Source organism: Culex pipiens, chromosome 2 (assembly GCF_016801865.2).
Source record: "Culex pipiens pallens isolate TS chromosome 2, TS_CPP_V2, whole genome shotgun sequence".
Lineage (NCBI taxonomy): Eukaryota > Metazoa > Arthropoda > Insecta > Diptera > Culicidae > Culex > Culex pipiens.
In genome coordinates, this window is record NC_068938.1 from 34,130,659 (window position 1) to 34,274,837 (window position 144,179).

The 144,179-nt window shown below is 36.3% G+C and overlaps 2 protein-coding genes across 6 annotated transcripts in view; both read right to left on the bottom strand.

Moving 5' to 3' along the window:
* LOC120429253 (uncharacterized) overlaps positions 1-2,573 on the bottom strand; it is a 21,553-nt gene extending 18,980 nt beyond the window's left edge. The window contains exons 1-2 of one of the 2 annotated variants that reach the window (XM_039594468.2): positions 2,228-2,573; positions 1-9 (exon numbers count right to left, since the gene is read on the bottom strand). The exon at positions 1-9 is cut by the window's left edge and continues 439 nt beyond it. The gene's annotated coding sequence lies outside the window, so the exon portion shown is untranslated. The remainder of the gene's footprint in view (positions 10-2,227) is intronic. The other variant, XM_039594469.2, reaches the window with a different exon arrangement.
* A 33,034-nt stretch (positions 2,574-35,607) lies between these two features.
* LOC120429252 (monocarboxylate transporter 12-like) lies at positions 35,608-114,359 on the bottom strand. Of its 4 annotated transcripts, XM_039594465.1 has the most exons (15): positions 114,227-114,359; positions 109,559-109,818; positions 109,053-109,414; positions 83,011-83,488; positions 81,636-82,824; positions 76,926-77,068; positions 75,206-75,353; positions 64,006-64,179; positions 56,233-56,392; positions 51,984-52,125; positions 44,300-44,440; positions 39,390-39,557; positions 38,968-39,329; positions 38,147-38,731; positions 35,608-37,160 (listed from the first exon to the last, which is right to left on the bottom strand). In XM_039594465.1, the coding sequence occupies exons 5-15, from the start codon at positions 81,997-81,999 to the stop codon at positions 36,854-36,856; spliced, it is 2,694 nt and encodes an 897-aa protein (XP_039450399.1). In that variant the 5' UTR covers positions 82,000-82,824; positions 83,011-83,488; positions 109,053-109,414; positions 109,559-109,818; positions 114,227-114,359; the 3' UTR covers positions 35,608-36,853. The 4 variants fall into 4 exon arrangements, with proteins under 4 accessions (XP_039450399.1, XP_039450400.1, XP_052563539.1 ...); XM_039594466.2 differs by lacking the exon at positions 109,559-109,818 and having other exon boundaries at positions 114,227-114,340; XM_052707579.1 differs by lacking the exon at positions 114,227-114,359 and having other exon boundaries at positions 109,559-110,430.
* Positions 114,360-144,179: the final 29,820 nt, after the last annotated feature.

The window sequence follows — 144,179 nt, forward strand, 5'->3', positions numbered from 1 at the left end:
GTTGGATGGCTGCAGGGAGCGGGAATGAGTCAGTTCAGGCCGGGTTGAAGTCTCAGAATGAGTGTTCTGTGCCGAGCAGTGGTGTGGTTAGGGTGGCCGAACAGGATGGTCAGGTTTGCAAGTGGGTGGTGGGTTGTTTTAATCACAATGTGTTTATTTTCCTAATAGCCTCTAATTAAATATGTTAAATATCTCTCGGATTCGGATTTACTTGTATATTTTCATCAATATTATGGCAGAATTACATTCTTGGAACAATCAAAACTATTTGTTTTGCAAGAAGTTTTGTTTTTACTTTATGAAATTAATATTTAATCTTAGCCTTTGGCAGAAATATATTTTTAAATATTATTTTCTGATGTTCCAAATTCTTGTGTGGAGTCGATGGTTTGAAAACAGATAAAATTAAGCAGTCTCATAATTGTTATTATTCTGCGTTTTTTAAAATTAAAATCATTTCAACATTATAATCACTCAAAATAAACACATAAACTAACAGTTAATAATTGATGTTTACGTTTCTTAATATACTTAGTTCTTATAACTGGGGGAAACTAAGAAAAACTTTTCTATGTATATTCTCTACCAAATCTGATTTTCGAGAAACTGTGAAACTAACGGGAAACTTCAATCCCTGATCACGAGTCCGATGTCAAATTCTCGCTATTTGGTGCTGGAGCGGTGTTTCGAGCCTTCGCTTTTTTCAATTGAAATTTGATGGTTAAAAATAACTTTTTTTGCGTAATTTTCCTTAAATTTAGGTGTAAAAAATTTGAGATTAATAGACATTGATGAAACTTCATACATTTTTAAACAAAATCTTTTATGGAAGATAGTTTGATTAGCCAAAAGAAACTGAAATTGATGAAAACTAATCAAGATGAATCCAAAAATACAACTGAAGAAGTCAGGTTTGATGCAGAAAATACCTGAATTGGAAGCTTTACATAAAGCTCAATTAATTTTTTAGTTTAAATAATTGGCAGTAGAAAAATAAACATGTTTACGTCGGAATATTTTTTTTTCATAATTTTTGATGAATTGGTCAGATACGAAGGAAAATACCCTTAACCATAACAATCATAAAAAATCGATTATATTTAAATGCATATAAAAATTTATGGTAAACCTTTTAGTTAGTAAAATAGTACATTAAAATTAAGTATTTTAAAAATCAAGAATACATAAACATGTTTACATATTTGTTGTTTTTGCATTTTATTTAAATTGTTTTTGATTTCTGTAATTTTTTCTTTGAAAAAAAAAATATTGCGGCTTTAATTGAAAAATTACAAAAACACGAAATTTTAAAATGTAAATTTTCGTTATAAATTGAAAAAAAAACCCTTCTTGATAATCTCAGATTCGAAAAGCAAAATATCTTTGTTTGATAAAAAAATTAAAATAATTAAATAATGTGAACATGAATATTAAAAAAAATCATCAAATTAATATATTTTTCAAGGTAAATGAAGAAATGTTTTATTATCAGTAAAAATATAATAGCAATATCTGATAAGTGATAAGGCTAATGCAAACATTTTTCAAATGCTTTTTTTTAAATTAACAAGTTTTTTATTATGCATCTTAAACTAGTTCGATTTGTAATTAAAATTTTTCAAAAAATGTGAGAATTTATGAAAACTAAAATTTTAGTAATAAAAAATCATCGAAAATTGGCAAAAAATTTAAAAGATTTTTAAAGGGGAATGCATTTAAAATCGATTTTAACTGATTGCTCAATAATTTCCGTTAAAATTTTCAAGTTTTTTTTCTATTTTGAAAATATTTCACATTTTCTTATGTAATGAGAAAGAATTTTATTTAACAAAGGTGCAATAATATTCAAGGGAAACTTTTCACCACTCTGAAAAGCTCTACATTTTGATCAAATTATCAAATTATTTAAGGGTTTCTCCTTCAAAACAACTCTGCATAAGTTGGTTGCACTATTTTTGAAGGGTTTGAAGGATTTTGGTTCTTAATCAAATGTGTCAATATGTGTATATTTCTAAGTCTCCTGGTTGATGTCAATTGATAAATGATGACTAATTTTTTTTTGTATAAAAAGGAAAAATGTTTATCAACAAATTTTGCAAAAATATTGTAAACTAAGCATAATTTGTAGTGTCGAACGCAAAATCATGACAATCATGATCAATGTGATCATTCGCCACCGGCCACCCTATCATCCACCACGCACGTCACTGACGTTCGGTTCATGTACCTAGGAGAAGCTACAGCTCCAGGGTTTCGGCTCAGGTTCGCGAAAACGCGCGGATGAAGATCAGCACGCGGCGGAGAAGGGCCGCAAGAGAAAAGAACCTTCAACTGCTGCCTGCTGGCTGCTGATGCCGATACCAACTGAACGAGAAGATCACCGCTCTTGCTCTTACTCTCTCTCTCACTTTATGTTTTTGCACACTTGACCGCTCTTCTCCCCAAAAGGGAATCTCCTCGCAATTACAGGGTTATGCTACCGAACTATCGAACTAAACGCACAAATACACACACACACACATGAAGTCACACACGGTTGATCGTAACGAGAGTTCTTGGGTGGAGATTCGCGACGAGGTTCGCGTGTTTCGTGGGTTGTGTTCGCTGGATTGGAGGTCGTTCTGAGCTGGGGATCGGTCAGTCTTGTACTGAAGTCCGGTGCGGAAATCTCGGCAGTTTTATAAAGACATGTACACAAAATGTGTTGTCGGTTCGGACAAGAAGCTTGAACTAACAACATCGCGGCGGCCAAACCCGAGAAGATGCAAGCGAAAGGAGATGAGGCGAGGAGAAGCTTTCGGATATAATTTCAAGTACCGGTGCGTCGGTCATCTCGTACCGGAGAGGCTTGCCGGGTCTTTCTCGGCGAGGAAGTGGAATGGGGGTTGTTTTCGGTTGGAGTTCGGGAGGAGTTTCCCTTTCCATCGCTGTGGTGGAGGCTGGCCAGCGTGCGATCGCGAGAAACACTCACATGGCGAAGAGAAGAAATCTACAAATTGATAGATTTATGACTGCGAGTGAATACATATAATGGAGATTGATTGGAAGATCTTCTAATGAAAGTTTTCGCCACTAATCGCATTAATTTTTGCGCGATTGGGAGAAGATTGAATACGGGAATGAGATTAGCTTTAATTGGCTCGATAAATGATAATGGAATTGATTGGAGTTGAGTGAACAATTAATCGCTTGATTGTTTCTATTTTTACTTCTAAGGTATCGTTTAATTGTCTATATTTTCTTTACTGTCGAACTTTATATTCATGAATCAGTATTATATTGATACTAGATATAATAAATTTTCGGAAGGTTCTAGAATAAGACGTAATTTTAACTTGTGCGCTGACCATTTTGACGTTGACCTGTCCCGTGTGTCATGGGCCGTAATAACACAAACAAAATATGTTCCCTGACGATACATACGTAGATTTTTAAGACACTGTAATTTTTTTTATATATAGTTTTACTAGTAAAGAGATTTGTGTATTCTCGAAGCCATTTTGCAAGATTGGTTCTTTCATACAGTTTTGACATGTATTCATATAAAATGGTTACGTACATATTTAGAAATCTGTAGTTAGAAAATCATTTTTTTAATATTCAAACTTAAAAAAAAGTTTGGCATAAACTGTTTAACTTGTATAGTGCATTTTTATTGTTTGGTATGTGAACAAAATCGGCCGTTTTCAAGAATTTTTAATGTTTGAGTATTTTTAATTCTATGAAACTTTGGATAATCATATCATTAAGTAATTTTTGTCCTTTTTTCTTGCTTTTAACATCAAATTCAAACTCTGCTACCCTATTTTCGTCAAGTTTTGATGGTTAATTTCCTTAAAAATTAGAATATGCATCACCACCATTTTGGCCGCTTTCTTGGAATAAAAAATTCTTAGTCAATTTAGAGTAGTTTAGGGGTCATTACGGTGCCCATGAAAAATGACCTCCTGCTCAACAAGCGGAAAACGGGTTTTTGGGCTCTGGGTTCATTTTTATCTGTGCAAATTTTGAGCGAAATTGGTTAAGTTTAACCCATTGATACCCGAGCCTAAAGCTGGTGAAAAAAAAAATGAGTTGAACAGCTTTAGTGTGTTCTACAAAGTTGTAGAGCATTAAATTTTCAGTGAGAATCTCCCTTTTGGGTACATTTGGATGGAAGAAGTGCACCATGTCGGCCAAACCGTAGGTATATTTAGTTTTCCATACATTTTTTTTATTTTTCCCATACAAACTTCACCTTCGAGTATCAATGCGTAAATGTTGACCGATTTTGCTCATATTTGGCCCAGAGTCCTAAAATAGCTTAAAGAATTATTTTCAGTTTGTGGAGCGAGGTTTTGAGAAAAAGTCCCATACTCTAGGCACCCTAGGGATCATACATAAGATCGAAAATAAAAAATAAGGCATTATTTTTTTTCTTGATTCGATTTCACGAAGATTTCGATAAGAGCAATTCTCTACCAAAACCGGAAATGGATTTTATTTGTATTTTTTTATTTGGCTCAAACTTTGTGGGGGCCTTCCATATGACCAAATATGCTCCGCCAACTCACACAGCAGTTGCCCCGACCCCTCTTCGATTTGCGTGAAACTTTGTCCTAAGGGGTAACTTTTGTCCCTGATCACGAATCCGAGGTCCAATTTTTGATATCTCGTGACGGAGGGGTGGTACGACCCCTTCCATTTTTGAACATGCGAAAAAAGAGGTATTTTTTAATAATTTGCTGCCTGAAACGGTGATGAGATAGAAATTTGGTGTCAAAAGGACTATTAAAAAATGTATTTTTCATCGAAAAAAACACTAAAAAAGTTTTAAAAATTCTCCCATTTTACGTTACTCGACTGTAAAATTTTTAAAAAACATGTCATTTTATGGGAAATTTAATATACTTTTCGAAAAAAAATGAAGCAGACAATTAAAAAAATTTGGATATATAGACATAAGGGGTTTGCTTATCAACATCACGAGTTATCGCGATTTTACGAAAAAAAAGTTTTGAAAAGTTGGTCGTCATCGATCATGGCCATTCATGGTCACCCGCGACAGACACGGACGACGAAACAAAGAGAAACGCAAAAAGTAACTTTTTCAAAACTTTTTTTTGTAAAATCGTGATAACTCGTCATGTTTACAAGCAAACCCTTCATGTCGATATATCAAATTTTTTGTAATTGTCTGTTCTACAACTTTGTTGAACATTGTTACACTCTAAAAAATAACCCTGCAAAGTTAGAAAAAGCACGAAATTTTAAAATGAAAAATTTTGTTCTAAATGAAAAAATAACCCTTCTGGGTCAATGAAGATTCGAAAAGTACATTAAATTTCCCATAAAATGACATGTTCCAAAATTTTTTACAGTCGAGTAACGGAAAATGGGATAATTTTTAAAACTTTTTTAGTGTTTTTTTCGACGAAAAATACGTTTATTCGGAATTGTGAGTACGCCATCAAATTGGGCGTCTGATTTAACATAAAAGTCCCTTTGACACCAAATTTCTATCTCATCACCGTTTCAGGCTGCAAATTATTGAAAAACACCTCTTTTTTCGCATGTTCAAAAATGGAAGGGGTCGTACCGCCCCTCCGTCACGAGATATCAAAAAATGGACCTCGGATTCGTGATCAGGGACAAAAGTTACCCCTTAGGACAAAGTTTCACGCAAATCGAAGAGAGGTCGGGGCAACTTTTCCCGATTTCGTGTGAGTTGGTAAAGAATTACCCCCATACAAGTCTCCATACAATTTTGGCAGCTGTCCATACAAAAATGGTATGTAAATATTCTAACAGCTGTAACTTTTGAGTGAATTTGCTGATCAATTTGGTGTCTTCGGCAAAGTTGTAGGTATTGTTGAAGACTTTTGAGAAAAAAAATAGGTACACGATTAATTGATAAAGGGCTCCGTTTTCAAGATATAGCCACCGAAAGTTCGATTTTAGCGAAATATTTGCAGTTTGTAAATTTTTAAAAATTGTGGCCATGAGTGACCATTTCTAAAATATTTTTTTTGAAAAGTTCAGAAAATTTGCTATAAAATTGTCTAAGAGACATTGAAGATTGGAACTCGGATTGCTGAGATAGAGCCGCTTTAAGAAAAAGAAACACGAAAATTTAAGTTTTCTTAATATCGCCAAAAAAAACACACCATTTTCTAATAATGATATCTCAGCAACTTATGGTCCGATCCGAAACATTCGTGAAATTTTCCGATCTTTTCGACAGTAGCGTAATATTTAATGTTTGGCCCTTTTAAAATGTTAGTTTGGATTTAAAACTTTTCAAAATATTTTTTTTGAAATGATCGGAAAATTTTACGAATGTTTTTTATGTATTAACATTGAAAATCGGCTTAGTAGTTTCGAAAAAATATTGCTGCATAGCATTTTAAAATACATTTATCTTCAAAACAACAATTAGAAAAGCATGCTTCTAGACAACAAAAAATCATCATGAGTTCCCAACGAACATCCAGAACATAGCCACAATGTACAAAACACTTGGTGCCACTTATCAACGGAAGAATTAATTAATTACCACCACTTGCAACATTCAACAAAAAAAAAAAACCGTCTGCAAATCTGTCATGATATCGTGATATTAGCACATAACTATCGCTTCTCTCCACCCCAAGACTGACCAAGTCCTAGGAAAGACCGTGGTCCATCTTTCCGAGAGTGACGACAACGGGTGGACTAACGAAAAAATCCAAACTATTTTAATTGTTTCTTGCCCAGGCTGCTGGCAGTTCTCATTTCGTTCCATTTCTCTTGTACACTCTTCCTTCCTATTTCCAGAGATGGCACTGTGCTGGTTTCAGCTCAAGCTGGAAGTTTTTGCAGTGTGCAATTTTTGCCCCGGTGTTTGTGTTTTTTTTTATATTTCTCTCCCTTTTTGCTTCATAATTACTCTTCAGGAGTGTCTTCTTGCCCCACACGAGTTGCCTCCTTCTTCTCGAGTACAAAGTATGAAGCTGCCCTGACCGACGTCGTGCCAATCTGAGGGTCTTCACAGTGGTCACTCTACGCTTGGTCGTCTTGGTTTCTGGGTTATTAAACCCTGTAGTGCCATTTTTTGCAAAAAAAGTCTCTTTTAAGCAGTTTTTTTTTACAATTATTTCAGAGTTCTTCTCCAAATGTATAACACTTTACACTTAAGCTACCAAAAAAGATTTTTTTTTGCGGGGTTCGAAATACTTTCCACTTTAAAAAGGTGTTGAATACCCAAAGGTTTACTTCAGCAGCAGCGGGGAAGTCTTTGTTTTAGGCTATTTGAAGAATTTTCGCTCTCGCGTGCAGATCGTCGTCGTCGTCTCTTTCGAGGTCACATGTCCGGCGTGGTGGCGTGCCATTGCCAATCGCCATCAGCCAGTGCGAACCAGCTATCACGAGGCATCCGAGACGATGGGCCGCGCTCTTTCGCGGCTTTTTATTTTGCGCGGCTTAGCGAAATCATTAAACGAGTATAACTGTCACAAACACTTTGATTGAGTGTTTAGAGGCAGAAGAGCTATTTTTTATTGACTCGCGAGCGTTCAATGAGAATGATGGATGAATACCAAAACGATACTGGAAGGGTGTTGAATCAACGAGTTCTCGTGCTCTTATATGGCGAAAATCGCTTATCTTCTTTTGTGTTATTGTATCTCAAAAATGATGCCACTTGGCCAAATTTTGATGCAGAAGTTCTGGGCCATTGTTTTGGTTTTATGGAGATGTTGAGGTCAATCATGGTTAACGCGTTTTTAAAAATAACACAACAATAATCTTTAGATTGGTACCTTAAGTAATCGTGGATGTTATTTGATGAGAAACATTATTTTAAAAACTCTTAATTCTATTATTAACGTATAATTACAACTTTGTACCTTCTTTTGAATTATTGGAGTCATGTTTTTTATCTTTTGTTTGACAAATAACATTAATCTTTTTTACCCTTTTTTTTATTTTTCATTTTACAGAGTCAGAGTCAGAGTCAAGAACAAAATGACAAGAAAAAATGATAATTTGAACAAATTGAAAGAGCTACTCCCTGTATCTGTGTCAATTTTTTAGCCAAACCGGTTAAAGTTTGTGGTCGCTTTTGATCAATTATGTGTGTATGGTAAAATTCGCGAAAATGTATGATAAAAAACAACGCTTCAGAATTTTGGCAGCAGATGGCGCAGGTCTCGCCCAAAATTGTCCAATGCGAGAGACCTGTGCCTCCTGTCAGTAAAATTCTGAAACGATGTTTTTCCACAAATATTTTATTGCGGATTTTTCCATACTTCAACGATCTAAGCGACCCCTAAACCTTAACTGATTGGGCTCAAAATTAGCACAGATACTTATTTTTACCCTAGGGTGTAATATGGTTGTATGGAAAAAAAAGTTGTCTAAATTTAGTGTGCACAGCACATTTTCAGTTCCTTTTGAGGTTCTAAACAACTCCCCAAAGTTTGGGACCGATTGGTTCTGTCCTCACTTTTTCATAGAAATTTGTATGGAGAAAACCTTTTTTTTTATTTTGATATTTTTTAAATCCACGTTTTATGCTACATAAAAACCGGACTCATATTCGGATGCTCTGGAATGTCCTCTACAACTTTCCTCAAGAGAGTATGGTGCTAGCTTGCCCCTAAAAAAAGATACAGCGTGTTCAAAACTCGTCTAAAACGTGTTTTTTGCTCGAAAATCACGTTTTATACTAGTTTTGAGGACGTTATATCTTCTTTCGGGAGCAAGTTAGCACCATACTCTCTTCGGCAAAGTTGTAGAGCATATTCTAGGGCATCCGAACATGAGCCCGGTTTTGATATAGGTTTTCCCCATATAAATTTATATAGAAAATTGAATCGCTTTGCGCTAAGTGAGGACTAAACCAATCGGTCCCAAACTTTGGGGAGTTGTTTAGGGCCCCAAAAGGAACTGTGAATGTGCTGTGCTGGAAAAGCGATTTTGATGTTACACTCTAATATCCAACATGTCGATTTTTCAATTGTCACCCTAGTCTACACCCTTCAAACTAGAGCAGTGTTTCTCAACCGGTGAGGAATTCCCCCCTGGGGGGGAATTTGGCCATTCTAGGGGGGGAATGAGGGTTCAATAGAAATTCAATGTCTTGAATCATTATTTGAATCATTCTTTGCAACTTTCAGTTTCTTTGATTAGTAATAACAACATTTGTTTTTTCCCAAAAAATAGTTATTAAAGTTTCAATTTCTGTGAATTTTGACATTTCTTGAAACAATAAAATGATTTTTTTTAAATATTTCTGAGGTATTTGTATTTTTTGGACTCAAGCAGATTTTTTTGGGACAGATTTGCTGGTTTCTGTGAGATTTTTGTACACTTTTTAACAAGAATGTTTTATAAAATAATTGGCAGTTGATAAAAAGTTTTCAAATATTATTTAAGTTTGTTTGAATTCTTTACATTTTTAAGAGTAATCTGTCTTTTGCCGCAGATAATTATTAATTTTGTTTAATATTTGTACATATTTTATAATTGTATTTTTTTATTGTAATTTAAACGAAAAGAAGCTCAGAATAGTGGCTTTTCATTTTTTTAATTAAAATAAAACGTTTTCAAATACCTTCTATAGTTTTTTATTGTTATGAAAACTGTAATCTTTTTGCAAACCTAAAAAAATTAATTATGTTTGTGCATTGATACCAGTCAATTAAAAATAATGGGGGGAGGGGGGTGGGGGGAATGAAGTTCTTGCAAATCAGTCAAGGGGGGAATGGATCGCAAAAGGTTGAGAAACACTGAACTAGAGCGTCCAATTTCCCGAAAACTGTTTGGAAATGAAGGCGCTAGGCATTGATTCGTAAGTCAAAGTTTAATTTGTCAATTTTTTAAGAGTTATTTGTGTGTTTGTCTATCTGCCTATCTAAGGAGGTTTTTAAGAGATTTCAGCCAAAAATTACGTTTAAAATAACCTATCTAAAGGACAACAATGAAGAAGAGTTAAACCTGCGTTAAGACCTTTTTAAGAGGTTGTCGAGACCGTCGTTGGAAACTGTAGTGTGCAATTTACAACTGTAATCTGAACAGATAAGCTGATGTGCACATTTGAAACAAACCTAATTACGAATTCAAGACAACACTTTTCATATTCAAGCAAACGATGAAATCTGAAAAATTTCATCCTCTAATTTTACAAAATATCGAAACAAAGATGCGATAAAAAATTATACACCCTATGAGAAATGTCACTGAGAACTGTTGAAATGCTTGCGCGTACGAACACATCAATGAAAACTTAAAAGTTTTATTTCATTACCAATCAGGCCTAATTACACTTTAATTCTATTTAAGCCATACAAATGACGCCTAAGAAAGTTTTGTTTGGTATTGGATGAGTTTGGATACTAGAATAAGCAATGACAAAGCAAGAAAAAAAATCTTGACGTTTTTATAGAAACATGCACGAAGCTGTTATAAATCTAAATTGACCTGCTCAATTATTTTTTCAAGATTAATTGTGGAAGATATTTCTAAAATCATTTCCAAGATTATTCCGGTAAAAATGCAAATAAGTTATATTTAACACAATTACAAGATTTTTCTGCTGGTTTTGAATCTTGGAAAAACTTGTTAGGGGCATACGAAATGTTACTTGGGTAATCGTGTAACAGAGCTTGTTCATTTGAACCAAAATTTCATTAAAAATATATGATTTTATCTTCATTTGAATCAATTTTAAAGAGTAAATCGTATGAGTCATTCTCTGCCTACTCACAATAATTCAGAAAAAATACCCAGACTCTCTTCGATTTGCTTGAAACTTTGTCCTTAGTGAGTAATTTTAGTCGCTGATCATGAATCCGATATCATTTTCAAAAAATCAATAAAGACATGACACCATCAAGTTGACTCAAAATTTTGGAAAAAAAACTATATTCCATAAAAATATAAAAATACATTACTTACTTGTAAAATTTGTTAGAATATGTATTTTTTGGAAAATTTTATGTAGTTGTGTATTTAATTAGGTTTAATTTAACCTACAAATAGTCATTCGTCACCGGAGAAAATTTAATGAACATTTTGAATTTGCAATAACTCAGAAGGGTCATATTCTCATTTAGAACAAACAAAACTATTTTAAAATTTCGTGTTTTGTTGTAGCTTTGCAAGGCTTTTTTAAAGTGTAGTATCAGTGTTTTACAAAGTTGTGCAGCCTTAAGGACTTGCTAGTTATTATTCATTAAAAATCTTATTTAGAGTTTTTGAGTAATTGCATAAACCAAGTGGACACTTTTTTTGGAATTATGAACCAGAGTAGTTCACTTGGGGAGTGGCCGTGGCTGACTGGTTACGGTGTTCGCTTTGTAAGCGAATGGTCCTGGGTTCCAATCCCTTCTGCTCCCAACGAGAAAGTATAGGAAATATAAATCTTGAAACTCTGAACATGAACGAAAAATCAAAGTCGCTCGAGTCGGGGTTCGATCCCCCGTCCTTTGGATTGGTAAGCAAACATGCTAACCACTAGGCCATCGCGACTTGGTGAGCTATGACTGGAATTAGGAATACTGTTACTATATACGCGATGGGTCCTTGTCCATTTGTCATGGGTGCGGAAGTTCTCTAAATAACGTTTCAATCCGATTGGTGCAAACGTTCTTCAGTGCGGGGCTTGTCGATAAAGCTGAAGTACCTCGCGCTCGGCTAGCCAGCGTAGAAATGGGTCACCGAAGCTCGGCAGAGCTAACACCTTCCAAATGCCTATGCGAGTTATTTGAATGCATAGAATGTAGATCTAAAAATACATGGAAACAACTCATTTTGTAAGAAGCGACCACGTGGTCCCGTTTGGTTGGTTGCACACACACACACACACTCACACATGAACAAGGGGAGTTCACTCCCTCGTGGATAATTGTCCTTAAAACTTTTTTTTTGTATTAGGCGTGGTCAAATCCCCCCTCCCTAAAGTGTCAGGTGGTTTATGAATGGTGGGCCCTTCTCCAACTAAGATAAAAAGATATATGTAAAATCAATAAAATTTTGAGATACGTTGATAAAATGCTACCATTTTGTTTAATCTTCACATCTTGCATCATCTTGTGGCCTAATGAGGAAAATAATAAAAAAATAAATGACGTTCTTATTATTCCATTTTGATGGGATTAGGCTAACGTTATCACTTTTTTTTTTAAATTCTTGGCAAAATATTATAGTGGTTCTGTTGTTTTTTATTTCTGTATCCTGAATTTCAAATGGTAAAATTGACATGGAATCGATAAAACAATATTCAAGATTTCGTCATTACAATTTGCTTCATTTGTTGATGCATTACTTTTCTTATCTTGCAGTTGAAATCAGATTTCATTTTTCACTATGAATTCTTTCAATTAATGGAACACAGATAATACCTTTATTTACCTTTTCCAAGGTAGCAATATTTAAAAAAATATAGCTTTATTTGAAGTTATGAATTAATGCGATATGGTTTTGTTTTAGTTTACCGTCTACAAAAAAGTATACATATAGTTTTCAAGTTATTTCAGATCTTTTAATTTCTTTGTAATATCTTAAGGAATTAACTCAGCAAACATTTTACAGTTGAATTAACAATTCTCGCTCCTTAAATTCAGTATCTAATGGTTATATCAATATCAACACCTAACACTGCTATCGAGCGAGCAATGTTTATCCTTTAGGACCACCGGCACCATAAACAACAACAAGCACACACAATAGTAGTGCAAAGGATAACTTGTTCGACAACAAATCGCTACCTCCCCCTCGCGGTGACATGGTGCGATATTGCAATTCTAGTTGGGGAAAAGTGTTCGCTAGCACCTCGCTCGCAGACTAGATCCCAGCAGCAGCTAGTCCCCTATCGTTGGGAATTGGGATTGATGATGATAGTGACGACGACGACGGCGAGGTTGGTGTTCACGGTATGTGTCGTTTGACGGCTGACACGAGATTTGCATAATGTGGGTGTTGAGCTAGTTTTGCACTGTACTAGAAGACTCGTTTTACGGTATATACAGGCGATATGTGTGGTGTTTACTTGGAACACTGCGTTTTTGCGCGATACATGATCTGCGATTATCGTATATTGCTAGAATACCGTAAAATGGGGCTTTACTTTATTGAGCTCGAATTGTTTCGAGCTGGTTTAGTCAATCAAAGCAAAATAATAGTTTACTTCACTAACGAATTGAAGTTGTTGAGAGCACTGGCACCAATCAGACGTTCAAACAGAGGCAAGCTGTCCCCATAAAACGGTGCAATACGGCTTTCGTTGATGTGTTATTGCCTATAAAAGTTAGTACACCATCGCTTGGGATTGATGGCATAGCCGTCGTCGTCGTCGGCCATATGTGACTTTAGTTAGTCCTACGTGGACGCCACCATATAGTGCGAAAGTTCAACAATCATTCGCTCGTATGCTTTCTAGATTGGGCCGATACAATTTTCTCCTTGGAATCGCAAATTTCGCGTTCGACGTCGTCAGGAAGCTGTGACGATTCCCGTTTAGCGTTGGTTATGCTTTCCCACCCACCTGCCGCTGCTGGGTAGAACTTATGGTGAGATGGCTCGTAAACATGTCAGTTTTATTCAATTTCACCAGTTCAGCTAGCCAGCTGAAACGACGTGGAGAGGCTGGTTTAGGTGAGCTAGAAACGGCGAGCGTATGCTTCTGATTGGGCTAGAACGAGAGTAAAGAGTCAGTGAGCTGCGAGGTCGGGGATCGTGTTGATGAGAAAATATGTACTTTATGCTAATGATATTGACTTGGTTCCGTGTTTTGTTTTTTTTGCTGCGTTTTCGATACTTCTTCAGTGCGTTGACGTTGATGTAGAACTTTTGCGATGGATTTGAATTGATGGTGAATTGGAATTTTTGACCGGGGCAAGGTGCAAGAAATCATTGTGATCTGGGGAATATTGTTCAATGATCATAGTTATCTCACATCAAAACGTCAAGCACTTTTGAAATGCATATTATTAAAAGGACATTAAATGTATTATCAATTGTTGAGAAACTTTAAGCTACAATTGACACGTCTGATCTGGTCTAAATTTCCATAATGTGCTTAAAATTGTCAGCGGAGTCAGCGGAGCTGAGCAATTCTCCATGAAAACCGGAAAAGGATTTTATTTTGTTTAACTAAAACTATCTATCACAGCTAAAAAAATAGTAATCTAGCTGCATGTAAAAGGCCTGGGGGTAAAATAAATATTGCATTATTTTATGCAGTTTTATGTGATTTTACACCCGGAAATATGTAGCCTATCAGTATGGGAAACCTACTTGACCGAAATGTCAAGCTCATATATGCGTTTATCCTTTCCGTTCTTCATCGGTCTGATGGCCGAGCGGGCTAAGGCGCCAGTCCGTACTGTTGGTGCTGGGTTTGAATCCCGTCGGTTGCAACTTTTTTTTGTGTTTACAAAAATTGTACATGCAGTGTGTAATATTAAGTGTTTATTTTGACGAAGGTGATGTGCATGCTTTTGCATGCGATTTTAACATCCGATTTTTTGCTGTGTAGGAGACCAAACATGCCTTTTGCCATCATTGGTTTGTCCATACAAGACTCCATACAAATTTGGAAGCTTTCCATACAAAAATAGTTTGAACATATTCGAAAATCGATCGATCTGTCGATTTGGTGCCTTGGGCAAAGTTGTCGGTATTGGTTAGGACTATCCAGATAAAAAATGTTTTTTTATAATTATTAGAAGTAGAATTCTCAAAATCAGTATTTGAAAATTTTTGATTTTTTGTTTGTTTTGGGGACTAAATAGGCTCAGCAGCACAGATGAATTGACAATATGTTTACTGCCAAGTCATAAATTTTAGAAGAAATATAGATGTTTTGAAAAATATATAAAATATTGTGCTTTTTCGATGTTGAAGTAAATTTTCTGAACTTTTCGTAAAAATATTTTCAGAAATGGTCACTCATAGGCACTATTTAAAAAAATCCAAATACTGCAATTTATAAGCTAAAATCAAATTTTTAGTGGTCATATCTCGATAACAAAGAAACTTGTCAAAATTCGGAAATTAAAATCGAATCGAAAATTCGATTAAACTTCAAAAAATAAAATATTACAAAGTTTTGCTTAAAATTCGAAAAAAAATATTTTTTCAAGAAATCTTGCTTGCTGATATATATTTTCTGAATATTTCTCCTATAATTCATCATTCAATATGCACCCACAGTAGAAAGCCGAGAGAATAGCTCTACCAAAATTAAATGGAAGAATAAACCTCTCGCGGGTGAACCACCACGTAATAGGGACGTTGCGTTACATCGTGCTGCCATCTGTTTTTTTTAAGAGCAAGAGTGGAAAAGTTCTGAGTCATCGTCTAAAAATAGACGGCGTCCTATTTCGCCCAGCAAAATGAAGTCGATAAAGTAGTTGGTTTCGATGAGAAAAAGTGGAAAATGTGGTCTAAAAATTTCATTTGTTCGCTGGAACAGTTCATCCCTTTGAGTGGCTTATATTGACAAATGACCATCTCATAATGATTGAACTTTGATGGCCGAAACGGCAAAGGCGCGGTTCGACATATGTCAAAGGTCTTGGGTTTGAGTCTCGATATCGGCAATCTTTTTTTGGTTGATGAACTGTTTTGAAAATGAACCCATGAGAATAACGCTCTCGTCAATCATGGGATTTATCATTTGTGTCCGCTCACAGTACCTTTATACTATCAGATCGTGTTCTATATTCTCTCGGATGGCGCTGCCCAACTGTGGTTTCCCAAATACAACGATGTGGTAAAAACAAGTCATCCAACAGTGTTTCTTGCTCGAGGGAATCGTATTGACATGCTACAATGTTTGAAGTGGAGATTTTCAAACATTTGGGTAGTTTTCGAGCAATTCCAACAAAAATATTAGAAAAATGATTTTTCGAGAGGTAATTTTTGCCAAAAACGTACCTTAACTTTAGACAACAGCCAAAATAACAGCATTTGTTCTAGGAACGAGATTTTTTCATAGAAGTCATCTTAAGATGTCCCCTTTACAATCCTTTTAACAGAATTAAGTTTCATTGAGAAGAACCTGAGAAATGGGAATATCCTTAAAAAATCACTTTGACCCAATCTCACCCCCAGACCCAATTTCACCCCCACTGACGGTAGTTAAAAAAATCAAATCATAACCTTATTTTTGTCAAAATTGATTTATGTAATAAGTCATACTCAGCGATCGAATAATCATCATCAAAAGAAAATCATTGGACGTTCATCAAGAGAAAAAATCTGAAGGGAGCATGGCTCTCCTCTCTCGCACACGAAAGATCGGTAAAAGAATCTTTTTCATCTTGATTATTCTGCGGAATATCTTTTCACTACTACACTAGCATGTGGAACGTCACAAGTCGAAAAATGAAATGAACAAAGCAAAATAAATAATTTTAAGTGGTGCTAACAAGGAAATTCACCCAAAAATCATCAACAGATTGATTTTTTGGAAAAGTTTGGGAGCGATTTTCTTTTTGCGTGATTTGCCTCCTCTATTTATGCAATTATTCCATCCCGGGTCATACTTTTATTCAATTTTCTTTTTTCTCCTTTGTAAAATATTTAATTTGACTAGATTTTTGTGAATCTTTCAAAATTTGTCTGGCATGTCATTCTTTCCAAAGAAAGTTAGGTACCCTAGCACAAGAAAGAAACTCAGTGCTTTCGCGTTTCTTGTTACACGTCTTCACCATTTTTTCAGAGTGAGTGTCAAGGCAAAACAATGGAGCAAGAATATTAAGGTTTTTAAGTTTTCTGAAAATCAAAAAACACACAATTGAATTCAATGTTTTTCGTTGTTTCCTGAAACAAAAATCAATTTTCTGCTAAATTTTACTCTCAGCATTCTACCTCATTTGAAGCCCCCATTCACTCTGCCGCGTACTGATGATCCAGTAGGGTGTAATATGGTTGTATGGAAAAAAATAAAGTTGTCCAAATTTAGTGAGCACAGCACTTTTTCAGTTCCTATTGGGGTCCTCAACAACTCCCCAAAGTTTGGGACCGATTGGTTTAGTCCTCACTTTGCGCAAAGCGATTCAATTTTCCATATAAATTCGTATGGAGAAAACCATTTTTTTGGATTTTGATATTTATTAAACCCACGTTTCATGCTTTATCAAAACCGGACTCATATTCGGATGCTCTGGAATTTGCTCTACAACTTCCCAGAAGAGAGTATGGTGCTAGCTTTCCCCTAAAAAAAGATACAGCGTGTTCAAAACTCGTCTAAAACGTGTTTTTTGCTCGAAAATCACGTTTTAGACGAGTTTTGAACACGCTGTATCTTCTTTCAGGAGCAAGTCAGCACCATACTCTCTTCGGCAAAGTTGTAGAGTACCTTCCAGAGCATCCGAATATGAGTCCGATTTTGATATGGCATGAAACGTCGAATTGTTAAATATAAAAATCCTAAAAAATGGTTTTCCCCATACAAATTTATATGGAAAATTGAATTGCTTTGCGCAAAGTTAGGACTAAACCAATCGGTCCCAAACTTTGGGGAGTTGTTTAAGATCTCAAAAGGAACTGAAAAAGTGCTGTGCTGGAAAATCGATTTTGATGTTACACCCTAATGATCCAGTTTCCCAGTTCTGACGGTTCCGCTGATTCTGCAAAAGATTAGCAGCGCAACCCCGGGAAAAAATACCGTGCTCTCAGCTGAAAATCCATCACTCACTCCTCTTGGCCCGTGACGCCCGCGCCCTTTGATCCGTTGATGAAACGGGAACAACCGGAGAGCATCCCTGGTTCTGGCCCTTTCCATGGAGGGCTTATCTCCGAAAACATTAGCCCTCCCCCCCTGATCGGTGGAGCTCTTCTTTAGTCTTCTGCTTCAGCACCGTCAGCATCCTTTCGTGTGACAGAGATTTTTTTTTTGTTTTGTTCTCCGCAGTTCATCTTTTATTCTAATGCGGAAAATACCCACCAAATTGAAGCGACCGAGCCCGGAACGGAACGGAACGTAACACCCGGGGATTGGGCTTCATCAGAAGCTCATTACAAAGTCTTCATTATCTATGCGGTAGCTAAAAGCTGTACATCAACGTCGGGAATGAACAAGGGGTCCGTCACAATGCATCCTGTTTGCAGTTTATTTTGATTGGGAATCTTTCAAAAATTAAAATCAACCTTATATTTTTTTTTTGATGAATAGGGAAATTGAAAATCCTGCATAAATAAAAATGATCGTCTATTTTATTAAATTTTAACAATCCAAAAGATGTCACCATAAATTCTACAAATTCTAGTTACCCCTCGAGGAAGACTCCCTCCAAAACGGGGCGATGTCGAACGTTCATGGCCCATGAACACTTGCTATGTGTCGCAGAGATTAGGCTCAGGGTCCCACCAGCCGTCGTAGTTTGGTTAACTTTGTCGTTCTGCGGTGACTTATGCTGGACTGGGTCGGTTTTTTGTGTGTGTAGCTGTTTTTGCTGTCAACTCGAAGCTTCTTCTGGGTTCCCACTTTGATGTGGTTGGAAGTGACATTGTGGAACACACCAGCCTCAAATGAGCGGATGCCACGGCGGCCGGAGTAGATGAGCTTAGTACAACGGTTATCAGGGTGGTAATCGATGGATTATTTATTGTTTTGCAAAAGAGTCTAGTGTTAGAGTAGCTTTTGCTATATCATATCACAACTCATTTATTTAATAAATCTCCAAAAAGCCTAATTTACTGCTCACCATTGGATTGGAACAATTTTTCCAAAGGTGGATTTTATAAATTGTTTTGTTTTAAATCGGTTTTTTTTAAATGGTTTATCTCAATTTAGAATACTAAAATTTGAAAGACAAATCTACTGCAACCCTGTCCAAAAAATTAGACCTTGTGCTCAATGTTTATTCCAACTGGCTGATGATGGCAAGCGCCCCACAACTCCATCCTCCTACACATTAAGTCATTTTGGCAATATCATCTGCCTTGACAGCGCGCGGGAACCGTATGCCAAGGATGATGGGGTGGTGCCCACAATAGGAACAGAACGCCATATTCGCACGGAAAAGACAAAAAAGAAACGCATTAAACAATAATAACTTCCAGAGAGGTGGGTGCGCGTGAAAAAATCAAGCCGCTTTGACTACGTTAAACGCAGCTACTATCTTTACGCCGAACCTGTCACAGGAAGTGGCAAGAGGCGCGCGTAAAAAAGCGTAAAAAGTCTCTTAAAAGAACGCTGCCTGATTAAGGTTTTATGTCTTTTTTTCGGGAGGGGGTGTGGAACGGAAGGGGAGGTTGGAAATCACAAGGTTCACCTACTCCAATCCTTTGCCCAACCTCCACACAGACTCCGGAAAGTAGAAATACATGTAAGTGCTTCTTATCACGCTGCTTATGTATATTTGCTCGCACAATAAAGATCTCCGGGATGATGAAAAAATAGCGAAATGAAAGAAAAAGTATGAAACAAGCAGAAACAATACAGAAGAAAGGATGCAAACAGGCAGGCTGAGTGAACAAACGAACGCGCGCTCATTCTGAAAGGCAATCATTCTGAGGCTGCAACTTTTGCCTTTTGCGAGGAAGAGCAGATTTCTGCGCTTCGTTCTAGTTCCAATTAAGCAGCCGTCTGTTGCAGAAGTTAATCATACGCAGCACGGATCTGCTCGAAAGAGAATCCGCGCAGGTGGTGTGCATGTGGTTTTCTTTTTTTAATTCAAATCTTTTTGACTGAATCAAAAAATAACGCTTGATTTAAGTTATTCCACGATTTGGAAATTACATTCGAGCAATTCCATGTCAAATAGGGAATCGGTTGTACCCGACCCTCTCCGATTTCAATGAAACTTTGTAGACATGTTATCCTAGGCATATATAAGCCATTTTTGTGTATATGGCGCCAGTAACACTCGAAAATGACATTTTAGAAGGGCGTACGTGTTTTCAATATTTTTGTAATTCGTAATTTAAATATTGCTGAATCTCTAAGCCGTTGCTTCGTATCAAAAAGTGGTCAAAGACAAACTTGTAGGAAATTTGGCGGGCTTTCCGAAAAAAATACACTGAAAGAAAAATACACTCCACTTTTATGAGATTTTTTGATTTTTAAGTGTAAAAGTCAAATTTGAAGGTGAGCCCACGATTTTTTTTCGTTCAAAATTTTTGTGAAAATAGCCTAAGATGTTACAAAAAGACTCACGAAAAATGCAGGATGGAGCAACTCACCTAAAAATATACAAAAATCATTTACTGAAACTGTTTTTTTGAAAAGCGCTCTAAACGTCAAAATTTTCAAAACCCGAACTCGAGAGTCGATTTTCCAGACAATTTTACATAAAAGTCTCTATATTGACCATTGTCTTCAGTCCAATCCTTGTGAAGTTACAGCGGTTTTAAAAATAAAAATGTTGAAAAAATAGGTTTTTTGATAGTTTTTGGCAATTTCTATGTGACGGACTTGATTTTTCAGTTTCGAAAATATTTTTACCGAAAAGCTCGTCCAATTTCCCATAAGTTTGTCTTTTACCACATTTCAATTGGATGTACGGGCTTACAGATATAAGCTAATTACATTGCTCATAATTCAAACATAACATTTTTTCAGTGTAGTAAAGTAACCTGGATAATAAATTAGCTTATATCTGTAAGCCCATACATCCAATTGAAATGTGGTCAAAGACAAACTTATGGGAAATTGGACGAGCTTTTCGGTAAAAATATTTTCGAAACTGAAAAATCAAGTCCGTCATATAGAAATTGCCAAAAACCATCAAAAAACCTATTTTTTCAACATTTTTATTTTTAAAACCGCTGTAACTTCACAAGGATTGGACTTAGGACAATGGTCAATATGGAGACTTTTATGTAAAATTGTCTGGAGAATCGACTCTCGAGTTCGGTTTTTGAAAATTTTGACGTTTAGAGCACTTTTCAAAAAAACAGTTTCAGTAAATGATTTTTGTATTTTTTTAGGTGAGTTGCTCCATCCTGCATTTTTCGTGAGTCTTTTTGTAACATCTTAGGCTATTTTCACAAAAATTTTGAACGAAAAAAAATCGTGGGCTCCCCCTCAAATTTGACTTTTAATCTTAAAAATCAAAAAATCTCATAAAAGTGGAGTTTATTTTTCTTTCAGTGTATTTTTTTCGGAAAGCCCGCCAAATTCTCTACAAGTTTGTCTTTGACCACTTTTTGATACGATGCAACGGCTTCGAGATACAGCAATATTTAAATTACGAAATACAAAAATATTGAAAACACGTACGCCCTTCTAAAATGTAATTATCGAGTGTTACTGGCACCATATACACAAAAATGGCTTAAATATGCCTAGGATAACATGTCTACAAAGTTTCATTGAAATCGGAGAGGGTCGAGAAAAAAGTACCTAAAAAATTCCTGTTTTGGGCTGGAATTGCTCATTCATGAGTCGGTTTATAATATAATATTAATTTTCACAAAATTCACGCATTGCAGATACAGTCCAGACTCAATTATCCGAAGGCCTCGAAAAAAAATTCACTTCGGATAATCTAAATTTCGGATAATCGAGTCACGAAAAAAACAGAAAAAAAACAATTTGAGGCAATAAAATAAGTAATACAAACGAAATTTTATAAACTTTCGAATTGTTTTATAGCCTCCCTCCCCTTAACATTCAGAATTGTTAGATTATCATCTGTCAGATTTTTCCAGATTATTTAAAGATACTTCGCCAGATTTTTCAAATTTTGACCTGTTAACCCTGTCCTAGACCCATCTTCATGTATACTTATTAGTAAGTCAGTGAAATTTCACTATTTCGCGGACAGCGTGAAATCCGTGAAATTTGACTTTTTCCGCGAAATCCCGTGAAACTGTTACGATATTCGTTTATTTTGACAAACTCAAATAGGAATGAAAATAATCTTAATAATTACTGCAAAGTTAAGCGGTTTAATTACTAAGGGTTAGTGATTTTTGAAATTTATCAATTTTCTCAAATATTTTTTTTTAAATAGCAAAATAATAAATATTTGAGCCATAAAGACTATAAAAGCAAATTTTATATTTTTTCAATTGCAAAGCTTGATATAAACCATTTGAAGAATTGTTCAGTTTTTTTCAGTTTTTTAGAAACTAACTAAATTTAGTAATATTTGCATTCATTGTAATACAGATTTTGCTGCTATTTTATTTGAATGGTATTGTTTCAATGAGAAATTCAAATTGTTTTTTTTTTTTCAAAATAAAATGAAGAGTATTTTTTATTTTTCATATTACTTTTTAAAAACATTTCAAATTTATTTCTGAGTCCTGTTTTATTTGAACAATAATTAATTATATGGGTGGATGATTCCCGTGAAAGATAAAAAATACTCTTTTTTTTGTTTTCTGTTCGTATTTTGAATTACAAATCTCGATTTTGTTACAAATCATATTTTTTTGCCTGTTGATTTTAAATAACGTTTTTCATAAGTGAGATGAAAACTTTAAAAATTATTTTTAATGGGCTAACTGTCGGAGTAAATTCAAATAATTTTACTCATATTGGCTGAACAAGATAATTAATCTTGCTTTGATATGATATTCAATAAAATGCAAATCAGCGAAATTTTTTTATTTTTAATAGTCGAATATTAAAAAAACCCTACATTTTGTTTCAAAATTATAAAGAGTTTTTCCATGAACCAGATGAAAATTGAAAATTAGGAGAATTTATTTTTTTTTGCTCGTTCAAATTAAGTGAAGTTTTTTTTAGTTTATTGAAGAATAATATATAATGAAGCATAACAAGTAGTTTCTGTTCCACGAAATTTGCGTGAAATTTGGTGTTTTGAAATTGAGGTCCCCGTGAAATTAGCAATTTTCAAGCGTGAAAAATCACTAAGCCTACATATTAGGGTGCCCAGAAAAAATTACCCCCTTACTCCACAAGCCGAAAACGGTTTTTTGAGTTATTTGACTGATCTGTGTAGATTTTGCTCATATTTGGCCCTGAGTCCTTAATAGCTCAAGGAACAATATTCAGTTTGTGGAGCGAGGTTTTGAAAAAAAGTTTAGTATTTTGGGCACCCTAATACATATGGACTCAGAGTCCAATTTCAACATAATCATTGAAAAACTCAGAGTCCAATTTCAACATAATCATTGAAAAATATTTGCAAAGGGTTGACTTGTCTAAAAACAAATCGTCCGTCATATCCTATAGCTCAAAAGTTTTCACTGTGTGTCTTCAAAAACATGTAAAAAAACTTGAGGAGGTAAATTTAGTTAAATTAATTTGATTAAAAGTTGAATAAAAAGTGATTTTTTTCAGATTGTTGTTTTTTTGTGAATTTTTCACGAGGTAAAGATTTTTAAATGTCTTCATTTTTTTTTTCAAATTCAAAAATGACACAAGAAAACAAAATTGTCCATTTTGTAATTTGGAGAATTATGCAAACCTATAGAGAGAACAAATGTACAGCTTTTTGCGTTAACGATAAAGTTATGTTAAATCAAGCATAAAAATAGGCCAATATTTTTCCAGAAATTTCAAAGCTTTAAAGCAATTCGAAGAATAACAAATTGAAAACCTTTCATTATATTTTCAAACGAATTATTTGTTTGTAAAATATTTCCAGAGTTTTTTTTTTATAATTCCTAGAAACATATGAAAGACAATAGCTTATAAGACCTTTTTTTAAAAAAAACTCTAGATTTAAAGTGAGGTGCACAGCAATGCGGAAAGTGAAACTAAATGTTATGATACAAGTCATCTTTATATTTTCCCTTAAAATTAAGATGTATGAATCTTCTATGCAAAACTATTTTATGAACTTATTTTCTTCAGAACTTTTATTAAACAATATTTCCGGCCAGCCACTGCAGTGCGCTGTTCCAAATAATTCAGATCTGGCCCGCAGTGCCGAATGGTTGAGAACCTTAATTTTTTATACTTCACTGACCAAATCTTATCAATAAAAATAGTATGTTGAAAATGATGTGTTGAATATTTGGCCTGTATGTTTAAGAAAAGATTAGAAATTGTTAACAAATGATTCATTCTTGATCTTTGAAAATTGGACCATTAGGTGCTGAGATATTGGCATCAGAGAATTGGCGGCTGTTTGGGTGAGACTTTGATATCAGTGCACTTATCAGAGCCATATTCTGTGAAGCAAATTCAATTTTACAGTGAAACCTGTAGGCGAAATTCGCATTCACATGGAGATGATGATCCTAGCGGTAGACTGGATTTCGTCATGTATACACAATAATTGTCCAGCCCAGGTTGTTCCAATCAAATAGAACTAAAACCTAATCTAACCATTGCCAGCCACTTCTTTGGTCATAGGAAAGGCCCCTGGAATGTTTGACCAAATTAAAAAATATAAATAAATTCCATTTTCGAAATTTGGGGAAAATTGCTATTTTTGTATCTGAAAAGAGTAAAAAAATAATTTAAAATGTGCTTGGATTTGTTCTTTCATAGTTTTAGTGTAATTGCAACTCAAACATGAACATACTTATTTTTTGCATAATTTTGCTTCAAGATGAAGAAGTTTGGCATGTTAAGACATTGGTCTTGTTTCCATAAATTTCATGAATTTTCTGTTTTACTCAAGTAATTTTGTTAGATAAAAAATAGAACTGAAAAAAACTTGTTTTTGTTTTGTTGCTGAAAATCAAATTCATAGTTAAAATGAGTTTAATTTTGATTGGTTGAAATTCGAAAGTTTAATTTAAGCTCTTTTTTCATTATTATAACTAAATTGATGTGTAAAAATTAAAATTTCACTGTAGACAAATTTCAAGAACTTTGTTTGCTTCCTGAAAACCCCTTATATCATAAAATCGTCGTGGTAATTCATCATCTAAACACCGTACAATATTTTGGCTTGGATCCAACAAACCATCACTTGAGTAAAATACGCTGCCAAAAATTGTCGACCAAATTGAACTGCCATAATGGCATGATAAGTTTCACCATATATTACGCCTCAGTACAACGTATAATATAAAGCACAACCAAGGAAGGAACCCCCCCAATTGTATGCCATGATTGATTTTTTTGCTCTCTTTCCATCCTACTGTCCCCCAGTGCCACGTGGCTTTTCTTTGTCTCTGTGGTGACATCCCTCCCCCACTACGTGCCACGTGCAATAAAATTGAATCTCTTTGCTTTTGGCAAACCGCACACCCCCACACACACACAATGCAATTTCTGGCGGGTGGTGCCAGTACCTGTCCCCAGCTTCGCACTCCCACTGTGGGGGTGGGGGTGAAATTTTCTTGGAAAGACTTTGGAAAATAGAGCCATAATAGCGGACACATTTTTCATCTCTTGTAACAATTCTTATTTCCTTTATCGACATCCGCCGAAGAAAGTTGAGCTCGCTAGCTGAGAATGGCTTCTTCGTTCCGAGTTTTCGATTCCAATTTAGCTCAACCGGGATAGGATTTTGTGTCCGTTTTTTTTCACGTGTTCTGCCAGCGAAAGAAAATGGAACAATGAAACGAGGTTCTGGGATTGGAAAACTGCATCCACCCAATTTGAGCTGCATTCGGGCCAATAATACACTGTTGAAATTTTAAATTGTGTTTTGTAAAAATGTTCTTTTAAATTGTTTAGTGTTAGTTGACTACACTGCAAATAATTATTATTTTGATTGATAATAATAACAACATATTTTTTCACAGTGTCATTCCCACCCACCTGGACCCGGGACATGAAGCATAATTCGAGAGCACTAACGATCTCTGTGCGGTTTGGTTTCTGGTGACTTTTCACCTCTCCTCCTCAACCGCCTGGACGGGGAATGCAATATGATTGGCGGTGCGGTTGGGAGAATTGAAATCAAAAATAACGATCTCATTATCCTTTCAGGGGTTGGTGCTGCAGTGCCACAAGTGACATTACGCCCAAACCACAAGCGCGTCCACGAGATGAGCTCATTTTTCAGACGGGTGCATCCATCGAATGATGATTTTAACAGGAGCTCGAATGGAATTTCACTGTCTGCGTGTCGTTTAATTTTGGGATCGATTTGGAAGGTATGTTCTACAGTATTTCGACTTAATTAATAATTTAATCGAATAATTTTACCAAGCCAAAAAGCAAAAAAGCAAAAAAGCAAAAAAGCAAAAAAGCAAAAAAGCAAAACAGCAAAAAAGCAAAAAAGCAAAAAAGCAAAAAAGCAAAAAAGCAAAAAAGCAAAAAAGCAAAAAAGCAAAAAAGCAAAAAAGCAAAAAAGCAAAAAAGCAAAAAAGCAAAAAAGCAAAAAAGCAAAAAAGCAAAAAAGCAAAAAAGCAAAAAAGCAAAAAAGCAAAAAAGCAAAAAAGCAAAAAAGCAAAAAACCAAAAAAGCAAAAAAGCAAAAAAGCAAAAAAGCAAAAAAGCAAAAAAGCAAAAAAGCAAAAAAGCAAAAAAGCAAAAAAGCAAAAAAGCAAAAAAGCAAAAAAGCAAAAAAGCAAAAAAGCAAAAAAGCAAAAAAGCAAAAAAGCAAAAAAGCAAAAAAGCAAAAAAGCAAAAAAGCAAAAAAGCAAAAAAGCAAAAAACCAAAAAACCAAAAAACCAAAAAACCAAAAAACCAAAAAACCAAAAAACCAAAAAACCAAAAAACCAAAAAAACCAAAAAACCAAAAAACCAAAAAAGCAAAAAAGCAAAAAAGCAAAAAAGCAAAAAAGCAAAAAAGCAAAAAAGCAAAAAAGCAAAAAAGCAAAAAAGCAAAAAAGCAAAAAAGCAAAAAAGCAAAAAAGCAAAAAAGCAAAAAAGCAAAAAAGCAAAAAAGCAAAAAAGCAAAAAAGCAAAAAAGCAAAAAAGCAAAAAAGCAAAAAAGCAAAAAAGCAAAAAGCAAAAAAGCAAAAAAGCAAAAAAGCAAAAAAGCAAAAAAGCAAAAAAGCAAAAAAGCAAAAAAGCAAAAAAGCAAAAAAGCAAAAAGCAAAAAAGCAAAAAAGCAAAAAAGCAAAAAAGCAAAAAAGCAAAAAAGCAAAAAAGCAAAAAAGCAAAAAAGCAAAAAAGCAAAAAAGCAAAAAAGCAAAAAAGCAAAAAAGCAAAAAAGCAAAAAACCAAAAAACCAAAAAACCAAAAAACCAAAAAACCAAAAAACCAAAAAAGCAAAAAAGCAAAAAAGCAAAAAAGCAAAAAAGCAAAAAAGCAAAAAAGCAAAAAAGCAAAAAAGCAAAAAAGCAAAAAAGCAAAAAAGCAAAAAAGCAAAAAAGCAAAAAAGCAAAAAAGCAAAAAAGCAAAAAAGCAAAAAAGCAAAAAAGCAAAAAAGCAAAAAAGCAAAAAGCAAAAAGCAAAAAAGCAAAAAAGCAAAAAGCAAAAAAGCAAAAAAGCAAAAAAGCAAAAAAGCAAAAAAGCAAAAAAGCAAAAAAGCAAAAAAGCAAAAATGCAAAAAAGCAAAAAAGCAAAAAAGCAAAAAAGCAAAAAAGCAAAAAAGCAAAAAAGCAAAAAAGCAAAAAAGCAAAAAAGCAAAAAAGCAAAAAAGCAAAAAAGCAAAAAAGCAAAAAAGCAAAAAAGCAAAAAAGCAAAAAAGCAAAAAAGCAAAAAAGCAAAAAAGCAAAAAAGCAAAAAAGCAAAAAAGCAAAAAAGCAAAAAAGCAAAAAAGCAAAAAAGCAAAAAGCAAAAAAGCAAAAAAGCAAAAAAGCAAAAAAGCAAAAAAGCAAAAAAGCAAAAAAGCAAAAAAGCAAAAAAGCAAAAAAGCAAAAAAGCAAAAAAGCAAAAAAGCAAAAAAGCAAAAAAGCAAAAAAGCAAAAAAGCAAAAAAGCAAAAAAGCAAAAAAGCAAAAAAGCAAAAAAAGCAAAAAAAGCAAAAAAGCAAAAAAGCAAAAAAGCAAAAAAGCAAAAATGCAAAAAAGCAAAAAAGCAAAAAAGCAAAAAAGCAAAAAAGCAAAAAAGCAAAAAAGCAAAAAAGCAAAAAAGCAAAAAAGCAAAAAAGCAAAAAAGCAAAAAAGCAAAAAAGCAAAAAAGCAAAAAAGCAAAAAAGCAAAAAAGCAAAAAAGCAAACAACAAACAACAAACAACAAACAACAAACAACAAACAACAAACAACAAACAACAAACAACAAACAACAAACAACAAACAACAAACAACAAACAACAAACAACAAACAACAAACAACAAACAACAAACAACAAACAACAAACAACAAACAACAAACAACAAACAACAAACAACAAACAACAAACAACAAACAACAATATTGTGTCATTGAAACAATTGCAATAACCCAATTTAAACAAACTTATTGCAATTAATTCCTCGATTTAAAATTTCAAATAAGCTGCTGCATTACGCAACCGGTTAATCTCCCCTGAGCCGACGACGACCCGTCACGATGATTGGTGGTAATTGCTGATTCAATTATCGACGATTACACACCCAAATTCTCACCGGCTGGTTTTTACCCTCTTTGCAGGCTGTTACCAAAGTATCTACTTTTTATGCCTACTTCAAACGACAAATTCCTGCATCATCAATCCAATTTGCGGGGTAAACTTTTCATCATTAAAATAAAATTGACTTTTGGTCCTGTTTTTTTTCAGGTACCCACGGTGCGCACCCACCCGATAACGCAATCAATCAACCCCAGAGATGAGAGGAAAAGTTGTTTCTTTTAACTTTTTTCTTCCACCTTTTTTAACCGCCGTTCAAGAACATGCTCATCTGATATCGGAAAATGATCGATCGTCTATCCCCCCGCAGTTTCGTCCGTGTTGCCAGTTTTTTTTGTGTTGCTGCTGATGCTTTACAAACTGCTACCCAACACTTCTCGTTATTGACAACGTACCCGTTATCGATATTTTGCCCTTTTTTGGACCCTCCGCCATCAGCAAAAAATAAGGAACACTTCCATCTTCTAGGCTGCAGGGCGAACATCTTCATTTGAATAGTATGTACGTGCATGTGCTTTTTTCCATTTTCCATGTACTTTTTCAATTATCTGTAAAATTTTGATTTTTGAATTGTATGTTTTATAATTTTTCCACAAACCTAAAAAAAAAAATCATTTCAAATATTGTTTGTACAAACGAATGAGTGATAACCTATCGAAAATAGGAAATTGACCAACCACTTCGCAATTTTCCACAGAATCTCCCAACCTCCCCTGACAGACAGAGGTGGGGAAACTTTTCCAGCGAGCTCTCTCGTTCCCAAAAGCTTCTGTAATTTTATTTGCATAAATGCTCTCTGGTTTCTTCATCTTCCGCCAGCTTCCCGTCCGGCCATGATCCTGCTGGTGTTGCCGGTCGTGTTAGTTTCCGGAGCTGGTAAAATTGTTTTTCCTTCCGCCTTTTTCTGCCGCCACCACCGTCCTTCTTTACCGCTCGTGGTTTTGTGGTTAGCCCCAGCACATTTCCGGCGAAGGCTTCCCGAGGTTCTGGTTCTGCAACGGAAAGACTGCAGTCTGGTGCGGCACCGTCAATCGGAAGTTGGGTATCGAATGCACGGGAATCGATACGAAAAGTAGTTTGGTTCCATGTGTAAGCCAGAGTGTAGCAGTTGGAAAAGTTTAAATGGAGTGTTGAAGTTGGTTAAAAAATTACTAGTGGGTGCTTAAAACGGGTTCAAAAAAGAACGTGCTTTTGTAGAATTTCTTCAAAAAATGTATGATGAACTCCTTTTACACATGTGCCGAATTGGGATAGCGGATTTTGCTATTTTCTTGCTCAATTTTTTGATACTTTTGATTGGTTTCGGTTAGAACAGACACAGAACAACAAAATTAACACAGCGTTTCCATATTTTAAACTTTTTGATGCTCTAAAAACTGCTGTCCCAATTCAGACTGTAGTCCCGATTCTTCTCCTGCTGACTTTAGAATATAATCAAAACCATTCACACGACACACCCCAAGTCATGGCGGTCTCTTTTGCAAGATTTCTACAAGGTCTTATTTTTTAATAGTATGTCCATTCCTTGTCTGTAAATTTGTTTTAAAATGGCTAAGAAAAATCTCAACAATTTGCTTTTTTAGGCAATAAAAAACCGAGAAACAGTTGTTAAGATTTATGATTAATTTTATAATATATAAATACATTTTTCGATTAAATAAAAAAAAAAGAAATATTAAAATAAAACAAACAATGTTTTTCCTAATCTCAATTCTTTAAGAAGATATATCAGCAATTCCAAAATCAAAACTGAAGAGAATTTTCTAAGTCATAAAACAAATTTGGAAATCGACAACCGTGCTAAAATGGCTTAAGTGCTCTTTGAATTTGAATTAAAATCAATATCCATTTTTCAGAATTTCAAATGATTCTACTCGTTACTTAATCAGAATCAAAATTGTTTCATGCAGATTTTTTAAATATTTATATCCTTTACTCTGTTTGAACTCTGAGGGAAAGTAAAATTTATAAACGTTTTTAGTTATTACATTGCAATAAATGTAATCTATGAAGTATTAGTTTTTAGACAGGCTTCCAAAAACATTAAATCAGTAAGTCAAAATTCTTAAAATACACAGTTAGAAAATATATTTTATGTTTTGTTAAATTAATCATTAAATCAATTTAATATTTCTCGAGTGTTCATATTTTTTTTAATTTTCTTAAAATAGATTTTTGTAATTCACGATTTATATAATTTTAAATTTCGCAAAACGAAATAAGAGTTTTTTTGTTATTTGTATTTATATTTGACAATAATTTCAGAAAAAAAAAACATCCGTAAAAATTGCTTACTACTCAGTCCATTTTTCGATGTCTTTTGACGACGGGACGACCCCTACCATTTTTGAACATTCGAAAAAGACGTGTTTTTCAATAGTTTACAGCATGACAAAGTGGGGGATTGTTGTGGCAAAGGAACTTTTATGTAAAATTAGACGCCAAAAAAAAACGTATTTTTCATCGAAAAAAATAAAATTCTCAAACCTCTTTTTTTCCTTAAATTATTATGCCATTTTATGAGATATTTAGAGTACTGCATTGTTTTTTTGTAATTTTGCTGGGTTATTTTTTAAGGTGTAACAAAGTTGTACAAAATTGTACAGCAGACAACTACAATCAAAATGATCAAAACGGGACATCAAAAACTTTTCAGAAATTTCCAGAATGTGCAAAAAATCTTACACCGAGCTATGAATTTTTGAATAAATACGGATTTTTCAAAAAAATCGAAATATTGGTCGCTTAAAAATTTCAACATCATTTTTCGATGTAAAATCAAATTTGCAATCAAAAAGAACTGTAGTGAAATTTTGATAAAGTGCACCGTTTTCAGCCTTTTTTTAGGTAACATCATTTTTGTATGGACAACTGCCAAATTTGTAAGGAAAATTATATGGTCAAACTAAAGATCCAAAATGGCTTCTTTGGGCATACCGAAGGCACCAAAAAGTTCCAGACGGATTTAAAAATACGGTCATACTTTTCCTTCTCTTTTCTGAAGTAATCGATTGTTAGTTATGATACTTTTAATTTAATCTAGAAATTTTGTTACAAAAAAGCTGGTATAGCGGAAATGGCAACCTATGAGAAAGGTATAAAAGTTTTTCAAACATATATAAATAAGAAGAAAAAATGTTCGGTATCAAAATATCCATTCAAGTTCCCATTTTCCGTGTCGAAACTTTGCCCACGTTCTTTCAATATTTTCATGAGCAACATAAATTCGTTTGCACTACCGACTTGATGCTTTTTCACCACACACCCACACATGTCGGATGTGTATCTGTGCACATGTGTGTGCTGCGAAAAATAAAAATAAAAAATGACTTCCATCGTCGTTGCGCTCGTAAATATTGGCCCCCGGGAAAGCTTGCCATCTTTACCGGTGAAGTGTGAAAACGTTAGGAAAACTGTTTCCCGCACTTTTCCACCCATTGGACCAATTTCAAGATCAACTTCGGCAGCAGCTTTTAAGGAAAAAGAGGTGAAGAGGAAGGGGCTGGTTTCCAGAGGTGAAGTGTTTGGTAAATCATATCCTTATTGCTTTCCATCATCGACCGGGATTGGGTTTTTCGAACCGGCTTCGGAAACTCATTCTGAGAGTGGAAAATTGTTGGCGATGCTTTTATGAAGCTTGCTGTGTGAGGCATTAAATTTTCAAACATTTCCGAGTTGGTTCGGCTCATGCTCGGTGAACGTGCCATCGTGTCAAAACAAAAATTTAATTCAGTTATACAATGTAATATCTCGCCAAAGTGAACCCGATATTCAATTAAAAACGTGTCAAACTCTGGGCTTACGGATTCTCGTGATAATTAATTTTTCATCACAAAGCGTTCCTTTTTCAAATAGCCCACCAACGGTGAGTTTGTAATTGATTTTAGATTGCATTAAACGCTGAGTGGAGAGTAAAATATACCCTTTCCGGGTTTTCCGCGGCGCTCGGCCCAACTAGTGACACCAGGCAGGACCAACGGAAATTCGATGAGGAAATTAAATCAACACAAATAGTCGGGAAAAGCAGCGAGAGCCGGCGAAGAAAGGCCATCTGGCCTGATAAATGGAAACCTGGAGCCATCCTTAGCCGCCGACATCGAGAACAATTGCCAGGACAAATATTGTGCTTTATTTAGTTTGGTTTACTTTAGCGGGGGGAAGGTGCACGGAATACTTTTGTTTGTCCTAACCGGGGAGAATGTGGTGAAACCACCAAATTGGAAGATATTTTTTTAACGGCTAATGGCATCGTGTGGTATTGTGTTGTGGTGTACTGTTGTTTATTTGGCTGTGGCTTGTAGTACATTTTTACTTCAACTCTTGTGGATTTTTATTTTGCCAATGGAACGTGAATGTCAGCAGAACTTTGGGTTGGTACTGTTGTCGAGATTATTTATTAAACAACATGACTAGAATGCTTTGTGATTGCTAGCAGTACAGTTTGATTTGGTTTACAACTAGTAAAACATTATTTTTTGTGTCGTTTTGGTCTCATAAACTGAACGTAAAGAAGTACACTTTTGAATACCATTAATAGCTCCCATTTTTGTATAAAAAAATGATGCGCACTTAAAATTTAATTTGAGGAAATGTAATAAAGATTTCCGGTGAATCATAAATATTTTCTCATTGCAAAAAACACATTTTGGACTTGTTTTTACAATGATTATTAATTTTAGGGTAATCTCACAAATTTCCATCATGTTAAAAAAAAAACAACTAAAAAATACCAAGAGAAAATAAATCATTCTTTTTTCTTTGCTTTTATTTGAAGCTTCTCAGTCTAGAGTTTTTTTTGAAAAGGTCCTATAAGCTATTGTGTTTCATATTTTTATAAAAAAAAACGCTTCAATTGTTGAGTGCTAAATTATTTTAAACGATTTTTTAGGTTACAACCAGCTGTTGAATAGCAGTTAGTAGAGCATTTTCCCATGAAATCGGCCGATTTCAAGTCGCATACAATTTTTGTATGTTCTTTGATATGACCAGGTGGATCCTCTTTGACCAAAATTGATTTTCCCAAACAAGTTTCTATACAATTTTGGCAGCAATCTATACAAAAACGGTAGGGGAGAGTGGGGTATCTCATCAGCATGCTCATTAAAAAATTGCTTTGTGCAAACAAAGAAAACGTAAAAAAATGTGCTTCAAAAAACCTCCTAGCAATCTTTTGCTATGTGTTGATATGTATAGAAAACTTTTAAAAGTTTTTTTAAAAAAATATACGTAAATTCTTTGATCCACTTCAACCGCAAAACCGTTACGCATTTGACGTTAAATTTGTCGTCATACTATTTTTACAATCAATTGTTTGAAAAAGTGCAACTAGGGAGACTTGAAGCCTGCATTTTTACAGTCACTGGAATCAATCAAAAGCTTAATAAACGGGTTTGGTTTTTCGTTTATGGATGTAGATGACTTAATACAGTTTGAACCATTTTTCAAATGCTTTGTAATAAAAAAATATCAGACTTTGTAAACATGCTCAATTTTGGTCTTGAAAATAATATTTTATATTTTAAACTTTTTTACGTAATAAATGTTGTTTGTTGTTTTATTTCAACATCTTGTTTATTGTTTTTTTACTTTAAGGGCTGTTTATCAGGAAAAACCGACTTATTATTTCTCAGCTTTTTTGAAAATAATACTTTCAGAGATGACACAAGAGTACTTTATAAATAATCTTTAATAAAAAAATCAAAATTGAGCATTTTTGCCTTCCTCACCTTACTGAGGAAAGGCTATAAAATAACTCGAAAAATGTACTTTTTGGTTAGGCCTCCTAGACCTACCGTCATTTATACATATCGACTCAAATTCACCAGCTGAGCAAATGTCTGTGTGTTTGGCTGTATGTAGACATGTGTACCGAATCAATGTCACTGGAATATCTTGTCACTGACTGAGCCAATTTTGACCGTATTGGCCTCATTCGATTCGTCTTGGGGTCCCATAAGTCCCTATTAAAATTTATAAGATTAAGTAAAGTACATCAAAAGTTATGCTTAAAAAACTGCTGCATATAAATTTCACTATAAGCAAAAAAGGGTGCCTTATTATAAATTTTTAGAAAGGTTCTGAAATGACCTTTCTCGTGGATTAAAAATTTTCGAGATCTGACTTGCCTATCAAAAATTACAAGCAGTTTAAAAAATTGTCTGAATTTATATAACTTCAAATGGTCAGGTCTGATCGCCACGAAAAAGCCGTGTAGAGGGATGCCATTTTCCTCAAAGGCGGTGTCTGTATAGTATTGACAAAAAGTCTGTAGGTAGTCTGTTTTTTTACTCATCACTTATTTTTATGATGACCTCTTAGGTGCTGCGATCACGTTAGCGGAGATTCTATAAATGAGAGGAAGATACCAACCACCTAAAGGTGGATTAAACAACATTTTTTTTATAAATGAGTACTTTTGTTTTTTTAAATTTAATTTTACATAAAAAAATCATATTTAAATTTTTTTCTCTTGAAATTCTTTTAAAAAAAAATCTAAGGATTTCATAAGATTATATGAAATTTTCCCTTTTCTGATATAAAAGTCTAATTTACTGTAAACAGTTTGGAATACACTTTCTTGCGTTGAAAAATCATACCTTGCATGTTGGGCATGTTTGGGCTAAATTGAATATGTTTTGAATTTTTGTGAAATTTCGATGTACAGTACCGCAATAATTTTTCGTCAATACTCTAATATTTTGCAAACTTATTATGGCCAAATAACAAGGCTAGTGAAAAATGCAGGTTAGGATTTCTGTGCAACCTGAGAATAACGACCGTGATCCAAAACACATTTTCACCATGTGTTTGTTAATTATTTCAATATTTTTGTTTGGTTTAAGTTAGAAAAGATACAGAATACAAAAATAAGTTTTCTGCATTGTATGGCAGGTTCATGCATAATTGTACCATACTATTACTTACTTACCGTTGATTTCGATTTAAGGTTTTGCAATCTCAATAATGAATTTCTTTCTGATTAGTGAAAAGCCTTTTTTTAATGGAAATAAACTTTTATTAAACAAAATATACATTTCAACATTCTCTCCGTTAAATTCCTCCGTTTTCGTTCAATTCCTCGCAACCTACAAAACATTTTCGATAGTAATCATAGTAAAAAACAATAATAATTACAATACTTCGTGATATAACAGTCACGCTTTGGCGTAGTTTCGTTCGAATATCTACTTAATACGTAAGTACACGTCACCTAATGCTAACAGGTATAACAAAATAATATAAAAAGTTCTATTAGAAACGTGATGATTTTCGTGAATGATACTCACTTTTTTTCATTCTTTTATTCTGTTTCATACACTCTCGACCTAGTTTCATTCGCTCATTTAACTGTCGCTTTCAGATTCTGCTGACAAATGTGAATGCGCGTAATTATAAACCTCGAAAACTGATTGGAACCATTATACTGCTACGTGAAATAATTATTTACACATTTTAGAATGACGCTTTTCCCAGCCTCGCGGGCACATTCAGCAAAGTCTCCCTGGTGCCCTCTCCCACCCCCGGGGTCATTGCGTGCGGTTTGGGTGATTAAATTTCGTTCTTATTCGAGTGAGGGGAGTTTTACGCCAGTGAGCCAGTGGGAGGGGTGGTTTAAACTCGCGCGCACACTTTCGCACACACACACGCACAAGTGCACACACATTATTTCCGCAAATTTGCTAATTTAGTCGTTAATTAGATTGAGCATACTCAATCGCGAACCCCCTCACTGCTGCAAGCACAATGTTTTCCAAACTTGACTTCCACTCGGCCGATTAATTACTCCGCGTGCGTTGAACACATTTATTATTATTTATTTATGATTAAAATTCAAAAGTGCCGTTTTTCGATATTTTCCGCTAAACTGATGGTTAAATGCAACGCTTTGAGCGCACGCAAGTGATGATGATTTATGAATGGGGGGATGCGATTTTCCTCTGCAACGGTTGGGGAGCAATTCTCTGAAATGTATAATGTTGTTTTTTTTTGGTCAAAATATTAAAGCTGTTTAAGCTAATTATTTCTTTTAGGGTTTGAAGAAATTAATTAGGGAAAAACATATATGAAATATGCCTTTGAATGGATAAAATGCATTTTTCAAACAATGAGACAGCAAAGGCAATATGAGCAGTGCTGACATTTATCAGACAAAAGTTGATGAACTTAGTTTTGATAACATTTTCCAAAGCAAAGAAGGTAATGCAGAGAACTAAATAAATCGTCATCGTGTGTTTAATTTTTAAGATTTCATAGAAAAATAATGATTTTCTTAAAACTGGCACTTGAAAAATGCACATGTAGGGTACTATTCTTAACAATTTGTAAAAGGAATTTTGGGAAAAATTTTGAGGGAAGAAAAATGTACATCTCCGAACCAAAAAAAAGTGACTTTCAGACTTCCATAGTCGTCACCTTATAACTATATCTCAGAATTGAGACAGAATTGCTCCCACGGTGTTCTACCCTGCGAGGGTCATCGTAACGCGACGCATATCTACGAAAACAGTCCCTCCAGCAGGTGAATCGAAACGCAGAGGAAAAAGCGCATGATCTTAAACTTTAGTCAAACGGACGTGGTGATCTGTTCCACCACCTGGATGGGCCGCGTCGGCCGGCAAAAGTTGACCCCGTTGGTGGTGGTCCAGTGGCAGTGGTTCCAGTGGTGGCAATCGCCCGCGCCCGTACCGCCGCCCCGCTGGTGTCCCCCGTTGGCGAGGCCCTCGGGCACGCTGCGGCTGCGGGATGGGTTGTGCTGCAGGCCGTTGGTGCAGAAGTACTGCGATGACGTGGTGCCGGGCCCGGCCGCGGCCGATGGCGGTCGACGCAGGGAGTCACGCTGGTGGGAGGGGGTCGGGTTGTGGATCTCGCACCTGGAAAGAGAGAGCAGAGCAGAGATTGAAATGGACGTTTGAGATGAGCGGGTAAACGTTGAGCTTTTTGGCTTAAGTCGGTAAACGCCTGGATGTAGACACCTGCGTTATAGTGGTTATGAATGAACTTTTTCAAAGTTTAACAAAGCATCCCAGTGTGAAATGGAAGACCCGATCAGTATGACCGTTGACTAGCGTAGCACTGATGTAAGGGATCGGGCGTTACATTTCTCAAAAGGGTTCTGCTACGCATAGGCATTATATTTTGTACATATGATTTGGTATCTAAAACAATGTGAAGAAAAATTTAAACATTAGTTTTAAAAAAATGTGTTTTGTTGATTTCTCAAATAAAAAAATAAAAACAAAACAGAATTCTTCAACGGCACTGCTACTTTCATTTCCAAAAACAACCCCATGAGCAATCAATACCCTCTTTCCAAACAATGCACAACATGGTCTAGCCTTATCGAACCTGCCCTTTATCTCGAAAACCCGAGTGGCAATGTTCTCGCATAATTCGCCCATCAACGGCAGAATTTTCCCTTGTCATCGTCGTCGGCCTACTAAGAGGGGGTTCGCATGCTTTTCCTTGCGAAAGTTGCCTTCAACGCAGCGAAGCCAGGCCGAAATCGCCTGCTAAGCTTCATGTAGGGAGTTGAGGACATTGGCGCGACGTTGTTGCTGTTATTTGGATGGTATGCTTAAGACTGTAATCATTTCTGTGTTCTAGGAAATGGATGGAAAGGATTACACGCGGGGTGTTTGAACGTGGGATTTAGATAAAGAGTTCAACATAATTTCACTAGAAATTTATTTGATCATTAATTTGTTTGAAGATTATTCTTTGAAAATATAAAACTTAATAAATAATAAGATTGAAAACTTATTAAAGGTGGATGCAGAACCCCTGCTTGAAACTAAATATTCTAGGGAAATTATGTGTGTTTTTAAAGTAAACACGACGACGCGGAAACTAATCCTACCTGGAGTAGCATCTGCTTGGCGGGTATTCGCCCGGATACTGGGGCAGATGACTAGAGGTCGCTCCCTGCTGTTGATGCTGCTGCTGCTGCTGATGCTGATGATACCCGTGGTGAACCCGTGGCTCCTCGTCGTTACCCATCATCGGAGTCTGGAAGGCAAACGAAAGGCTCTTGTGGAGCCGCCCGTTGGCGCTACTCTGGCAGTACGGACTGTGATAGTTGTAACCGGTGGTCGTTCCGCCACCTCCTCCCCCATCGGCTAGTGCCATCGAGCTGTGGAACATTCCCGGGCCACCGTTCATGAATTGAGTCGAGAGGCACCGTTGCTGGGGCAGTTGATGCTGCTGCTGCTGCAGGTGGTGGTGGTGCTGCGCCCGATGTCCACCGGGGAACGTTCCGGCGGTGGAGGCTGCCGCGGCTCCACCGCTACTGGACAGGTTGGTGGCGTGGGTGTTGGTGTTGTTGGAGGTGGTGGTAGCGTTGGGATACCACTGATTGTTAAAACGCTGCGACGAGAAGCTTCGGTTGAGCACATGCTGGCAGTCGCTTGACGAGGTCGGTGCCGTGCACCGTGATGTAATGGATCTGCCAAAGGGGAACAGATAGAGCAGAAGAAGGTCGTTACGGTAATGTAAGGAGATTTGCTAATTGGTGTGCTGGGAGCTTAGCAAGGACGTGTTAGAACGTTATACAATTGCCTCTGTTCATTTCCGGTTGACCAGTTTAATTGGGTACTGTGCACGCTGATTTGTACACATTTCATGCAGATATTGTTCTATGAGATACTGGTTAAAAAACGAGACCCAACTCCCAAAACTCACCCATTCGCCGAATACTTCATGTTCTTCCCGTCCGGATGGCCCACGAAAAACAGAATAATCGCCGAGATGGCAGCACTGGCCGCACAGATGTAGTACCCGGCGCGCCCATACCGGTGGGAAGAATCGTTCAAGAAGGCGCACAGTGGCACCCCGAACAGCACCGGCAGTGATTCCGCACTCTTGATGAAGCCCCAAGCCTTGGAGAAGTACTTGCCGCGGATCCGCTCGATGGCCAGCATCTTCAGCGTGTACCGGTAGCCACCGAGACCGAGCCCGTAGGCCCACGCCGAGAAGCACAGGCCCCGGTAGTCGGCCACCGCCGACAGCACCAGCAGCGACAGGGACACCAACGTAACACAGCCCTGGGGGCGAGAGTTGAATGATTGTTTCATAAAATTTGTGTTGAAACACTAGCATCGTACCTGGCAAACATATTGACGAGATATTCGGATCTTCTTGAAGGACACCTCCAGCGTTTTGTTGATGGACGACCCGCTGAACACGATCCCCAGCGCAATCGAAAGCCCGAGGAAGGTCTGGAGCAGGACCAGGTCCTGCATGTCGTATCCTTCGGCAAATCCGTGAAGAGACTGTGAAAACATGGTAAGAATTGAATTATAAAATGATAAAAATGTCTTTAGTCAAACATAATTTTGAGACCAGCAATTTTCAAGTATTGTAAAATTTTTATTCTTATGAAAATACTTTTTTACCGATTACAAAGGTTCAGGTTTGCCAAAATTAAATAATATCGGCGAGTGTTATTTAGCACGGCGTTGGCGAAATATTTGAATATTTCGTACAACATTATTATCTCAAAATAAAAGAAGGTTCTAATAAACATTACCAAAAACATAATTTTAACATAATTCCAATTATCACGCTCGGTATTGAAAATATAGGTCAGTGAAGGTTGTGTCCAAATCGTCAAAATGCCAATTTTTATGTCCAGTTTCTATAACCATGAAGTTTGGTACCGAAATTTCTGAAATTCGCATAAGGCTTTCTAGTCAGAAATCTACTATCACATTCAAAGTATGTTTACATGGCAGCTGGACGTTTGTTTGCATCAGATTTTCTATCTCTTTCTAGCATTTTTTTGTCAGGCAACGTCTAGCTGTTTTTTTTGGATAAGCGCCCGATAAGTCAGCCAACATACTTCGCAGAGCTGTGACGGCTCGAGCAGCTCATTGTTTGCATCAGGACACTGTGACGAGAAGTTCGTCATTTTTGGGTTAAATTATTTTTTTTTCATTGAGCCTAGAAAGCCTTATGGATCGGTAAATGTCCCTAAACACCCTTTTGGATGAAAAAAAACATTACAAAATACAATTTGTCTTTTTTCAATCTCAGAAAAAATATGAAAGTTTAATATTTTGATAACCCTTTTGAAAATCAAAAAAAAAAAACTTCAAAATAGTAGTTTATGCAACAAGTTGCAAAAAGGGGATTTTTTCAGCACGAATCGTACATTTATCCAACGAGGTTCACCGAGTTGGATAAATACGACAAGTGCTGAAAAAATCAAGTTTTGCAACGAGTTCCATACAACATTTTTTGCAATTCCGAAAAACACCCATTGAGTGAAATTTTATGTCAAATTTTCATGTATTTTGTCAATAAATCGTTTGAATCGAAAAAATGTTGAAAAGTGTTACTTTTCGAAACAAGTGCTGAAAAGTTCAACTTTTCAGCATCCATTTCAGTGCTGAAAAGTAGAAATTTTCAGCATTTATTTTGAAAAGTGTTGCTATTCGATTCTGTTATTTTTAATACAGAAAAGTAGGATATTTCGTCGTTCAAGAATGACAGGAAAAGTTAGTAGTTTCACGACGGAATTGCAAAAACATTTTTTTTAAATAAGAATGAGTCGTGAAATGCTCAAGCATCCCTAAAAATAATTACTTCATCGAAACAACTTGAGCAACGATAATTTATAATTATTGCTATAGGTTTTCTTGAAAAGAATTTACAAAAATAAAGTGCGCTGAAAAACAATTTGTTTAAAATAAGATTAACATGAGTATGACTTTTATTTATTTCTCCAAATTTTTAAGCGATTTTTTAAGGATGAGGAAATATAGAGACAAAACAAATTGCAAATTGCAGTTCAGATCAAATTGGAAAACTTTCGACCTGTGGATCACAAAAAAATTAAAAAAATCTTGACAAAAAAAAAAACAAATCAATTTTTTTTTCCTGGTTAAGATTTCTAAAATTATTTAATTTTTTGTCAAAATCGAGATTTTTGCTCCAAGGTGTAGATTATGAGTCAATCTACGTTGTTAAACGATAAGGTTGATAATTTTATCGTTTTCGATTTATAAAATTATTTTAAATGAATCTTCTTTTAAAACCTCATTTTAAATGAACTTTTTTTACAGAAATCTTTTAAAATATTAATCGAAATTACGAAAAAACATTTGTTTTAATTGAGCCAGTCTAAAAGTATGACGACAATCAAACAAAAAAAAAACCATCCACATTAACGACCCCCGGGTCTTGTGTGGTCTCTATTGCAAGTTTCTGCTCGAACCTAGGAGTCCGAAGGCTTGAATCGGGAGGGCACCCAAACCTCTTTTATTCCAAGAAACCTTCCACCCCAGTGTTTGAACTGACGACCTTTGGATTGTGAGTCCAACCACCGCCAGCGATTCCACCGGAGTAGGCTTGGTTTGGTGTGTTATTTGTACTTATAGCATGGAGACGACTCCTACACCTGGAATGGCTTAACGGCCTAACAACCAAGGCCGGGACCGACATTTTACTTCCTCATCCGATGCAAGGTTGGAGCAGATGGGAATCGAACCCAGAATCATCCGCTTACAAAGCGAACAGCGTAACCATTCGGCCACGCACTGCCAAAAGTAAAAAAGTATAAGGACATAAAACTTACATAACATTTCTAATCTAATCTAATCTAATCAGACCCTAGCGCAGCCAATCTTTCGAAGGGATCCTGGAGAGTGCCTTAGGTTAGATGACGCCTAGCACTCTTCTTGTCATTTATTAACATCTGTAGTGCGCCATTGCATCGGAATGCATTGAAACATCACAACCGTTAAAGCGGCCAGGCCTACTGCGTAAAGCCGTATCGCAGAGATGATTCGTAATTGGGTTGAGTTTGAGCACTGGGTGTTCGAACAACAACACAATTCTGAATCGACAGGGGAGGAAGAAGCGTGGGGACACACCACCATACGCTCCGAGATTTTGGTTGTATTCGTTGGGAGCACCATGCTAAGAAGGTTTGGTACTCCGGGGCCCTCTGGGATGGGACATTGTATTTCCACTATTTGGACTATTTGCCGTGGTTATAGCGCCACAACTCGCTCGGACATAAAACTTAAATAACATTTATTTTTAAATATGGGTTTCAAAAGAGGCGTAATTTGAGTATTTATTGTAAAATACTTGAATTTTCATAATTTCCAAATAGACCTAAATTTCGTGTAGATCTTTACTGTACTAATTTTTTTAGTGCTACATACTCAACCCATGCAGTTTTTTTTAATTTCTTTTTCTGAAATTTGCATTTTCACTACCAAACGTCAATTAAATGTTTATAGATTTTTGCAATATTAAAAATTGTAATGTGAAATACTCTTATATTCCCAAAATATCTCTTCAAAAGTTGTGTGTTTGTATTTGTACGTACATAATTTATACAATCAAGGTTTTATTCTTTTAAATTGGTGTTGATCTGCTTTAAACTTGAATTAACAAAGTAATAAGGTATAAATACATAATGAAATTAATAAATGAAAAATAAATGGCATTTACGATTGTTGAATTCAATTGAGTAACATGTAAAAGATATCTCTGCAAGTTTCTTCTGAGAAATTTTATACAACCGTTCACGAACGAAATCGACTCGCCGTGGGAAACAATTCCGTCGCGAAGCAATTAATGAGTTCATTCAGGGATCGGGGGAGAACAAATGACGAAATTCGGTGCTAATGAGATTTTCCGCGACTTAAACAATACCATGCGGAAGCGTACTTTTCCGCTCCCGCGAGCTGGCTGAGATAATCTTTGAATAAGCTTAAAATTGAAATTGAAATAAATTCAAGGATTAGATGAACCAACGGTTATGGCTAAATCTGCGAGGTCGGGGTCATAACGCGTGTACGGGCGTACCTACTTTTTTGTGCGCACTTTCATATCTGGACGCCACATTTTTTAATGGGAAAGTGTGATGATGATCGTGAAGTGAAAATGGCTGCGATAACGAGCATAATCCCTCGCGTGAAATAGGTCAAGTGATGAAAAGCTATTAAACTTTTTTTTTTATCTTCGAGCTCGCACATCGATGTTCCGGCGTGATGAAGCCCGTTACTGTACGAGGTGGTTGTAAATCTTAGATTACTTTTTTTTTGCGCTTGCGGTAGGGCGAGCTAATTACATTGATTTATGAAGCCAATTAAGGAGTGTTTTAGTTATTTCCAGCTGGATGATGAAAGTAGTAATGTGTGGGGATGGATTTACATGATTTGTGTTTTGTTGATGGACTTTGAAATATTAAATTTATGGAAACCAATATCTTCAAGTTGAAGTTCATTGATTTATTGTTAAAGAGTAAATTTAAATTTTTTTATTACTTTGAACTATTGATTTGATTTTAATCGAGTTTTTCAATACAAATCAATTCAACACATTGAGCAGATTCTTCAAAATTCAATTTCCAGGCAATTCTCACTTCCCAAAAAATCCCCCAAAAATAAATAAACCCAAAAAAAACCCCAGCAAAAATCGAGGCCCTCGTGTCGCTTTCCGTGGCAGGTTTAATTTTCAGCCAAGTCACCAGATTCTACCATTTCATCAATCATCGTCTCACCCCTCGAGAGCCCTCATGTGTCAACATTCCGGCAGCGTTGGCGTTATCGAAGTTGAAAAGACCCCCAAAGCTTGCCTTCACCCCCTCCCCTCTATTTGGCATTGTGAAAGACACTTGACGGAACAAGCAAGGATGCGAACGAGGGGTGGGCTTCGCTTGCTAAACTGACAGCTTTCGAGGGGGTCGTCCATGAACTTAAATGCTTGAATAAAAAATATTTTCAATATTTTTGTTTAACTTCTTTTTTTAATGTGTTTTTGAAGTGTTTTTTTTTCTATAAAATTACTTCTACGTAGTTCAAGAACACTCCCCAAAAAGTGTACATGTTCGCTTATTATCGCCTCGAGTGTAATCTTGGGAATCATCCAACTTCCGGCAACGAGATTGGCACATGCCGTCCGGTGGACAGTTGCCGAACAGCAGTTGCTCAACACGAGTGCAAAAAAAAAGTGATTGAAAATTGTATTGAGGTTATGTGCTCATCGTGATACGTACCAGGAAGAAGATGGGCGAGTAGATGCCGAACGCGGCCACGGCCGCCGAAATCGACAGCATCCGCACCGAGGGCAGCTTCAGCGGGCTAAAGTCCAGGAACGGGGGCTTCGGCGTGCGGACGTGGGTCTTCTTTTCCTTCACCTGCGGGGAGGGGGGAAAATCGAATGAAAATGGGTGAACAAAATGGTTCAGTAAATTCATGAGGATATTGGAGCAACAAAAAATCAGTATGATGTCGAGGGAAAATTTTGTTATTCTATCGATGTTTCGTCGTTCAAGTAAGGTGAAGACTATACTCCAGGGTCAGCCATATTGGACGAGGACTTGGAAAAAGCTGTGTCTTGTCAGCTACTGATATGAATATTGAACTTTTTTGTTGCAAACTCACGTCATGATATTTCTATTTTGGTTGGATTTAGTATTGGTATAAATTGTTTAATGAAACTTATGTTTATAATTGAATGACATTTCATTTATTTATTTCATCCAATGTAATTTAAAAACTTGTTGAATAACTTAAAAATAGTCTTCTAGCAATACGTTTATAGATAAAAAATGCTAACAATATATCATGAGCTTAAAAATTTTCCACTCGAATTCCATTTTGAAATTCCTGTTTATTTTGATTGGGCAATGTTATAACTTATTTAATGTTTAATGTAAAAAAACACTGAAAACTCATTTTTATATTTAAAATTTTCATTGCAATCGAAAAGTGCTTCAGTTGAATTTAAATAAAGTGCATCATATCCGAATAGTTTATAATTAGATTTTTCTACACATTTTTGCCTTCCTCACGTTACTGAGGAAAGGCTATAAAATCACTCGAAAAATTAATTTCTCAATTAGACCTCCTAGACCCAATTATGCAGTTTAGTTAAGTACTTCGCTGCCGTTTTACGGCGATATGATGTATACGCCATCGAGGTGATTTTGCTGTAGACACGATTTTCTGTTTTTGTTCATTTTTTTCAATTTAAAATGACTAATTTAAGGTCTGCTCTGTAGAAACTGTTAAAAAGTACAATAAAAATGTGGCCCCTACAAAATTTCTTGTTTTTTTCCTATTCTCTACAATTTTAAACCACAAACATCATTTGGCCTAAAAAATAGCAATAAAAAATCACTACTTTTACTTCCCAATGATGTATGTATACATTGCTTGATCAAAGCTGGCTACTAGGCTGGCTATATTTTTTGTGCCAGCTATTTTGACAGCTGAGCGGATTCCGTAATGCATTGTCCACGTGGATGCTTTAAGTGGGGGAGGGTATTAGGGAGCGTTCTTTTATTACGTAACGCAGTGGGGGGGGGGGGGCTGGAGGCCGTGTTATGCTCCATACAAAATTTTTAAAATTTGTATCGAAATTTTGTTACTAGGGGAGAGGGGGCTTTAAAATTCGGTTTTTTGCGTTACGTAATGAAAGAACGCTCCCTTAGCGATTGTCTACGCTCCATAAACACATTTTTTTTGCATGAGCAATTGTCCACAAGGGAGGTGGATGGGTCTAGAATTTTCAAAAAAGTATCTACGTGGATGTGGATAAGGTGTCAACCATTAAGTACGTCACATTAAAATCAGCCAAATTTCACTCCACCCCCCTTTGTCACGATTTCCCTATGCTTTTAACACGCAATGTCACGCTTACTCAAAACCCCCCACTTCCCACAGAACGTGACGTACTTTATGGATGACGCCTATTGGACGTCCCCTAAGAATTAAATCGAATTAATGTAATAAAATATTGCCAAGTCTTGATTTGGTCCCAAAACCTTAAATCAACATTCAAACAGAAATGAATTTGACTTCTAGCAATTCTCAATGTATACATACATCATGATGAGTAAAATTGGCGTATACATCATTGTTTGTTTGCTTAATAAAATGGGCCCCAGAGCAGTTTTTTGAAAAATTCTTTCGTCAGGAGGTAGCTTTTAACATTCTTTATCAGACTGTACAATAAAATTGAAAATGTCCAAAATGGCGTATACATCATATCGCCGTAAAACGGCAGTTCAAAAGTTATGCTAAAAAACGATTTTGACAATAGTCCGGAAGATTGTAAAAAGGGTGGTTTTTGTAAGAAACCCCGTCTTGCTATACATTTTTAGAAAGACCTTTCCAACGCGTCCAAGACATTGTAGATCTGACAAATCTATCAAAAGTTATGAGCACTTAAGTGTTATTTATACGCTTTTTGGAGGCCAGATCTCAGATATGTTGATGAAAACGTTGTCCGGATCTCTCATGCGACATATCGTTGGATAGGTATTCAAAAGAGCTTTCCAATGCGTCTAAAACATTGAAGATCTGACAACCCTATCAAAAGTTATAAGCGTTTAAGTGTTATTTGCGCACTTTTTCGAGGCCGGATCTCAGATATTTTTATGGAAACGTTGTCCGGATCGCTCATGCGACTTATCGCAGGCTGGGAATTCAAAAGACCTTTCTAACGCGTCCAAAACATTGAAGATCTGAAAACCCTATCAAAAGTTATAAGCACTTAAGTGTTATTTACGCACTTTTTGCATTTTGGATAGCACCCTTTAAATGTGAGGAAGGCACCAACCACCTAAGGGTGGATTAAGTAACGTTTTTATTTTGAATTTAAAAAATAATTATTTATTATTATGATGCCAATCTTCAATTGCTGAGATTCGGCCTGCAATTTAATCAAAATAAAAAAAAAAGATTTCTTAGTGTGCTTGCCCTTTGGTTTAAACATACGATATCTCAGAAAAATAAAATCCGATTTTTACTTATTAATTTTGCTTTAGAATAAAACTAGAAAACTTTTTAATTTAAGCAGCTTCGGAAACCTTATAACCGCAATGCTCCATGTAATGCTAAAATATGGTTATGGCAAACCAATCATACAAGTTCAAAGCAATTCAGGAACGACTTAGCCGTAACTTAGTAATCAATACATTGGTGTTGTCCAGCATAACTTACGAGGACATCCAGCGTTCATAAATAGCCCATACGCCTATTAATTCCACCGTCCAGCTGAGTTTGCCAAAAGTACATAAATGAATTCCATCATAATAACATTGGTTTTGTTCCGGAGCCGTTTCGGGGTTTATGGGAACCCCGTTCCAATTTCAATGCCGTTTTTATTGTATTGTTTATGAACAGTTTCCCGGCGGATCGTAAAATTAATTTGCTCGTAAGCCATTTTGTGGCATTGCCCGTTGACCACTCCGAGCAAAGCCACACCATGGTCACCAAAATATTCTCGGAACACACAATTATTAGCCCCAGCCTCTGGCGTCGTGATACACAGGAACAGGACACGTGTGGCACGTTCTGGCGAAATTATGACACCGGAACGAGGACGCACCGCGTGCCAGCCAGGTGGAAAACAATTTTCAAAACCACCACGCGATGGCGCACCAGCCAGGTTGATTGAAAATTTGCCCCATTATACAGACAAAGTTTTGTCGGCTCGCACACGTGGAAATTGACTGTGGAATCCGTTTGTCGGTTTGTCGGAATTGACAACGTGCTTTTGGGGGTGTGTATTTGGGTGAAATGGAAGCGTATGAAAGTTTGACAGGTTGAGCAAACCGCGTTGGCAATTTTCAAATAACATTTCCGCTCCAATTGAGCGTGAAAACGAACTTCGAATTACTGCGTTGGAGTTAATTCTAATGGAAAATATTGTGATTAGTGGCTGTTGGATACGGATTTAGAAATCCGTGACATATTCGTTTGTCGTTTCTAATCAAGTCGTTTCACCGAAGACCATGTTGACCATACACAGCAAAACAAGTAGTAATTCCTCGATGTAAAAATTGCATTATTTCATGATGTTTTATGTTATATTACACGCAGAATTATGTAGTCCATCAGTATTGGAAACCTTCTTTACCGAATTGTCATGCTCATTTAATTCCACAGGTTTGAATTTTGTTTGCGTGTGCAGATTTTTTTTTCGTGCGGTGTGGTCTGTGGATGAATATTAAATATTTTTTCTCACAAAGGTGATGAGCATGCTTTTTTTCTTTGCAATTCCATCTGCAACATCCATCTCTATGAAATCGGCTGATTTCGATATTTTTTTTATTATTTTACTCATACTTTGTGGAAGCCTTCTTTATGGCTAAATAAGCCATTTTGTGCCATTGGTTCACGCATACAAGTCTCCTTACAATTTTGGCAGCTGTTCATATAAAAATGGCACGAAAATATTTGAAAATCTTCAAGTTTTGAAAGAATTTTCTGATGGAATTGGTTAAGAAAGAAAAGCACGCGGAATTTTTTTTATTAGCTTTTTTACAAAAATTCAATCCAATTTCAATTTGGTTTTATTGGTGAATAATCAAGATACAATAAGTTGTTTTAAGGTACATAACAGAGTTTTGGAGTTCCTTACAGCTGTGTGTTACATCATAATCCATTTTGAAACAGTTATTGCTTGTAAATAAAGGTGTCATCAAGAGTAAGAACAAAATAAACAAAAACTTACTAAAATTGCAAGGGATTTACAAAAATTCTATTTCTCAAAATCAGCATTTAAAATTTGCGAAATTTCATGATATGTTTTAGGTGACAAAAACTTATGAGCCATAAAGAAGTGTGGACAAAAATGTTGCCGAGTTATGATGTTTTTTGAATAAAAAAAAACCTAGTAAAAAATGTTTACTACAGTTTCAAATTTGCAATCGAAAAGTACATTACAGATTTTTTGATAAAGTGCACCGTTTTCAATAAATCATGTCCATATCTGAAAAAAATCTAAAGGCTCAGTTTATTTTGAAAAGGTTTTCAGCAAAATCAACTTTAGTTTTCTGTAGTTTTGCAAGTTTTTTTTGAAGTTTTTTTTTTATTTTTTTGAATGGATTTTGTCAATAGCATTAATTATTTTAGTATACAACGATGTGGGCTGGTCATACTACTGAATTTTCTGATTGATTTGGTGTTTTCTGCAAAATTGAAGGGTTTATTTAAGAATTTTCAAAATCAAATATTTTTTATTCATAAAAGTTGCAATCCAAAAAACTTTTTTTTTCAATAGTATACCAGAGTTTTTAAATTGGTGCGAAATTTGGAACCTTAGATATTGCCTTAAAAAATGTTTTAGAAGATATCGGTTAAAGAAATTTCAAAAACCTTTTCAATCAAATTTGCAATCGAAATTGACCGCATGTTTTATGATAAGTTGTAATTTTTTTTAGTTATAAACATTTTACGGTTTTTTTTTTCAAAAAAATGTTCCATTTTTTGCAGTTTGGAAATACTTATGAAAAAGAAGTGGAAAAAATCAAACAATTTCTTTTTTGTCTTGATGGTCAACTTCTTGTTGCTAAGATATAGCCTCTAAAGTTTGATTTTTGTTTTAGAAATGAGCTTTTTTTAGTGTCATTTTATAAGTCATCATTTTTCAACTCGCGATATCTCGGAAACTCAAATCAAATCAAATCAAATTATTCGCTGTACAGCATTGCCTTGGCGTTCTCGATTGTGAGATTCCGACTCGAAACTAGGTGCCCGAAGGTTTGATTGTTGAGGCAATTGCAACCTCTTTTTACACCTTAGCTTCCATCCACCCCGGGATTTGAACTGACGACCTTTGAATTGTTAGTCTAACTGCCTACAAGCGACTCTACCGAGGCAGGGACCCAGGGAGACGACACCTACATCTGGATTGAGCTATCGACCTGACTCTTTAGGTTAGACCGGGGCCAACATTTACTTCCCCGTCCGACGGAAGGCGTGATCAGAAAAATCTCGTCACGAAAAATGCCACCGGAACCGTCTGGGATCGAACCCAAGCCGACTGGGTGAGAGGAAACCACGCTTACCACTACACCACGGTTCTCGGAAACTATTAGTTCGATTTTCACAGCTTGAACATAAATTTTATGTAAAATTTTCTACACTCTTCGATACAAATATTTTCAAAATGTTGGAATTAAGAGTAACACACTTTTGAAAGGGTTAAATTCACTTAGCTTGGTCATTTTGAAATGCTGCGCCTGATTTTAAAATTATTAATTTAATTTTATGGAAAAAGGAAACAAAATTTCACAATAGCTTACATTTTTTAAATCGACAAAAAATAACATTTTTCGAACGAAAACTTACGTCCCGGGCAGACGGTAATAACAAAATTCATGCCATTTCAATAACGAATACTGTTAAAATAACAGAAAGTGTTATGGAATCTTCTTGAAAGAATCCATTTTTGCATAAGAGTTTAATAACTGTTTATGTTATCATAACAAAATTAGTTTTTGGTCTGATATTGCTTGAAAGCCAAAACAACTTGGGAATAACATTTTTTGTTATGGAAGAATACCTCCAACTGTTATAGGGATGATCGGATTAGTTGATAAAATAAAAAAAAATAATAACAAAGATTTGTTCGAAGAATAACTAAAAATGTTATTAGTCTGATATTACAATAACAATCCAATAACAAAAAAATCATAACGACGAATAACAAATCTTGTTATAAATAACATCAATTGTTATTGACCTAGTATTTTCAAATATCAAAAAATGTTATTCAAAAGTTATTTCCGTCTGCTCGGGACGTAGCAAACAGTACACATCATCAAAAAATTGTTGAGTAATTTTTGATTGCTTATTTGGTTCACATCTAAAAATAAAAGAATGATTTTTTAATTGCAATTAACATAATTTCTAAAAATCAAAAAATATATTTTTTCTTTGTTAAATATTTTTCCAAGAAACATATTAAATAAAAAGTTCTGTGTCTTCGGTATCAGATTTTGCACTTTCCAAACTCAAGTGCAAAGAATGCCTTTTTTAGTTTCCTGAAACATAAATCAATTCGAAAACTTAAATATACCTTTCACGGGAATTTTATTTTAGCATAGCATGGCATAGGTGTCTACGCGTAGTTGCTCTATTATATTTTGGGAATTCAACTTTTGGCGATAAAAAGATATCTAGAAAAACTAGGATTTTGTTCTCCGTGTACATATTTTTTTCTAAAACCTACAACTATGCCGAGTCATTAAATCGATAAGAAAGTCCCTTCTCACGATACAGATTTTTGAATATGCACATGCCCATTATGTATGATCGGCTAATTCCGGCTAATTTTTATAATTGAAAAATCTTAACTGTTGTGTGTGTTTATGTTTACGACATTTTAAAGAGTATGCTTTTTTATTTGTTTAATTGCAGGTCATAATAAAAGAAAATAAAATGTGTTAAGGGCTTGATGCAGTTAATTTCCGAGTGGTGCTAATTTCTTTTCGTCCCATTATCAGTAATTACAACTGTTTATATCCTCCCCTCATCCTCGAAACCCAAATATCTCAACCTTCATTCACTTGAGTGCGCAAAACAAAAACAGGAAACTCGAATTATCCCATTAATGCAGCTCCGACAGTCGCACAAAGTCGACTGGCTTCGCCCAAAGAAAGCCTTGTTGAGGCAGGTCACGAAAATGGGCCACCGTGGCCATTTTACGAGAAAGACATTAGTAACTCGCATAAATTACAACAAATCGTGTGTCCCGTAAGGACGCGCGTCGGCTCCAGCTCGGGTAATAAAGCGCCAGCAAAAACTTGGCCAAAAAACTGTCCCACTCTTTCCTCTTCTCGAACAAAGTCGTCGTGACGCGTCCTGGATTTCGGCACCGCGGAGAACGTAAATTTTGCCAGGCAGCAAAAGATTTGAGCGCAAAAAATTGTCATCCTTAATTACCTTCTTCCGTTGGTTCTTCAGATGCAGAATCGCACGCCGCTGCGGATGGTAGAGTGAGGCCGGCCGGTACAGCAGTCCCATGAAGAAGCTGAACGAAACCAGCCCGGTGACGGCCTGCAGGCCCAAGCGCCAGCCCATCTTCCTGTGTTTTTGTTGTCGTTGTTGCCGCAGAGATTGAGTTTGGGGAGAAGAAAGTCAGAAAAGAAGGATGTTTGGAAATTAGCGATGCGATGAGATTTTCTGTTTGTACTTGCAATATAGTTGCTGAAAGGATATACTGTGTAATGGGGTTAATCATTTATGAGAAATTAAAATAAAACTATGTTTTTTTGATTAACATGTTTTGTGTTGCGAGATGTTGTATACAAATTAAAAAATGCTATTATTTTTCAAAACATACATTTTTCTATAAATCACTCCGTTAAACCCCTTTTTCAACTATTTTATCTGTTTAATTATGTATAATTTTATTTAAATATTTTATTTTTGACAATATGTATTTCCTGCGTATTTTAAATAAATTCCACCCAAAGACATCACCCGGCCGGAACCAAATGAAGCTTTTAGTAAACTTCAAAAATTGAACCAAAAGGGGCGGACACAGATCCGTTCCGCAAGGTTGTCCTCCGAAACGGACAGCCGGAAGGAGTGTGCAAAAGTTTCACTCGCCTTGGGGAGGTAGTGCGAGGGCCGTCAACCGTGGATGTCATCAGTTGAGTAAAAAAAAAGTTTTTCCCGCCAACAAAACGACCATTCTGCTGATTGTGGGACTCACGGTGTGTGTGTGTGTTTGGTGGTTACACTCTATGGAAATGATGTCGCTTCAATATTTTGGGATAATTTATGCCACCGGGTCCTCCGGCAGCCACCATGCCCCAGGGACACGGGGCTGGTTCTGGTACGCCCACGGGGGCGTTATAAAAATGGAAAACTTATGTGCCTCGGGACCATGTGTCGGTTGAATGCAGTGGTTTTCAACGAATGGTAAAATTTTTATTTTTAGTTGCTTTTTTTCTGATTTGTAGAACCAAACATTTTTTTTACAAAAATTAAACATCAAGTCAATAAATTTCAAGAATTACTTCGGTGGCTTTAAAATATGTTAAAATATGTCAATTGTAAAATTATATTTTATAAAATTCTTTGTTTGGTTGTCACAAATGACAAACTGTATATAATACCTAAAACCTATGTTATTTTTTAAATTTTTCATAATTAGGCCGTTGCAACAATTTCGCACATTATGGTTGCGAAGATTTCGACCAAGCTTAAAATTTTATTATGCAAAAAAAAAAAAAAGAAATTTGATGATTATGGCCGAGGTAAAAATATTTGTTTTTTTTTATAATAATTGAAATTTGATGGCATGATGATAAATATTTATAAAAATTTATACTTTTTAAGGAAAATGATTGAAAATTGCATTTTAAGCGATCAAACTTGTTTTAAACAATAATTACAAAACCATTACTAATTTTATTTTAGGGCTTTGCTCCTTAAAAAAGAATTACCCAACAAATCAGGGGTCAAAAAACTCGACTTGAAATCTGAATTGCATTGAAAATTCATGTAAAATCGATTGTAACTTAAAACTTGAAAACTTAAAAAGACAAAAGGTAATGCTAGGAGATGGTAGACTAAGGCAAATTCTATCAAAAACAAACGTTTACGTAATATTATAAATAAAAAAATAAAAAAAAAAAATTACTTAAAAAACATAAAATAATCGAAGTAAAGTATTTCGTAGAACAAACGTTGCTCAAAATTACCTACTGAACATATTAATTTAAAATAAATTGGACACTTGAAGGTTGAAATGACCATATCCAGTGAATTCTTTCGTTGTCGATATTAAGCGGGAGATATCAAATTATAGAACGAAAAATCAAAGCATGCTTCATAAAGAGACTGAAAAACATATTGGCAGCTGGAGTAATATTGATATCAAGAAGATCGACAGCCAGAGAGTCGACTGTATTACAAAATGAGTCCCAATAAACAGTTCATTTAAATGAGAGAATTTTTTTTTCATGGAAAGCTTTTTTTTGTACAGTTGTCAATATTTATAATACATATTTGTTTTCACTGGTCGAGAAGATCATGCAAAAAAAATCAACAATTTTTGAATTGTATTTATTTTAGTTGTTAATATTTTAAATTTTACCAGAAACATTGTTTTGACAATCGGCATGTAATAAAAAATACTTTTGCAATACTGCTGTGAAACTGTCAACTTTTCCTGCCCTTCTGTATCTTTTGAAGGGATTTTTTGATCGATTTGGTGTCTTCGGCAAAGTTGTAGGTATGGATATGGACTACACCGAAAAAAAAATGATACACGGTAAAAAATGGTGCTTTTTTAATTAAACTTTTTGTCACTAAAACTTGATTTGCAAAAAAACACTATTTTAACTTTTTTCATTTTTTGATGTGTTTTAGAGGACATCAAATGCCAACTTTTCAGAAATTTCCAGGTTGTGCAAAAAATCTTTGACCGAGTTGTAAATTTTTGAATCAATACTGATTTAAAAAAAAAATTGAAATATTGGTCGCAAAAATTTTTCAACTTCATTTTTCGATGTAAAATCCAATTTGCAATCAAAAAGTACTTTAGTGAAATTTTCGTAAAGTGCAGCGTTTTCAAGTTAAATCTATTTCTATGTGACTTTTTTGAAAATAGTCGCAGTTTTCCATTTTTCAAATTAGTGCACATGTTTGCCCACTTTTGAAAAAAATATTTTTGAAAAGCTGAGCAAATTCTCTTTATTTTGCTTTTTTGAACTTTGTTGATACGACCCTTAGTTGCTGAGATATTGCCATGCAAGTTTTTAAAAACAGGAAAATTGATGTTTCTAAGTCTCACCCAAACAACCCACAATTTTCTAATGTCAATATCTCTGCATCTAATGGTCCAATTTACAATGTTAAAATATGAAACATTCGTGAAATTTTCCGATCTTTTCGAAAAAAACATTTTCGAATTATTTTAAACAAGACAAACATTAAAAAGGGGTAATATTGAATGTTTGGCCCTTTTGAAATGTTAATCTTGATTTAAAATTTTGTTTTTGAAAAGATTTAAAAATTTTACGAATGTTTCATATTTTAACATTGAAAATCGGACCATTAGTTGCTGAGATATCGACATTAGCATTTGCATTTGCATGGCAATATCTCAGCAACTAAGGGTCGTATCAACAAAGTTCAATAAAGCAAAATATAGAGAATTTTCTCAGCTTTTCAAAAATATTTTTTCAAAAGTGGGCAAACATGTGCACTTATTTAAAAAAATGAAAAACTGCGACTATTTTCAAAATAAAGTCATATGAAAATGGATTTAACTTGAAAATTGTGCACTTTATCCAAATTTCATCACAGTACTTTTTGATTGCAAATTTGATTTTACATCGAAAAATGAAGTGAAAAATTCTTGCGGCCATTATTTCGATTTTTGGAAAAATCAGTATTGATTCAAAAATTCATAACTTGGTCAAAGATTTTATGCACAACCAGGAAATTTCAGAAAAGTTGACACTTTATGTCCTCTAAAACATATCAAAAAATAAAAAAATAAAAATAGTGTTTTTTTTTGCAAATCAAGTTTTAGTGACAAAAAAATAAATAAAAAACTATCAAATTGTTTTTTACCGTGCATCATTTTTTTCAGTGTAGTCCATATCCATACCTACAACTTTGCCGAAGACACCGAATCGATCAAAAATTCCTTCAAAAGATACAGTTTTTTGAATTTTCATACATCATTTTTGTATGGACAGCTGCCATATTTGTATGGAAAAATATATGGACAAACTTTTGATGCAAAATGGCTTCTTTGGGCATACCGAAGGCACCAAAATAGTTTCAATCGGATTTAAAAAATACAAAAAAATGGAATGACCGAAATCTGAGAGAACTGCTCTGTAGTGGCTATTAAAATAATCTATAACCAAATTCAAAATTCTGCAACAAATTTCTGATCTTTTTTTAACACCTCTGAAAATAAAATTTGCCTTCAACTTAAAAAAACTCGTCCTTGTTGTTGTCGGTCCCAAAGAAGTAAAAAAAAGCAAAACAAAACTGCCCCTGCCAATGTCATATACCGTGCCGTGCCATCGTCGACGAGCGAGAATGTTTACGATAAGTATGCCACCGGAAGTTGCGATAAACTATCGCCGGCACCGAAAAACATGCCCTTCGTGATAGTCCACTTCTTCATCTTGAGCGCTTCTTCGCTGCTTTTTCCACTTACCCGACGCCCTCCTTGAGTATCACAGAGAACAGTGCCACGCCGACACCTTCGCCCGACATCGTGATCATTTCGACAAATTGTCTCCGCCGCTTGAAGTAATGGCCCAGCATCACGGCGGCCGACTCCCGGACCATTGCGGCCCCGATGCCCACAATCACTCCTGGAAAGAGAGAGGGAGAGAGAACGAGCTGTAAAAGATTGTTTCCCGACAAAGGTAACGTGTGGGTGGGAGGTAAAAGTTGGTCCTCGTTGTTTCTTGTTTCGTCCTTGGCTCTGCCCGCGTTAAGGTGTGTGGGTGGCCCACTATGCAGCAGGGATGAAGTTGTTGGGGAATTGTTGGTGACAGAGCTTTTACGCATGGGTGAGAAAGTTGGGAGGATTTGTGATAAACAGCACACACTGCCGATGGGAAAGCTGTTGCGTTGCTTTGTGTTGTGTAGTGAGTGAAGCAAGTGAAAATGATTAATTTGATGCCCTGCTGGAGATGAATTCATTGAAGAGCGATGCAAAGTTAAATTGCTACATTTATACCGTGATAATTGATGCATAAGTTTTTGTTAGTTTAACGACTAAATGGATTGGTCAGGAGTGTAAATAAATTCTGTTTTTGTATATTTTTCAGTATTTGCATTGATTTTTTTTTAATTATTCAACTAAAAGTAAAGGTTTTTTAGATTAAAAACTTTTCTTAATCCACCATTAGGTGGGTGGTGCCTTCCTCACATTTACAAAGTAATAATGAAAATAAGTTTATGAAAAAAATATAAACCTTATACAGACTTTTCCAGAAAACATGCAGACTCTCATTTGAAGCAATGTGGCAACCGGGCGTTTCACTTCTGGCGCGACTCTCGCACGTAAACAAAAAGCCCCGGCCTTTTGAGGTTAGGCAAAAAATCACCCTTTTTGTATCTACAAAAATCTTTTTCTTGGCATAACATAAATTAAGTAGGGTCTTAGGGGACCACAGAACGAACAGAATAAGGCGGATCCGGCAAAAATCGGTTCAGCCAGTTCTGAGATAATCGTGTGGAAAAAAAATCACGTCTACACACATCCCCACAGACATTTGTTCAGAAATTGATTCTGAGTCGATGGGTATACGTGAAGGTATATCTAGGAGTCGTATTTAAGAAGTTCATTTTTCGAGTGATTTTATAGCCTTGCCTCAGTGAGGTGAGGAAGGCAAAAAGTATTAAATGACAAACAATTTGGACTATTATAGATGAAAAAAATAAAACAGTTTTAAAAACATGACAATTTTTATATAACGAAAACCTAATAAAATACTCAGGGATGCCACATTGTTTTTTAAAATGTCTGTAAAAAGTTTGTTTTTGTGTGTGCATTTGCTTAAAATTCAAATAAATATGAATTTACAGTCATGGAAATCCATCATAAATTGCGTTTTCAAGAATTTGAAGACTAATGAAATAAGCTCCGACAAGGTTTTTCCTAACAAAATATTGATTTAATGTAGTTTTTTTTAAAGTCTGTGCACCTCAAAAAATTTCTAGCACAAGCTCAAAAGTACCGGCGATAATAATTTTAAAACTTTCAGTATTTTCGCTTTGTTTGATGCCCAAAATTAAAAAAAATGTTTTTTTATGTGAACATTTTAGTATTTTCCAACAAAAAATTAATAAGGTGACAAATATACAAAATTTTGCTTTGTTTGATATCCATATTGCAAATTTTGAAAATTAAAGTATATTAGAAGTAAAATACAGTATTTGTGTTATTTTAGTGTTAGTGTTTAACAAAAAAAAAAGGAAAATGAAGTGAAAAAGCATACAAAATGTCGCTTCCTTTGATACTCATATTGCAAATACAGTACAGACTCGATTATCCGAAGCCCCGATTATCCAAAGTTCGATTATCTGAAGATTTGTATGTGACTTCGGGTAATCGAATCATGGATTTTTTTATTTTCTCACTTTTATTATCAAATTCGAATTTTTCCACCCCTTTTTTGCCAAATTTGAATGATTGATTGCCTATCAGAATGCATTTTTGCAATATTAAATCACTGCCATTTTGGCCGCTATCTTGGATTTAAAAATTCTAAATCACTTTAGAGTTGTTTATGGGTCATTTTTAGCTCAACAGTCGAAGTTAAATTTTGCCAAGGCCTTCGAATAATCGAGGTTCGACTGGAATGAAAATTAGTGTATTTTCAAAAAGTACGGCATTTCATGAAAATTTTAGTATTTTTCATAATTTGAGTATTTTTAGTATTTTCAAAAAAAAAAAACTCTAATGATGTGAAAATGTATAACAAATTTTGCTTCATTTGATGCACATACACTCAAAAAAATAAGTTCGCGTAAACGTGAACAGAGTTCATGCCACCAGGAACCAGGAAGAAAACTGTTCAACTTTTATAGTGCATTGCACCATGAAAGTGAACAGTTTTCCTCCTGGTTCCCGTTGGCATGAACTCTGTTCACGTTTACGCGATCTAATTTTTTTGAGTGTATTGCAAATTATGAAAATTTTAGCACATTCGAAAAAATACGGTGTTTTGTGAACAATTTTGAGTATTGATACTATGAAACTTAAAACATTAAAAACATTTAAAATTTAACACGATTTGACGATAATCGGCGATAAAGCTTTTGCGGATAGAATTATCGAAATATCGATAACGGTAACGATAGATTATGGTTATCTCTAATGATTTTTTTTTATTATGGACACAGAAATAAAGAAAAACAGGACCATAAATACTGAATTCAGGTCAGTATTGTCACTATCGTTTAAAGATACATTTACTTCGTGACATTCAATGCGATTAATTGAACTATTTCAAAGTCATTTCCTGATAACGAATCCATGGTCACTTTTTCGATGTCTCGTGACGGAGGGGCATATTTAAATTTTCGAAAAATAAAGTCTTTTTTTCAAGAATTTGCAGCCTGAATTGGTGACGATTTGAAAAATTTGAGTCAAAGTGAATTTTATGTAAAATTGGAGTTCCCAAAATTACGTATGTTTTAATCGACAAAAAAGTACACAAATAGTTTTTAAACCTCTGCCATTTCTAGTTACTGAACTGTTACAAATTTTTGGGACGTTTAATTCCATGAAAAGTTTAATGTGCTTTTCGAATCTGCAATAACTCAGACTGGTGATATTTTCATGTAGAACAAAAATTTTAGACTTAATCCCTGGCTAGCTATTTTTCTCTCCCAACGACGAATGCATAAACTATGTTGCTCAAAGGTTGCACCTTTGTTGCGCTGCGTCCAACCCCAAAAAGCGAAACTTGATTTAGCTCTTTTTTTTCTAGACCACGTCGAAGAAAAATATTCTCACAGGACACTATCTAGGGTAATCGTATTTTTATGGATGTCCGGTGGGCAGGCTCTTCTACAGAGCCATTGGTGGCGCACCAGGGCAGATGGAATACTTTTCCGGGCGAGGTCATCGAGTGCCGCGCACACACACAAACAACTTTCGAAAATGGGAAACATTGTCCGAGTTGATGGTTCCCTCCTTCGCAATCAGGTGTGCCCAACCAGGTGTAACATTTTGGGGCAGGTTTGGCAGGAAAGGGCCATTTCTCTGTTCTGATTCACTTGTGTGTCTCGTGGATCCTTTTTTGTGTATGTGTGTGTTGTTGCCAGGGTCGAGCGTAAAGGGAGAGTAGGTTACCCCGAGATGTGGGTATCAGGCGAACGGTCAAGGTTTGGTCCATTTTTGGTCCAAATGTGATCCAATTTAGGTTCGGTTGTACACAGAGCAGCTGCTGGGGCTGTTGAAGTTGTTGGGTTATGTTTTTCCGGCTCGGGGAATTTCAAGCAATAAATCTGACTTTGCGTAGATTATGGGGATTTATTGCGTTTAATTTTAGTCCAAATGCAAACTCTATTAGGGACTTGCTCGGTGTAGTAGTTTGAGATTAATTGAATTTTAGATTTGTAGTGACAACTCCATTATAGGAGTTCTTTTTGATTAACTGGTTTAAGATTTGAATGATTTCGGTTTCATCACAATTTGATTTATTTGTCAAAGTCATTCATTTACAAGATAATGGCGCAAAACAATTTTACTGATTCTTCCGACAAATTCGTTGCTGTTTCACCTTCATTTTATTCTGAACGACGTATCATATTTCATTCTCCCCCGGGGAGAATGTTGCGATGGCAGCACGTGTCTTGAAATTCCCAAGCCAGTGCATAAATTTCCATTCATTTCTCCAAAGTGTCCTCGTTAATACAAGTCGCTGAGAAAGTGCCGTCTCGCGGGGGTGTCCTTCGTTCATCTGAAATCACTTACTGCAAATTTTGCTTTAATCTGGCCGTCATCGGGCCGTCTACCGTATTTAATGTTGCATTGATTTTCGACGATCTATTTCACAAAAAGTAAGAATTTAATGTTTTTATGAAAAAAAACATCGATTTTGAATTTTAAAATTTTTGTTGCTTAAATATCACTCTCTTTAACGGTAATAAGAAGACCATGTGCGCCATTGCTTTACATATTTTAGGCATTTTTTTCCGATGCGATAACAATATTTTGGCAGATTGAATGATCAAGATATAATCCTATTACTGTTCACAACTTTTTTTTCACGTTTTTTGTCCTCCCAACTCCGTTTTCACTGATGGTATTCTGCCTACAAGTAAAAAGAAGTGAAAAAAGTTCGCCATTTGTCCGCCCAGAAGAAATTAATATATTCCAGTCGTCGGCGGCCTTTTTCGTCAACATTTGGTGGTTGCGTTCTGTGGTCAGGGAGAAAACTTGCTAACCATGAAAATGGAGGAAAAATGTTCTGACAGGCCAACCGGCTCGACACAATCCGCCGACGCTTCAACAAAGATTAAAGGACATCACTCAGTGTGGTTGTAGGAAAAACCATCAAAAGGAACTCGAGCAATGATTGAAAAAACCGGGTTTGAATGGAAGTACAGTTTGTACCTTTAGGTTGAAAGCTGAATCGGTAGAGGAAAATGAATGTAAGAAAACAGTGAACGTCTGACATATTTGTAAATCTCAAAGTTCAAGCCGAAATATCAAAATATTGTACACAGTACAGTAGGGTGGAATCTAGTTATGTGGGAAAATTGAAAATGATAAAAATCCAATCAGAAACACATTTGTTGGGTCCTTTTTGGGGTCCCAAACAACCCCCCAAAATTTGGTAGCGATTGGTTAAGCCCACGATTGGCGCAAAGCGAACGAAATTGGTATGGAAATTACTATGGGAAAACTAGCATTTTCACATTTTTGAATTTATAAAATTCATGTTTTATTCTTTAATGAAACTAACACCGTAGAAGTATATCCCTGGATGTCCCGAACAACTCTTCCAAAGACAGTATGGTGCTAAAGTGCGTCACAAAAAAGATACAGAGTTTTTCAAAGTAGTGTACTGAAATCAACAGTGAAACTCAATGTGTTCTGCCAACATTCATAAAAGAATAAAACATGAATTTTATAATTTTAAAAATGTGAAAATGGAGGTTGTTTGGGACTCTAAAAGGGACTCAAAAAATGTGTTGCTGAAAAAATCAATTTTCGATTCCACCATAACAGTACAGTTTTGTTGAATTACTTTTTTTTGCACATTAAAATTGGTCAAGTAACCGAAAAAAAGGTTATATTCAACAATCTAATTTTTAATTTTTAAAAATTAAACAAGTTTGTACTGTGTAGGTGAAGATATTCCCGGAAAACGGGAATTTTTCAACAAATTTCCCAGGAATTCCCGGGAAATTTGAAATTCATCGAAAATTGTTCTGATCTTGGTTTTGATTAATATTTTGCAACAAAATTGTAAAGAATAGCAACTTTAATGGTATTTTAATGATTTTTTTAATGATTCGGCCTAATAAATGACTTCGGTAAAAGAATTTTTATAGCAAAAAAAATAATTCCATATTTAAACCTCTTACCCCCTTGGTAGCTCAAGTGCTCTATAAATTTTTAACTTTTATCTGTAATTTCTCAAAAACTTTAAACACATTAACTTTATTCTTCTAGCAAAAATCCTCTTCGAGACATTCGATGATACCAATTCAATTTTCTTTCAATTTTGTCATGGCAAACAAAACGTAAAAAAGCTCAATTTTATTTTCAAATGGTATAACAATGTTTTTTTTAAAAGCTTACCAAAATTGTGATAGTTTATATTATTTCCATTTCATAACATCGTAATTTTTGTTGCTCAACAAATAAACAAGATTTATTCCCTGTTTTGAATGGTTCAGAAATTAATATCATCTGAAATAAATCCTGACATGAAATTTTCAGACGAACTGATAAGATCAATAAGAACAGTAAATTGAATTTTTTAGAATTAAATTGATTTCTTTCATTTTTTTTTGTAAAATTTAAAAAAATACCAAAAAGTTGAAAAATGTATGCTCCCGCTTGAATTTCGGGAATTCCCGGAAAATTTTAGAAATTTCCCGTGAAACGGGATTTTTTTCGGGACGGGAAATTGGACGCTCTAGAAGCGACAAAGAAACCAAGCTATAGTTTCAAAGTTTTGATTTTTACGTAGAACGATCAATAAATGAAACAAAATAAGTCAATGTTTTACAATATGAGATCCCAAAATTCAATTTTAATAAATGTTATAAAAAGTGTTTTTGATAATTCAAAATCGATTGGAATAGCATTTTCAATATTTTTCTTATGTTAGCAATAATGTATGACTGACCATTAAATAGCTCGAAATCCAAATAACTCTGCAAAAAATCTGCATTGAAACATCAATCACATCTAATCTACAAGAAAAAAAAAAACAATTTCAAATAGATAGATAAATTCATTGAAATTACTTATTTACATATTTACATTTTTTTTACTACTTCAGTTATAAACTCTGCTGATTGTGTTTAAAGCAAAGGTCCTGATTTTCAATTCAAAGATCAGAAATCACTCCCTCATCACCGAACGAATCTTTGCCGACGAGAGTACGCAACCATTCGTGAGCGAACACGACAGGCTGGCAGCCAGTGGCTTTGCTCAAATTTCAAAGTCTACTTCGTCCGTCAACCCGAATCATACACGAATATGCTTCAAATGTGTCTTTGATGTTGTGTAAACAACAAAATTGAAAAATATTATTGATGTCGTTGATTTTAAGCCTTTTCTTAAATGATGAAAGCAAAGTCGATCGCAAACTATTCTCAGTCAGCTTTGAGTGACTTAACCGAATCGGTCTCTCTGAACCATTCGCTGTACTACCCGATTGGAGTGAGAGGGAGAGCAAAGAGAGAGTGTTCGTTAGCGATTGGTGTTAGAGTGACATCAGAGCAGTTTTTCGTCGCTCAAGATTTGTGTTCGCGAGTGACTGAGTCTTTTTTGAGCAATCAGGACCCTTGAATTAAAGATGATTTTTTTTTGGCAGGTTTGAATAAGGTTTTTCATGACTAAAAAACTTTAAAAATTAGTTTTATTATCTTTTTGTCTTCACAGTTTTCATAGTATAGTATAGTAAATGAATAGCTTGCATTAATTAATACTCCAGGACACACAAATTATACGCTTCCTAGAAAATGTAACACGTGGAAAACATTTCCCCTTCCAACAACTTCGTCCAGTGCGTATCAAGTTCGCGAAAGAGCTGTTAAAATTCTCATCAGTAACAAAACAGTGCAAAGTTTTCTCTTTCACAGGCCAGAACACACAAAAAACACAGCATCATTATTTTACACACCCGGGTGAATGCAAAGTTGAAAAGAGTCAAATTTCCACGTGCCGTTTACACCTCCACGCACACACATATACAGCAAAAAAAGAAGATGGAAGCAAACTTACCGTAGCTAAACGCCACCTGGTGCAGCTGGGTCGCGAACGAGGTGAATAGGATCCCGAGCGCCATCACGAGGCCACCGAGGACGGCCGTCAGCCGGGTTGACTTGCGGCGGCACAGGGCCACCACGACGGTGGCCGCCAGCAGCGACATGGCCCAGCTAGCGGCACCCAGCCAGCCTGAAATGGGAGCCGGAAAAAACTTTGTAATGTAATATTTTTAACAATACAACAAAGCGGCGAAAAACACGAGAATGGTTGCAACGTTTTCAAAATAAATGTGGGGGTTTCATGCTGGTTTTAATCCAAAACATAAAGTTGCTACATTAAATGGAAAATATGGTTATCCAACGAAACTTTGCAGTTTTATTTAGGTTGTGAGTCGGTATAGGTTTTCGGATGGTGAAATTTTATCTAGGATAATGATTATTTGATTCTAGGAAAAGTGATAACAAATAACAATTTCCCCTTCTTTTTTGACTCCTCATACGTAGGTGTTTATAAGATTGATGAGCTTTCTAAATTTGCCAAACCGTACTGAAATGAGAAAATCCTCCAGCAGAAGGTTATTAATGTTGATTACATTGTTTCGAAAATGATCCCTTCCCACAGAAGCGTGTTCACTAATCACTGTCAGAGAGCATACCATTTTTCACGCACAAAATGTCACACACAAATCTCTCACGTGTCACGTCAAACATGCTTTTCGAAACATAATTTATCCCATCACAGCATCCCTGATGGTTGATACTCGTGCAACAAATTCTTTTGCCACGAGTCACAAATGAAACCAAGATTCCCCGCAGGATAAAGGAGCTGGAAATATTTAATCGAGTTAAGTATGTCATTAGCAAACTTTTTTCCACCCTGCCATTCATCTCTTTTATCAAGCTTTAGGGGGTGTAGAGGAAAAGAGCTTGGAATGTCACTCTGCGTTATCAACTTTCCCCGACTGCCGGTTTCATTAACCGAGGGATAAGTTTGCATTTTTAAAAATTTAATTATTCTCTTCTATCTTTCATCTCGCCTTCCGGAGACAATGCCCAACAAACGTCATAATCAGAAATGCCAGCATCTTTAAGTAGATTGCGAAACCTCACACCTTCCCAGTCTGGGAAACGTCGTGTGTTTTCCCTTTTTAAAAGCTGACCAAGACACTCTCAGACGTTGGCACGTGGTTCAAGTCAGACTTGGTGTCAGTCTTGGAGATAAATATTTCCTTAATCCTCGTCCTATGTGTCATACCCGTCTGCAGGGTTTGTCCACTCGACCATGATCTCATTGTACACAATGTGTTTCTTCACTGTGGCTTTGCTTGACCTAAATTGAAGGAAAGCGTTATAAATCAAAAGCTAGACAGAAATTTATACCAGAATGCGTGTGTGTAGTGTGTTTCAAAGAAACAAAGAAAGGTTCTATCAAAGTTGTTGTTTGGTTTAGTTAAGACCTGGCTTATTTCTTTTGAAGCTTGATTTAAACAGATATCAAGAGATATTATATTTTTTTAAAAACCGCACCTGAATTTTCTATTGAAAAAAAAAATCGGTAAAAATACAACAACAGAAAAAGTTAGTCAACAAAAAAAACAATTTCAAGTTTCAAACCCAACTATCAAAATTTTGAAGCAAAAAGTATCACAAAGTTATATAAATTATAAACAAAAACTTGACATAAATATAGCTTTCATTTCAGTGCTTCTTTACATTTTTGAAAAAAATGGAATCAGGTATAAATTTTCATAAGGTTAAAATTAAGCACTCATCTGAGTGCTTTGAAATTCAAAATATATATTTCAACAACTTAAATTAAAAAAGGTTATAATTAGCCATTTTAAACATTTTAAAAGTTGAACTTGATTCAAAGATTTTTTTCTGAACATCAGATGATTTCAAGAATTTGTTATTTTTTGACAACCACTTCACAAATGTGGACTTAAGAAAAAAAATGCAAAAATGCAAAATGCAGTTGGTTCCAGCATCTTGTTTGTTTGGACATAACACCAAGTCAAGGAATGAAAATTTAAGAAAAACTTTAGCTTAAAACTTTTTTTTAAGTAAATTTCTCAGGTAGTGATACAGTTTTATATCAATTTATGAGACTTTCTGTCAAGAATTGATCAAAAACTACTGTTCAACTTTTACTAAAAATTTGCCAAATTCCAAATATTGTTTATCAGTAAAAATTTGAGCTCAAATGTGAGCCAAATTGACACGAATCTCGAGTCATATTCTGACTAGATTAGGTGCTCAACACACACTGAAAAAAAAAAGAATACAAAAAAATGATTGCTTCAATCAATTCTACGTTAATTCTTTTTTTGCAATTCCGTCGTGAAACTACTTACTTTTCCTGTCATTCTTGAACGACGAAATAGCCTACTTTTCTGTACCAAAAATAACAGAATCGAATAGCAACACTTTTCAAAATAAATGCTGAAAAGTGCTACTTTTCAGCACTCAAATTGGTGCTGAAAAGTTGAACTTTTCAGCACTTGTTTCGAAAAGTAACACTTTTCAACATTTTTTTGATTTAAACGATTTATTGACAAAATACATGAAAATTTGACATAAAATTCCACTCAGTGTGTGTTTTTTGGAATTGCAAAAAATGTTGTATGGGACTCGTTGCAAAACTTGATTTTTTCAGCACTCTTCGTATTTATCCAACTCGGTGAACCTCGTTGGATAAATGTACGACTCGTGCTGAAAAAATCCTCTTTTTGCAACTTGTTGCATAAACTACTATTTTCCAATTTTCCAAACCGTCAGTTTGTTTGTTTGTAAAGTTCATGAACGCTTGTTCGCGATTTTTATAACTGGTTTTTCTCCGTGAAGTTTTGATGGTACTGACAACCCCAACAAATGTGAGCATGATCAGAAAAAGCATTTTTCAGTCCGAACGTCTGATGCGAGATACCGAAAAAACCTTAAAAATGCTGTGTCTTTGGCCTTTTTTGACCGAATAAATTCGTTCGAAAGAAACCGGACAAATCTCTTTTTTCAGAAGATACAAAGAAATCCGGAATCGTTCACTTGGCTAAGGAGATATTCCGGAGAGGATGTCAAATTCTGCATCAAGCCTAATATGGCTTCCGACGTGTCAAACAACACTGATTTTGGCTCAGGAATTCAAATTTGACATCCTCAGTACGATCTGGTGCCATTTGGCCACCCTGCTATCAACCCGGAATATCCGTAACATGGTCCCGATGGACCAATGTCGGTAATTTCACAAGTAGTATACCATTTGGCCACCCTGCCATCAACCTGGAAAATCCGGAAAAAATGGTCGGAATCTGTACTTGTGAAATTACATGGTCCATCGGAACCATGTTACGGATATTCCGGGTTGGAGGCAGGGTGGCTCGGGATCAAAGGAATATGCCTAATATGTCAAGAACAGGTCTTGGAACAAATGGGATGGTTTTTCTGAAGAATTTATGATCATAACCATGATTTGTAGATTGGGTTGCATTATTTCATATTAGATTCAATTTAAAGAGATTCTTTTGCTAAAATTATTGCTTCGACGGAATCTTGAACTTTGAATCAGCTTGATTAAAAAAATAGTCGATGATTACTGTAAAATTTTGTGTAGGCTTTATTTAATGGCAAAATAAAAAATGATGTTGATTGTTTTCGTAAGTTGAACGATAATAAAATGATTGTAACAACAATCTTGATCTACCAGAATCAAAATCTGTATTGTGTGTGCTCTTGATTTAAGCTTAATTTTTTTTCTTATGTTATATTTTGTCTTTTAAACTATATCCAATACATTTAAATGGGAAAACCAACTTGCGCAAGGTACTCTTCAAATGCCCATCTGGAAAGTCAACCTTCCCAAATCCTTGCACTCCCAAGACGGGTTATTCTCGTGAACATTCCGAGGAGTGAGGACTTTTGCAAATGTTTTCAATTTGTCTTATCGTAGCGCACAAATACCCGTAGCCAAGTTCAAGTTCCTGACTCACTCACACACATACGACAAGCAAAAGGAGGGCACCACGAAAAGCAGAAAAGTATCAATCAAAATGTAAATTTTTCATCCGAAACTCTTTTGCCTGCCAGCGAGCCAGCCAGGAGTGAGAGTCAAACGTCACCTGTGTACGGTCGAAAAGTACGTGAAGCTGGGGTTTCGGGATGCAAAATAGGGGTTAATAGTGTTTTTTTCAATTATTTGAAAAATTTTGCTTTTTAGAGAAATAATCTCTTTGAGTAATGTTATCTGAAATCATTTGTTCAGTAAAAAAAAAATCAGAATTCAAAATTTTCAAGTACGTTAAGCTCCAATGCACTATTCCTTAAAAGCCATACAAAAGGCGGATGGAACTGTGCAAAATCAGTGGAAAAGCACATTCAATCAAGCGGCACCGTCAACATCGGCAGCAGGTCGGGAAAACTCATCACAGGAGTTCATATGTGAGTGTGTATGACTCACTTTGTGTTACAAGTTACATGTCATTCAAATGGAGAGTCATGCTTTACTTTGATGAACTCTTGCCGTAGTTGTTGCAAAATCTGCGAGGGAAAACGTACAGATTGTGTATTTTTCGGTAACGGGAGAAGGTAACTGCTCTGCTTTGAGTGACAATTTGGGAAATAAAGTTTCACTCAATTCAATTAGCAAGTGTATTTTCCAAAAGTAATTTCCCAAAAGGGAACTTTTCCTAGACAAAGTTGCTCTGCCAAATGAGTTAATTTAATGGAACTTTTTCCGTCACTCTAATATAGAAACAATTCCAAAAATTAGCTTGGGCTTCCGCCTGGAAAACTTTCCAAATTTACAATTTACAGTTGGCAAGCAATGGATAAACGCACTGCCAAAGTGTAATAACTCTCGTTTTGGAACTTTCACAATAGCTATTTGAAATTCATCCGACCAACAGAAAACTTTTCCGCCCCTTCCCAGAGGAAAGTTTTTCGGTCACAGAGTATAAACTTGCAACGCGATCCATTTCATACATGGCCCTGGCCCTTTTCCCCCCAGAAATCTGACTTTAATAAGAATTGCCCGGTTTTGGGAGGAGGAAAATCGCATACGTGGGGCACCAGTGGTCCTGCCACGTGACCTAGCGCGCGCGAAAGCGTCGGCCATAAATTATGAAATAATAGTTATTTATATTTATTTATTGCACTCGCTGCTATCGTCGCTGTCCATTGGATGTTGATCCTGGCACGGACCGAGGGGTGTTGTGGCTGGTGGTGGTGCACTGTACAATTTCCCTCTGGGGAAACAAACTTTGACCCACCAACATGAGAGAAGATATCTTGCTTTTTCAGAGCTTTTGTTGATTCAGGAAGGCATCCTTGTTTACTTTAGTGGGAATGCAATGCAATGTTGTGGTAGAGGACTCAATTCGAGTTTTTATTTTAAATAGATTTTTTTTCATGAATTCAGTCAATTTTAAATGGTTCTGCCAGCAAATAAAATAAGCTATCTGATTAACTGCACTTCAGAAAAGCTTGCATGTTGATTCGAAATTATCAAATTGTCAAATACATACGGGTAATTCTCCGCCAACTCACACAGCACTTGCCCCGACCCCTCTTCGATTTGCGTGAAACTTTGTCCTTAGGGGTAACTTTTGTCCCTGATCACGAATCAGAGGTCCGTTTTTGATATCTCGTGACGGAGAGGCGGTACGATCCCTTCCATTTTTGAGCATGCGAAAAAAGAGGTGTTTTTCAATAATTTGCAGCCTGAAACGGTTATGAGATAGGGAGCGTTCTTTTATTACGTAACGCAGTAGGGGGGGAGGGGGGGTCGGAGGCCGTGTTACGCTCCATACAAAATTTTTAAAATTTGTATGGAAATTTTGTTACGAGGGGGGGGAGGGGGTCTAAAAGTCCGATTTTTCGCGTTACGTAATAAAAGAACGTTCCCATAGAAAATTGGTGTCAAAAGGACTTATATGTAAAATTAGATGCCCAATTTGATGGCGTACTCAGAATTCCGAAAAAACGTATTTTTCATCGGAAAAAAAAACACTAAAAAAGTTTAAAAAATGCTCCCATTTTCCGTTACTTGACTGTAAAAATTTAAGAACATGTCATTTTATGGGAAATTTAATGTACTTTTCGAATCTACATTGACCCAGAAGGGTCATTTTTCATTTAGAACAAAATTTTTCATTTTAAAATGTCGTGTTTTTTCTAACTTTGCAGGATTATTTTTTAGAGTGTATCAATGTTCCACAAAATTGTAGAGCAGACAATTACAAAAATTTTAATATAGAGAAATTCCAGCTTAAATCAGGAATTTTTCTGGTACTTTTGTACCCGACCCTCTCCGATTTCAATGAAAATTTGTAGACATGTTATCCTAGGCCTATATAAGCCATTTTGTGTATATGGAGCCAATAGTACTCGAAAACAACATTTGAGAATGGCGTAAGGTATTTAAATATTTTTGTATTTTGTAATTTAAAAATTCCTGTATCTAGAAGCCGTTGCGTCGTATCGAAAAGTGGTCAAAGACAAACTTGTAGGAAATTGGACGGGCTTTCTGAAAAAAATACACTGAAACAAAAATACACGCCACATCTATGAGATTTTTTGATTTTTAAGTCTAAAACTTAAATTTAAAGGTGATGTCACGATTTTTTTTCGTTCAAAATTTTTGAAGGAATAGCCTAAAATGTTTCCAAAAGACTGACGAAAAATGCAGGATGATATATCACTCCTAAAAAAATTAAAAAAATCATTTACTTAAACAGTTTTTTTGAAAATTGGTCTAAACGTCAAAATTTTTTAAAACCGGTAGTGGCAATCGATTCCCCAGACAATTTTACATAAAAATCTTTATATTGACCATTGTCCTATGTCTAATCCTTGGGAAGATACAGCGGTTTTGAAAATAAAAATGTTGAAAAAACGGGGTTTTTGGTGGTTTTTGGGAATTTCTATATGATAGACTTGGCTTTTCAGTCTCGTAAATATTTTTACCAGAAAGCTAGTCCAATTTCCCATAAGTTTGTCTTTGACAGCATTTCAATTGGATGTAAGGGCTTACAGATATAAGCTTAACTACATTGCTAATAACTGAAAATAGAATATTTTTTTCAGTGTGGTAGAAACCTGGATAGTAAATTTGCTTACGTAAATATAAAAACGAGTCAAATCAAAAAGCTGTCAAAGGCAAATTTATGGGAAATTGGACGAGCTTTCCGGTAAAAATATTTACCAGACTGAAAAACCAAGTCTGTCATATAGAAATTCCCAAAAACCACCAAAAAACTCGTTTTTTCAACATTTTTATTTTCAAAACCGCTGTATCTTCCCAAGGATTAGGTGGTCAATGTTTTTTTGGCAGTTTTTTTGGCGTGTATTTTTGTTTCAGTGTATTTTTTTCAGAAAGCCCGTCCAATTTTCTACAAGTTTGTCTTTGACCACTTTTTGATACGACGCAACGGCTTCTAGATACAGTAATTTTTAAATTACAAAATACAAAAATATTTAAATACCTTACGCCATTCTCAAATGTCATTATCGAGTGTTACTGGCTCCATATACACAAAAATGGCTTATATAGGCCTAGGATAACATGTCTACAAAGTTTCATTGAAATCGGAGAGGGTCGGGTACAAAAGTGCCAGAAAAAATCCTGATTTGAGCTGGAATTGCTCTATATAGACATAAGGAAATTGCTTATAAACATCACGAGTTAACGCGATTTTACAAAAAAAAAAAACGTAAATTAATCCACCTTTAGGTGGTTGATGCCTTCCTCGCATTCATAAAGTGAATACACTACACAGCCTCAAAAAAGTGTATCAATAACAGTTATTTTTATCAAAATTTCTGAGATCCGGCCTCAAAAAAAAGTATTAAAAACACTAAGGTACTTATAACTTTTGATAGAGTTGTCAGATCTTCAATCTTTTGGGCTTGTTGGAAAGGTTTTTTGTTTACCTATCCTACGATGGGTCGCATGATAGATCCGGACAGCTTTTTCGTCAATATATTTGAGATCCGGCCTAGAAAAAGTGTATAAAAAGCACTTAAGTACTAATAACTTAAGCTCATTGGAAAGGGCTTTCAAATACCTTTCCAAAAATGTATAGCATGACGGATTTTCTTTCAAAACCACCCTTTTTTACAATCTTCCAAACTATAGCCAATTCGTTTTTTTAGCATAACTTTTGAAGTACTTTTCTAAACTTCATAATATTAACTAGGGTCTTGTGGGTTCCCAAGACGGATCGAATGAGGCCAGAACAGTCCAAATCGGTTCAGCCAGTCCGTAGAAAATCTTGTGCATATTTTTTGGTGCACGGACTCACATCCAGTCGAATAAAGAATTTCAATTTTCGAGTGATTTTATAGCCTTTCCTCATTGAGGTGAGGAGGGCAAAAAGTGTGAGTTGGTACATCTGAAAATGGCACAGTTTTGCTGCACCCAGATTGGTTGATAACAACGAAATGAGCTTGGAAATATTAACAATATTTTTTTTCTCAAAAAAAGATTGTAGGAAGCTTTGTTGTACCATCTAAAAGGTTTTTTTTTTCATTTTTAGTCCAGCTCAAAAACTGTTCTGGATTGCATTATGTTTATCATTTGAAAAGCTATATTAAATTCATTTCAATTCATTAATCAAACTTTAAAGAAAATTGCAAATTGATTTTTAAACCACATTTTTGTTATTTTTAACCTTGTTTTCATAAACTTTTCAATACTACCTTTACCATGTATGGGTCATTCTCAGACCTCATACTTATTTGTATCAATTTTCATTCCAATTGCCTGCAACTGCAGTACAAAGTTGTACTGTAAAAAATAACCATACAAAATTACAAAAACAAAAGATTTTTTCAAAGTTAAATTTTGTATTGCGGACTTGAAAGCCACCATAATTTTTTTTTAAATAACACGTCTTAAAATATTTAAAAAAATAGTTATCGTGAAATGGCTTTTAAATTATATCAATCATTATACTTGAAGAACATGCGTTATTTCAGAATTATGAAATTTTCATTAAATCAATATTTTTTTCATAAAAACCATTTCGACATCAAAATTATAAACAATTGTGTTGCAAATTATTTTGTGTTATGGTTACGCAAGCACAGCCTGAATTTAATTTTCTCAATATTTGTTTTAATTAGTTAGGCTGGAACAAATATTTTTGAAAGTTTTTGTCACGCCCGAAAAGTTTCAGATGAAGGTGAAATGCAAGTGCAATCAGCTGAAATCAATTTTTAATGCATTTCTCTGCATTTATAATCATTTTGTCATTTTACCCTCTGAAATTTTTGATTTCGTCAAATTTTATTTGTTTTAAACTAATGATGCAAAACAAGTGAACCAGTGTAAAATGCATTTCAAAATACTTTTTTTTATTCAAATGTTGATAACATGGCTTGTTATTTCAATTTTTTTATTTTTGTTTTGTCCCCCTTTTTCCTCCCGACCTCGGGCAGAGCCGAGTAATAATTTTTTTGGATATATTTGCATCTAACTTATCTGAATATTTTTAGTCATACAGCATTAAAATAAAAAAAAACATTTAAAATACAATTCAAGTGTAAAAAAGGACACGAAAGTTCATGGTCCATATTTGTTTGGACACAGAACTTCCTGATTAATTTAGAGCCATTTTATTTTTTTTATGGTTTTTACAATTTTACAACGAATTCAAACAGAATGAAATGGTAACGGTATGAGTGATAATAAAAAAAAAACATTAGATTCAGATTAATGAGACTGTAAGTTGATCATTTTTGTATTACTGGCGATTTCTAAGATATTTAAGTAGTTATCTTAATTTTACAAGATGCACAAGTAAAAAGAATCGAAATGTCAGTTTCCAACTGAATTTACTAATACATTTATGTAAATAAGGAATATTTTCAATATTGACAATAAGGCCAATGCAAATTTTATTCCAAAGTTTTTGTCTCCTTCCCCCTTAAAAAACTCCAGTGGATGTATTGTAAATAAAAAGATAATCCTTTTCTTAAAATTTCCAATTTTATTTGAATCTCAGTTGACAGCAATGCATTTCTGACTGTAACAGATTCTTCTTTAGCGTGCGAAACTCAAATATAAAGTTTGTCCAACATTTAGGCCAGTATAATCATACAATACGTACAAAAAAAGCCATATTTATATTTTTTAAACTTCTTTTTTAATGATGATTCATCAAAATTTTGATAAAATTAACCCAGAGAAATCAACTTATTTTCTAAAAAATTGTTCAAAAAATTTGTTAGTTTTCCGATAAGGATGATCCTTTCCTCAACAAGGTGGTCCAAGGCCAAATTTGAGCCAAATCGGATCAATTTTTAGCTGGATTCTGCTAGTATGACGTGGAATCGCTGAGAAACTTCATTTGTTGTAAAATGAAATGAGAATAAACAATTTGTGAAGATTTATATTTTTCTAAAACCATTTCTGCTTCACTGCGAGTTTGTTTAACAGCTGGAAGAAATAGATATACATGTATGGCATAATTAATAACGAATGCTGCCAATGCTTCTTTATTTTTTATGTTTAACTTTCACGAACCCGTTTTAAGTCAATAAAGAAAACCACATCCTCAACTCCTTTGTTTCTTCCTCTCCCCCATTAACTCAACCGTTCCGGAAACTAATTCACACAATTTGTTGTTGTTGTTTTGCTCCAGTCCCTGACCTGGCCAGCAGCATAAAGCTTTGCTGCAGAGCTTCCGCAAATGTTTTGACAATAAATCGTACCCGACGGGGGCATCACGGTCCCAGAGGAGCGATGAAGTAGGGAGTGGGTGGGCTGCTGGTTGCTGGGTGGTACGTGATTTTTTGTTTTGGTTTTGCACCACCACCATTTCACGCTTCAGGACACATTAAGTACACAGGACACATACAAAAAATTGTAGGCTAAGGGGAGGGTAAGGCAAAATGCATGCATTGTTGGTGTGAACGTCAAATAACAAATAAATACCGAATTATTACAAATGTATGATTGAAGATTTTCAAGTCAACCATGATAGTAAGAACATAACATTTTAAATAAGAAATAAGTAAAAATTAACAATTTTAACACTTTTATAAAATTTGCTAAACAGTGTTGTCAAACAAAAAACACATGCAGGCAGAGCCTTGTTTTCCAGAGAAAGGAAAAATTAATTTAAGCACAGCGAAAACTACAAATACGGGCGCAAACCAAAAATAGAAGAAAAGGTGGTGCATTATTGTATTATTTTTTTTTCTGTTGTTGTGGATCTAACCTGCTTCGGTATTCACCTCGTGGCCCAGGTGGCGTATCGCGTACAGCAGCAGCAGTCCGTAGCTCAGCTGGAAGCCCGTCGTGAGGACATGCGCCAGGAAGGCCACACCGCAAACAATCCAGCCCCAGCCACCGTCCGGGTAGAAGTGCTGGTGCCATGGTGCAACGATGAAAAGCATTTGTTTTTGAGAAAAGAAAATGAAAAAATTAAAGTTAGTCAAACATTTTTAAAATTTTATCAAAAGATTCATTAAGTTATAGTTTTTTGAAGAAAATTTAAAAGAACAGTAAAGTTTCTAAAATGTTGTGCGTGGTTTACAATGAACATTTTCACACATTTTCATGAAGCTTTAATGGGTCATCGTGTACCGTTTCTCCCCTTATGGCTCTTGTGGGAAAAACGGCCGCAATACCACGGTGGTCACCGCCCACCTACCACAGGTGTCAGTCACGACCAGTGTTCCCACTAGCCTAAGCCATCGGCTAGGCTAGGTTCATTTTTCTGGTTCAGGTTCACTCCACACGTCGGCAAGCATCGTCGGCTCAGGCTCAACGAGCGCCGTGAGCCATGGTTCATTTGGTTCAAACCAGGCGAGGCTAGCCAAAATGAACCATTGGCTTGAACCAGGCTTGAACCTGATCAAAGAATGTTAGGCTAAACGGCGAGCTCTGTTACACCATGATACTGTTCAACCCTAAATCAACTACTGCGTAACACTGTTACACCGTAACAGTGTTACACCGTAACAGCGTTACACCGTAACAGTGTTACACCGTAACAGTGTTACACCGTAACAGTGTTACACCGTAACAGTGTTACACCGTAACAGTGTTACACCGTAACAGTGTTACACCGTAACAGTGTTACACCGTAACAGTGTTACACCGTAACAGTGTTACACCGTAACAGTGTTACACCGTAACAGTGTTGTAACAATATTACAGTGTAACAATGTAACGGTGTAACACCGTAACAGTGTTACATCGTAACAGTGCTGTAACAATGTTACAGTGTAACAATGTTACGGTGTAACACCGTAACAGTATTACACCGTAACAGTGTTGTAACAATGTTACAGTGTAACAATGTTACGGTGTAACAATGTTACGGTGTAACAATGTTACGGTGTAACAATGTTACGGTGTAACAATGTTACGGTGTAACAATGTTACGGTGTAACAATGTTACGGTGTAACAATGTTACGTTGTAACAATGTTACGGTGTAACAATGTTACGGTGTAACAATGTTACGGTGTAACAATGTTACGGTGTAACAATGTTACGGTGTAACAATGTCACGGTGTAACAATGTTACGGTGTAACAATGTTACATCATTATATTTGTTACACGGAATCATTGTGCACCCTAACACTTATGCATAGTCATGGTTTTCATTAGCCGGGTTAGCCTGGCTTAAGCCATGGTTCATGGTTCACTGAACCAGGATTGAACCACAAAAGGAGGCTTAAGCCGAACCAATTTTATTGGTGAACCTAGCCTAACCGGTTCATTTGGGAACTCTGGTCACGACACCTGTTTAAACGCGGAATTAGAGTACCGTTGAACCTGGGTTATTTGAACGCAAGAAAATCTTTAAAAATTGTTTATCTAATTTACTATGTTGAGGGTTTTCAAATAAAAGTTAATTTGGTAAAAAAATAAAATATTTTTTGCAATGAAATTATTATTTCTTCCAACCGTAACCCCCACCACGTTACCTGTCTAATTGCAGTTGTGTCGACGCCGGCCCGTCGCAGCGCCGGAACATTCCGATGCAGTGAGTGCAGCTCGCGTTCCAGCAGTGCCGGATAGGCAGAGTCCTCCTCCTCCAGCAGCCGGCCCCGGTCGTAGCTGCCGCCACCTAGAAGAGGGACAGAGCGAGAGACAGATGTGTGATGGGTCGGTCCCGATGGAGAAGCAGAAGAGAATGGTTAGCTGGGGGTGGGTCTGGGATTAAGGACAAAGTTTTGTCACCCAGACGAGGGACATTTTAATGGGAATTGTTTTCATATTTCTAGTGCTGCAGCTGCAGGAGTGAGTAGTGAGTAGGAGGGTCAAGGTGGTCCTAACGGGGTTGCACCACAGATTGTGGGTGTTTGTTGCTTGCCGAGTTGAGGCTGCGCTGGTTAAACGGTGGGCACGATTATCGATTTAACTGGAGGCGATAGAAAAACATCCTGGATAGTTTTTAAAGTGGAACTATCGTGTTGAATTTTCAAACTCGCTGAAAGGACTCTTTTCGAACTTTGGCATCAATAACCATTAGTTTAGCTGATCAATACTATAAATGTGAATTCATTATTATGAGTTACAGCAGTTTGGTATAAAAGCATATAATTACAGAGCAATTACACACAGAATTAAAAAATATTGCAATATTCGTCAGGAAATGTGTGTCAAAAAATAATAATATTACACGGATAGAAATCCTACACAGAAAAAAATCAATTCTCGTTATCGTGAATTAAGTTCACGAATGTGAGAACCACGAAGGAATTTATTCATGAGTATGGTGCATTTGCACTATAAACGTGAATATATTCCTTCGTGGTTCTCGCATTCGTGAACTTAATTCACGATTTCGAGAATTGGTTTTTTTCAGTGTACAAGAAAATCCAGTAGCTCTATTTTGTTCAGTTTTGTACAAAAAAACACATCATACAATAATTATAACTCCGCATCATTTCTACCGATTTAAGTTGTCTAGGAGGCAAGTGAAAAATGATTAGTTTGAAGTTCGAAAATACAGCCATTTGAAAAGCTCGTATAAAACATTAAAATTACGTTTTGATGGTGTGAGCGTAAGCCTGAAAATATTTTTACCGAATTCCTTATACTAAATACTAAAAAATTAAGAAAAAATCAACTTTTTCACTAAAAGGGAGTAGGAAAAATGATACTTTTTACATGAAAATTTGAAAAAAATGGGGGAGCGGTTCTGGCTGAATGGTTACGATGTTCGCTTTAAAAGCGAATGGTCCTGGGATCAATACCCATCTGCTCCCAACGAGAATGTTCTGGACTCATTCAAATTTGAATTTAATGAAATACTTGAAACTTACGGCAGGGTTCGATCCCCTGTCCTTGAGATTGGCAAGCAAAAATGCTTTCCACTTAACCGTGGAGCATTGGTAGCTTGAGGAGGACCTAGACTGATATAGTTGAATCCAAGAATCGGACTAAGAATCAAATTGAATGCAAGTTGAATATCAGAACTCAAACAAGATTGCATGCAAGATGCAAGCGCAGTTGAAATTGAATCAAAAAATACCTCGCTATAAATAGCCTGGGCGACTGATAGAATTCATCCAATAAGAGATGAGATGAGATGAAATAAAAGCTTTCCCATTTACCTTCCCGAAAAACCTTCCAACTCCAAGCGAAACTTACTTTAGGATACCATGGAGATTTTCCCTTAATACTCTGAAAAAAGTGGAGCATCAACACTTCCCGTCTTCCAAATCCCTTTCCTTGTCCCTGGTGCGCAGTGGAGATGGGAGCGGCCGGCAATGGACGGCTACCATGGTGGTGAGAATCTAGTTCAGGTGGAATTGGTTCTACAGTCATGCCTCGGTTTTGCACGCCTCGGTTTTGCACTGCCCCGGTTTTGCACCGTTCAGCTGCCTCGGTTAAGCACGGCCCAGTGCTTAACTGAAGCACAGAGCTTATGGGATTTTGGCTATATGGGAGACATTGGCTATAATTCTATGAATATTCATGCAAACATCAAAAATTATAGTGTTTTGGAATCGGGATGATATCAGCTATCCATTAAAATTATAATTTCATGAAAATTTTCACAAAAATACGTATTTTTCCTGTAATTTGAAAATGCATATTTTTTCTCTAAAGAAACCAAAAATATATTGATATTGCAATATGGGTATCAAATGATCAGGTTTTTTTTCATACATTTTGGATGTAACAATAACATTTTTAGAAAATACTCAAAACTTTCACAAAACTACGTATTTTCGAAAAAAATACTCAAAATTTCAATTTTTACAATATGGATATCAAACGATCGAGATTTTTTCATACATTTCGAATGTAATAGCAACATTTTTAGAAAATACTGAAAATTATCACAAAACTACGTATTTTCGAAAACATACTCAAAATTTTAATTTTTACAATATGGGTATCAAACGATCGGGATTTTTTCATACATTTCGAATGTATTAACAACATTTTTAGAAAATACTCAAAATTTTCACAAAACTACGAATTTTTGAAAAAAAAATACTCAAAATTTCCGTTTTTACAATGTGGGTATCAAACGATCTTGATTTTTTCATAAAATTGGAATTTAATAACAGCATTTTTTTTAAATACTCATAATTTTCACAAAACTACGTATTTTCAAAAAAAAAAAAAATACTAAAAATTTCAATATTTACAATATGGGTATCAAACGATCGGGATTTTTCATACATTTCGAATGTAATAACAACATTTTTAGAAAATACTCAAAATTTTCACAAAACTACGTATTTTCAAAAAAAAAATACTCGAAATTTCAATATTTGCAATATGGGTATCAAACAATCGGGATTTTTCATACATTTCGAAAGTAAAAAAATTAAAATACTCAAAGTTTTCACAAAACTACATATTTAAAAAAAAAATACTCAAAATTTCCGGTTTTCACAAGAGGTATCAAATGTTCGGGATTTTTTTATACATTTCAAAAGTTTTAACACAAATTTGTGAAAATATCCAAATTTTCACAAAACTACGTTTTAAAAAAAAAAATACCCCGAATTTCAGTTTTTTACAATATGAGTATAACATGGTTGAGATTTTTTCATTAATTGTTTCTTTGTATCGTCAACGGAAATTTTAAGTATTTTTTCGAAAATACGTAGTTTTGTGAAATTTTTTAGTATTTTCTAAAAATGCTGTTATTACATTCGAAATGTATGAAAAAATCCCGATTGTTTGATACCCACATTGTAAAACCGGAAATTTTGAGTACTTTTTTTCAAAAATTCGTAGTTTTGTGAAAATTTTGAGTATTTTCTAAAAATGTTGTTATTACATTCGAAACGTATGAAAAAATCCCGATCGTTTGATACCCATTATTGCAAACATCGAAATTTTGAGTATTTTTTCGAAAATACGTAGTTTTGTGAAAATTTTGATTATTTTCTAAAAATGTTGTTATTACATTCGAAATGTATGAAAAAATCCCGATCTTTTGATACCCATATTGTAAAAATTGAAGTTTGAGTATTTTTTTTTAAATACGTAGTTTTGTGAAAATTTTGAGTATTTTCTAAAAATGTTGTTATTACATTTGAAATGTATGAGAAAATTCCGATCGTTTGATACCCATATTGTAAAAATGGAAATTTTGAGTATTTTTTCGAAAATCCGTAGTTTTGTGAAAATTTTCAGTATTTTCTAAAAATGTTGTTATTACATTCGAAATGTATGAAAAATTCCGATCGTTTGATACCCATATTGTAAAAATTGAAATTTTGAGTATTTTTTCGAAAATACGTAGTTTTGTGAAAATTTTGAGTATTTTCTAAAAATGTTATTGTTACATCCAAAATGTATGAAAAAACCCTGATCATTTGATACCCATATTCCAATAACAATATATTGTTGGTTTCTTTAGGAAAAAAATATGCATTTTCGAAATACAGGAAAAATACGTATTTTTGTGAAAACTTTCATGAAATAATAATTTTAATGGATAGCTGACATCATCCCGATTCCAAAACACTATAATTTTTGATGTTTGCATGATTTTTCGTACGATTAAAGCCAATGTCTCCCATATAGCCAAAATCCCATAAGCTCTGTGCCTCGGTTATGCACGCCTCGGTTTTGCATCCCCCATATGCGGTGCTAAACCGAGGCACGTCTGTATTCCCAATTATCGATTCCTAGGCAACTTGGACTTAGACAATCATCACATCACATGGCGAAAATCCAGTCTACAATCCGCTAAAAATCACCATCTCCTAGCGAAGCGAAGCAAAAATTTGAAAATTTGGGGTTTAAATTTTAAATCAAGTATTTGATAAATTTTGTATAATATAATATTCATATCAATTCCAAAATTGGTTTATTTTAAAGATGTTAATGCATTTTTCTATATTCATCGCCAAACCTTGAATTGGATCGAGATAGTCTCAAAAAGTGGCAAGGTTTGAGTAGAAGAATTGCTCACACAGTTCAACCAGCTTCAACACAACGTGAACGAAGTCGATGTTTATTCTGAAACGACTTTTCGCCAGAATTGCAAACGACAACCGCTGACAAAAGTTGCCCAAATGGGAAATTGGCACAGTGCTCTGCAGTGTGGCACCGCCAAATTGCCTCAGGTGGTGGCCCCCCAATTGACATTCGACTGTTCACTTTCTGTGTGTCTCTCCCCTTCTATGTGCTCAAATGCATTGCATTGTTAGACTTACCACCGCCAGGATACGTTCCGTTGTGTGCGTGATGTCCCGTTGAAGCCACCGTCACCTGGTTCGATGCAGTGGACCCGGCAGTATGCAAATGGCCGGTGCTGGTGGCAATGTGGTTCCGGCCATCGCCACCGCCACGGAGGCTGCTGTTATGGACGCTCCCCCGCGTTAGGGTGTTGTTGGCACTATCCGAGGAGGTGAGGTGCTGGTGGGACCTGTTCAGTGAGGAGTTGACCGAGGCATTGAATCGACACCGCTGGCAGCCGTTCCGAACGGGTGGGGGTCGTGGGGCGGGGGCCGGTGGAGGGGACGCCGATAGGGCAGGGGAATCCGGATCGGAGGAGGGCGCGTGGTTAATGCCGAGCATTGTTTCGTCGACTTGTGATTCCTGGTTCTGCTGCCGGCGAACGTCTGTCGAGGTCGACGTGGACTTGGTGGCCACGGGATGGTGGGTCGCGGGTGGGGCCTGTTGGAACGGGTACGGTGGGAGCAGTGGAACCTGCGGAGGATTCCACCCGGCTAGGTAGTGGTGGTTGGTGGGCCGGGATCGCCTGGGGAGGGTCGAGGGGGCCGAGTTGAGGGTTTGTGACGTCGAGTAAAAGTATCCGAGGGCACTCGACGACAAACAGGTGCAGGTGAGATTGATGTTGTTGTTGCAATAGTAGCAATTGTTTTTCTGTCGGTTGGTGGTGGCGTTGTTGTTGTTGATGTTACTGCTGCTGGTAGTCTGCTGTCGGCTTTGGCCGTAATGTCATGGAAGGGTCATCGAGTGGTGCAGCGGGTATGACGTGGCGGCGGTCTGTTGCTGCTGGCCGGAAACTGGCAGCGGGTAGGGCAGGTTCGGATAGCTTCGGTACATGTACTGATTCGTGTTTAGAGCGCCCAAACTTTGCTGGTTGAACATTTTCGGCGACGTTCTAGTGTCTAGAGGTGCAGCAGTACAAAGGAACAACTTTTGTGGATTGTTTACTCTTGCTTTGGCCCCCAAGGGGACCTCGTTAAGTTGTTTGGATAGAGTTTTTCCGGGTGAAACTTCTTCTGGTAGCACTTCGGCCTCGGATCAAGGTGGGATATTCTCGGCGGTGTGTGACTACGTGTGCTTTTACGTTTTCAGATTCACAGTGGTGTATTTATCACAGCGTTAGGAAGCGTACAAAGTGAGACTTATCCTCACCTTCATCAAAGCATTTCTCTGTAAATTATGTGATTTTTTTTTTATATTTGCAAATTGACTGAAGTTTATGCATAAGAAATGAGAAGCTAAAGAAACTATTTTGAATATTGTTCAAATTTCGATCAACCAGCTTGTAAAAATCGTGCACAAAATAGTTTCTTTGGTTGTAAGTGCAATAAATCCTTCATTCAATTTCAAAGTTACCTGGCACCCAAGGTTGAACACATTCTACTTAAACTAACGTTCCCCGCAAAAATCGAGCACGCGCACACTCATATTTCCAACACTCCGCAAAACCGTAATGAGAGAGCACTCATTCCAAAGTGTCCGGCGGTGGAATTCGTCGTCGTGCGGTATTAAAGAGGGGGCTGATTTATAGGACATCACCCATTTAATTTGAATATCCGTCGCGGGCGTGTCCCCGCGGCTCAACTGCGGTGGAGGTGGAGGACCTGCGGCATGGCGTCTTCCTCCCGCGTTGACGAGGGTGTCGCTGACCAACAACTTTGGGGACAACAATCAACGAGATCACTCCGAATCCACGTCGTCGCGTTGAGCACGGCGTTGGCATCAGCTCGTAAAGTCACGTATTTATGAATCTCTTCTCGGCCGGACCGGGCCTGCAGCTTCATCGTCAGAACAAATTTTGCACTTGGGCCACTGCCGGCGGTTGGGATGAAGTCTGCAAAACATGAAAAGAAGAAATCTTTGGTGAGAATCGATGAGAAGATCGTGGTGCCACGGCGAATAAAATTATTTATGTGCGGATAAATTTCCGTTAATGCGACAGCAACAACGAGAGAACATGAGAGTTTAATAATTTAATATAAAAAAAAAGTAAGAGAAACGATTATAGACTCCACAGCACAGTTGTCGGACCCGGGAGAGGAGTAAGAAATCAACGGATCAGCTGGGTAATGAGCCGTTTAGCACTAGTTCATTACAGATAAAGCTCGTAAAAGTTACAGCAGCGGCAGCTCAGCCCGGAATTAAGCAATTACTCGTGCGTGTGTTATTGTGTGAGATTAGGCTGGACTGTCGTAAAGATCGACCGCGAATCAATAACATTATTTCAGAGCATACAGTGAATCTTCCGGGATGATTTGGAATCAGAGACCAAAGATCTATTATTATTCAAACTTTGATTGATTTCAAAACAATTGCTTTCAATTATTTTTGACATAGGACTATGTCTTTACTTACTATATTGGGGGGCCAGTTCAGAAATTCGATCCAAAGCGTCACTTTTAAGCGTTAAAAAAGGGGACATTTTGAACGCTTATATCTTTTTTCCCTGTGAATCAATCCAGATGGTTGGACCACCAATCGAAAGAGGAAGACTTCAGCTATTGTTTAACTACATAGATAGTCTGACTAAACATAGTTAAAGCACTTAAAACATGCAATCAAAATGAGTAATTTTTCAGTACAAATCGGACAGATGACCAATCAGAGCGAGCGTATGCATTCGAGACCGCGCCCCTTTTGTGCCGTTCTCCGGCTGTGCCGCTATTTAAGCAGAAAATTTCGCAAAAGCAAGTCACTTTGGAACGAGCACTCGAACTGTGCACGTCGGGCCGGCGCGGAGCAGCAGCAGCAGCGGCCAATAGAAGAAGAGGACCAGCAACCAGAAGGAAGAACCACCGGCAGCAGAAGGAGGAAATTCAAGCGAAGCGGACGGCGTGGAAGTCGCTATGATGCGGCGGTTCTCATGAAAAATGGCCAATTCGACAGTGGTGGCCAAAACCAGGAGTGGCCGGTGCCCTCAAAGAAGGTTCCCCCGGGGCCTGGGGGGACATTTACAGAAACATACGAGTTGTGGCAATATGGGTATCAAAATTCATGGTTTTTTATACTGAACATAATAATGGCCATTTTGACAGTAGTGGCCATAACCTGGAGTGGCCGGTGCCCTCAAAGAAGGTTCCCCCGGGGCCTGGGGGGACATTTACAGAAACATACGAGTTGTGGCAATATGGGTATCAAAATTCATGGTTTTTTATACTGAACATAATAATGGCCATTTCGACAGTAGTGGCCACAACCTTGAGTGGCCGGTGCCCTCAAAGAAGGTTCCCCCGGGGCCTGGGGGGACATTTACAGAAACATACGAGTTGTGGCAATATGGGTATCAAAATTCATGGTTTTTTATACTGAACATAATAATGGCCATTTTGACAGTAGTGGCCATAACCTGGAGTGGCCGGTGCCCTCAAAGAAGGTTCCCCCGGGGCCTGGGGGGACATTTACAGAAACATACGAGTTGTGGCAATATGGGTATCAAAATTCATGGTTTTTTATACTGAACATAATAATGGCCATTTTGACAGTAGTGGCCATAACCTGGAGTGGCCGGTGCCCTCAAAGAAGGTTCCCCCGGGGCCTGGGGGGACATTTACAGAAACATACGAGTTGTGGCAATATGGGTATCAAAATTCATGGTTTTTTATACTGAACATAATAATGGCCATTTTGACAGTAGTGGCCATAACCTGGAGTGGCCGGTGCCCTCAAAGAAGGTTCCCCCGGAACCTGGGGGGACATTTATAGAAACATACGAGTTGTGGCAATATGGGTATCAAAATTCATGGTTTTTTATACTGAACATAATAATGGCCATTTCGACAGTAGTGGCCACAACCTGGAGTGGCCGGTGCCCTCAAAGAAGGTTCCCCCGGGGCCTGGGGGGACATTTACAGAAACATACGAGTTGTGGCAATATGGGTATCAAAATTCATGGTTTTTTATACTGAACATAATAATGGCCATTTCGACAGTAGTGGCCACAACCTGGAGTGGCCGGTGCCCTCAAAGAAGGTTCCTCCGGGGTCTGGGGGGACATTTACAGAAACAAACGAGTTGTGGCAATATGGGTATCAAAATTCATGGTTTTTTATACTGAACATAATAATGGCCATTTCGACAGTAGTGGCCACAACCTGGAGTGGCCGGTGCCCTCAAAGAAGGTTCCCCCGGGGCCTGGGGGGACATTTACAGAAACATACGAGTTGTGGCAATATGGGTATCAAAATTCATGGTTTTTGATACTGAACATAATAATGGCCATTTCGACAGTAGTGGCCACAACCTGGAGTGGCCGGTGCCCTCAAAGATGGTTCCCTCGGGGCGTGGGGGGACATTTACAGAAACATACTAGTTGTGGCAATATGGGTATCAAAATTCATGGTTTTTGATACTGAACATAATAATGGCCATTTCGACAGTAGTGGCCACAACCTGGAGTGGCCGGTGCCCTCAAAGAAGGTTCCCCCGGGGCCTGGGGGGACATTTACAGAAACATACGAGTTGTGGCAATATGGATATCAAAATACATGGTTTTTGATACTGAACATAATAATGGCCATTTTGACAGTAGTGGCCATAACCTGGAGTGGCCGGTGCCCTCAAAGAAGGTTCCCCCGGAACCTGGGGGGACATTTATAGAAACATACGAGTTGTGGCAATATGGGTATCAAAATTCATGGTTTTTTATACTGAACATAATAATGGCCATTTCGACAGTAGTGGCCACAACCTGGAGTGGCCGGTGCCCTCAAAGAAGGTTCCTCCGGGGTCTGGGGGGACATTTACAGAAACAAACGAGTTGTGGCAATATGGGTATCAAAATTCATGGTTTTTTTATACTGAACATAATAATGGCCATTTCGACAGTAGTGGCCACAACCTGGAGTGGCCGGTGCCCTCAAAGAAGGTTCCCCCGGGGCCTGGGGGGACATTTACAGAAACATACGAGTTGTGGCAATATGGGTATCAAAATTCATGGTTTTTGATACTGAACATAATAATGGCCATTTCGACAGTAGTGGCCACAACCTGGAGTGGCCGGTGCCCTCAAAGATGGTTCCCTCGGGGCGTGGGGGGACATTTACAGAAACATACTAGTTGTGGCAATATAGGTATCAAAATTCATGGTTTTTGATACTGAACATAATAATGGCCATTTTGACAGTAGTGGCCACAACCTGGAGTGGCCGGTGCCCTCAAAGAAGGTTCCCCCGGGGCCTGGGGGGACATTTACAGAAACATACGAGTTGTGGCAATATGGGTATCAAAATTCATGGTTTTTTATACTGAACATAATAATGGCCATTTTGACAGTAGTGGCCATAACCTGGAGTGGCCGGTGCCCTCAAAGAAGGTTCCCCCGGGGCCTGGGGGGACATTTATAGAAACATACGAGTTGTGGCAATATGGGTATCAAAATTCATGGTTTTTTATACTGAACATAATAATGGCCATTTCGACAGTAGTGGCCACAACCTGGAGTGGCCGGTGCCCTCAAAGAAGGTTCCCCCGGGGCCTGGGGGGACATTTACAGAAACATACGAGTTGTGGCAATATGGGTATCAAAATTCATGGTTTTTGATACTGAACATAATAATGGCCATTTCGACAGTAGTGGCCACAACCTGGAGTGGCCGGTGCCCTCAAAGATGGTTCCCTCGGGGCGTGGGGGGACATTTACAGAAACATACTAGTTGTGGCAATATGGGTATCAAAATTCATGGTTTTTGATACTGAACATAATAATGGCCATTTCGACAGTAGTGGCCACAACCTGGAGTGGCCGGTGCCCTCAAAGAAGGTTCCCCCGGGGCCTGGGGGGACATTAACAGAAACATACGAGTTGTGGCAATATGGATATCAAAATACATGGTTTTTGATACTGAACATAATAATGGCCATTTCGACAGTAGTGGCCACAACCTGGAGTGGCCGGTGCCCTCAAAGAAGGTTCCCCCGGGGCCTGGGGGGACATTTACAGAAACAAACGAGTTGTGGCAATATGGGTATCAAAATTCATGGTTTTTGATACTGAACATAATAATGGCCATTTCGACAGTAGTGGCCACAACCTGGAGTGGCCGGTGCCCTCAAAGAAGGTTCCCCCGGGGCCTGGGGGACATTTACAGAAACATACGAGTTGTGGCAATATGGGTATCAAAATTCATGGTTTTTGATGCTGAACATAATGGCCATTTCGACAGTAGTGGCCACAACCTGGAGTGGCCGGTGCCCTTAAAGCAGGTTCCCCCGGGGCCCGGAGGACTTTTTACAGAACCATACGGGTTGTGGCATATTGGTATCAAAATTCATGGTTTTTGATACTGTACATGAAAATTGACATTCCGACAGTAGTGGCCACAACCTTGAGTGACCGGTGATCTCAAAGCAGGTTTCCCCGGGGCCCGGAGGGTCTTTAACAGAACCATACGAGTTGTGGCAATATAGATATCCAAATTCATGGTTTTTGATACTGAACATGAAAATTGACATTTAGACCGTAGTGGCCACAACCTGGAGTTGCCGGTGCCCTCATAGAAGGTTCACCTTGGGAGAACATTTATGACAATTTTGCCGACAAATCTATGAAACAAAATAAAATAATCTTATTTCAGATTTCACTAGCAATCCAAAAACACATTCAAATTGTTTGGTCCTATGTCTTTCGGTTATGTCTCTGACATACCATCTTGAACTTTTTTTTGTAATGAAAAACATTTGATGTATTTTCTCAATATTGCTGTTTATATTTTGATTTATACTGAATTTTACATAAAACATGATTTAGATTGTTGCCGTTCATTTACACTATCTAGGAAATTTGTTTTGTTTCGATACAGTTGTTCAGTTCATATTTGAAACAATGCTCTTTTTCGAATTAAGAACTGTGTCGCACTATTTCCAAACAATAAATCATGTTTCCAATGAATAATTACGCAACCCACAATACTAATCACATTCATAATAATGAAAACGTGCTATAATTTAAAATTATAAATTCAAAACACACACAATACCGTGACACCTCCACGGTTCAACAGCCCTGAGCAGGACACCTCCACCCCATCGACAATCGCTTCATTGCACGCAAATCCTTTCCCCTCTAGGGGGCCTGACTCGCTCTCACCCTGGTTATTTTTTTGGAGGAGCAAAATGTTTCCATTATTTTCACGGTTCATAAAGCTCGTAATGCCCGGCACTTTTCCATTTTCGGCCTCCCCTGCGCTGCTGATCCTTTCAACTCTTCCCCCTTCCGTGTATGGAGATGAGCCTTAAAGTTATTTCATTAATAAATCAAAGTTTTTCCTCCCCGGTACAAAGGATAAAGCCCCGCGCCAAAAGCAGACCTGCCGTTGAGGTTAAGCCTCTGGGAAAAAGTTGGGAAAACTAACGTACCGCGAAATGGCTGGGTTCGTTGGGGGCGATGGTAACGGGAGGGGGCCCTCAACGTGTGAAGTGTGAAGTTGGCCTTCAGCTGGTCCGGCCATGGTTAATGGTGCCGGGTAAAAGTGCTGCGGGATTGAGCTTGGAAAATGAAACACCCCTTTTGCAGAGCTGGAGCACTCGTGAGCTTTAATGTAATCAGGGAGATGAAGTGGAACACAGTATCGTCAAAGTTTTAAGTGCTTCTCGGAGGCCATGTGGTTTGCGCTGTCTTTGGAAAGCTGTAAAACATTTAACGCAGACCATGGGGACCAATTTTAAGATGTTTCATTCTGGATTATATTTCTTTGTGTCAAAATACAGTCAATTTTAAAATGAAGATTTCATTTGACCTTCTTCAGTACAAATGAAAACCCAGCGAATTCAACTTACACACTCCTACATCACAAAAAGCTTCGTTTAACTTTGTGAAGGTGTGAACAGCACTCGTTTTCCCAGTTCTACTATGAAACAATGGGCTGGCCAACGATTTAAACGCTGGCCTTTTGTTTCGCCCTGGAGAAAACCAGCTGATGATTTTCCCAGTACAAACACCCACTCTTTCTCTTGAAGTTGCCCCGTGCAGAACCCACTCAGGGAAGCTTCAAATGAAAAGCTGTCGAACAACTCAACCCCAGTACCACTGGAAGCTTTAGGGCAAAACAGCACTCGTTCAATGTCCGTCCATTCGTTGCGGGTTTGGTCTGGTTTGTACAAAACGGAAGGAAGCAAAAGTTAATTCTCCATAATGGCCCAATTATCTTTATGATTTACGGGCGAACGGCGAACGCTTCCGGCAGTACTCCAGGAATGACCTGGATCGGTTGAACGGGCAGAGACAACCTTTCCTCGGGGAGAACAACTGGAAACAGTGCACTTAATTAGAGGAACGTTGCCGCCAGGAGAACATAGCAACACAGCTTTCTTTTAAAGGGTGTTTGAATTTCGTTATTAAAGTTAATGTCTTGTCTTGAAACACGTTCACAACATGCAAAAATTGATGCTTTTGAGTAATTCTGTGATTCATTAGATTTTGAGATTAGGTTTGGATTTCGCTCTTCTTCGGGAATTCTAAGCCATAGTTTGTTGTATTCTTCTGAAATTACGTCCCAAATTTTTGAGGACATTTGATTGTATCATTGCCAAGATTTAGCTATTTTTCGCTGATGCTTTTAAGAAACGAGTACCCCAATATCTTAACATTAACAAGACCAAATCGGCTCAAAATTTTGGAAGACTGGTTCTGTGTGCTGATTTTCAAAAGGTTGATTAAATAAAGAAATTTTTATTTATCATATAAAAAATGACAGACAACGAGTAAGGGGTTTCTCAAGACTACTATTTTTAAAACATGTACTAGGGTAGGCCACACAAGGTTCATGCACAATTTTTGAAAAAAGGTTATTTCAATAGTGTTTAAAGAATAGTTGCGTTGAAATTTTTTATTTTGAATAACGGGGTTACTTTGATAGTCATAGTTTTTGTTGTTAAAATCAGGTTAAAGGTGTTCAAATTGTATATTTACGACGAAAGAAAAAAAGTCAATGTTTATATAAATAAATAAATTTATAAGCTTTTAACAAAATACAAATTTAAGGTAAAGTTGGTTAAAAGTCAGAATTTTGCCTCACATTTGTTAAAAATAGTTTTGTTTATAATATTATCGATTCATATTGCTTTTTAAACCGAATTCGAAACATGGATCAAAAGTTTTCACATTTTGTATGAAATTTTTTCTACTAAAATGCTTTCATATTTGGAAATTTTATTTAATTATGTTTCAAATATAAATCGTGATTTAATGATTCAAATCTGGTAAGTTTTCTTTTACGAAAAATATCGAGTGTTTTACAATTACAATTTCATTAATCCAGAATTTCATAGGATTTCGCAAGTTTTAGATAGCTTTTGGATCTTTTATTGAATAAATAAGTTGTGTAAGGAAGGGACCATCCATAAACCACGTGGACACTTTAGGGAGGGGGGGGTATGGCGATTGTCCACGCTCCATACAAAAAAGTTTTTTTTTGTATGGACAATTGTCCACGAAGGGGGGGGGGGGGGGTTGAGATTTCCAAAAAAGTGTCCACGTGGTTTATGGATGGTCCCGAATTTGAAAAGAACATTTTTTCATAATCAACTGTGGCAAACGCGGAAAGCTATCCAAATTAACCATTAAAAAATCAAACTGACTGTTAAATATAAATATCTAATTAGCAACATCTTTGGACAAATCAAAAAGCCATTCAATTTAAAAAAAAGATGACATTTTCATCATCAAACCCCGTACAAATCTGTATTTTACGAAAAAAAAATCCGTATTGAAATCCGGCCACGATGAGGGTCGAAAATCCGTACGGTAAGAAAAACATCCGTACAGAAGTTAGCCACTTTGTTCTAAGTTTTTAATTTTGATGAATTGGAGCCTGACATTTCAAAAGGGCAAATTATTTTTGTGTATCCCTTTCACTCAAATTACAGCTTACATATGGTGTGAAAGGGACACACTCTTGTTTAAAAAAGTTAGGTGCCCTAACGAAATGGCAAGCACGAAATTCTGTCCGAGCTTTTCCTACCGTCAGTGGGGGTGACATTGGGTCTGGGGGGTGAGATTGGGTCAAAGTGATTTTTTACGGATTTTACCATTCCTCAGGTTCTTCTCAATAAAAATGAATTATGATAAAAGGGTTGTGTAGTGGACATCTTAAGATGACTTTGCTGAAAAAATCTCGTTCCTAGAACAAATCCTGTTATTTTGGCAGCTGTCTATACTCTAAAGTTGGGGTACGTTTTTGGCCAAAAATGACCCCTCGAAAAATCATTTTTCTAATATTTTTGTTAGAATTGCTCGAAAACTACCCAAATGTTTGAAAATCTCCACTTCAAACATTGTAGCGTGTCAATACGATTCCCTCGAACAAGAAACACTGTTGGATGACTTGTTTTTACCATATCGTTGTATTTGAGCATCATTTTAGTTTCATTTGACCCAATGTCACCCCCTCTAAGGGGTGAGATGGGGTCGATTTTCAAACAATTGGCATTTAAGGTAGTGTTCATCAAAATCCACCATATTTTGGGAAAATGTTAGTAAACTATCTAAGAACAAATCTACGTTGAAAGATTTAAATTTATTTAAATTGTTTTTGTTATTAAGAAAATACGAGAGGTGTATCGTTTTTTGACCCATAGTCACCCCCACTGATGGTATGTATTTTTTACATCATATTTTTTTCCACATAAGTCGCCAAACAATTTTGCAGGCTGGCCATCCAAAATGGGTTTATATTCGATTATTGTTTGTTTTTTGGGAAAGGATTTCCTGATCAATTTGGTGTGTTTGGGAAAGCTATAAGCACATTTTCAATTCATGAAGAAGTGTAAATTAGAAAGTCTCCAGGATCACATGATAGTTGCTATTTTTCAGCTTTTTGTGTGAAAGTGCTAATTATGTTTTCTACACTGTTTCTATAGAGAATAGGGTGGTTATACAACCCTCAAATAGCATGCAATTCGTGTGAGGGTTCGCTTCTAACTAATTATCCATACTCGGTCACAAAAAAAAAAAAACAAAAATAAAATGTGGAAAATTCAACTTGCCCAAGAAATGGGAATGTGAAGACAAATTGTTGGTCGGTGTTATTTGAAGGATTTATTCAAAACTTGAGCTGTCAAAACCACTGACAAATTTGCAGTTGATGGACGGCTGGACTACAAAGGATGGTGAGACTTCAATGACATCACTTAGAAATTGCATTGCTTTGCAGTAATCATAGATAGTGTGAGTGTATTTCTACGTTCAAAGAAATGTTCAGGTAAATGTCTTATTATGATGTCTTAAATTTCAATCAACTCTTGATGTTAAGGTGACATCATTCCTGCAAAAATTAAGAGAATAACATCTCTTCATAATAATCTGAAATAAACTCCATCACACCCAAATTGCCTTCGTCCCAATTCCACCACGGAAAATAAACCGTGCAACATCCAAAAACTCACAGTCGCATTTTGATTGCAATCACACACCGTCCGGTGCTTTCGACATGTGACGAAATCCCGTACCCGTGGCCGAACGCTCCCACCGGGTGGGTAAATAAAGTTCGAGGATATAACAATTAAAGGCCCAATGCCGTGATGACCAGCGGAAGATTACGTTAATTGGAAGGCGACAACAGGGCCTGCTGGTATAGGAGAAGCCCGCGCGTATCATGTCAATCGCCGAACATGGGTCCTAACAAGCGCCTTAATTAAGCTAATTCCCTGTCATTCCGATTGGCCACGGACGTAAATCCCTCTAAATCCGTTAATAAAACCTTGTATTAAAAGTGGCGTTTCAGGCTCGACCGGCAGCAATCGAGACCGATGAGTGGCGACTGAATTGCTGCCGGAATTGGCCAGTGCAGGCCGTGCAAAAACTGCATCACAAAAAAGGCTGAACCAGAGTTCTAAATCGCAACATGGGACGCAGCAAACGGAGCCATCGATCGCCTCTTTTAAATATATTTCAATAATTGATGAAGCAAATCCTCCCCGTCATGTTCAGTCTGGTTGCAGTCCAGGATAAAGAAGGGGAGATTGGAGTTGTTGAAGATTTTCGATAGTTTTTTTTTGCAGAATGAAAACTGAAATTGGCGGAATAAACCTCAAAGCTTTTAGTTTTTTTTTGAAAATTAAGAAAAAAAATATGTGATATAAAAAAACGACAATACTCTTAAGCAATCAAAGCAAATTTAGCCTCCTGATGGGACTGTTGTGTTCAACTATCCAGAACGTTGTTGCACTCTTTCACTTCTCTGCTCAGCGGATGGTTCCGATCGATTTGACCTGGACGACATCAAATTCGCTGGCGAGGGTGGCAATGAACGCACTCACCACAGTCCAAAGCTTGAACCAACTGGGGAGCTTTGGTGGCAGTTTTTTGTGCAAAATGGGCAACATAAAATGCAGAAACAAATATTTGATAGGGTGGTCCAGTATTGTTTTTCACCATTTTTGCTAGACAGTTTTAGCACAAGAATTTAAGTTTATATAAATTGTCAAATATTTTTTCAAACCTACGTTTTCAAACTTAAGCTCAAGAATCACCCTAGACAACCAACCACACTGGCTCAAACGAACCCAGTGATGGCAACAACATCGGCATCGACTGGCTGGTTGACTGAGAATGGATGCACAGGAGAGCAGATGTCAACCGGGGGAAGAATTTATGCAAATCAGAAATTGGAATCGCTCCGGTCAACAATCGAACGGATCGATCCATTTGGAAGAGATGTTGACTGGTTACACATATACTCATGTGTGCACATACGTACATAAACACAAACACACCCACCCACACAGTTTGGCTACTGTCGAGCAGTTGGCCAAAGTTTCGTAGAAAATGCTTCTGCATCGGATGTGTGTATCGAAAGGTACAAGGGTGTATTGAATTTTTGACTTGGTGACATTTGGATGTGATAAGCTTGACCGGATGGAACGTTTGCAAAAATAAGCAGTCGAATCGTGAATGAAGGGGAGTTAAAGTTGTTTAATCTGATATTTTGTTTCTATCAGCTGGTTGCTTAAATTTTGTGATACTTTTAACATTCAAGGAACATTCATAAACCACGTGGACATTTTTTTGGAAATGTTTGATCAAAAGAGTAACAACACATAAAAACTAAAGTTTTTTTTTTTTTTTGTGGGATTTAAGACTACTGCGACCATTTAGTTGATCTATTGTAGTGTACCCCTAATTACTGTCGCATATTTTCAGGGTGACAAGTCACCATTTAGGGTGACCGCCACTAACTGAGGATGCGATATACCCCAGTTTGGCATTGCTTCGAGAATGAAGTCAACAACCGAAGTGGGATTTTCTGAATAAATTTCTGAGGGAGTTAAAATCCCTTTATTGAAAAATTTAATTCTTTTTGCAATCAGTGCACCACACTCACACAGTAAGTGCCTTGAAGTTTCCACTTCACAGTCACAGAGCCTACAGATATCAGTTTGACTTCGCGTTAGCTTTTTCAAGTGATACCGTGATGGGCAATGTCCTGTAATTAATCCAATGTATATGTTTAGTGACCGTTTATTCAGACCAAGTATTCGCGACGTTTTCTGTTTGCTAGGGGTGATAAACAACTTGGATTGCTTTGCAGAATGCGAGGCAATCCAATTCTGTTGTATCATGGAATTTTCCCATTTTGTAATTTCCATTTTCAGAACGCATTTCGACACTCCACAGAATGGCTCCGGACCAACAAAAAGGTCATCTGAGCCTTTCCTGGCAAGCAAATCGGCCTTTTCATTCCCTTCAACCCCGCAGTGGCCTGGAACCTAGTACAAGAATACTCGATTTTTATTACCCAGTTTTTTCAGAAGAATTACACACTCCCAAACCAATCTAGATTGGCATTTGGAAGAATTCAAAGCATTCAAAGCAGCTTGACTATCAGAGAAAATACAGATTGTAGAATACCTATAGTTTCTCTTCAGACATGCTGATGCACATTCTAAAATAGCATAGACCTCGGCCAAAAATACAGTAGTCCAGCGTCCCATAGGAGTCGAAATACTTAGTCCTGGCCCCGTGATCCCCGCTCCTGTTTTATTACCCATTTTTGATCCATCCGTGTAGAATATGATTGCTCCCGGAGGTAGGCTTGGACCTCCTGATTCCCATACTTGGCGATCAGTTAAAATCACTTTGTATGTTATATCAAGGTTCAAGGTATATTCCATCCAGTCCTCGTTCATAAACACATGTGGATCTATGTTAAGTTCTTTTAAAATTCCTAGATGTTCCTTACAATTCTTGAATAAATTCTCATTTCTTCTTAGTCTAAGCGCACTCTTTCCAGCCTCCATTTGAACGTATTGGTACAACGGGAGGAGATGAAGAGCAGCATTTAGAGCATTCGTTGGTGTACTTCGCATTGCTCCAGTGATGGATATGCAGATTAAACGCTGTAAATTTTCTAGTTTTTTTGCGCAGTTTTTTGTTTTGTTTTTGGCCACCATACCAAGGCAGCGTAAGTTAATCTGGGTCTTATTATGGCCGAATAGATCCAGGATATCATCTTCGGTTTAAGTCCCCATTTCATTCCAAAGGTCTTCCTAGATACCCATAATGCGGTTGTGGCTTTTTGAACAGCCTGATCTAAGTGTAAGTTCCAGTTTAATTTTGCATCTAGAGTGATCCCCAGATACTTCACATTCTTAGAAAATTCCAAAGCGGACCCATCTAGAGTAAGAGTTTTAAGAAGGATCTTTCTCTTACGAGTAAACGGGACAACTACAGTCTTCTTAGGGTTTATGTTAAGCCCTTCATTTTTGCACCACTCAAAAGTACAGTTGAGGGCATATTGCATTCTTTCGGTAATTATCTCTTCAAATTTCCCTCGGACTAGTATTACCACATCGTCAGCAAACCCAATTACTTCAAACCCCAGTTAGTAGAACTCGTAAAAAATATAAAAATGGTTAATTGTTTCAAGTGGCAAAGTACAAAAATCTTATTTTTATATGATTTTTTGGGTAGTAAATTTCACATTTTGTTTCATTTGTTAACCTTAAAAATTGAACAATGTGTAACTGAGATATTGGCACTAGAAAATGGGGGCTATTTGGGTGAGGTGAAACATTCATTTTCCAAAAACAATCCTGTTTCTTTTTATATCCACCGTATCTCAGCAACCAGAGGTCCAATCTTCAATATTTCCTATACAGTATTATAAGCAATTTTCCAAACTATTCAAGAAAATATTTTTAGATATGGACGCTCATGGACACTGTTTTTGAAAACAGAGGAAATACTTATTTTTTGTCAAAATAAAATTTTTATATCATGCTTTAAAAATGACTCATTTTATTTAAAAATTGTGAAGAACTTTTTGGTAGGAAATTTGACATTACATCAAAAACGTTACTTAATCCACCTTTAGGTGGTTTGTGCCTTCCTGACATTCATTCAGCAAAATATTTGAAAGCAAGCCTCAATTTTTTTTATAAATAACGCTAAATTATTTATAACTTTTGATAGGGTTATCAGATCTTCAATGTTTTTGGCTCAAAGGAAAAGGTCTTTTAAAAACCGTTCTAGACAGGTTTTCTTACAAAAACCACCCTTTTTACAATCTCCCGGACTTAAGTCAAAATATTTTATTAGCATAAGTTTTGAAGTACTTTACTAAACTTTATAATTTTTAATAGATACTTATGAGAGGCGGATCGAATGAGCTCAAAACGGTGCCGAGATAATCGAGTGACAATTTTTTTATTAGCATCCCATAACACACACAGACATTTACTTAAAAATTGATTCTGAGTCGATATGCTTACGATAAGGTGGATCTACAAGATCAAATTAAAAGATCTGTTTTTGAGTGAGGTGAGGAAAGCAAAACTGAAGTCGAATAAGATTACGTTAGATTTCTGGTTTTGCATTTTTTTAGTTACGTCTTTGCAGCATAATTTTGATCCACACTTCTTTATGGCTCTAAAGTGGCGTGTTGTTGTTCCATATATTAAAAAATACCGGTTTTGGGAAACATTTATAAAAAAAGGGTTGAAGTAAGATCTGACATTTTTTTTGGGTATCGTAAACCTGGGAGACATTAATATTATTTAATTTTTTTTTCAAATATTTTTGAGACGGTAAGACTTGTTTCAACATATGTTTTTTTCAAAACATGTACTGGGGTAGGCTACAGAATGTCCTTGTTAGCTTTTTTTCGGTTTTGGAACTGATGTAACAAGCCTCCAGCAAGATTTTGAGCCATTTTGCTGAACACAGTGTTGGGATATCGTGGCACCCGTTTTTTTAAATTCAAATAGCTATATCTAGACCATGATACAACCAAATGTATTAAAATTAATTTATTTTTAATAAAACAAGTTTAAAAAAAAGATTATTTGTATGCTCATAACAATCCTTGAAAATTTTGCCGATTTACATGTTTGTCACCTCTCACTTAATTTATTGACTTTGAATAAAATGATTATAAATTTGATGTAAATTAAATAAAATATTCAAAGATATCTTTTTTTCAAAAAAAAAAAAAAAATGTTACCGCCAAAAACTGAAAATACCTATGAATCTGGATATATTTCTGAATTCTGATTCACAAACACGTAAAACTTGTTGCATAGAGACTAATTTTATTAGTTCTTACAATATATCTGTCCGATGAATCTGATAATGCAGTTCGTTTTCTGATTAGAGTTCATTTTCATTGGGAAAAACAAGACACTATGCGAGTTTTAAAAGTTGACTATTTATCAATGTTTTCTTAATTTTTGTAATTTATTTTCAAACCATTTTTAATTGGTTGAAACCCATTTTTTTATGTACTTTGAACACTCCTTTACCAATCTTAGTATGGTTTCATACCGTTCCGTTTGTTGCTTATTCCTATTTTTCATGTTGCAAACAAATCATCAACCTATTAATCAAACTCTAGAAATCCCTAAAAAAAAGTTTTTGAATTCATTAAATATTCATTTCCGGTTTTGGTGGAGAATTGCCTATAACTTCAAATTGCTTGATTTTGATGAAACTTGAAAAAGTGCCATTCTCTTTTAATTTAGGAGGTCTTTTGAAGCTCATAGCTTTTGCAATGTGCTATCAAAATCGGAATCGGATACACATTGTTTACTCCATCGTGTTATAAACATGATTTATTTATTTTTTTCACAGATTGTCCGGTATTCATAACATTGATTGTTATTTCAACGCCGTCGTGCTAACTTGTCGTACGTCGTTTTCTGAAGTTCCGGAAAAGCTCGTTTTCATGTTTGACCTTGAATAAACAAAAACTAGAGCACGCAATGTTAACAATAACAATCACGTTTTGTGTGGTTGATCATTCTGTGCATCGTCCTGAAATTTGGTTGAATTTGGTTGCTGGAGTCCCGAGTTATAACTGAAAATGTTTACGGTAGTCGAGCTTGTTCTTGTGTCAAACGCGTTCTGACCTGAAGTCCCTTTGGCCAATTGTCGCACTAACATGCATTTTCAGGCTGTGTCAAGAATGCACGACAAGATTGAAACTTCTATCATATGAAAAGTGACAAAAATGCACGGCGTTTTTCGGGTTTTAATTGAATATCTCAGGATTGAAATCGAATTTTGGGGATCTGTGAAGGTCAAAAGGTGGACCATGGTGAACTGAAAAAAATTGCGTTCTAAACTACATTTGGTTCAAAACACACGTACGACAAGTTAGCACGACAGCGACGATTTAAGCTTGAATTTAATTTCAACTGTCGTTACGTTTATTTTGAATTGCTTATCACCTGATCTCGCCCAAGGGCATCCAGCAACCATTTTGCCCGAAAACCAAATTCTGTTTGCACGCATCACAAGTATTTCACCTTTTCCATATCCGTTCCAATTTCATAGCCCCTCCCGTTTGAAATGACATTCCCGGCGCGCGGTAATGCAGTGATAAAAATGACATTTTATTCTCAACCCCAAGTCAAGGGTTTACCGAATGCCGTAAAATATATAAAAATTCCACGCGGTGTTGTTGTTGCGAGGAAAAGAAAACAAAGCATTTTTTCATTTTCTTATTGCACTCGAAGCATTGAGGAGAATTTGGTTTTACTCATGCTCCAATTCTTAGCTTCTTCTTTTTTTTTGTTTTTATTTTCGCAAATGAAGACGTATCGTGGGACTTTAACTTGCCGCACTTGCGTAATAAATAACAAATGTAGGTAGTGCGTTTCTTGCGACGGAGAGGCAACATCTTCCTCTTGTAAATACTGCTCTGCTCTGAGCATGAACACAGTGAGTTCGTTTGTTTATTAGTTTAGACGTTACGTCCTACAAACATATCAAAAACACTGCACAAAAAATGATTTAAAAATAAAGACGATTTTAAATCATTTCTTGTGCAGTGTCATCATTTCTCTTTAATTTAGAAAAATAACATTTCATGGTTTGATAATTATCTAAATAATTTTTCTCTGTGTAACAATACACCATTGCTTCCAGTACATGGAACGTAACCGCCTCAATTACCGTGGCAAGATGTGTAATGCGTATAAAATATTCAGCTTCTAATTAAAAGTTTCTTCCCACCAAATAAAACACAAGAAAGTGGCAAAAGTGGCAGCCACCTACAGGGGGCCGAAGAAGGTAGCCATTTCCTGGAAAGTGCGGCGCACCCGGGAAAGTGGTGATAACGAACAAGAAAAAGAACGCGGAGATTGTGTTCTCCGCTGCTGCCAAGGTAACGGCTCCGCTGCTGGCGGTGTGGATCGTTAGATGCTTGGAATTTGAAGAATTAGTCGCGGACAGAACTCCGTTCTCACCAGTCAGTGCCGAGTTTGCACAAAGTGTGATGCGAACATTGTTGGCGCTGCATGATTGTGCAATCATGATAAGAGCAGAGATGATTGTGCGCGGTTTTTCCTCTTTGGAAGCCATTGAATGATACAAGTATAATTGAGGCACAAGACAATCTTTAGTGATACAAAAAAGCAGAAGCATGAATTTTATAAAGAAAAACAATAATTTATAATTTGAAACCAATGTCCTTGAAATCCACCTACACGTGAGATAGAGCCCTTCTTACAAAATTGAATGTTGTTCAAATAGATAATAATTAAAAAAAAAAGTGCGGAACTGAATCAGACTCTGGCTGTTAGTTCATAAATAAAGGTAAATAATAATAAAAATATAATAAAAAAATGAGCATGAGCATGAGCATGAGAGACCACCCATGGTTGTCCTTCTCCGTTGCTGAACAGAACCGTAATATCCTTTCAGCACTACTGATCATAGGCTTCGACTATCAAGTGGTTTTTCCCTTATCAACAGCATGTATGAATGCGCTGAAAAGATAAAACACCATGATTGCCAAAACAAGATCAGTTGCGAATAGGTAACAGTCATTGGCCACCAACGGCGCCCGCCATGTCAGTTTGTAGATCTCGATTTTAAGGGACGGGAATGTTAGTTAGCGCAGGTTGCTACTAGGGCAGCTGATTTACTCTGTGCTTACACCCCACGAGCGCCAGGAACCTGAAAACTTGTTAGTAGGATAGGGTGTTTGGTCAGGATTCATCATAGAAGATGATGATGCGACCCAAAATCATAGTGTTTGTTGAAAGGTATTATATTTTATTCTCAAGGCAAACAATCGGATGCTGCGGATGAGACATTTCCCGTTTAACTGTTGTTAATTTTTTAATGAAATGGTTTAATCTTAGACAGCCGGCTGTGGAAAGATAAAACCAAATAATATTTATTTATAAAATGAGGTGTTAAACGCAATGCTGCAATGATAGCGTAGTCTGATTTTTAATTATATAATCATTTAGTTCATGAATTTTTTACGGAATAGACGCGACGAACTCAACCATCAAGTGTCTTCCGATCTTCTTTCTGTTAGGTAGATAAGGTATTGATTTTCGTTGCCTCTCGAGCTACGATGCTATAGAGAGGACTTAACACACAAACAACCGACGTCGAGCCCTCCGAGCTACGGAGCTATGGGAAGGTCTTTTCAACACAAGGGCTTGAAGCACACAATAACTCACCGATTAATATGAATAATTTTCAAGATCGATCTTGCTTTATAACTACAGCGCGAAAAAACAGGACTGCGCGTCCCGAGAAGCACTGCACTTATGATGGCATTATTCAATTATACTGACCAATCACCCCCTGCACACAAACAGCCACACAAAAGAGACGAAAATTATCACGAAAAAACAGGACTGCGCGTCCCGAGAAGCACTGCATTTATGATGGCATTATTCAATTATACTGACCAATCACCCCATGCACACAAACAGCCACACAAAAGAGACGAAAATTATCACGAAAAAACAGGACTGCTCGTCCCGAGAAGCACTACATTAAAAATATAATAAAAAAAATAAAAAAATTGATGAAAACGTTCAAATAGATTATAATTCAAACATCCTATTCATTTGTACTTAAAATAAATTAAATTGCACTGAAGGTCGACCTACACCTGTTACAAATTTTCGTTGCTTTTGGGATTGGATGGGAAATTTATTTTGATATACGAGTAGTTCTCTCAGATTTCGGTCATTCGACTTTTTTTTTGTATTTTTTAATCCGACTGAAACTTTTTTGGTGCCTTCGGTATGCCCAAAGAAGCCATTTTGCATCATAAGTTTGTCGATATAATTTTCCATACAAATTTGGCAGCTGTCCATACAAAAATGATGCATGAAAATTCAAAAATCTGTATCTTTTGAAGGAATTTTTTGATCGATTTGGTGTCTTCGGCAAAGTTGTAGGTATGGATATGAACTACACTGAAAAAATGATACAAGGTAAACATTTTTTTGATGATTTTTAATTTAACTTTTTGTCACTAAAACTTGATTTGCACAAAAACACTATTTTTTTTTTTGTTTTTTGATATGTTCTAGAGGACATAAAATGCCAACTTTTCAGAAATTTTCAGGTTGTGTAAAAAATCTTGAGCGAGTTATGAATTTTTGAATCAACACTGATTATTTTCAAAAAATCGAAAAATTGGTCGCAAAATTCTTCAACTTCATTTTTCGATGTAAAATCAAATTTGCAATCAAAAAGTACTTTAGTGAAATTTTGATAAAGTGCACCGTTTTCAAGTTAAATCCATTGTCAGGTGACTTTTTTGAAAATAGTCGCAGTTTTTCATTTGGACAGACAAACCTTTGAAAAACATATTTTTGAAAAGCCGAAAAAATTCTCTATATTTTGCACTTTTGAACTTTGTTGATACGACCCTTAGTTGCTGAGATATAAATTTTGCAATTGCCATGAAAAAGTTTAAAAACAGGAAAATTGAGGTTTTCTAAGTCCCACCCAAACAACACACCATTTTCTAATGTCGATATCTCAGCATCTAATGGTCCGATTTTCAATGTTAAAATATGAAACATTCGTAAAATTTTCCGATCTTTTCGAAAAAAATATATTTAAATTTTTTAATCCAGGACTAACATTTTGAAAGAGCGTAATATTGAATGTTTGGCCCTTTTGAAATGTTAGTCTTGGTTTACACATTAACCTTTGAAGTTTTCTTTTTGTTCTTATTTTTTGTCATTTGCAGACTTACATTGAAACAATTTGATTGTTTCAATAGTATAAATTTTTGACAACATCAATTTCAAGACTTTATTTGATTTTGTCCTATAAACAAATGTAAACATTGAGTATATCCCGATAACTCCAGTGGGCAATGACAATGTTTAAATTTGTTTAATTTCAATTCTCAAAGCCATAAAATTAGTTAAACCATCTGAATTCAATAAACTTTTGAATTAATTCCTATCCTCCATGTTTGATTTTCGTCTGCCAGATTTTTTCCAGATTTTGTATCGATATTCAGCCAGATTTTTTTTCAAGTTTTAACCTGGTAACCATGCTTCCGAGTGAATTCACAATGTTCCAACTTCACATCCAAGAGATTAAATCGTTTAAATTTCTCCGCCAGATTTTGACCAGATTTACCATCTCAGTTAAAGCAACATGGCTCAAATGGCATTTGTAGGAAGGGACGAGGTGCGCACCTCGTGAAATTGCCGCGGAAATTAACCATAGCTGTCGTGGGAAACACATTAAAGAACCAAGTCAGAACCAGCTAATCAAGGCAAGAAAAACTCTCAGTATTTTTAGAACCGCGCTGCAAAACACTTTATTTTATTGACCCGTTTCTCGCGATGGTGTGTTTGTGCGTGTCTGTCTACCTTGAAGTCGCAAAGTCTTCTTCTTCGGCCAGCTCTTTAAAGTCATCAGTGCCCCGCCTCGGCTAAGTAATCAAACCCCCGAAGCAAAACAAACTCTCTTTCACATCAACATCGGGGAGTAACATCAACATAATCCGGCCGCCGTCGTCCATAAAACGCCAGAATCGTAATCGCGACTACGAGAGAGAACACGTTCACGGTATAAATTTCATTAGCGACCGCCGAACGGAACTCAGTTCAGGGGAAGAGTAATTCACCAAGTGTGGAAAGGGTAGAGGGGATTATAGTAAATAAAACAAATGTGCGTCAATTTGCCGTGTTTCTCAAGGTGGTAGTAAAAAAAAGGGTGGATCCGGAATGACGAAACAAATTGGTCGATTATATCGAAGAAAAGGGCCCATGAATGAGTTTTCCAAATTGGGAAGTTTAAGTTGGGTGGAAAAGCTAAAGAAGGTCGGTCGAACAGAACGCGCATAGCACCTGGCGAGGAGATTTGAAGGTGCTGATTTGGGGCAATTCAATGGGACGTGAAATATGGCGGACATTTCCATTCTATTAGAGTAGGTAGGAAGAAATTGAATTGAGATGAATGAAAACCATTTTTTTTCTTCGGCAAATTTGTTGAAATTTGTATCCCTTAGGTAAAGCAGTGTTAGGTTTTCACCAAGCATATAAAAACAAGATGTAATTTGGAGCTCAGGCAAATTACATTCAAATTGACAAAACAGTTCAACATATTTCATTGTTTTATTTGCTACCCAACTCGACAATTTTGAAGTTGATATCAGAAAACGCTTCAGTTTCGTCAAGTTATGACAGATTTGGGCTCCCTGAACTCGCTACAACAGACAGAATTTAATTTAATGAATTCTCTGCCGTTGAATAAAATTGTAAATTTTAATTTACCACCCGAGCAGACGGTAATAACTTGAGAATAACATTTTTTGATATTTGAAAATACTAGGCCAATAACATTTGATGTTATTGATAACAAGATTTGATATTGGTCGTTATGATTTTTTTGTTATTGGATTGTTATTGTAATAACAGACTAATAACAATTTGAGTTATTCTTCGAACAAAACTTTGTTATTATTTTTTGTTATTTTAACAACTCCGATCATCCCAATAACAGTTGGAAGTATTGGCTTTCAATCAATATCAGACCAATAACAAATTTTGTTATGATAACATAAACTGTTATTAAACTCTTATGCAAAAATGGATTTTGCAAAAATATTCCATAACACTTTTTGTTATTTTAACAGTATTTGTAATTGCAATGGTATGAATTTTGTTATTACCGTCTGCCCGGGCATTTCCAAGTGATCCAACTTAAAATCCAAGAGATTCAATCATTTCAGTTTCACCACTTGATTTACTATTTCAGTTAAAGCAACATGTTTTAATGGTAATTGTTAGAAGCCGTCAATCAATAGAGGCTGCATAAATTAAAGGGTGCGTGCTTGTAAAAGGGTGTGCATGGTTGCTGAAGATGGTTACATAGATTTTATACCCAAATTTACAATTTTATTTTTTGAATGAGAATGAATAAAAAAATGATTTCTGTCATTTAGAACTTGTTTAGTGGATTCAAATCTACCATACCATGATCAAACTGATGCTTTTACTGACACCAACTTTAAAAATGTCGAGTTGTGTAGTTACAGCCTTAAAACCCCAAAGGTTAAAAACAAATGATCAACAATTTAAGTTAAGACATAAAGAATATTGGAAAACCTGTAAAAACTGTATGGGAAAACAAAAAAACTACTAAGAGAACTGTAAAATTGTCTTAACATTATAGTTTTAGTTATTAAATATAATGCAAATGCTTATCATTGAATTGCTTTTAACCGAGTGACAAGAATAACAGCTGAAGTTAAACAATGAATCAAAAATGATCAGTGGGAGCCAACCATCCGTTCACTGTTTAACCTCTGAAGATCCCTACTTTATTAGTCAATACCGGCGCCCTCCCAAGAAGCCTGCAGTTCAACGAAAGGGAGGAATGTTAGTCCGATAGTTGAAGTTGCAAACTCATCAAGTACATAGTTTTTCGTTATATACGTATTGATACCGTTTGAGACCGTTGAATCCACAGCATCTCCTTTAAGCATCACGTGATTATTTTTTTTTGGGTTAGTAGGATAAGGTATTGGCTTTTCGATGCCTCCCGAGCTACGACGCTATGGGGAGGACTTTCATAACAGACCCGTCGGCGAGCATTCCGAGCAACGACGCTATGAAAAGGTCTTTCTGGTTAACACACAAAATCACTCACACACAGTTATTTTGCTCCACTATTAACTCAACAATCCAAATTGTTAGTGCGGCTTTCGATCATTATATTGAAATGGCTTTTTTACATTATATAGAAATGGCTTTTTAAATAAAACCTTATTCGAAAAATTTAAACACAATCCACCCGACTCCGATCATCGATGATATAGGAAGGGCTTTGAAAATCACAAAAAATCACCGAATATTTTTTACGACCACGCGCTTCCTTTGCCAATTATGCACTGATGACGCTGCATTTTCAGAGGGTAATCTTCTCCTCGCAGCACACAATTCACGACAAAAATGCGAAACAAAAGGCATACACAAAAAAAAATCACTTTTCACTCCGAATATGTTTAACGACCACGCGCTCCCTTTGCCAATTATGCACTCACCATATCAGTCTGCAAATTAATGAAAAACACGTCTTTTTTCAGATTTTCAGTAATTGAAGGGGTTGCACCGCCCCTCCGTTACGAGATATAAAAAAGGAACTCGGATTCGTGATCAGGGACAAACATTACCCCTTAGCAAATCGAAGAGGGGTCAGGGCAACTTTTCCCGATTTCGTTGGTAGAGAATGAACCACTTACCAAGAGTAAGGACACTTCGCAAAGACGCCCTTGCTCTCATCACGTCACTGAGGGCATGAAGCGACGAGAATTTAATAGGCATGCCACTTCTCGCCTCTTTCGTGAATTTTATGATTTTCTTGAAAATTCTAATTACATGAAAATGTTCACAAAAAATGCGTTTTTTTTCCTAAATTTTGAAAATGCAATGGTTCAAGAAAAAATATTCAAAGTTATTGTTATTGTAATAAAGGTATCAAATGATCGGGATTTTTCCACACATTTCGAATGTTATAAGATTTTTTTTTGGAAATACTCAAAATTTTCACCAAATTACGTATTTTTGAAAAAATACCGAAAAAATCAGTTTTATACAATATGAGTATGAAATGATTGGAATTTTCTCATTAATTTTGATAACAATGATAGCGATGAATTTTCACAGAACCAATTCTTTTCTAGAAAAATACGTAGTTTTGTAAATATTAAGAACATATTACTAACGAAATGTATGCAAATTTCCCGATCATTTTTGTTCCTTAATGTAAAAACTGAAATTTTGAATATTTTTTTCAGAAATACGAAGTTTTGTGAAAATTTTGAGTTTTTCAAAAATAAAAAAATAATGCTGTCGGAATGAATAAAAAAAACCGATTATTTGATAACCAGAGGGAAGAAATTTTTTATTTAAATTTTGTTTTTAGGTTAGGTTTGACTTTCGGTCTGCTTGGGGAATCAAAACACTTGTATGTTCTCTTCATCCGACGTTTCGACCCGTTTTGGGCCTTTTTCAAGGAATCTAGGGGTAGATTTATTGGGTAAGGCACAAAAACATAAAAAATTGTACACTTTTTCTAGGCTTACCGAAATGGGAGTGTTTATCGTTAGGGGATGCTCCGTCAAGCACAGAACTGTCTGGTAGCGGGGTAATCTGTAGTTTCAGAAAACAAATAAATATTTCTAAATCTACAAATATTTTTTTTATAATCTACAGAATTTTTATTATTTTTGTAAAAAAAAGGATTTCACAAAAAATATTATTATTATCGAAATGTTTGAAAAATTTCCAATTTTTTTATGTTACATTGTAAAAAACTGAAATTTAGGATCATTTTTTGAAAAATATGTAGTTTTGCGAGAATTTGTCATGCTAAAAAAATGGTATAACTTTCGGAATGTATGAATAAATCCTGTTTATTTGATACCCATATTGTAAAAAAAATTTCTTAAGTAATTTTACGGAAATACATATTTTTGTGATTTTTTTTTATTATTTAAAATTTTTTTTTTAGAACTTTAGAAATGTAAGAAAAAATCTTAATTATTTGAGACCCATATTGCAAGTGCATTTTCAAAATACAGGAAAAATAGTTGCAACAGATAGCTTAATCGTTGAGGGAGTTGTTTTTGCTGTGTTTTATAAATTAGACGTTGATTGATCCTCGGCCCTCGGTTAATTTGCTTACATCATCTCGAATCCAAATACATTTTTTTAAAGTTTGGATGATTTTTCATAGCCAAAAATCCATAAGTTCGGTTTTGCATCCCCCATATGCGGTGCTACCGAGGCATTTTTACCTGAAATAAATAACAACTTGACAACGGTATATTTTATAAAATTTCGAGTACTTTTCGATAGCTAATTCGATTTTGATTCAATAATATTTTTTTATGATTTTTTGTCTAAGTTTTTGTAATTAAAAAAAAAATTTATTTAAATTTATATCTCTGAGACCTGATTTTACACCACCAAGCACGGTGGCTCGGATAATATCTTTGAAATCCCTTAAGGCCGTTGCAAATATTTTTTGAAGTTTATGTCCCTCGACTCTGATCAAAGCTGAGGGGGGGGGGGGGGGCAAAACAATAAAACAAAGCTAAAAATTGAAATTACAGGCCACGGTGTCAACATTTGAATGAAAAAAGTGTTTTGAAATGCATTATACACCTGTCCAGTTGTTTTGCAATCATTGACAAAATTTCTAAATACTGACGAAAATTTCGTTTTTGCGAGAAAAAAAGTTTTTGCGGTGCTGTTATTTCATAAAAGTTCCAAATATTTTTAAACGAGTCCAAACAAGTTAAATATGATTATCAATTTAGAAAAAGGCGTTTAAGATTGTTCTCAGTTGATTAGACAAGAATGCATGGACACAGTTTCATGCAAATAAAAAAAAAATGATCGTGAAAAAAATTACGAAATCGTAGAATACTACTCAAATCGAGTTTTAATCAAAACTGTCAAAACTTCTTATTACAATACCATCGTTAAACACCCTTTGACTTACTAGCGTTAAACTAGACGACTTAATGCATATGCCAAAATGGGCAAGCTTTAAGTGGCCATAAATCATCCACCCAGAATTAATGAGCTGCATAATGAATACACTCCTCTCCCTGCTACTGCTCTTTACATTGAACTTAACGCTTGATCGAAACCGGAAGAAAGCAGACACAAACCTTTTAGCGAGAATCCAGCACGCCTCGATGCGCCATCCGGTAATCCTCAGAGTAGTCCCGTCGTACCAGTGTCAAGTGCAGCACGCTGCTGCTGGGAATTAATCATTTATGACGAAATCCGAACACTCACACACACACATTCGCACCAATAAAATCAGAATAATCGAAACCTTTTTCGTGTTTCACACTGCTGGTGTTCTTCACTGCACACTCTGGCTTGGCATATACACACAGATTCACGGCATGACGCCTACACTGGCAACGACAGCAGCTTCAACATTCAACAACTTCGGCCTGGCCTGGCATCGCCAGTGACAAACACATACATTTCATCATCGTCGTCGATTCATTCCGGCTTCCGGCTGCGAATTGAGCACACCCAACAAACACAATAGCACTCCGAAACCGTTAAAGTGGTGGAATTCAATAATTTGCTTCGAGCTGGTCGAGCAGCTGCTGAAACCAACTGCAGTCAAAGAACAGAGAACCGGGAATCAGCTGCTCACCAGTATCCACTAATTGCCGAACACTGATCCCGGCTGAATCCGATGGTGATTCTTCGTGCGCCCGGAAATCCCCGATTTCAACCCCCGGACTCGTATTTCCGGCCGATTTCACTAACAATATCCGTTTTCAACACTATGTGCGCGACTTCACCACGTAGACACGTGTCCTTGAGCTAGCTCTGCCATACGGGGGGGAGACCCTTCAAATGGAATACAAATCACAAAATTAGCACTTTCCGCGAATACCGGTCTCATGAATCCTGAAAAGTGGCCTCGCGTTATGCGCTGTGTGTGGGTGGTGGTGGTGGCGATTGTGTTTAAATTTGTGTGGTTGGCAGCAAATTTATTCGACGATCGTGGTGGGCTTCCTAAGCAAACGGAAGCGTCTGGGTGTTGTTGGTACCCAACCTCGGCTCGGACGGGATCCCCGTCCAAAAGAGGTCTACGGAAATTTAAATTCATTGTTTTAGGCGAGGGCTTTGCGTTGGGTTGAGTTGCGATGGTTTGCTGTCCAATACGGTGGGACATTGGGTACATAGAAGTGGCTGGCGTTTTGGTGCTTTAATGCGATAATAAATTGGGGAAATTTATTTCGAGACGATGACTGATCGTTTTTTGGAGGCGACGATATGGCACATCTTCAGTGTAAATTCAAACGTTAATATTCATGGCATATTTAAGACAATCAAGTTAGGTTGAGTTTATGATTTTTGCATTATTTTTAAATGAAGCGCAAAATTTCCCAATCAAAAAAATAAAATTAAAACAATTTCTTCGCGTAATCCTGAATAATTTTTATTCTAAAGATATTTATTCAAAAAGAAAAGATTTTGGTTTGATTTTGAAAAGGTTTTCAAAAAAGGTTTTTGATGTGTCCTTGATCAATTGTTCCATATTTTTAGATTTCATTGGCATATCGATAATTGAACTTAATGATTCGCTTTTACCTTCATTTGAAAGCTTTTCTTGCGATCTTTCGAATGCTGTATCGAACATCTGCAAATTTTAACTTTTATATGAAGTTTTTGAAGAATTACTTTGACCCTCGAAATCCACAAATTCGGAACACTTTTTTCTTACGAATGTAAACAAACTTTGGATTTCTCCAGGAGTACATATTTATTACCAAATAATGACTTCACACACTGAAACCAATGAAACTCAAGCTTAGTGATTTTTTATACATGGTTTGATAACTTTTTTTTGTGAATAATCAGTTAAATTCAGGTGTTCCACAATTGTGGGAGGCACAATAACATCCCACAATTATGAAACAGGCCATTTGGAGGGAGTGTTTTGCTGCTCTAGACAAAATAGTCTTGGAATAATTTTTTTGTTCAGAAAGTACTACTTTTACTAGTGAAATAGCAAGATAATGTCCAAATTAAGGTTCTAAAAATAGTAAGGTCGACAGAATAGCTTCTTTTGGCATGCTATTGACAAATTATCATAAAAGTGTTCCGAATTTGTGGGTGTTCTGAACATGTGGGATGACTGTAGTTGAATAGTAGTTTGTAAGTTTTTTTTTTCTTTTCGTTTGTTTCATAGTTTAAGCATCACTTGTGTGATGTTGGGAGCTGGACGGGTGCTTAAAGAATCGAGTAAATCTGCTGAAGGAAAAAAGTTACAAAATAACCTTCATTAGCTTGTAAGTGAAATATTATTAGTTAAACATTTTTAAGGCTCCAATTGGAATTTGGGAAACATAGTAATGGATTTTCACGATAAATTTTATTCAAGATATTCATTAGTATATTCATTCGAAAGCATATTCATGAGAGCCTATTTTTAAAGCATATTCATGAGAGCCTATTTTTAATATTTAAGTACCTAACAAAATACACTGTAATGTGATAGGAGTTTGTCGGGAGTAAGTCATTTTTAATCGAAACATATAAGGAACTAATTGGTAATGTTGTTGAATATAAGACTTGGTAAGTTTTTTAGATTAAGGCTCCCCACCTTCAAAATCGGCTCAAAAGATTTTTCTGTGCAATCAGCTTCAATCAATTTAAATGCATTCCCTTGCATTTAAAATCTTTTTTAATAAATGTTCAATGTATGGTAACGCAAAAAGTTTGTTTTTCACACAAAAAAATTCGTCAAAACTTACTTTTTTAAAATCAAATGATCATAAAATAACTGAACTAGCGTAAAATGTATTTTAAAACACCTTTTTCATTCAATGTTGTTAAAATTTTTATATAAATTTTTATTTTTTGCCATAGAAAAGAAATTTCTAAAGAAAAGTGAATCGCTTTGCGCAAAGTGAGGACTAAACCAATTGTCCTCAAACTTTAAGGAGTTGTTTAGGGTTTGTTTTTTTTTCGAAATTTGTTATGAATCAGATGACAAATACTTAAGCTAAAAAAAAGTTAAACAAATATCTTTGGAAGAGCTTCATATTTCGAACAGAATAAGAGGTATATTGAGTAGAATACACATTGAAAGGATTTTCCTGCGTTGATAATTAATTTTAGTTAGTAGTGTTTTGAATATTGGTAAATCTCCAATCTACAGTAACGGAAAACAAAACAAAATCGTCAATGCTAAGATATTTTTAAAATTTATGATTGCGAAACAACTGGACCGATTTACCAAAATCAAACCATCCACATTAACGACCCCCGGGTCTTTAGTGGTTTCTATTGCAATTTTCTGCTCGAACCTAGGAGTCCGAAGGCATGAATGGGGAGAGCACCCAAACCTCTTTCTACTCCAAGGAACCTTCCACCCCAGTGTTTGAACTGACGACCTTTGGATTGCGAGTCCAACCGCCGCCAGCGATTCCACCGGAGTAGGCTTAGTTTGGTGTGTTGTTTGTACTTATGGCATGGAGACAACTCCTACACCTGGATTGACTTACCGGCCTAACAACCAAGGCCGGGACCGACATTTTACTTCCTCATCCGATGGAAGGTTGCAGCAGATGGGAATCGAACTGATTTATAAAACATTTTAAAATATTGTTTTGAGATGAAATGTTGAAACCTGGCTTGTAGTTTCAGTATTCATAATTTTTGTCTTTGGTTATCGATGGACAAACACTTAAAAAAATACAACGGCTGTAAGCTGTTGCACTAAGTGTTTTCTCTGTTTTTGTTACATATTTCCTCTTTAAAACCGTACGCCTTATATTTTATGGCAGTAAAAAAATCTTCGAAATTTCAACGTAATTTTAATCTGAAAAATAATTTAAGGTAAATTTCCGTGCGTTTTAATTATTTTTGAACATTCTTGAGTTTAATCAAGAATGTTTAGAGTTTTTGTGAATTGTCGTGGCACTGTCGTGCAAAAAAATTCTCGCAAAAATATTTTCATTAAAACCTAGATTTTTGAAAACTAATTATTGCAAATCGACTGTACTGCTGTACAATGCATTTTCCATGCATTTCTGCATTGAAATGTTGAAAATCTGGCAGTTTATTTAAAAAAATTTCAATGTTTGCATCGGTACCTCAAAAAATCTAGGCGACACGTATCACACATGCATTCTATTTTGCAACAATGATACTGTTAAAAACTGTTTTGGATTTGGTCAAAATATGAATGTTAAATGATTTTGCATATTTTTCATATTTGTGAAGTGTTTGCATTGAATTGCTGTAACTTACAGAATACCAATAGTTTAAATAAATAAGATGCATATTGCTTATTATTTCTTCAAAATATTGAAAGTTACCTCTAATATTTTGAAAATGCTTGTTCAATATATTTTATTCAAAACTTTAGGCATGACTCAAACAACTCATTTGCTGACCATACTTTGAAGGTTCAAGTTCATAGTTTTTGTGATAAACCCGTGGTACCAGAATGGGACCATCCACAAACCACGTGAACACTTTTTTGGAAATCTCAACCCCCCCTCCCCTCGTGGACAACTCTTTATTTGAGCGTGGACAAAAAAAAAACTTTAAAAAATATATACTTTGTTGAGAAAACAATTTATTTCCTGACTTGAAATTGGTTGTGGATAAAAACTCTGAGCATTTCATACTTTCTCTTCAATGATTCGCAAAAAAGTTCGATAAAAGGCAATCATTTTCATAGCACAGACCAAAACAAAAAAGAACCTTCATCATACCCACATTTTCTCTGTCAGAATCAAAAAATTTCCCACACTGCGCCACAATTTCAATCATCCCCACAGAACTAATTAAATCCAACGCCCGAACACGAGAACTCTGCACTGCGATGATAGAACCTCGTTTCGAGGCTAATTCCCACACAAACACCACACTCTTTCCCTCGCAACTCCCACGTCACAGCAAACGCACCCCCACCGCACCTCTAGAACTGATCTCGGTCAACATCCGGTCGCCACTAGCACCACCAACTTGCCACCCCCACCCAACCTGGAGCATCGTTTTAATATCCGCCGCCAAAACTGTTCCCTGTGCCACGGTTCGCCGACTTCCGCATCGCGCACTATTGCTCCATATGCTTCGTACGACCTGCGAGAGTCCTTGTTGTTCAGCAGTCTCCGCTCGTAGTGCGTACTAACCGCACGAATAAGCCCACACGTGTTCCCCACGAACTTGGGGGGCGGAAAATCCGTCCGTCGAATAAATTCCTGCAGCGGAGAAAACCACCGAAAGCTCACACGTACACACACCGACACACCGCTGGCAACACGGATAGATCCCGGATCCACAGCAGATAGCTCACCTCACACACGAGGCTGTGCGAAAAGCTGTTGGAATCTGCACGGCCACCCAACACGGCGGCGAATACTGCGACCACGACGACGACGAAACGCTTCCGAAATCTGCTTTCCGATCCAATCCCGTCGACGGTTCCGCAAGAACTGATTCCGTCCGAGATGAATCCTGTGCTTGTGGACGGTCGACTCTTCCTGGCGTGTTTTGCGCGAAAAACCATCAAGCACACACGAGACGAAGCTGAACGCATCGGCATCGGTGAGTGTGTTGACTCACGAGTTCACGGGGAAGATTCTGCAGAAAACAGAACTCTCTCTGCGCGGTGAGTGCCCTTTTCTCTTCGGTGTGCGGATGAGTTCTGAAACGGTGACGTCATCAGGTGGCGTAGCATGCCGCGAAAAATGTAAACAGAGAGTGAGCGGCAACCTCAGCATGCCGGCTGGTTGTCACGTGGAGTTCCTGAGCTGTGGTGGGAGTCCGTGGGACAGGTCGTGGAAATGAATGAACGTGAACGAGCGGATGAATGAAGCGCGTGGAAAGTGTGTAAAAGTTGAGTGCTCTCGAGATGTGCTCCCGGATAGAGCGAGTGTCTGCTTGGGAGATAGTGCGACTAGGCATGCAACGGAGTTAGGTGGTGAGACTAACAGATTTTAGTGTTTATGTTTTGAGTGCGAGGATGGCTGATGATTCAGCAAGTTAGCACTGTGCAAACAGAGATCTAGTGGTAGTGACCATCTGAGTACACACCAAACTTGACGGGAATGAAATAAAAACAAAACATCAAAAAAGCAAAAAAGCAAAAAAGCAAAAAAGCAAAAAAGCAAAAAAGCAAAAAAGCAAAAAAGCAAAAAAGTAAAAAAGCAAAAAAGCAAAAAAGCAAAAAAGCAAAAAAGCAAAAAAGCAAAAAAGCAAAAAAGCAAAAAAGCAAAAAAGCAAAAAAGCAAAAAAGCAAAAAAGCAAAAAAGCAAAAAAGCAAAAAAGCAAAAAAGCAAAAAAGCAAAAAAGCAAAAAAGCAAAAAAGCAAAAAAGCAAAAAAGCAAAAAAGCAAAAAAGCAAAAAAAGCAAAAAAGCAAAAAAGCAAAAAAGCAAAAAAGCAAAAAAGCAAAAAAGCAAAAAAGCAAAAAAGCAAAAAAAACAAAAAAAGCAAAAAAGCAAAAAAGCAAAAAAGCAAATAAGCAAAAAAGCAAAAAAGCAAAAAAGCAAAACAGCACAAAAAAGCAAAAGAGCAAATGTTTTAGATTAGTTTTGTTTCAAAACATCAACAAAAACACTTTTTATTCGAATATGGTTTGTTGGTTAAAGGAATGCTTGAAATCCAATAAAACAAATTTATTTTGTCTACCTTATCTTTTCAGCAAACAGTGGTCGTGGAATTATCTTGCTGCATTGTTTTCAAATAGTTTTCAACGTTCATCTTAAACTTTAATCTTTCCAATTAAATTCAACAATCCAAAATGGTACACTTTTCACATCAACTGCTCCGCTAAAGACATCGCATACACTACCTGAACTGCCCTGAAGCACCAGCTATCTTCAAAACATGATCTAATTTACGACAAAGTACCGCCTCTTAATTAAAGCGAGAAGCTCTTTTGCAACGGGGCTCCTCTCGTGATGTGACTGTGTATCGTGTAACAACCAGCTCGTCAAGGTGAATCCTTCCCATGTAACAATTCCCGATGGGGAACGCCACCAAAACCATGTTGCCGTCGTGCCCAAAAGTCCTACTTGGCTTGCTGGTCGGCGGCAAACGAAAGCTCTCAGATGATTGAAGAGAAACGTAATGAAAACGAAAGCTTTTCATTATTTAACTCCCACCCCACAGTTTCATCTCGCGTGGAGCACGAATCTACTGTTTTTTTTTGCGCCAGAAGTTGGAAAAAAGAAAATAGCAAAAGACCTCGAGGTGTATCCTTGGAACTCGCTGGCTGCTAAACCGACGAATCTAGAGCATGTCCCTAGTTTCTGTGTTAGGAAAGCTTCACCAGCTCTTGTCTACCCAGCACGGACGATATGAATACGATAGAGCATAACCAACCACACTTTGGAATCTAGGGGCTTTCGCGCTGGCAAGGTGCAAGGTTGGCCGCCGGTACAACCGTTTACCGGAATGTGTTCTTCGCGCTGGGAGCGAGTCGAGCGGGTGCAGCTTTGCTCTTGGACAATGGTTGTTCGGCGCAGTAGAGCTGCAAGAAACGATTGAGTTTTGCAACGTGTCAAAATGATCCTCTACGCGGAACGGGACGACGGACTATAGGTTGAACTGGGGAAAGTTCAGGGAACAGTGTAGTACAACTAACGTGGCAATTGGATTTAAACTTCAAATTGAAGGATGGCTTTCTAAATCAATTTAAAAGCTTATAGTATTGTTTGTTGAGATGTTGATTACGACTGTTTATTGCTAAGCTTAAAGCTGCGCAACAACCATGTAAAGAGCTCAATATCTTATAGTAAAATGGTACTGAGAATGGTCTGAGAGGATAATGCCAAGACGGCATATATTTTACAAAAATATTCATCAAAAGCTTTACCGCAAGCTTTCTAACTAAATCAGCAAAGCACGAAGCCGTTGAAAGTGGCACGTTTCCTCTACCTTCTTGAAGCAATTTTCAACGACGAGACGTTCTTAAAGCGATGCACTCAGATCCTCATAAGCTTACTAAGATTGTGCAGCACACTCCCTGACCTATCCAGAAGAATAATGTAGTAGCTCGTGGCTTGTCAACTTTTTCGTGGCTAGACCCTGAATCTGTGTCGAGAACACTGCTGCGTACGAGAAACGCTCCAAGAGGGCACTGCACTGTTCTTGCACCATATTAGTCACACCACCTAGTCAGCAAAAAAAAAAAAAAAATCAGACTCTTAGCTTCAGCGTGTAAAGTATATATCTGTACATTAATCTGTTTGTCTATTACCATATTCATAATTTGAAGCATACTCACTCCCGACCCGATCACTGCCTGGAATAATGCAAAATATGCTAACGAACCACCTTCGAACCCCCTTCCACCAAACTCAACCACCCTCCCCCAACCCCTCAAGCTGGTGCACCATGTCGGATGTGTGTCGTACACACCAACCAGCCAGCTAGCCACCATCAATGAAACACTCAAAGTGCGCCCCCAAGAGAGGAGTCAACTCGCTGTAAGAACTCAGCCCACCCTTCTTCCGCAAAGTTTCCACCCACGACGTCGCAATTTTACAATGACTCCAGCAAGCCAGCCAGTCAGTCTGGGCTAACGATGGAGAAATTTTTTATTGTTATTATAAAATCGCTGAACCCTTTGTTCCAATGCACTCGAGATATCGGCACAGCACAGCAACATCGTCGTCGATGGGGCGAGCAAAAAAAAAAAGCACGCTGGCGAATTGGCAAAAAAAAATCTGCTTAACAACTTGGAGGTATTCCTACGATGTAGGGTGGTCTAAAGATTTGTCGTTATTGGGCACAAGCTTTCCTCTAATTTTATTTTATAGTTGATGCCACAACACTGAAACTAAATATTTGTTTATTTTTGCTACACAAAAAATGTTTTTTAATAAATCAGAATATTTTGAGTTTATGAAGTTGATAAAAGGCATATTTTTCATGTCATCACGTGTAACAGTTTAGATACGTTGTCGCTATTGTGCTATATGGTGACACGTCTGCTGTGAAGAGGTAGCACATGTGCGAACAATAAAAATTTCATTTAGATTAACTAACAATTATCAAAAAAGGTTTGAAAATGTTAAAAATAATAAAATATAATTAAAGGCATTTAAATAAAAAATATAATATTCTGATTGTTTATTATTTTTAACGATAAATTATTTATTGACGATAATTTGGCAACAATTGATCTAATTTCAGTGTTAACAAATACATTTGTTTGAATGTTTTCATCAATGAGATGCAAATATTAAAGCAATTTTTGCCTTTTCCTAGAATTCCGATTTTTTAAAATAATTGTTTTGGTACAGTTCAGAATCAATTATCCGAAAGCTTGGACAACAATCCGATAATTGGATCACGAAAAACAATATATTTTCGTTTTCTTTTTCTTTGAAGTGACTTAAAAAAATATCCATGGTGGAATAAAGTGAAAATATATTTCCCGAGCAGACGGAAATAACTTGGGAATAACATTTTTTGATATCTAAAAATACTAGGCCAATAACATTTTTTGTTATTAATAACAAGATTTGTTATTCGTCGTTATGATTTTTTTGTTATTGGATTGTTATTGTAATAACAGTCTAATAACATTTTTAGTTATTCTTCGAACAAATCTTTGTTATTATTTTTTGTTATTTTAACAACTAATCCGATCATCCCAATAACAGTTGGCGGTATTATTCCATAACAAAAAATGTTATTCCAAAGTTTTTTTGGCTTTCAACCAACATCAGACCAATAACAAATTTTGTTATGATAACATAAACTGTTATTAAACCCTTATGCAAAAATGGATTTTTTCAAGAAGAATCCATAACAATTTCTGTTATTTTAACAGTATTTGTTATTGAAATGGCATGAATTTAGTTATTACCGTCTGATCGGGTTGGTAATTCAAAACCATCTAAATTATACCCAAATTAGGTCGTAGGACTCAATTTTGATGTTGACTATAAGATGAAAAAACCAATATTGTTATTAAGGAATCGATTATTCGAAGTCCCATACATGCTTTCGCATAATCGAGCCATCATATAATCGGGTCTTGACTGTACATTTATTAACTTTTCCCAAAAAAAAACAAATTGAATTCCTTCGCAATATATTAAATTTTTTTTAACAAATTTCCAAAACTCCAAGGAAAAATGGGCGTTTACTGTAGTAAAAATAATAATTTCTCAACAAATGTCAACTAAAAGGTATATTAAAATGCAATTACGAACATTAAAGTACCGTCAATGGGAGTGACTATGGGTCAAAAAGCGATACACCTCTCGTAATTTCTTAATAACAATAACAAATAATTTAAATAACATCGACAATCTTTCAGCGTAGATTTGTTCTTAGATAGTTTACTTACATTTTCCCAAAATATGGTGGATTTTGATGAACACTAACTTAAATGCCAATAATATGAAAATTGACCCAATCTTACCCCTTAGAGGAGATGACATTAGGTCAAATGAAATTAAAATTATGCTCAAATACAACGATATGGTAAAAACAAGTCATCCAACAGTGTTTCCTGTTCGAGGGAATCGTATTGACATGCTACAATGTTTGAAGTGGAGATTTTCAAACATTTGGGTAGTTTTCGAGCAATTCGAACAAAATAACAGGGTTTGTTCTAGGAACGAGGTTTTTCAGCAAAGTCATCATAAGATGTCCTCTACACAACCCTTTTAACAGAATTCAGTTTCATTGAGAAGAATCTGCAAAATGGTAAAATCTGTAAAAAATCACTTTGACCTCACCCCCCAAACCCAAAGCCACCCCCGCTGATGGTACATTATTCACATCAGTTTGGAATTATTTTTCTAGTACGTTTTAAGATATTTATTTTTACTTTAGAGATTGAATAACAAAAAACAGATCATATGCAATTTAACACAAATTTTATGGAGATGGTATGGATCATAACAAATCATTATTATTATTGTACAACAAAGTTTGAAGGAGAAAAACTACGATTGAAAAAAATTAAATCACTCTTTTACATAACCATGATTTAGATACATCAACATGTTATTTACTTCCGAAGGTTACGAAGACAATCCAATTCAGATAAAATATTGTAATAGCGTCCACCCTATAGCTGTACCACTCATTTATCCTCGTGGCCAAAAGAAAAAAGACAATTGTCGTCGTTGATGGCTCATATAAATATATATAGGGGCCTTAATCCGGGAATCACGTTCCACCGCTCAATTCTGGCGGTAGGTGACTCCAGTCATGTAGCCGGCCATAGCCATAAAGCGGTGGAGCGACCTCTCAACCACCCCGGCAGATGAGCAACATCTGCAAGAATAGTCCCGGTGGTGCTCCCCACAAACTCAGCCAAACTTGGCTGGCTGCCGACCAGGTAAGAACTACATCGTTGTCATAACCCAACTCAGTTGAGATAACCCGGCCGGAGCTTCCACAGTAGCTGCTGCACCATGTCCCAGAGCCACTTATTGGATTATCGCATGCATTGCACCGGAGGTATAAAACGGAAACCAGTTGCATTCAAATTAGGAAGCTAATCCGGCTCGACTGTGGTGGACGTTCAGAACTGCAGAAGCAGTCGGGTTGGAGCTAAATTGAGAGCTGAATGGAATCAGATAGTGCGATGGGTTGGCAAGGGAATGGATTAAACTCTATTATCTTAACGCAGAGGCTTGGGGTGGCCGACGTGTGATGGCAGTCAAATATGGCTCGAAGGGGACCTCTTGGAAATGAGCTGGGAGTTTAGGACAAATGGGGTCATCGGTGATGCTACCGGCGAACGTTACCGAATGAAAAGTATGTTTCGGGTGATGTTTTTAACCCGTATAGGCCTGGGTGAAATTGGAATCACTAAAATGGCCATAACTCAGCGAAAACTCAACCAATTTGCATACTTCTTTATTAGTTGGACTCGTTAGAATGTCTATTTTCCGAAAATGACCCGCAGAACCCGGAAATGTTCCGGTGGCCGGAGATATTCCGGTGGGTCACTGGGTCAAACAGGGTCAAAAATGGCCATTTTTGGGTCCCGCACTATTTTGTTAATAGAAATCTAGGAAAAAAACACATTTTTCATGTTACGATCTTTGTTCTACCAACAGACAATACTGACCATTGATTTTGCACCACCGGGGATGTTCCGGATTGAGCGGGCAGGTTCCCTACCCCGGGGGAACCGGTCAAGGGACGGTCAGAAATAAAACTATTTCAATCATGGCAATATGGGTGTCAAAGTTCATCATTTTCAAAATCAAGCTCATCTATGATCCCCAAAACCACCTTTGGACCGATCTGGCCACTTTAGAACCGGTTCCCGGTACTCCGGTGAAACCCGGAATAATGCAAATTACGGGATTATTTCTGAATAATTTTTGGCAGGGCAACATGGATGTCAAAGTTCATCATTTTCAAAATCAAGCTCATCCATGATCCCCAGAACCACTTTTGGATCGATCTGGCCACTTTGGAACCGGTTCCCGGTACTCCGGTGGAACCCGGAATATGGCAATTTACGGGATTATTTCTGAATAATTTTTGGCAGGGCAATATGGATGTCAAAGTTCATCATTTTCAAAATCAAGCTCATCTATGATCCCCAAAACCACCTTTGGACCGATCTGGCCACTTTGGGACCGGTTCCCGGTACTCCGGTGGAACCCGGAATATGGCAATTTACGGGATTATTTCTGAATAATTTTTCACAGGCAATATGGGTGTCAAAGTTCATCATTTTCAAAACAAAGCTCATCCATGATCCCCAGAACCACTTTTGGATCGATCTGGCCACTTTGGAACCGGTTCCCGGTACTCCGGTGGAACCCGGAATAAGGCAAATTACGGGATTATTTCTGAACAATTTTTGACAGGGCAATATGGATGTCAAAGATCATCATTTTCAAAATCAAGCTCACCTATGATCCCCAAAACCACCTTTGGACCGATCTGGCCATTTTGGGACCGGTTCCCGGTACTCCGGTGAAACTCGGAATAAGGAAAATTACGGGATTATTTCTGAACAATTTTTGACAGGGCAATATGGATGTCAAAGTTCATCATTTTCAAAACAAAGCTCATCTATGATCCCCAAAACCACCTTTGGACCGATCTGGCCACTTTGGGACCGGTTCCCGGTACTCCGGTGGAACCCGGAATATGGCAATTTACGGGATTATTTCTGAATAATTTTTCACAGGCAATATGGGTGTCAAAGTTCATCATTTTCAAAACAAAGCTCATCCATGATCCCCAGAACCACTTTTGGATCGATCTGGCCACTTTGGAACCGGTTCCCGGTACTCCGGTGGAACCCGGAATAAGGCAAATTACGGGATTATTTCTGAACAATTTTTGACAGGGCAATATGGATGTCAAAGATCATCATTTTCAAAATCAAGCTCACCTATGATCCCCAAAACCACCTTTGGACCGATCTGGCCATTTTGGGACCGGTTCCCGGTACTCCGGTGAAACTCGGAATAAGGAAAATTACGGGATTATTCAAGGGATTATTTCTGAATATTTTTTGACAGGGCAATATGGATGTCAAAATTCATCATTTTCAAAATCAAGCTCATCTATGATCCCCAAAACCACCTTTGGACCGATCTGGCCACTTTGGGACCGGTTCCCGGTACTACGGTGAAACCCGGAATAAGGCAAATTACGGGATTATTTCTGAACAATTTTTGACAGGGCAATATGGATGTCAAAGATCATCATTTTCAAAATCAAGCTCACCTATGATCCCCAAAACCACCTTTGGACCGATCTGGCCACTTTGGGACCGGTTCCCGGTACTCCGTAGAAACCCGGTATAAGGAAAATTACGGGATTATTTCTGAACAATTTTTGACTGGGCAATATGGGTGTCAAAGTTAATCATTTTCAAAATTTAGCTCATCCATGATCCCCAGAACCACTTTTGGATCGATCTGGCCACTTTGGGACCGGTTCCCGGTACTCCGGTGGAACCCGGAATATGGCAATTTACGGGATTATTTCTGAATAATTTTTGACAGGGCAATTTGGATGTCAAAGTTCATCATTTTCAAAACAAAGCTCATCCATGATCCCCAAAACCACCTTTGGACCGATCTGGCCACTTTGGGACCGGTTCCCGGTACTCCGGTGGAACCCGGAATATGGCAATTTACGGGATTATTTCTGAACAATTTATGATTGGGCAATATGGGTGTCAAAGTTCAACATTTTCAAAATTTAGCTCATCCATGATCCCCAGAACCACTTTTGGATCGATCTGGCCACTTTGGGACCGGTTCCCGGTACTCCGGTGGAACCCGGAATATGGCAAATTACGGGATTATTTCTGAACAATTTTTGACTGGGCAATATGGATGTCAAAGTTCATCATTTTCAAAATCAAGCTCATCTATGATCCCCAAAACCACCTTTGGACCGATCTGGCCACTTTGGGACCGGTTCCCGGTACTACGGTGAAACCCGGAATAAGGCAAATTACGGGATTATTTCTGAACAATTTTTGACAGGGCAATATGGATGTCAAAGATCATCATTTTCAAAATCAAGCTCACCTATGATCCCCAAAACCACCTTTGGACCGATCTGGCCACTTTGGGACCGGTTCCCGGTACTCCGTAGAAACCCGGTATAAGGAAAATTACGGGATTATTTCTGAACAATTTTTGACTGGGCAATATGGGTGTCAAAGCTAATCATTTTCAAAATCAAGCTCATCTATGATCCCCAAAACCACTTTTGGATCGATCTGGCCACTTTGGGACCGGTTCCCGGTACTCCGGTGGAACCCGGAATATGGCAAATTACGGGATTATTTCTGAACAATTTTTGACTGGGCAATATGGATGTCAAAGTTCATCATTTTCAAAATCAAGCTCATCTATGATCCCCAAAACCACCTTTGGACCGATCTGGCCACTTTGGGACCGGTTCCCGGTACTCCGGTGGAACTTGGAATCAGGAAAATTACGGGGTTATTTCTGAATAATTTTTGACAGGGCAATATGGATGTCAATGTTCATCATTTTCATAATTTAGCCATATTCCGGGTTCCACCGTAGTACCGGGAACCAGTCCCAAAGTGGCCTGATTGGTCCAGAAATGGTTTTGGTGATCATGGATGAGCTTTTTTTTGAAAATGATGAACTTTGACATCAATATTGCCCTGTCAAAAATTATTCAGAAATAATCCCGTAATTTGCCATATTCCGGGTTCTACCTGAGTGACGGGAACCGATCCCAAAGTGGCCAGATCGATCCAAAAGTGGTTCTGAGGATCATGGATGAGCTAAATTTTGAAAATGGTGAACTTTGACACCCATATTGCCCAGTCAAAAATTGTTCAGAAATAATCCCGTAATTTGCCTTATTCCGGGTTCCACCGGAGTACCGGGAACCGGTCCCAAAGTGGCCAGATCGGTCCAAAGGTGGTTTTGGGGATCATAGATGAGCTTGATTTTGAAAATGATGAACTTTGACATCCATATTGCCCTGCCAAAAATTATTCAGAAATAATCCCGTAAATTGCCATATTCCGGGTTCCACCGGAGTACCGGGAACCGGTTCCAAAGTGGCCAGATCGATCCAAAAGTGGTTCTGGGGATCATGGATGAGCTTGATTTTGAAAATGATGAACTTTGACATCCATGTTGCCCTGCCAAAAATTATTCAGAAATAATCCCGTAATTTGCATTATTCCGGGTTTCACCGGAGTACCGGGAACCGGTTCTAAAGTGGCCAGATCGGTCCAAAGGTGGTTTTGGGGATCATAGATGAGCTTGATTTTGAAAATGATGAACTTTGACACCCATATTGCCGTGATTGAAATAGTTTTATTTCTGACCGTCCCTTGACCGGTTCCCCCGGGGTAGGGAACCTGCCCGCTCAATCCGGAACATCCCCGGTGGTGCAAAATCAATGGTCAGTATTGTCTGTTGGTAGAACAAAGATCGTAACATGAAAAAATATGTTTTTTTCCTAGATTTCTATTAACAAAATAGTGCGGGACCCAAAAATGGCCATTTTTGACCCTGTTTGACCCAGTGACCCACCGGAATATCTCCGGCCACCGGAACATTTCCGGGTTCTGCGGATCATTTTCGGAAAATAGACATTCTAACGAGTCCAACTAATAAAGAAGTATGCAAATTGGTTGAGTTTTCGCTGAGTTATGGCCATTTTAGTGATTCCAATTTCACCCAGGCCTATACGGGTTAAATTCCCGAAACTAAGTTAAATCAATGTTACGATAATAACTTTTTGAAATGATTTATGATTTATGATTTATGATTTATGATTTATGATTTATGATTTGTGATTTATGATTTATGATTTATGATTTATGATTTATGATTTATGATTTATGATTTATGATTTATGATTTATGATTTATGATTTATGATTTATGATTTATGATTTATGATTTATGATTTATGATTTATGATTTATGATTTATGATTTATGATTTATGATTTATGATTTATGATTTATGATTTATGATTTATGATTTATGATTTATGATTTATGATTTATGATTTATGATTTATGATTTATGATTTATGATTTATGATTTATGATTTATGATTTATGATTTATGATTTATGATTTATGATTTATGATTTATGATTTATGATTTATGATTTATGATTTATGATTTATGATTTATGATTTATGATTTATGATTTATGATTTATGATTTATGATTTATGATTTATGATTTATGATTTATGATTTATGATTTATGATTTATGATTTATGATTTATGATTTATGATTTATGATTTATGATTTATGATTTATGATTTATGATTTATGATTTATGATTTATGATTTATGATTTATGATTTATGATTTATGATTTATGATTTATGATTTATGATTTATGATTTATGATTTATGATTTATGATTTATGATTTATGATTTATGATTTATGATTCATGCTTTATGATTTATGATATTTGATTTTATTTCCACTACGGTAATTTCGATGGAAAAAAAGATTTTAGGACATTTTTCCCGAGTTTTATTTAGACTAGAATTTCCATAAACTATCAGAGAGAGATGCTTTTAATTAGTGCTGATTAAAATGTCTACCCAAATGTTTATATCAACTTTTCTACCCCATTACACCATTATCATCGTCACAGGTGTAACTTTACCCAAACTGTTTCCTTCCCTTAATCGTGTGTGTAGGGCGGATGTTTTTCCGGGGGTATTACCACCGCTTTTTGGGAAGTTTTGTCACGACGTAAAAGTTGGATCGCTTGCGTAGCCGTGATTTTGATTTTGCCTGCGTAAGTTAAAGTTGTTCCTTTTTAGGGAAAATTTGGAGATTATGAAGCTCCAGCATCATTATCCCGCAAAACTCGCGTGTAGTCCTTGAATAAATTACCGGAAACGCATGGGAACCAAAATATTTGCTCGATTCGGAGGCTTTCCGGATCTGCCAGTGGCAGATACCAACTCGAGCAGAACGAAGTTTTTAATAGACTCTGAGTGTAATATGGGAAGGGTGCTGAGATTGAATCTGAGTTTTGTTTAGGGGGAATTCCTGGTACAGGCAGTACTGCAGCAGGAGTTTTTCGGGAAACACTTGTGCTGAACGCAAACAAAGTTTTATCTCCGGAACTGAATACGCCTGCCTCAAAATAGGTCTACAACCGAAACATCATCTGGGAAGCAAATTTTCCCCGAAACTTTCACTCTAAATTATCTTCCCAGATTAGTGTAGGCTGGAATTGTTTCAGAAAGTTCCATATCAGAAATATCATCGAGCGAAGTGTGTGGTTCCGGAGTAATCGTTTAATTTGTTGTTTCAATTCCCTGTTATCATTGTGATTTCCAGAATGTATTCACATTTTGTTTTCATTCAATTAAGACATCATCACTGTTCAAAAGGTTATTCCCAAATGGCAAAGGCAAATTTAAAATCCTGCATATTAATAAACAATAACGTATCCACACACCCTTCAAAATTTAATTCTCCACAAATGAAAACATTTCGGATCCTTCCGGAATAGTCCACACGGAATGGTCATCCTGCCCGGCAGTAAATAATTGAAGTGCCGCTCTACGCACCCGCCCACGCACGGACCGATCCCGGCTCAACCGGGCTTAAATATGCCCACAACAAGGATAAACGGCTACTTATGGTGGTGGGCACTCGAGCTCTTACCCTCATCAAATCGCGACAGCAGCGAGGCACACGTGTTGGCGCGCCATGACCGGCGGAAAAGCTCTATATTGGAAAGTTCACCTGAACCCGGCGGCGGTAAAAAGCTCGGTTCTTTGTTTGAGGACGCTTTAAAGCCGCATGGACGATGATACGAACCTTCAGGGGCATTTGGGATGACAAAGTGTGGTGTTATGAGATGATTTGCCGAAACGAAGGTCTGAGTGACATTTTAATTTAACGTTCTAGGAAGCGTGGAAACGTGAGATCGAGTTGAAGCTTTAAATTTGTCTCGTGAAATAAAGTGTTTGTGTTTTTCCTCTAAATATGAAATGATTACTAACCAAAAATGACAGATTTAATGAAGACATTAAAAATATATGAAAATGGATGGTATTATCATTGTTTGGATCTCCCAGCAGATCTCATCGAAGCCACAAACAGTATCGGTAGCAGCGTACTCAGTGGTCTTAACAACTCTCTTATCCATCAAACCGCGTTCCCCTTCTTACCGCCTTCGCTTGAAAAACTCCACGTCACGACATCAGAAAGCGCCCATTATCATGCCTTATCTCGCAGATCATAATTAACTCTGGTAATCATCTCACAAACTGGTTTTGCTCTCATTACATCCGCCAACATGAATATAAATCGCGCTTCTTGTTTAACGTTAGATAATAACTCCAACTCCCCACAAACCCACCACCCAAAGAAGTCGGCAATGGCAAAGTGGGGTAGAAGCAAGGGTTGGTGGGTGTAATGTCTCTGCGCCCGATCAACCGAGAAAAAAACGAGATGAAACGTTTTCTGCTCGTAACTTTAAAGCCGTGTTTAATGTCAAGACTGTTTACACGTAGATCTTATTTTTAGCGCGGATGGCCACAGATGAGAGCATCCAGCGCAGTGACGCCTTTAAGATTCGCAGAAGTGTGGAGTGATGGAACATTGTAGTCCCAGAATCCGCTGCTGCGTTGATATTTGCTGCTCCATTTACTGTGTCAAGTTGAAAAATTTGAAACATTTCCGCCGAGTTCATTGACGAAAATTCTTGGCATTCCAGGTGAACGGTGAAAGTGGTCCAATTTCAACCCTGTTCCTTACTGTTGCAAAGTATGGAAATTTCCTTTGAACGAATAGAAATGTTGGCAGTTGGTACACCGGAGAACAAAAACTTTGAACTAAATGCAGATGAAATATCAAAATGTTTTAAAAGACGTTTTTTTTTATCACAGCAAGGGGAAGACGATTCTCGAGATTTTCTATTTCCCGGAATCTAGAGTTGAATTTGGACATTTCCTCGGAGTTTTTTTACTATGCCAACAGTGCCAACAGTACCAAAAATTTAAAATGAAAAGTAATAAATTTGTTTGTTTTTAATGAAGGCTAGGGGGTGACTATTAATTCTTTGAAACGTTGAGGGACTATACAAAACCCTTTGATTTTTTTTTCAGAATCTGCAAATACAAAATATTTATTGAGCTTTTTAAGACTCAAAATTTGCAGTTTAAAATATTTACGAATCTTTATTCGCATTGAGTGATTTTTCAAAATTTGCACAAACTTGATTTTAGATTTTTGTAAAGAAAATAACTAATTAGTTAATATATAATTTCCCAGTATCAAGAATTTAGCAATATGATAAACAACGTCTCAAAATAACAAATTAAACTGTTTTTTTCTGTTGTAATTTTTAGGGCAACTGTATATATTCATAGCAGAAATATTAACAGTTATCAGGAAAACCCAAATGTTTACAAAAAATCATCCCTCTTAGAAATAATAAAAAAATTGAAAATAATTATTTGATTTCATATCTGGAATGTAACTGCTGAATATTTTTTAAAGTAAATCTTGGGGTCCACATTTGTTTTGGCATCTCTCAATTTGAGTTATTGCAACTTTTGACATGTTAAAAATAACACTTTCTGAATAAGATTAGAGAAGTATTGGTTATTGGAACTTGAACATCGATCATTGGGCATTCAATGTTCTAAACAATTTTGATTTTTTTTTTGTTTTTTTTTCTGATTAGTTTACATAATTTTGTTTCAATATTTACAAGTTTAAAATTTCCCGGGAATCTCAACCGAAATTCCCGGGAATCGAGAGGTCAAAAATGGTCGATTTCCCGGCAATTCCCGCTCGTCACCCTCTAATCACAGCATACACCCAAACAAATTACTTTTGTCGCATAAAAAAGCAAAATTTCAAATGACAAGCCACGAAATTTCAAGACTTAGGAACAAAAAAGGAAAAAAAGGTATCCAAAAATGCTTTACATTTGATGACAGTTGTGTTACTTAAAAAAAGCTAAATATCAATTAATTTACTAATAAAACATGCTCTCTTACCTAAAAATTAGTAAAATGATAAAAAAGTCTTTTTAAGATTTTCCATGAAATCTGAGCACTCATTTGGACTTGACCCTCACCGATTTGGACCAAACTTGGATGCACTAATCCCCTTTCTTGATGTAAAAAAAGGTCGCACAGTAATATAGTCGCTGTCGCGCTAACTTGTCGTACGTGCATTTTGGGCAAAATTGAGTTAAGAACGCTATTTTGTGCAGCTCACAATGCCTCACCTTTTGACCTGCAGAGATTCCCAAAATTCGATTTCAATTCTGAAATATTCAATAAAAACACAAAAAAAACATGGTAATATTACATCTGGGAAGGAGTACATCTTTTATGTCAGAATTTGAATGTAAGTGCGACAACTGGCCAAAGAGATTTCAGGTCAGGACGCGTTTGACACACGTACAAACCCGACTACCGTAAACATTTGTAATTATAGTTTGGGATTCCGGTAACCAAATTGAATGAAACTTCGGGACAATACACAGAGTGGTCAACCAAACAAAAAGTGTGTTTTATTGTTTACATTGCGTGCTTTAGAGTTTGTTTATTCAAGGTCAAAAATTAAAAGTGATGTGCGACAAGATAGCATGTCAGATAGCGACGTGCGACAAGATAAAACTACAATCACAAAATCGTCGCCATCGTGCTAACTTGTCGTACGTGCATTTTGGGCCAAATTGAGTTAAGAACGCCATATTGTGCAGCTCACAATGCCTCACCTTTTGACCTTCACAGATCCCCAAAATTCGATTTCAATCCTGAGATATTCAACAAAAATCGAAAAAACTCCGTGCATTTTTGTCACTTTATATATGAAAGTAGTTTCAATCTTGTCGTGCTATCTTGTCACTCCATGAAAATTGATGTAAGTGCGACAAAAGGACAAAGGGATTTCAGGCCAGGAAAGTCAGGATGCGTTTGTCGCACGTACAAGCTAGACTACCGTAAACATTTGTAATCATAACTCGGGACTCCAGCAACCAACTTCAACCAAACTTTGGGACAATGCACAGAATGGTCAGCCAAACAAAACGTGTTTGTTATTGTTTACATTGCGTGCTCTCGTTTTTGTATATTCAAGGTCAACCATTAAAATGCGTTTTTCTCGGAACGTCAAAATGGCGGGTGCGACATGATAGCACGACGACGTCGAAATATGGAAAATGTATTGATTCAAAAGATTGAAGCAAAAACTATACAAAACAGCTAGAGAGTCGCGTATTTTTATAATTTTTTATTTCATTTATGTATTTGAATCAACTAATGTAAACCTCTTAAAAAAATGAACATGAATAATAAGACTCAGAGTAAGCGAAAACTTGTCATTCAATTTATTAGTCACGATTACTGCGTGAAAGGGCTTTTAATCTGCTAATGAATGAAATTTTCCTTTCGTCACCTCCTCGTCAAACGTAAGTAAGTTAATTTGACCTTTTTTCCTGCTCCTCCCAATTCGTAATCCCATTCGAAAAATCCTTCCGTCGCCTTAAGCCGTTTCCCAACAGTTTTCACGCGATCCTTTTTCCTGCCATCATTAGCATCGCGCTTGGCTTTATGTTTTGATGAGTTCCGCGAAAAAACAATTTGCGACCGGAACGGGACACTTGAGCAAATATTCCACACCATATTGCACCGTAAAATATTCATGTTGATAAATTTTATTTCTTGAAATTTTTTTATTGGTTTGGATTTTTTTAAATACCATATTTTTTATAAATTGATTTGATTTTTTTAAACGGTGCACAATCAGTTCTGCTCCTCTATCGTTCACCGTTGATCAACTGTACCCTGCGTACAGTCACTGCTGCTGCTGCTGTTGTTGGTGAAAAATACCTCCAGAGAACAGGTGTTTCCCGTCGTCGGTGCTCTGGTCTTGCTTGTTACCTTGGAACGTGGCCCATCCGCGAGAGCTGCTCGCGGCCGTTCTGCTGCGTATAACGATGCTGCGTTTGTTGATTTTTTATTTCCTCTTGCGCTCTCCATCGTCACCGTCCGTGTGGTGCTTGTTGATGCCAGCTACTTTGCCGTGACATGTCATCTGCTACTGCTTTGGCTGCTTGTACCAGAGCACTGTTGCTGTGAACCGGCAGTTGGTGGGGGATGGAAAAATTTCGCCAACACACACACAATCACATACTGGTGAAAATTCAGGTCGTTAGAAGTGTTCTGTTTATTTTGTACGGTTTTTTTCTCACTTTTACCTCGCAGCTTAACAGCGTCTTGCCTCGGAACGGTATTTGGCACAGCGATCGAAAAAAAAAGAAAAACTCGATATAAAAAGTTTGAGTTATTCATTATTTTTAATAAAACAGTAAACAGAATTTTGTAAATCTAAAAGAAAAATTTTGAAACATGAATATCACAGGAAAATGTAGGGGAAGGAATTTAAAGCCTAATAAGCGATCGTGTTTGAATGATGCTGGGTAATCTGGAGTGTTCATTTAATAACCCAAGTACACCAACGAGTTGAGCTACTTTTTGTGAACATTTCTGTTTATTTTCACTTTGAGCAGTTCTCTCAGATTTCAGTCATTCGATTTTTTTTTGTATTTTTTAATCCAACTGAAATTTTTTTGGTGCCTTCGGTATGCCCAAAGAAGCCATTTTGCATCATTAGTTTGTCCATATACTTTTCCATACAAATTTGGCAGCTGAACATACAAAAATGATTTATGAAAATTCAAAATCTGTATCTTTTGAAGGAATTTTTATATCGATTTGGTGTCTTCGGCAAAGTTGTAGGTATGGATTTGGACTACATTGAAAAAATGATACACGAAAAAAACTTTTGGTGATTTTTTATTTAACTTTTTGTCACTAAAACTTGATTTGCAAAAAAAAACTATTTTTTTTTTTGATATGTTTTAGAGGACATCAAATGCCAACTTTTCAGAAATTTCCAGGTTGTGCAAAAAATCTTTGAGCGAGTTTTCAATTTTTGAATCAATACTGATTTTTTCAAAAAATCGAAAAATTGGTCGCAAACATTTTTTAACTTAATTTTTCGATGTAAAATCAATTTTGCAATCAAAAAGTATTTTAGTCAAATTTTGATAAAGTGCGCCGTTTTCAAGTTAAATCAATTTTTAGGCGATTTTTTTTTAAATAGTCGAAGTCTTTCATTTTTTTTAATTTAGTTTACATGTTTGCCCACATTTGAAAAAAATATTTTTGAAGAGCTGAGAAAATTCTCTATATTTTTGCATTTTTGAACTTTGTTGATACGACCCGTAGTTGCTGAGATATTGCCATGCAAAGGTTTAAAAACAGGAAAATTGATGTTTTTTAAGTCCCACCCAAATAACATACCATTTTCTAATGCCGATATTTCAGCAAATAATGGTCCGATTTTCAATGTTAAAATATGAAACATTCGTGAAATTTTCCAATCTTTTCGAAAAAAAATAATTTAAATTTTTATAAACCTAGACTAACATTTCAAAAAAGCTAACAATCATTATTATGCTTTTTAAATTGTTAGTCTTGGTTTAAAAATTTTGAAAGTATTTTTTTCGAAAAGATCGGAAAATTTCCCGAATGTTTCATGTTTTAACATTAAAAATCGGACCAATAGTTGTTGAGATATCGACATTAGAAAATTGTGTGTTATTTGGGTGGGACTTAGAAAACATCAATTTTCCTGTTTTTAAACCTTTGCATGGCAATATCTCAGCAACTAAGGGTCGTATCAACAAAGTTCAAAAATGCAAAATATAGAGAATTTTCTCAGCTCTTCAAAAATATTTTTTTCAAATGTGGGCAAACATGTAAACTAAATTAAAAAAAATGAAAGACTACGACTTTTTAAAAAAAATCGCCTAAAAATGGATTTAGCTTGAAAACGGCGCACTTTATCAAAATTTGACTAAAGTACTTTTTGATTGCAGAAATATTTTTTTCAAATTTGGCCAACATGTAAACTAATTTTAAAAAATGAAAAACTCCGACTATTTTCAAAAAAGAGCAGTTCTCTAGGATTTCGGTCATTCGATTTTTTTTGTATTTTTTAATCCGACTGAAACTTTTTTGGTGCCTTCGGTATGCCCAAAGAAGCCATTTTGCATCATTAGTTTGTCCATATCATTTTCCATACAAATTTGGCAGCTGTCCATACAAAAATGATGTATGAAAAATCAAAAATCTGTATCTTTTGAAGGAATTTTTTGATCGATTTGGTGTCTTCGGCAAAGTTGTAGGTATGGATATGGACTACACTGGAAAAAAATAATACACGGTAAAAAAAATTTGGTGATTTTTTTATTTAACTTTTTATCACTAAAACTTGATTTACAAAAAAACACTATTTTTAATTTTTTTTATTTTTTGATATGTTTTAGAGGACATAAAATGCCAACTTTTCAGAAATTTCCAGGTTGTGCAAAAAATCATTGACCGAGTTATGAATTTTTTAATCAATACTGATTTTTTCAAAAAATCGAAATTTTGGTCGTAAAAATTTTTCAACTTCATTTTTCGATGTAAAATCAAATTTGCAATCAAAAAGTACATTAGTGAAATTTTGATAAAGTGCATCGTTTTCAAGTTATAGCCATATTTAAGTGACTTTTTTGAAAATAGTCGCAGTTTTTCATTTTTTAAAATTAGTGCACATGTTTGCCCAGTTTTGAAAAAAATATTTTTGAAAAGCTGAGAAAATTCTCTATATTTTGCTTTTTCGGACTTTGTTGATACGACCCTTAGTTGCTGAGAAATTGCCATGCAAAGGTTTAAAAACAGGAAAATTGATGTTTTCTAAGTCTCACCCAAACAACCCACCATTTTCTAATGTCGATATCTCAGCAACTAATGGTCCGATTTACAATGTTAAAATATGAAACATTCGTGAAATTTTCCGATCTTTTCGAAAAAAATATTTTTAAAAATTTAAATTCAAGACTAACATATCAAAAGCGCGTAATATTGAATGTTTGGTCTTTTTGAAATGTTAGTCTTGATATGAAAATTTTGAAAATATTTTTTTCGAAAAGATCGGAAAATTTTACAAATGTTTCATACATTAACATTGAAAATCGGACCATTTGTTGCTGAGATATTGACGATAGAAAATGGTTGGTTGTTTGAGTGAGACTTAGAAAACATCAATTTTCCTGTTTTTAAACCTCTGCATTGCAATATCTCAGCAACTAAGGGTCGTATCAACAAAGTCTGAAGAAGCAAAATATAGAGAATTTTCTCAGCTATTCAAAATAGTAGTTTATGCAACAAGTTGCAAAAAGATGACTTTTTCAGCACGAGTCGTACATTTATCCAACGAGGTTCACCGAGTTGGATAAATACGACGAGTGCTGAAAAAATCAAGTTTTGCAACGAGTTCCATACAACATTTTTTGCAATTTCAAATAACACCTATTGAGTGAAATTTTAAGTCGAATTTTCATGTATTTTGTCAATAAATCGTTTAAATCAAAAAATGTTGAAAAGTGTTACTTTTCGAAACAAGTGCTGAAAAGTTCAACTTTTCAGCACTCATTTCAGTGCTGAAAAGTAGAACTTTTCAGCATTTATTTTGAAAAGTGTTACTATTCGATTCTGTTATTTTTGGTACAGAAAAGTAGGCTATTTCGTTGTTCAAGAATGACAGGAAAAGTTAGTAGTTTCACGATGGAATTGCAAAAATATTTTTTTCAAAACTGGGCAAACATGTGCACTAATTTTAAAAAATGAAAAACTGCGACTATTTTCAAAAAAGTCACTTAAATATGGCTATAACTTGAAAATGGTGCACTTTATCAAAAATTCACTAATGTACTTTTTGATTGCAAATTTGATTTTACATCGAAAAATGAAGTTGAAAAATTTTTGCGACCAAAATTTCGATTTTTTAAAAAAATCAGTATTGATTAAAAAATTCATAACTCGGTCAATGATTTTTTGCACAACCTGGAAATTTCTGAAAAGTTGGCATTTTATGTCCTCTAAAACATATCAAAAAATAAAAAAAATTAAAAATAGTGTTTTTTTGTAAATCAAGTTTTAGTGATAAAAAGTTAAATAAAAAAATCACCAAATTTTTTTTACCGTGTATTATTTTTTTCCAGTGTAGTCCATATCCATACCTACAACTTTGCCGAAGACACCAAATCGATCAAAAAATTCCTTCAAAAGATAGAGATTTTTGAATTTTCATACATCACTTTTGTATGGCCAGCTGCCAAATTTGTATGGAAAATTATATGGACAAACTTATGATGCAAAATTGCTTCTTTGGGTATACCGAAGGCACCAAAAAAGTTTCAGTCGGATTAAAAAATACAAAAAATAAAATTTAAGAAAAAATACCGATTTTGTAGAGAATTGCTCTTTTACTAAACATTTTTCTATTCCTTTTACAAGCATTTAACAAATAAATTTTCCGAATGTATTCTAATCAGTCGAGAAAGCATTGGGCCACGCCCATTTTCCTATTTTCAGCTTAGTTTTTTTTTCTTCCATCGCTCTTTTGGGTCTGCTTAGTGCTGCTAATTGTGTTGTTTATTAAGCGAACTCTCTCACGAAAAGTAGCATTTACTATAGAGAAAATTTCCTTGCATCACAGGCGCTGCTTTTGGTGTTGGTGACCACCTTTTTGTTCTTTATTTGTCTTCGCTTCTCGCTCGGATTTCTTCAGCCTTCAAAATTCAAACGTCAAAAGGCTTGGCGCGTTTGTATTTTTCAGGGCTGTGGAGTCGGAGTCGGAGTCAGAGCCGTAGTCGGTGGAGTCGGATTTTTTTGGGGACCTGGAGTCGGATTCAGAGTCGGAGTCGCGTGTAGTGGATCCTTAAACAATATCGTTGAACAAGTATATTTTTTTACATACCTTAAATCGTGGTGATATAATTGATATAGTTTTAATTTGTTTTTCAAATATTGAATTTCCTCATGATTTATATGTTTAAAGTGTATATTGGGCTGGATCACACAATGACCATGTACGTCTTCTCAAATAAATTCAAAAGAGCTTTAAAAAATAGTTACTTTGAAAATTATTTATTTCAAAACAAGGGTACCTTTGATAGTTACTGTGTTTCTTTAAAATTTTAGCCAAAAAGCTAGCTTATAAACTAAAAAAAATGAAATAAATAAATAAAGAGTTCTAATTTTTTGAACAACAGAACTCAAATTAACTTAGAAAATTGTTGTAATGAAAATGCGTTTAAATGTGAAGATATTTTTTATTTTTGTTTCAATAACGCTGAAAACATGTAACATAGAACAACGAACACTTATCTACCAAGCTTAGTATGGTCCCATACCACTGCACAGTGGGGCCAAACCCGCTGCTAATCCCATGAAATTGATTACGAGAAAGGCCGCAGGTTTTTAGATCCCAAAAAAAGTGATCTTTATGTAAAAAAACCTGATAAATCGAATGGCGATGACCCCATCCACCGGAGACCACGGGAACAGGTCCATTTTGCCCCTTTTTCCCCTAAAAATCAATTTTCTTAAACTATTTGATCTGTACAGAAAAAGGCCGCAGGTTTTTTGACCTCAAAAATAGTGTTCTATACGTAAAAAAGCCAGATGAATCGAATGGTGATGACCCCATCCACCGGAGACCACGGGAACAGGTCCATTTTGCCCCTTTTCCCCTAAAAATCAATTTTCATATACTATTTGATCTGTTCAGAAAAAGGCCGCAGGTTTTTTGACCTCAAAAATATTGTTCTATACGTAAAAAGGCCTGATGAATCGAATGGTGATGACCCCATCCACCGGAGACCACGGGAACAGGTCCATTTTGCCCCTTTTTCCCCTAAAAATCAATTTTCTTATACTATTTGATCTGTACAGAAAAAGGCCGCAGGTTTTTTGACCTCAAAAATAGTGTTCTATACGTAAAAAAGCCAGATGAATCGAATGGTGATGACCCCATCCACCGGAGACCACGGGAACAGGTCCATTTTGCCCCTTTTCCCCTAAAAATCAATTTTCATATACTATTTGATCTGTTCAGAAAAAGGCCGCAGGTTTTTTGACCTCAAAAATAGTGTTCTATACGTAAAAAGGCCTGATGAATCGAATGGTGATGACCCCATCCACCGGAGACCACGGGAACAGGTCCATTTTGCCCATTTTTCCCCTAAAAATCAATTTTCTTATACTATTTGATCTGTACAGAAAAAGGCCGCAGGTTTGTTGACCTCAAAAATAGTGTTCTATACGTAAAAAAGCCAGATGAATCGAATGGTGATGACCCCATCCACCGGAGACCACGGGAACAGGTCCATTTTGCCCCTTTTTCCCTAAAAATCAACAAAAAATCTTAAATTCTTAAATTCTTAACGGTACACATCAACCAGAACTTTTGCACCCAGATTTTTGTTACAGACATTTAAGTATCTTCAAAACTTCGGGTGCTATCGAAATATATTTTAATTCATCCCCTAAAGTACTGTCCACAAAGTAATTTACAACAAAGTTTGACTATTTTTACAATCACATTGTTGCAGGATTGGGTCCGTAAGTTTGATAATTTTGGAATAAGAAGACAACAACTTCCTTCGTTGCTGTGCACCCTTAAATTCTTAAATTCTTAAATTCTTAAATTCTTAAATTCTTAAATTCTTAAATTCTTAAATTCTTAAATTCTTAAATTCTTAAATTCTTAAATTCTTAAATTCTTAAATTCTTAAATTCTTAAATTCTTAAATTCTTAAATTCTTAAATTCTTAAATTCTTAAATTCTTAAATTCTTAAATTCTTAAATTCTTAAATTCTTAAATTCTTAAATTCTTAAATTCTTAAATTCTTAAATTCTTAAATTCTTAAATTCTTAAATTCTTAAATTCTTAAATTCTTAAATTCTTAAATTCTTAAATTCTTAAATTCTTAAATTCTTAAATTCTTAAATTCTTAAATTCTTAAATTCTTAAATTCTTAAATTCTTAAATTCTTAAATTCTCAAATTCTTAAATTCTTAAATTCTTAAATTCTTAAATTCTTAAATTCTTAAATTCTTAAATGCATTATTTTATTTTAGGCTGGTACAAATATTATTCGATTCATCAGGCTTTTTTACGTATAGAACACTATTTTTGAGGTCAACAAACCTGCGGCCTTTTTCTGTACAGATCAAATAGTTTAAGAAAATTGATTATTAGGGGAAAAAGGGGCAAAATGGACCTGTTCCCGTGGTCTCCGGTGGATGGGGTCATCACCATTCGATTCATCAGGATTTTTTACGTATAGAACACTATTTTTGAGGTCAAAAAACCTGCGGCCTTTTTCTGTACAGATCAAATATTATAAGAAAATTGATTTTTAGGGGGAAAAGGGGCAAAATGGACCTGTTCCCGTGGTCTCCGGTGGATGGGGTCATCGCCATTCGATTTATCAGGTTTTTTTACATAAAGATCACTTTTTTTGGGATCTAAAAACCTGCGGCCTTTCTCGTAATCAATTTCATGGGATTAGCAGCGGGTTTGGCCCCACTGTGCACTGTTTATAATTATTTGCTTATATTGGCAATTTGCGGCGAGAAATATTGAGCTATCCTAGGATAGAAGAAGGAGAGACAGAATTGAAGATCGCGACAAAAGTTTTTTCAAACCTTTTGTCACATGGTGGATAGATCCAGACAGGGCGCTGGCAGTTATAAAAAAAGGTGAAAAAAAGAGGTGAAGAAGCTAAGGGTCATTCATTCTAAGTGTAATATTTGGTTTAACTATCTTTTTAGGGGTCTTCCATTAACCGACACAGAAGGGCGTCATCCATAAAGTATGTCACGCTAAAATCGGCCAAAATTAACCCCCCCTCCCCCCTTTGTCACACTTTGTCACACTTGCTCCGACCCCCCCTCGAAAAGTATGTCACGTTTTGTCGGACCCCCCCCCCCCCCTCCTTACCATCTTGTTTTTTGTACAATTTAAGCTTGATTATTTGGATTATTTTCAAATTCAAGGTTCAATCGAGAAAGTTTTGAATTTTTACAGGTGTATTTGGACTTTTTTTGAATGTTGTAGAAATCATTATCAATAGTTTTTTTTGAAATCTTATGATTTAAGCATATTAAATCTATCATCAAAAACTCTGTTTCTTAATGCCTTGAATCGTGTTTATTTATGAGTAAAGTTTATCAAACATTAAAGTTTTTTTATAACAATTTTTTAAGACTGAATTTTTAGTATTCAAGAAATTGTCTAGCGTGACGTCACAGTTTCACGTACCCCCCCCCCCTCTCCCCCTTGTCACACTTTGTCACACTTGCGACATCCCCCCCTCCCCCCTAGAGCGTGACGTACTTTATGGATGACGCCAAGGTGTCGGAGAATGTCACACATAGTTGACACACGATAATTTCTTTTCGTGTTTCGTCATCTATGGGACGACTCCTGTCTCTCCTCTTTCTGTCCTAGATTAGCTTAATATTTCTCGCCGCAAATTGCCAATATAAGCAAATAATTATAATTGACTTCCGGTGATCTAAACAATATTGTATACCACTGTTTTTGTATAAATAATTCGTACTTATTATTTTGCAAAACACCGAACATAAATGTCACCCCGGTTTACAGTATTCGTGCAAGTGTGAACTGAAATGTAAGTGATGTGATTAATTCAAATTTTCAAAATATTTTAAATACAGATTAGGTGTCGGAGTCTGAGTCGGAGTTGGAGTCAACAAGTTGTGGAAAGCTGGAGTCGAAGTCGGAGTCACCAATTGTAGAAAGCTGGAGCCGGAGTCGGAGTCGGAGTCGGCTTAACTCAGAAAGCCGGAGTCAGAGTCGGAGTCGGAGTTGCTTGAAATATTACCCGACTCCGCAGCCCTAGTTTTTTTTATTGCGCTTGCTTATTATTTAAAATTTGTTAAGAGTTCGTTCTGATGTTTCATATAACATTGGGGGCAGTGATTGCAATATGCAATAGTTGAACAGTTGAAAATTTATTGTCAAAATTTAATCTGAATGTCAAAATTTAATCTTAGAGGTATTTTGACTCAGTTATGCCCTACTTGCAACCTACTGTTCCATTCTCCCAACACCCCATCAGCGCGAAGCATTCCACCAGATACACGGCAGCTCAGAGCGAGGTGGCGGCAACGCAAAGTAGGTACAAACTGACGGCTCAACCATTTACAACTTATCATCGGCGTCGTCGTCCTCCCAGCAACAGCAGCACCCATCCAGCGTTGCTCCTTCTTCGGTTGGCCGGACGAAACCGTTGAAGCTCACGGGGTTCCGATGTTCACAGATTAAAGAATTGCGTGAACCAAGCGGGTCGTCCAGCTCCAAGATGGATGGGAAAAGTGCTCGCGCAAAAGCGTGTGATATGATCGTAATTAATTTAATTATCCCAGCGTTGCTCCCGGCCGGCGTCCCCAACGACGCGCTGCCATGGGACCAACGGACGGACGGAACCTATCTTGAGGACCACTTTCTGAAGGGTGTGGGGACGCGTGGTTCGTTACGCTGTCCTTTGACGTTGAAATTCCGAGATGAAAGATTTATCGTGCGAACTAACGAGATTCGCGTTTGGAGAGCACAAATAATGAGGTTTTGGTGGCTATGGTGAAAGTGAGAAAAAAATAAATAAGACTATTTTAAGATGCGATGAAAGCAGTACAACACAGTGTTGGCGGATGCTTCTTATTGGATCTAGAACAGTTAAAAAACGAGAATATTTGTATTGCGGAATCCTCAGATTTACATCATTTGAAAAATAAATTGTATAGCAACATAATTGATGAAAGATATTATTGATTATCTCAACAATAAATTCAAACATTGTATAAAATCAGAGTGTATTTTGAACAATTTTTTCAATGATTTTAAGAATAAAATCGAACTCAAACAAAAAACTTTAAGTACCCTAGGTTAAGAATTCTCTAGTGTGTGAGCTATTCCGAGGAAAGCTCCATCTCAGTTCATCAACTCACTCGGACAGTTCCTTTGGCTCAAGTGTCAGTCACTTTATTCGCTCCAAACAGAACCCACTCCGCACTCTAGTCCCATCTGTTGACAGTTTTCAAAGGCGAGCACGCACGTACAAACGGAGAAAGGGTCCATTCAGAGCTGTGCAGAAGAAAAGTGTTTTTCGTTTGTCTTGCGGCTCTCTGGATGCTACACAGTTGAGCGTCTTTTCAAGCGCCTAGTCCTCGGACTCAATGAAAGGAGAAACGATACCCATCTCTATCACACTGAATTGGACAAGGGTCGGCAGGGTTGGGATCTCACAGGAAGAAGTAGCTGCTTGTGGTTTGGGCGGAGAAGGCTTAAATGCTTCAATCTTGGCAAGTCCAGGAAAACTTCAGTTTGATGTAAGCCCGATTTAGCCTTAAACACACACACTTTGGGGAATTGGAGCGTGAATCGTTTTCAGGAACCACTTGTGCTCGGGATGAGAGCTGGGAATTTTCTTAATTTGTTCAGCAAAGTTTGGTAAACTGATCTGGAGTATGTTTTGCTGGAGGCTATAGATTTTAGAAAATTAAAAAAAAACCATAGATGCGTAAGGCCGTTTGATGAGTTCTAAGATTGTTGAAGTTAAACATGATTATAGATTTTCCTCATCACGATTTTTTTGCTGCGAAATGCAGCACTGCATTTTGCATCATGAAACCTAGAAAGTTTCACCTTTTGGCGGCAATCTGCCCACTTAAGGAACGCTGTTGGCACTCCTCCGTGATGGATACGAGGGAAAGTGTGGTATTATTAAATTAATATCTAATCAACATAAAGCTGCACCAGACCCTGAGCGCTGGGAGCAATCTCACGTCACCCGAGATCGATAGCTGTCCTCGTCGTGTCAGGCTGTTTGAGGCAGCAGAGAAGGCTTGTTTGTTCCGAGGGACGGCGGCGGCGTCGACGACAACGACGAGTACGTACGACATCGTGCAAGGAAGATCCGTTGTTGGCCCCACCAGCAACGGACATATCACAATATGATTATGTTGATGTTGCTGAAGCGCGATGCAGCATCAGCGCACTCCAGCTTCAAGTAAACACACCAGATCTTGGTGAGGAAAAAGGAGCGTTTTCTGGGGTAGGAGAATTGGGGAAAACTACTATTAAATTGATATTATAACAAAAAAAAGACCAAATATAAAAAAAGCCTTCAATATTCCAAATTGACAAGTATCATTCAAAAATTTGTAATGTGCTTTCTATTTCGCAAAGCCAGAACATTTTTGAATTTAAATGAACAAATCTCCCCAAAAAATATAACATTATAAATCAAAACATTTCTTAATCCACCATTAGGTGGTTGGTGCCTTCCTCATATTTACAAAGTAAAAATGAAAATAAGTTTATGAAAAAAATATATTTATACTTGATACAGACTTTTCCAGAAAACATGCAGACTTTCATTTGAAGCAATGTGGCAACCGGGCGTTTCGCATCTGGCGCGACTAGAGAGCCTGGATCTTATTAGAGAACGGACCTCTCAAACCAAAAGTACCAATCGAAGCACGAGAACTGTCAAACGAAGGTACCAAACGAGCATAAGACAAAGGATTTTGCTCGATTGGTACCTCCGTTTGACAGTTCTCGTGCTTCGATTGGTACTTTTGGTTTGAGATGTCCGTTCTCTAATAAGATCCAGGCTCTCGAGGCGCGACTCTCGCACGTAAACAAAAAGACCCGGCCTTTTGAGGTTATGCAAAAAAAAATTGTAGATACAAATATTTTTTTATTAGCATAACTTCTTAATTACTTTACTAAACAGAATAAATTTTAATAGGGTCTAATGGGACCCTAAAACGAATCGAATAAAGCTGACCCGGTCAAAATCGGTTCAGCCTGTTCTGAGAAAATCGTGTGGATAAAAAATCATGTCTACACACATCCCCACAGACATTTGTTCAGAATTTGATTCTGAATCGATAGGTATACGTAAAGGAATATCTAGAAAGTATATTTAAGAAGTTCAATTTTCGAGCGATTATATAGCCTTACCTCAGTGAGGTGAGGAAGGCAAAACACCAAAAATATGAGAAGCTCAATAAAAGATTAAGAGTTGATGATTCTTCCAAATCCTTATTTTGTAAAAAAAACAGTCAGAAGTCAGAAAGTTTGTTTTTGTTTTTGTTTTTGTTTTTGTTTTTGTTTTTGTTTTTGTTTTTGTTTTTGTTTTTGTTTTTGTTTTTGTTTTTGTTTTTGTTTTTGTTTTTGTTTTTGTTTTTGTTTTTGTTTTTGTTTTTGTTTTTGTTTTTGTTTTTGTTTTTGTTTTTGTTTTTGTTTTTGTTTTTGTTTTTGTTTTTGTTTTTGTTTTTGTTTTTGTTTTTGTTTTGGTTTTTGTTTTTGTTTTTGTTTTTGTTTTTTGTTTTTGTTTTTGTTTTTGTTTTTGTTTTTGTTTTTGTTTTTGTTTTTGTTTTTGTTTTTGTTTTTGTTTTTGTTTTTGTTTTGGTTTTTGTTTTTGTTTTTGTTTTTGTTTTTGTTTTTGTTTTTGTTTTTGTTTTTGTTTTTGTTTTTGTTTTTGTTTTTGTTTTTGTTTTTGTTTTTGTTTTTGTTTTTGTTTTTGTTTTTGTTTTTGTTTTTGTTTTTGTTTTTGTTTTTGTTTTTGTTTTTGTTTTTGTTTTTGTTTTTGTTTTTTGTTTTTTGTTTTTGTTTTTGTTTTTGTTTTTGTTTTTGTTTTTGTTTTTGTTTTTGTTTTTGTTTTTGTTTTTGTTTTTGTTTTTGTTTTTGTTTTTGTTTTTGTTTTTGTTTTTGTTTTTGTTTTTGTTTTTGTTTTTGTTTTTGTTTTTGTTTTTGTTTTGTTTTTGTTTTTGTTTTTGTTTTTGTTTTTGTTTTTGTTTTTGTTTTTGTTTTTGTTTTTGTTTTTGTTTTTGTTTTTGTTTTTGTTT

Bases quoted from the DNA above. Each gene is read 5' to 3' on its own strand.
- LOC120429252 (XM_039594465.1), bottom strand. From the start codon at position 81,999: ATGCTCGGCATTAACCACGCGCCCTCCTCCGATCCGGATTCCCCTGCC. The intron at 52,126-56,232 runs GTAAGTGGAAAA...ACAAAAACACAG, and splicing joins ATACTCAAGGAGGGCGTCGG to GAAGATGGGCTGGCGCTTGG. The intron at 39,558-44,299 runs GTACGTATCACG...ATGTTTTCACAG, and splicing joins ACTCGCCCATCTTCTTCCTG to TCTCTTCACGGATTTGCCGA.